Source organism: Chiloscyllium plagiosum, unplaced genomic scaffold (assembly GCF_037043375.1).
Source record: "Chiloscyllium plagiosum isolate Xiang-an unplaced genomic scaffold, Cpla_swu_hap1 HiC_scaffold_11, whole genome shotgun sequence".
Classification (NCBI taxonomy): Eukaryota; Metazoa; Chordata; class Chondrichthyes; order Orectolobiformes; family Hemiscylliidae; genus Chiloscyllium; species Chiloscyllium plagiosum.
Window position 1 is genome coordinate 525369 of NW_028270149.1, and position 122973 is coordinate 648341.

General features: G+C 43.4%; 1 protein-coding gene across 6 annotated transcripts; it reads left to right on the plus strand.

The window, feature by feature from the left end:
• Positions 1-29742: 29742 nt before the first annotated feature.
• Positions 29743-106877, plus strand: phf6 (PHD finger protein 6). Of its 6 annotated transcripts, XM_043714342.2 has the most exons (13): positions 32462-32540; positions 40108-40150; positions 55327-55399; positions 62200-62356; positions 62957-63058; positions 74593-74726; positions 74837-74883; positions 81292-81452; positions 84019-84162; positions 92023-92127; positions 92773-92906; positions 95290-95398; positions 96542-96610. In XM_043714342.2, the coding sequence occupies exons 4-13, from the start codon at positions 62216-62218 to the stop codon at positions 96557-96559; spliced, it is 1095 nt and encodes a 364-aa protein (XP_043570277.2). In that variant the 5' UTR covers positions 32462-32540; positions 40108-40150; positions 55327-55399; positions 62200-62215; the 3' UTR covers positions 96560-96610. The 6 variants fall into 6 exon arrangements, with proteins under 6 accessions (XP_043570278.2, XP_043570274.2, XP_087847947.1 ...); XM_043714339.2 differs by lacking the exons at positions 32462-32540; positions 55327-55399 and adding an exon at positions 29754-29801; XM_087991821.1 differs by lacking the exons at positions 55327-55399; positions 96542-96610 and adding an exon at positions 96699-106877 and having other exon boundaries at positions 32449-32540.
• The last annotated feature ends 16096 nt before the right edge of the window (positions 106878-122973 follow it).

Sequence of the window (122973 nt, forward strand, 5' to 3'; positions counted from 1 at the left end):
CAATTACTAGGCAAAATATGTAAGGTAAAAGGGGAACGTTTAAATAGGATGTAAGAGGCAGGTTTTGTACACAGAGGATCGTAATTTACTGTGGAAAAGGACATGGAGGATATAGAATGTAGGGAAATAGATGATGACATCTTGAAAAATGTGCATATTACAGAGGAGGAAATGCTGGATGTCTTGAAATGCATAAAAGTGGATAAATCCCCAGGACCTGATCAGGTGTACCCTAGAACTCTGTGGGAAGTGAGGGAAGTGATTGCTGGGCCTCTTACTGAGATATTTGTATCATTGATAGTCACAGGTGAGGTGCCAGAAGACTGGAGGTTGGCTAACGTGGTGCCACTGTTTAAGAATGGTGGTAAGGACAAGCCAGGGAACTATAGACCAGTGAGCCTGACGTTGGTGGTGGGCAAGTTGTTGGAGGGAATCCTGAGGGATAGGCTATACATGTATTTGGAAAGGCAAGGACTGATTAGTGATAGTCATAGACTCATAGAGATGTACAACATAGAAACAGACCCTTTAGTCCAACCTATCCATGCCGACCAGATATTAATCTAGTTCCACCTGCCAGCACCCGGCCCATATCCCTCCAAACCCTTCCTATTCATATACCTATCCAAATGCCTCTTAAATGTTGCAATTGTACCAGCCTCCACCACATCCTCTGGCAGCTCATTCCATGCACGTATCACCCTCTGCGTGAAAACGTTGCCCTTAGGTCTCTTTTATATCTTTCCCCTCTCACCCTAAACCTATGCCCTCTGGACTCCCTGACCCCAGGGAAAAGACTTTGTCTATTTAAGCTCCTCATAATTTTGTAAACTTCTATCAGGTCACCCTTCAGCCTCCGATGCTCCAGGGAAAACAGCCCCAGTCTGTTCAGCCTCTTCCTATACCTCAAATCCTCCAACCCTGGTAACATCCTTGTAAATCCTTTCTGAACCCTTTCAAGTTTCACAACACCTTTCCGATAGGAAGGAGACCAGAATTGCCTGCAATATTCCAACAGTGACCTAACTAATGACCTGTACAGCCGCAACATGACCTCCCAACTCCTGTACTCAATACTCTGACCAATAAAGGAAAGCATACCAAACGCCTTCTTCACTATCCTATCCACCTGCGACTCTACTTTCAAGGAGCTATGATCCTGCACTCCAAGGTCTCTTTGTTCAGCATCACTCCCTAGGCCCTTACCATTAAGTGTATAATTCCTGCTAAGATTTGCTTTCACAAAATGCAGCACCTCGCATATATCTGAATTAAACTCCATCTGCCACTTCTCAGCCCATTGGCCCATCTGGTCAAGATCCTGTTGTATTCTGACATAACCCTCTTCGCTGTCCACTACACCTCCAATTTTGGTATCATCTACAAACTTACTAACTGTACTTCTTATGCTCACATCCAAATCATTTATGTAAATGACAAAAAGTAGAGGACTCAGCACCGATCCTTGTGGCACTCCACTGGTCACAGACCTCCAGTCTGAAAACAACCCTCCACCACCACTCTCTGTCTTCTACCTTTGAGCCAGCTCTGTATCCAAATGGCTAGTTCTACCTGTATTCCATGAGATCTGACCTTGCTAATCAGTCTCCCATGGGGAACCTTGTCGAACGCCTTACTGAAGTCCATGTAGATCACATCTACTGCTCTGCCATCATCAATCCTCTTTGTTACTTCTTCAAAAAACTCAATCATGCTTGTGAGACATGATTTCCCACGCACAAAACCATGTTGACTCTCCCGAATCAGTCCTTGCCTTTCCAAATATATGTACATCCTGTCCCTCAGGATCCCCTCCAATAACTTGCCCACCACTGAGGTCAAAACGGGGTAAAAACAATGACTGCGGATGCTGGAAACCAGATTCTGGATTAGTGGGGCTGGAAGAGCACAGCAGTTCAGGCAGCATTCAAGGAGCATCGAAATCGACGTTTCGGGCAAAAGCCCTTCATCAGGAACTGAGGTCAGGCTCACCGGTCTATTGTTCCCTGGCTTGTCTTTACCGCCCGTCTTAAACAATGGCACCACGTTAGCCAACATCCAGTCTTCCGGCACCTCACCTGTGACTATCGATGGTACAAATATCTCAGCAAGAGGCCCGCAATCACCTCTCTAGCATCCCACAGAGTTCAAGGGTACACCTGATCAGGTCCTGGGGATTTATCCACCTTTAACCGTTTCAAGACATCCAGCACTTCCTCCTCTATAATTTGGACATTTTGCAAGATGTCACCATCTATTTCCCTACAGCCTATATCTTCCATATCCTTTTCCACAGTAAATACTGATGAAAAATATTCATTTAGTATCTCCCCCATTTTCTGTGGCTCCACACAAAGGCCGCCTTGCTGATCTTTGAGGGGCCCTATTCTTTCCATAGTTAGCCTTTTGTCCTTAATATATTTGTAAAAACCCTTTGGATTCTCCTTAATTCTATTTGCCAATGCTATCTCATGTCCCCTTTTTGCCCCCTGATTTCCCTCTTAAGTATACCCCTACTTCCTTTATACTCTTCTAAGGATTCACTCAATCTACCCTGTCTATACCTGACATATGCTTCCTTCTTTTTCTTAACCAAACCCTCAATTTCTTTAGTCATCCAGCATTCCCTATAGCTACCAGCCTTACCTTTCACCCTGACAGGAATATACTCTCTCTGGATTCTTGTTCTCTCATTTCTGAAGGCTTTCTTTGAGGATAGTCAACATGGCTTTGTGCGTGGGAAATCATGTCTCACAAACTTGATTGTGTTTTTGAGGAAGTAACAAAGAGGATTGATGAGGACAGAGCGATAGATGTGATCTATATGGGCTTCAGTAAGGCATTCGACAAGGTTCCCCATGGGAGACTGATTAGCAAGGTTAGATCTCATGGAATACAGGGAGAACTAGCCATTTGGATACAGAACTGGCTCAAAGGAAGAAGACAGAGGGTGGTGGTGGAGTGTTATTTTTCAGACTGGAGGCCTGTGACCAGTGGAGTGCCACAAGGATCGGTGCTGGGTCCTCTACTTTTTGTCATCTACATAAATGATTTGGATGTGAGCATAAGAGGTATGGTTAGGAAGTTTGCAGATGACACCAAAATTGGAGGTGTAGTGGACAGCGAAGAAGATTACCTCAGATTACAACAGGATCTGGACCAGATGTGCCAATGGGCTGAGAAGTGCAGATGGAGTTTAATTCAGATAAATGCGAGGTGCTGCTTTTTGGGAAAGCAAATCTTACCAGGACTTATACAGTTAATGGTAAGGTCCTAGGGAGTGTTGCTGAAGAAAGAGACCTTGGAATGCAGGTTCATAGCTTCTTGAAAGTGGAGTCACAGGTAGATGGGATAGTGAAGAAGGCGTTTGATATGCTTTCGTTTTTTGGTCAGAGTATTGAGTATTGGAGTTGGGAGGTCATGTTGCGGCTGTACAGGACATTAGTTAGGCCACTGTTGGAATATTGCGTGCAATTCTGGTCTCCTTCCTATTGGAAAGATGTTGTGAAACTTTAAAGGTATCAGACAAGATTTACAACGATATTGCCAAGGTTGGAGGATTTGAACTATTTGGAGAGGTTGAACAGGCTGAGGCTGTTTTTTCCTGGAGCGTCGGAGGCCAAGGGGTGACCTTATAGAGGTTTATAAAATCATGAGGGGCATGAATAGGATAAATAGGCAAAGTCTTTTTCCTGGAGGCAGGGAGTCCAGAACTAGAGGGCATAGGTTTAGGGTGAGAGGGGAACGATGTACAAAGAAGAACAAAGAACAAAGAAAATTTACAGCGCAGGAACAGGCCCTTCAGCCCTCCAAGCTTGAGCTGATCCAAATGTACTGTCTAAACCTGTTGGTCAATTCCTAAGTATCTGTATCCCTCTGCTCCCCACCTACTCATGCATCTGTCCAGATGCATCTCAAATGAATCTACCATGCCTGCCTCTACCACCTCTGCTGGCAACGCCTTCCTGACACCCACCACCCTCTCTGTGAAGTACTTGCCGTGTATGTCCCCCTTACACTTTCCACCTCTCACCTTGAAAGCGTGACCTTTCGTTATTGAATCCTTCACCCTGGAAAAAAGCTTGTCTCTATCCACCTTGTCTATACCCTTCATGATTTTGTAAACCTCAGTCAGGTCCCCTCTCAATCTTCTTTTTTCTAATGAAAACAAACCTAACCTACTCAACTTCTCTTCATAGCTAGCACCTTCCATACCGGGCAACATCCTCGTAAACCTTCTCTGCACCTTCTCCAAAGCTTCCACATCTTTTTGGTAATGTGGTGACCAAAACTGTGCACAGTATTTTACATGTGGCTGGACCAATGTCTTGTACAATTTTAACATGACTTGCCAGCTCTTACACTCAATACCCTATTCAATGAAGGCAAGCATACTATATGCCTTCTTGACCACTCTATCCACCTGTGCAGCAACCTTCAGGGTACAATGGACCTGCACTCCCAGATCTCTCTGCCCATCAACTTTTCCCAAGGCTCTTCCATTCATTGTATAATTCGCTCTCGAATTAATCTTGCCTAAATGCATCACCTTACATTTGTCTGGATTGAAATCCATCTGCCATTTTTCCTCCCAATTCTCCAGTCTATCTATATCCTCCTGTATTCTCTGACAGTCCCTTATGCTTTCTGCTACTCCACCAATTTTCATGTCTTCATGTAAAAGAGACCTAAGGGGCAACTTTTTCACGCAGAGGGTGGTACATGTATGAAATGAGCTGCCAGAGGAAGTGGTGGAGGCTGGTACAATTGCAACATTTAAAAGGCATTTGGATGGGTATATGAATAGGAAGGGTTTGGAGGGATATGGGCCGGGTGCTGGCAGGTGGGACTAGATTGGGTTGGGATATCTGGTCGGCATGGACAGGTTGGACCGAAGGGTCTGTTTCCGTGATGTACGTCTCTATGACTCTATAAGTGCCTGGAATGTGCTGCCAGAGGAGGTGGTGGGGGCACATACTATAGCAATGCTTAAGAGGCATCTTGATAGATATTTGAATAGGCGGGGAAGAGAGGGATATGGAATAGAGGAAAGAGGTTTTTAGTTTTGAGAGGCATCATGTGGCAGCTCAGTCCTGGTGGGCCAAAGCCTGTTCCTGTGCTGGGCTGTTCTTTGTTTTTTTATTCACCAGGTATACACTGGAAAAGAATCAGTGAACAATGGCCTTTATAGAAAATTTTTAAAAATAGCCATTCATAACTTTTTAAAGAAATATTGCTCTTACTACTACCAATCAAAAAGACCCTTAAAGTATCAACAACAGAAACTATAAAGATTTGAGCTCTTCTTCTTGTATTCATAAACCTTGAGTAATCAACAGAATAGATTTAAGATAAAAATCTTAAACTGTCAATCAAGCGATATTTTCTATTTTCCACATTAGCTGTTTCCACAAGCTAATGGAAATCTGGGATTATTATACATTCTACTTTCATCTCCCGCATCTGACAAAGTTAGGTGACAGGAGGCTTGGAGTTAGTTGCAGAATGATTTTCAGACCAGCATTTTAAAATTCTGCAGCATGTTCCTGACTGGAGTCATAGAGTCATAGAGATGTAAAGCATGGAAACAGACCCTTCAGTCCAACTTATCCCTGTTGACCAGATATCCCAACCCAATCTAGTCGCACCTGCCAGCACCCGGCCCATGTCCCTCCAAGCCCTTCCTATTCATATACCCATCCAGATGCCTTTTAAATGCTGCAATTGTACCAGCATCCACCACTTCCCCTGGCAGCTCATTCCATATACGCACCACACTCTGCAAGAGTCAGTTACCCATTAGGTCCCTTTTATATTTTTCTTCTCTCACCCTAAATCTAGACCCTCTAATTCTGGACTCTCCCAGCCCAGGGAAAAGACCTTGTCTGTTTATCCTATCGATGCCCCTAACGATTTTATAAACCTCTATAAGGTCAACCCTCAGCCTCCGACGCTCCAGAGAAAACAGCCCTAATCTGTTCAGCCTCAAATAGCTGGGAAATTCTTTGCAAATCTTTTCTGAACCCTTTCAAGTTTTACAATATCCTTCTAATAGGAAGAAAACCAAACTGCACACAATATTCTAAATGTGGCCTAACCAACGTCCTGTACAGTCGCAGCATGACCTCCCCAACTCCTGTACTCAATATTCTGACCAATAAAAGAAAGCATACCAAACACATTCTTCACTAACCTATCTACCTGCGACTTCACTTTCAAGGAGGTGTGAACCTGCACTCCAAGGTCTCTTTGTTCAGCAACACTCCCCAGGACCTTACCATTAAGTGTGTAAGTCCTGCTAAGATTTGCTTTTCCAAAAAGCAGCACCTCGCATTTATCTAAATGAATCTCCATCTGCCACTCCTCAGCCCATTGGCCCATCTGATCAAGATCCTGTTGTAATCAGATGTAACCTTCTACATTGTCCACTACACCTCCAATTTTGGTGTCATCTGCAAATTTTCTAACTACACCTATTATGTTCACATCCGAAACATTTATATAAATGGTGAGAAGTAGTGGACCCAGCGCCGATCCTTGTGATACTGCACTCGTCACAGGCCTCCAGTCTGAAAAGCAACCCTCCACCACAACCCTCTGTCTTCTACCTTTGAGCCAGTTCTGTATCCAAATGGCTAGTTCTCCCTGTATTCCATGTGATCTAACCTTGCTAATCAGTCTCCCATGGGGAACCTTGTCGAATGCCTTACTGAAGTCCATATAGATCATGTCTACTGCTCTGCCCTCATCAATCCTCTTTGTTACTTCTTCAAAAACTCAACCAATTAGTGAGACATGATTTCCCACGCACAAAACCATGTTGACTATCACTAATCAGTCCTTGCCTTTCCAAATACATGCACATCCTGTCCATCACAATTCCCTCCAACAACTTGCCCACCACCAATGTCATGGTCTCACTGGTCTATAGTTCCCTGGCTTGTCCTTACCACCTTTCTTAAATAGTGGCACCATGTTAGCCAACCTCCAGTCTTCCAGCACCTTACTTGTGACTAGGAAAGTAGCAGCCAATTCTGGGTCCCTAACTAAGCAAAAACATTAAGACACTGAGGGGAAAACAGAAGTGAGATGGTAATAATTCTGGGGATGAGGGACTTCAGTTCCTTGAATACATTATATCTTTCCCCTCTCACCCTAAACCTATGCCCTCTAGTTCTGGATTCCCCCACCCCTGGGAAAAGACCTTGTCTATTTACCCTATCCATGCCCCTCAGGATTTTATAAACCTCTATAAGGTCACCCCTCAGCCTCTGACACTCGAGGGAAAACAGCCCCAGCCTATTCTGCCTCCCTATAGCTCAAACCCTTCAACCCTGGCAACATCCTTCTAAATCTTTTTTGAACCCTTTCATGTTTCACAACATCCTTCAGACAGGAAAGAGACCAGAATTGCACACAATATTCCAAAAGTGGCCTAACCAACATCCTAAACAGTTGCAACATGACCTCCCAACTCCTATGCTCAATGCACTGACCAATAAAGGCAAGCAAATCAAACGTCTTCTTCACTATTGTCTCTACTTGAGACTCCACTTTCAAGGAACAGTCCCCCAGACCTTACCATTAAGTGTATAAGTCCTGGTCTAATTTGCCTTTCCAAAATGCAGCACCTCACATTTATCTGGATTAAACTCCATCTGTCACTCCTTGACCCATTGCCTGTCTGATCAAGATCCCATTGTACTCTGAATTAACCTTCTTCTCTGTCCACTACACCTCCAATTTTGGTGTCATCTGCAAACTTACTAACTATACCTCTTATGTTCACATCTAAATCATTTATATAAATGACCAAAATCAGTAGACCCAGCACCAATCCTTGTGGCACATCGTTGGTCACAGGCCTCCAGTCTGAAAAGCAACCCTCTACCACCATCTTTTGCCTTCTACCTTTGAGCCAGTTCTGTATCTAAATGGCTAGTACTCCCTGTATTCCATAAGATCTAACCTTGCTAACCAGTCAACCAGGAGATACCAAGTCGAAAGCCTTACTGAAGTCCACATAGATCACATCGACTGCTCTGCCCTCATCAATCCTCTTTGTTACTTCTTCAAAAACCCAATCACGTTAGTGAGACATGATTTCCCACCCAAAAGGCCATGTTGACTAATCAGTCCTTGCCTTTCCGAATGCATGTAAATCCAGTCCCTCAGGATTTCCTCCATCAACTTGCCCACCACTGATGTCAGGCTCACCAGTCCATAGTTCTCTGGCTTGCCCTTACACCTTTCTTAAACAGTGGCACCATGTTAGCCAACCTCTAGTCTTCCGACACATCACCTGTGACTACTGACGATCCAAATATCTCAGCAATCACTTCCCTAGCTTTTCACAGAGTTCTTGGGTACACCTGATCAGGTTCTGGGGATTTATTCACCTTTATGTGTTTTAAGACATCCAACATCTCCTCCTCTGTGATATGGATATTTTTCACCATATGTCACCATATATTTCTCCACATTCTATATCGTCCATATCCCTCTTCACAGTAAACGCTGATGCAAAATACTCGTTTGGTATCTCCCCTATCTCATGTGGTTCCTCACATAGGTTCTGGAGTAGAGTGGTGCTGGAAAAGCACAGCAGTTCAGGCAGTATCCGAGGAGCAGGAAAATCGATGTTTCGGGCAAAAGCCCTTCATCAGGAACACAAGCAGAGTGCCTGAAGGGTGGAGAGATAAATGAGAGGAGGGTGGGGGTGTGGAGAAAGTAGCATAGAGTACAATAGGTGAGTGGGGGAGGGGATGAAGGTGATAGGTCAGGGAAGAGCTTCAGGGCAGAGGAAATGACCTGGGAGTTGCAGTGGGAGAGGGACTCCCTGAGATTCTTGTAGAGGGAGGAGGAAAACTTCTTCAAGGCAGGCATCCTTGCAAGAGGATTCGCAGTAGGGTTAAAACCAACGAGGTAAAAACAATGACTGCAGATGCTGGAAACAGGTTCTGGAATAGAGTGGCAGGCACTCTGCCTGTATTCCTGATGAAGGGCTTTTGCCCAAAACATCGATTTTCCTGCTCCTCACATAGCTTACCTTGCTAATTTTTGCGGAGCCCTATTCTCTCCCTAGTTACCCTTTTGTCCTTAATGTATTTATAAAATCCCTTTGGATTCTCCTTAACCCTATTTGTCAAAGCTATTTCATCTCCCCTTTTTGCCCTCCTGATTTTCCTCTTAAGTATACAAATTCTGCCTTTATATTCTTCTCATGGTTGATTTGATTTCTACTGTCTATACCTGACATATGCTTCCTTTTTTTCTTAACCAAAACCTCAACTTCTCTAGTCATCCAGCATTCCCTACACCGACCAGCCTTTCTTAACAGTAACACACTATATCTGGACTCACATTATCTCATTTTTGAAGGCTTCCCATTTTCTAGCCATCCCTTTACCTGCGAACATCTGCCCTCAATCAACTTTTGAAAGTTCTTGCCAAATACCATCAAAGTTAGCCTTCCTCCAGTTTAGAACTTTAACTTTTAGATTCGGTCTATCCTTTTCCACCACTATTGTAAAACTAATAGAGTTATGGTCACTGGCCCCAAAGTGCTCCCCCACTGACACTTCAGTCACTTGCCCTACCTTATTTCCCAAGAGAAGGTCAATTTTTGCACTTTCTCTAAAAGATACATCCCCATACTGAATCAGAAAATTTTCTTGTACAGACTGAACAAATTCCTCTCCATCTAAATCCTTAACACTATGGCAGAACCAGTCTATGTTTAGAAAGTTGAAATCCCTTACTATTACCACCTATTATTCTAATAGATAACTGAAATCTCCTTACAAATTTGTTTTGCAATTTCCTACTGATTATTTGGGGCAGGGTGGGGGTTCTTAGTATAATCCCAATAAGGTGATCATCCCTTTTATATTCCTCAGTTCCACCCAAATGTTCCCAGGATGTATTCCCAGGAATATCCTCTCTGAGTACAGTGATAATGTTATCCCTTATCAAAAATGCAAATCTCCCAGCCAGTATATTAATCCCCTTCCAATTCAAGTGCAATCCAACCTTCTTATACAGGTCACTTCTACCGCAGAAGAGATTCCAATGATCCAAAAATGTGAATCCTTCTCCCCTGCACCAGCTCCTCAGCCATGCATTCATCTGCTCTATCCTCCTATTCCTACCCTCACTAGCTCGTACTGCCAGGAGTAATCCAGATACTACTACTCACAATGATTGAGAGTCCTGAAGGTTGTGTTGGCTACCTGGGTGCTTGAGTTTAGGATATCTCATCTGGACTGCAGAGGTATTTTGAGTGGGAAGGTAAAGATCCAGTGGCCATAGTCCACGTAGTTACCAATGAAATAGATAAAACTAGGACAAAAGATCACCTAAGGGAGTATGAACATCTAGGAGCTAAATTAGAAAACAGAACCAAAAAGGTAATCCCTAGATTACTACCCGAGCCACGAGCTAATTGGCACAGGGTCAATAATGTTAAGCAGGTAAATGCATGGCTCAAAGATTGGTGTGGGAGAAATTGATTTGAATCCATGGGATATTGGCGCCAGTAGTGGGAAAGAAGGGACCTGTTCTGATGGGATGATCTTCATTTGAACCGTGCTGGGACCAGAGTCCGAGCAAATCACATAACTACAGCTGTAGACAGGGCTTTAAACTAAATTGGGGGGGTTTCAGTTACAGTGGAATTTAGAAAACTAGAATTATAGGAGCAAGTGAGAGTGCAGAACTCAGCACAGACAAATCTACGACAGAGTGTATATGGAAAGGGTTAGCAATCAAACTTCAAGCACATCGGACAAATGAATGACAATGAAAAGAGGAATGGTCAATACAGGACTGAAGGTGTTATATCTGAATGTATGCAGTATAGGGAATAAGATAAATGAGCTTGTGGCACAGATTGAAATTGGTAGGTATAACGTGGTGGACATGACAGAGACGTGGCTGCAAGGGAACTAAATATTCAAGGATATACATCCTTTCAAAAAGATAGGTAGGTGGGTAGAGGGGATGGGGTTGACTTATTAATAAGAAATTAAATCAAATTAATAGTAAGAAATGAAGTAGGGTCAGATGGTATAGAATGTATATGGGTAGAATTGAGGGATAAAAAAAAATAGGTGGAGTTATGCATAAGCCTCCAAATATTAGTCAGGAGCTGGGGCGCAAGATACACCAGGAGAGGGAAAAGATGTGTAGGAAAGGCAAAGTTACAGTAATCATAGAACATAGAACATTATAGCGCAGCACATGCCCTTTGGCCTTCAATGTTGTGCCGACCTGTGGAACCAATCTGAAACCTATCTATTTTACACTATTCCATTTTCATCCATATGTTTATCCAATGATCATTTAAATGCCCTTAAAGTTGGCGAGTCTATTACAGTTACAGGCAGAGTATTCAATGCCCCTACTATTCTTTGAAAAAAGAGACCACCTCTGACATCTGTCCTATATCTATCACCCCTCAATCCCTTGTGCTAGCTATCACTATTCAAGGAAAAAGGCTCTCACTGTCCATCCTGTCTAGACCTCTGATTATCTTATATATCTCAATTAAGTCACCTCTCAACCTTCGTCTCGCTAATGAAAACAGCCTCAAATCCCTCAGCCTTTCCTCATAAGACCTTCCCTCCATACCAGGCAACATCCTAGTAAATCGCCTCTGAACCCTTTCCAAAGCTTCCACATCTTTCCATAATGCAATGACCAGAATTGAGGGGTGTGTAGGTTAGGTTATTTTGTTTTACATTAGGGTTAATCCTTGGCACAACATGGTGGGCTGAAGGGCCTGTTCTGTACTGTACGTTTCTATGTTTTTTGTTCTAAGAACCTTTTCCAAAGCTCCCACATCCTTCCCATAATGCGGTGACCAGAACTGTACGCAATATTCCAAGTGTGGCCGCACCAGTTTTGTACAGCTGCAATATGACCTTGTGGCTCTAAAACTTAATCCCTCTACCAATAAAAGCTAACACACCAGATGCCTTCTTAACAACCTTTCCAGCCTGGGTGGCAACTTTCAGGGATTTATGTACATGAACACCAAGATCTCTCTGCTCATCTACACTGCCAAGAATCTTACCATTAGCCCAGTACTCTTTATTCCTGTTGCTCCTTCCAAAGTGAATCGCCTCACACTTTTCCACATTAAACTCCATTTGCCACCTCTCAAACCAGCACTGCAGCTTATCATGAGGGATTTCAATCTGCAGGTGGACTGGGAAAATCAGGTTAGTAGTGGATTGCAAGAAAAGAAATTTGTAGAATGTCTACAAGATGGCTTTTTGGAGCAGCTTGTGGTGGAGCTCATCCTCATCCTTATTTAATCTTATCTCTCCTTATGAGGAGAGATAAGATTAAATATGTGGGTAAGCTCGCCAGTAACATAAAGGAAGACTGTAAGAGTTTTCTTAGGTATATAAAGGGCAAAAGACTGGCAAAAGTAGACATTGAGCTGCTGGAAAATGACACTGGAAAGATGGTAGTGGGGAACAAGGAAATGGCTGAGGAACTGAATAATTACTTAGTATCGGTCTTCATGGCGAAAGACATGAGTAATATCCCAAAATTTCTGAAGAGTGCAGGGGCACAGCTGAGTATGGTGGCCATCAACAAAGAGAAAGTGCTACAAAATCTGAATGGCCTGAAGGTGAATAAATCATCTGGACCTGATGGACTACACCCCAGTGTACTAAGGGAAATAGCTAAAGAAATAGTGGCAGATTTGTGGTGATCCTTCAGGAATCGCTAGAATCAGGGAGGCTCCCAGAGGACTGGATAATCACTAACGTGACAGGCCCGTTTAAACATGGAGTAAAGCAAAATACGGAAAATTACAGATCAACTAGCCTAACCTCAGTCATGGGTAAGATCCTGGAATCCATTGTGAAGGATGAGATTTCTGAATTCTTGGAAGTATATGGTAAAATAGCGCAAAATCAGTATAGTTTTGTCAAAGGGAGGTCACATCTGACAAATCTGCTAGAATTCTTTGAGGAAGTAATGAGCAAGTTAGACCAAGAGAGGCAATGAATGTTATCTTCCTGGACTTCAAGAAGGCCTTTGATAAGATACCACACAGGAGGCTACTGAGTAAGATAAGGGTTCATGGTGTTAGTGGCAAGGTGCTACCATGAATAGAAGCCTGGCCGTCTGACAGAAAGCAGAGAGTGGGGATAAAAGGGTCCTTCTCAGGATGCCAGCCGGTGACAAGTGGTCTTCCGCACGGCTCAGTGTTGGGACCACAATTTTTCACTTCATACATTAACAATCTGAGGGCTTTCTGGCTAAGTTTGAAGATGATACAAAGATAGGTAAAGGGACAAATAGTATTGAGGAGACAAGGAGGCTGCAAAAGGATTTGGAGAGGTTAGGAGAGTGGGCAAATAAGTAGCAGATGAAATACAACGTGGGAAAGTGTGATGTCATGCACCTTAGTAGAAGAATAAAAGCATGCACTATTTTCTCAATGGGGAGAAAATTTAGAAGCTTGAAGTGCAAAAGGGACTTAGGAGTTATAGTCAGGGATTCTCTCAAGATAAACTTGCAGGTTGAGTCAGTAGTTTGAAAGGCAAATACAATGATGGCATTTATTTTGAGAAGATTTGAATATAAAAGCAGTGATGTACTTCAGAGGCTCAATAAGGCTCTGGTCAAACCACATTTGGCGTATCGTGCACAGTTCAGGGCCCAAATCTCAGGAAGGACCTATTGGTCCTGGACGGTGTTCAGATGAGAATGGTCTTCATGAGAATGTTCCCAGGAATGAAAAGCTTAACATATGAGGAATGTTTGAGAACTCTGGGTTTATATTCAATGGAGTTTAAAAGGATAAGATTAGATTACTTACAGTGTGGAAACACGCCCTTTGGTCCAACAAGGCCACACCGACCCATCCCCACCCAGACCACTACACCTAACACAATGGGCAATTTAGCTTGGCCAATTCACCTAACCTGCACATTTTTGGACTGTGGGAGGAAACTGGAGCACCCAGAAGAAACCCACGCAGACACGGGGAGAATGTGCAAACTCCATATAGTCAGTCACCTGAGGTGGGAATTGAACCCGGGTCTCTGGCGTTGTGAAACAGCAGTGCTAACCAATGTGCCACCGTGCCACCCAGGGGATGTGAGGGGATCTAGAATCATTGAGTCATAGAGATGTACAACATGGAAACAGACCCTTCAGTCCAACCCGTCCATGCCAACCAGATATCCCAACCCAATCTAATCCCACCTGCCAGCACCTGGCCCATATCCCTCCAAACCCTTCCTAATCATATACCCATCCAAATGTCTCTTAAATGTTGCAATTGTACCAGCCTCCACCATTTCCTCTGGCAGCTCATTCCATACACATACCACCCTTTGTGTGAAATGTTGCCCCATGGTTTCTTTTATATCTTTCCCCTCTCACCCTCTAGTTTTGGACTCCCATACCCCAGGGAAAAGACTTTGTCTATTTACCCTATCCATGCCCCTCAAAATTTTGTAAACCTCTATAAGGTCACTCCTCAGCCTCCGATGTTCCAGGGAAAACAGCCCCAGCCTGCTAAGCCTCTCCCTATAGCTCAAATCCTCCAACCCTGGCAACATCCTTGTAAATCTTTCCTGAACCCTTTCAAGTTTCACAACATCTTTCCTATAGGATGAAGAACAGAATCGCATGCAATATTCCAACAGTGGCCTAACCAATGTCCTGTACAGCCATAACATGACCTCCCAACTCCTGTACTCAATACTCTGACCAATAAAGGAAAGCATACCAAACGCCTTCTTCATTATCCTATCTACCTGTGACTCCACTTTCAAGGAGCTATAAACCTACACTCCAAGGTCTCTTTGTTCAGCAACACTCCCTAGGACTTTACCATTAAGTGTATAAGTCCTTCTAAGATTTGCTTTCCCAAAATGCAGCACCTCGCACTTATCTGAATTAAATTCCATCTGCCACTTCTCAGCCCATTGGCCCATCTGGTCAAGATCCTGTTGTAATCTTGAGGTAACCCTCTTTGCTGTCCACTACACCTCCAATTTTGGTGTCATCTGCAAACTTACTAACTGTGCCTCTTATGCTCGCATCCAAATCATTTATGTGAATGACAAAAAAATAGAGGACCCAGCACCGATCCTTGTGGCACTCCACTGGTCACAGGCCTCCTATCTGAAAAATAACCCTACACCACCACCCTCTGTCTTCTACCTTTGAGCCAGTTCTGTATCCAAATGGCTAGTTCTCCCTGTATTCTCCCATGGAGAACCTTGTCGAACGCCTTACTGAAGTCCATGTAGATCACATCTACTGCTCTGCCCTCATCAATCCTTTTTGTTACTACCTCAAAAAGCTCAATCAAGTTTGTGAGACATGATTTCCCATACAGAAAACCATGTTGACAATCCCTAATCAGTCCTTGCCTTTCCAAATACATGTACATCCTGTCCCTCAGGATTCCCTCCAACAACTTGCCCACTACCAACATCAGGTTCACTGGTCTATAGATCCCTGGCTTGTTCTTATCACCCTTCTTAAACAGTGGCACCACATTAGCCAACATCCAGTCTTCCGGCACCTCACCTGTGACTATCGATGATACAAATATCTCAACAAGAGGCCCAGAAATCACTTCTCTAGCTTCCCACAGAGTTCGAGGGTACACCTGATCAGGTCCTGGGGATTTATCCACCTTTACCCATTTCAAGACATCCAGCACTTCCTCCTCTGTAATATGGACATTTTGCAAGATGTCACCATCTATTTCCCTACAGTCTATATCTTCCATATCCTTTTCCACAGTAAATACTGATGTAAAATGCTCATTTAGTATCTCCCCCATTTTCAGCGGCTCCACACAAAGGCCGCCTTGCTGATCTTTGAGGGGCCCTATTCTTTCCATAGTTAGCCTTTTGTCCTTAATATATTTGTAAAAACCCTTTGGATTCTCCTAAATTCTATTTGCCAATGCTATCTCATGTCTCCTTTTTGCCCTCCTGATTTCCCTCTTAAGTATACTGCTACTTCCTTTATACTGTTCAAAGAATTCACTCGATCTATCCTGTCTATACCTTACATATGCTTCCTTTTTTTTATTAACCAAACCTTCAATTTCTTTCGTCATCCAGCATTCCCTATATTTACCAGCCTTTCACCCTGACAGGAATATACTTTCTCTGGATTCTTGTTATCTCATTTCTGAAGGCTTCCCATTTTCCAGCCGTCCCTTTACCTGCGAACATCTGCCTTCAATCAGCTTTCGAAAGTTCTGGCCTAATACCGTCAAAATTAGCCTTTCTCCAATTTAGAAATTCAACTTTTAGATCTGGTCTATCATTTTCCATCACTATTTTAAATCTAATAGAATTATCGTCGCTTGCCCAAAGTGCTCCCCCATTGACACCTCAGTCACCTGCCCTGCCTTATTTCCCAAGAGTAGTCAAGTTTTGCACCTTCTCTAGTAGGTACATCCACATACTGAATCAGAAAATTGTCTTATTCACACTCAACAAATTCCTGTCCATCTAAAGCCTTAACACTATGGCAGTCCCAATCTTATTTTTCGAATGTTAAAATCCCCTACTATAACCACCCTATTATTCTTACAGATAGCTGAGATTTCCTTACAAGTTTGTTTCTCAATTTCTCTCTGACTATTAGGGGGTCTATAATACAATCCCAATAAGGTCATCATCCCTTTCTTATTTCTCAGTTCCACCCAAATAACTTCCCTGGATGTATTTCCGGGAATATCCTCCCTCAGCACAGCTGTAATGCTATCCCTCATCAAAAATGCCACTCCCCCTCCTGTCTTGCCTCCCTTTCTATCCTTTCTGTAGCATTTGTCTCCTGGAACATTAAGCTGCCAGTCCTGCCCATCCTTGAGCCATGTTTCTGTAATTGCTATGATATCCCAGCACTATGTTCCTAACCATGCCCTGAGTTCACCTGCCTTCCCTGTTAGGTCCCTTGCATTGAAATAAATGCAGTTTAATTTATTAGTCCTACCTTGTCCCTGCTAGACCTGACTATTTGACTCGCTTCTGTTCTCAACTGTACCAGTCACAGGTTGATCTCTTTTCTTACTATCTCCCTGGGTCCCACCCCCCCCCCCCCCCCCCCCCACCTTACTAGTTTAAATCCTCCTGAGCAGCTCTAGCAAATTTCCCTGCCAGTATATTAGTCCCCTTCCAATTTAGGTGCAATCTGTCCTTCTTGTACAGGTAATTTCTACCCCAAAAGAGATTCCAATAATCCAAAAATGTGAATCCTTCTCCCATACACCAGCTCCTCAGCCATGCATTCATCTGCTCTATCCTCCTATTCCTGCCCTCACTAGCTCGTAGCACTGGGAATAATCCAGACATTACTACTCTCGAGGACATCTAATTGAAACATACACAATGGCCTGGACAGGGTAGATGTTGAGAAGATGTTTCTATTGGTAGAGAGACTAGGACCTGAGGACATAGCCTTAGGGTAAAGGGAAGACCTTTTAGAACGGAGATAAGGAGAAACTTCTTCAGCCAGAGAGTGGGGAATCTGTGCAATTTATTGCCACAGAAGGCTGTGGAGGCTAGATCATTGAGTGTATTTAAGACTGAGATAGGCAGATTCTTGAGTATCAAGGGAACAGGGGTTACAGGGAGAAAGTGGAAGAATGAGTTGAGAAACTTATCAGCCATGATTGAATGGCGAAGCAGATTTGATGGGGTGAATGGTCTAGTTTCTGCTCCTATGTCTTATGGTCTTATGACCTCCTTTTTAAATTTCTGCCTAACTTCCTATATTCTCCCTTCAGAATCTTATCCTTTTCCCTTCCTATGTCCTTAGTTCCAACATGTGCAATGACCTCCTGCTGGTACCTTTCCCCTTTGAGAATATTCTGCACCCATGGGCGGCACGGTAGCACAGATGTTAGCACTGCTGCCTCACAGCGCCAGAGACCCGGTTTCAATTCCCGCCTCAGGCGACTGACTGTGTGGAGTTTGCACGTTCTCCCCGTGTCTGCGTGGGTTTCCTCCGGGTGCTCCAGTTTCCTCCCATAGTCCAAAGATGTGCAGGTTAGGTGAATTGGCCATGCTAAATTGCCCGTAGTGTTAGGTAAGGGGTAAATGTAGGGGTATGGGTGGGTTGCGCTTCAGCGGGTCGGTGTGGACTTGTTGGGCCGAAGGGCCTGTTTCCACACTGTAATGTAATCTCTCCGAGATATCCTTAATCCTGGCACCAAGTATGTAACGCACTATTCTGATTACTTGCTGTTAGCCACAGAAATGTCTGTCTGTGCCTCTGACTAGGGAGTCTCCTATCACAATTGATTGCTTGGAACCTGATGTACCCCTCATTACATTAGAGCTGGTCTTGGTACCAGAAACTTGGCTATTCGTGCTACATTCCCCTGAGAGTCCATCACCCTCTACATTTTCCAAAACAACATATTTGTTTGAGGTGGGGATAGCCACAGGAGACTCCTGCACTACCTGCCTCCCTCTCCTACCTTTCATGGAGGTAACCCACTTCCGTGATGTCTGCGATTTTTTCCACTTCCTATAACTGCCACCCATCACACTCCCTAGCACCTGTAAATTCCTCATTGTCTCTAACTGCCACTTCAACTGACCCATATGATCTGATAGGATTTGCAACCAAACACACTTCCTGCAGACATAATGATCCTGCAATAATATGGAAACTCTCCTTAATCTCACATGTCTAACAGGAAGAGCACCTCATTCTACTGAAGGCCATCTTTGCACCATAACAATATATAGACCCAGAAAATAGCACAGACTTACTGCTCTAAAAAACACTGCACCAAGCTAACTTAGTACCTATGTTTTATATTTTTAAAATTTAATCAAAAGACAGATCTCAGTAAAACATATAATCAAAAAAGAACGTGCTCTACTGACTATGATAGATTTACTAAGTAAAGAGCAGCAAGATTACACTGAAATACTATGCACTTAGCTTCTCCTATGCTGTAAGCTCTCTCACACAGGTTCCTCCAAGGTCAGCTGTGAATTTCACTGTTTGTTAATTTTCCTTAGACGCACTCCGATGTCCAGAGATACTTGAACTCAAACAGCAAAGGCAGTGGCTGTGCAGATTCGCTGCTGTGTCAGACACCAGTGTAGGTTTCTTTCTTGTTTGATTCACTGACCATGTGGCCTCTGCTTTTTTCCTTCATCTTTGCTTACCTTTTCTGCTTTTCTATATTCTGAAGGATCACGTTTTTCTAATATAGCCATGTTCTCCTTTAGATTTCTCACAATCTCAACAGGAGTTTTATGAGATTTAATAAAAGGAAATGGCATGATTCATGTGCTAGTGTTAAATTTCTCTTTTACTGGTGTAATCACCTGCAGAAACAAAGTAAATAAAGTTTCCAGAATTATTAAAAAGCAAACATTGTTTACTTTGTTGCTAATGTGACATTAATGCTGCAGCATATAGCATGGCACAGAAAACTATTCATTACGTTTTGCTGGTATGTGGAGAATGTTTAGGAAATGTTTTGAAATAATATTCAAAAACCTTCCAGAAACATTGAGCAGAATGCAATATTGATAAAAATTTTACAATAAAACAATATTATTTGAAGATCATTGATAATATCCTACAGTTTACAATGGCATGGAAGAGTCTTTAAGAACAAAATCTCAGTACACGTAGGAAAGGACTTAAGACTATAAGACCATAAGATATAGGAGCAGAATTATGCATTCGGCATTCAGGTTTGCTCTGGCATTCGATCTTGGCCGACATGTTTCTCAATCCCATTCTCCTGCCTTCTCTATGCAACCCTTGATTGTTTTACTAATCAATAACCTACCTCTGACTTAAATACACTCAATCACTTGGTCTCCACAGCCCTCTGTGATAATGAGTTCCACAGATTCACCACTCTCTGGCTGAAGAAATTCCTCAGCTCAGTTCTGAAGGGTCATCCTGAGGCTGTGCCTAATTTCTCTTACAACTGGAAACACCTTCTCCTGGTCCACTTTATCCAGGCCTATTAGTATTCTGTAAGTTTCAGATGGATCTCCCGTCATTCTTCTAAACTCCATCGAGTACAGACCTAGAGTCCTCAACCTTTCCTAATATGACAAGTCCTTCATCCCCAGGATCTTTCTTGTAAACCTCCTCCGGACTCCCTCCAAAGCCGGCACATCCTTTCTTAGATATAGGGCCCGAAATGGCTTACAATATTTCAAATGCATCTGACCAGAGCCATTTACCTCTGGTGCCATTGTTTTGTGCTGGGCCCCTGATCCTGGATTTCAATTATCCTGTTAAACAAACCTTACAAACTGTGGGACAAAAAAAACAATCAAACAGCACTCCTCCCCTTCTTCGCTGAATCCCCACATCGCCTCCAAATTCCCTGAACAATATATTATCTGAGCTGTGTCTCACTCTCCTTCCTCACTGAGTGAAGCTTACTTCCTTTGAAATATGTGACTCCTTCATATCTGGAGTAAACCCAAGCTGTACAGGTCTAAAGGAACAGGTAAGTTCCATCCGGTTTTTGTTTTTTTCTCCACTAAAATCGAATTTCAGCTATGGATGCAACAATCAAATGGTCCCAAATAGCTTTTCTTTATGAATCAGAGGCTGATAGAAATGACATGCATCCTGTTCCCAATTAATGCAAGCATTACACAACAGTTAACCATCAGCAATCTCATGGTTACAAGCTTTTTTACTGTTCACCGGATGGGACATTGCTGCCAAGGCAATTGTTTACCCATCCTTAATTATCCTGGAGCAGATAAGCTGGAAGCTGCATTCTTGAACTGTTGCAGTCCTTGTGATTGCTGTTAGTAAGCGAGTTCCAGGAGTTTGTCCCAGCAACTGTGGAAAAACAGAATATAACTATAACCAAATCAGGGTAATGTATAACTTAGAGGGGAACTTGTAGGTGGTGATGTTCACTGTCTCTGCTGCACAAATTCTTCTGGATGGTAGAGGTTGTCAGTTTGGAAGTTACTGCCAAAGGAGTCTTTGTGAGTTATTGCAATACACCTTGTAGATGGTATATTCTGTTACTACTATAGATTGTGGTAGAGGGATTGAACGTTTGGGGATGTGGTGCCAAACAAGGAGGCTGCTTTTTCCTGGATGATGTTGAGCTTCTCGAGTGTTTTTGGAGCTGCACTCATCCCTGGGAAGTATTCCATCACACTCCTGGCTTGGATCTTATAGATGGTGTGTGGTTATTGGGATTCAGGAAGTGAATTACTTGCTGTAGAATTCTCAGCCTATGACCTGTTCTTATAGCCATGGTATTTATCTGGCTTGTCCAATTCAGTGTCTGATCAACAATAACCCCCAGGATGTAGTTCAACTATAGTAACATTATTGTACATTAAGGAACAATGTTTAGGTTCTCTCTTCTTCAAGATGATTATGGAATAAAAGGAACAATGGCAGCATGGGTCCAAAGTTAGCAGAATGACGAAGAGTAGATTGAATTAAATGGAAACAGAAAATCCTGGAAAACAAGAGACTAGACTGTGCAGGTTAGAGCACTGCAGCCTAGTTTTTTGTATTCTTACAACAATTTTTATTTACAGAGAAATGTATTACACATTATTCAACTCCAACTGACAACCAACCATTCAGCCTGTTCCATGCAGGTGAGATCCCAATTAATGCCCGCCATTTGAAATATAGTCATAGGAGAAATGTTTAACTGCTTCCTGTTAGAAACCTTACACAACTGCATCATACTTTCTGCTGTTATTTTTGTGTCATTCTCTTGTATCAAACTTTCCTCTTACAGATTGCGATGCCCATGTTCTGGAGATTAGCTTTGTAAAGCTGTAATGATGCACTTTTAAATTTCTTACCTCTTCAACAAGATATACTTCAATCCTCTGACAATTTCTATCTCTTTCTTTTCAAAATGCCAAAAGATATCCTAAGTGACTACAAAAATTAAAATAAAATCAAAAATAAAAAGCAGAAAACAAATTCCAAAATAGTGACTGAATATGTCTGCTGTATAACTAGATTTTCTTTCAGAGCTAACATCTATACACCTAGAGTCAATTATTTCTCACAGTCACTCTGGTTCATTGGAAAACTATTAGTGATTTTGACTCTGTAGACAATGCTATTAGAACCTAGTTTCTATTATCATTTATCACAAAAAGGGAAGAAAATGTTGAACTCTCCACTTCTAATTCATATTCTACTTATGGTCTTGCTCACATATTTTTGAAGTGATTTTTGTTTCTTTGTAGCCCAAGAAAACTGAGACTGCTCCGAGGATGTTCACCTCTGCATTGTGATGTACTTCTTTGTTACAGTCACATTATTATCAGCAAGTAACAACAACTAATTTTTAATTCACTTTCTTCCAATTGCAGAGCAATTAGCAGAGGACAAATGCCAAGCTTATGGAAATAAACTGGTGCTGTTCCATTAACCACCTCACTTGCTTTTCCTGTTTCTTTTAATCCATTCCAAGCAACAAATAAACAATCAGTTCAGTCATGTGGCCATCTACTTTTTAAACACTCAATGAGTGTCTTATCTGAGTCTTTACATCACTTGTTGATGTTTTGCAGTACCTCTAGTAGAGAACGTTGATTTTAGGGGATAACTGGGGTTGGGTACCACGCTGATAGGAGCAAGAGATCCAATTCATTAAAGCTGATGGTTATTGCTCGAGATATCGTGGTGGTGAGTGGTGTTTGGGTTAGTTGTCCCAGTACATTGACATCATTTGACATGCTTTTGTTGCAATATAACCATCATTGAGTCATAGAATCATAGAAGTGTACAGCACAGCAACAGACCCTTCAGCCCAACTCGTCCATGCCAACCAGATATCCTAAATTAATCTAGTCCCATTTGCCAGCATTGGCCCATTGGCCTGTATCCCTCTATACCCTTTCTATTCATATACCTAACCAGATGCCTTTTAAATGTAACTGTACCTGCATCCATCACTCCCTCTGGCAGTTTGTTCCATACATGCACCATGCTCTGTGTGAAAATGTTGCCCCTTAGGTCCATTTTAAATCTTTCCGTCTCATCTTAAACGTTTGCCCTCTACTTTTGGACTCCCCTACACTGGGAAAAAGATCTTGACTATTCACCCAATCCATGCCCCTCATGAATTTATAAACCTCTGTAGGGTCACCCCTCAACCTCCAAGGCTCCAGGGAAAACAGTCCCAGTCTATTCAGGCTCTCTTTGTAGCTCAAACCCTCCAACCCTGGAAACATCCTTGTAAATCTTTTCTAAACCCTTTCAAGTTTCACAACATCTTTCCTGTTACAGGGAGAGCACAATATTACACAATATTCCAAAAGTGGCCGAACCAATGTTCTCTACAACTGTAACATGACCTCTCAATTCCTATACTCAATGCACTGACCAATAAAGGCAAGCATATCAGACGTTTTCTTCACAATCCAGTCGACCTGTGACTCCACTTTCAAGGAGCTATGAACCTGCAATCCAATGTCCCTTTGTTCAGCAACACTGCCCAGGACCTTACCATTAAGTGTATAAGTCCTGCCCTGATTTGCATTTCTGTAATGTAGCACCTCACATTTATCTAAATTAAACTCCATCTACCACTCCTCAGTCCATTGGCCCATCTGATCAAGATCCCTTTGTATTTTGAGGTAACCTGATTTGCTGTCCACTACATCTCCAATTTTGGTATCATCTGCAAACTTACTAACCATATCTCCTATATTCACATCCGAATCATTTATATAAATGACGAAAAGCAGTGGACCCAGCACTGATCCTTGTGGTACTGCGCTCGTCACAGGCCTACAGTCTGAAAGCAATCCCAAATCACTTCTTCAAAAAATCCAATCAAGTTAGTGAGACACGATTTCCTACATGCAAAGCCATGTTGACTATTCCTAATCAGTCCTTGCCTTTCCAAATGCATGCAAATTCTGTTCCTCAGAATCCCATCCAACAACTTACCCGCCACTGATATCAAGCTCACCAGTCTATAGGCCCCTGGCTTTTCCTTACTGCCTTTCTTAAATACTGAGCCACGTGAACCAATCTTCACCCTTCTAACACTTCACCAGTGGCTATCAATGATACAAATATCTCAACAAGATCCAGGGAGATGGTGAATACCCAGCTGCCGGTTCCGCTAACACTGAGGACCATGTGGCTGCTACATCACCATCCCCCCAGAAGACCCACTCACTGAGGTTGAATGGTCAGTCTTCAGCAAAGGGCTCATTTTCATTCTATTTCACCCAGACATAAATAAATTCTGCACATGTCATGATGTCAAGCTCTTTTTCTGCCTCCTCCACACCTATTTCTTTGAATCCAATCCACTCTTTAACAACCCCTTCTCCCACCTCCAGCAAAGTCCATCCTCCTGGACACCCCTTCCGGCCTCCTACCCTCCTTCAATTCCTTCATCTCAAACTGCTGCCTCTCCCTCCCTCTCCATTACTCCTATCTCTTCCCATCGGAATGCGTGGCCCTTCGCTCCCTTCGCTCCAACTCCAACCTACTAAACCCGCCGATAAAGTGGAGCATGGTGGTAGTATGGTGAACTGACCTCTGCATTGCTGAGGTGAGACGCCAACTCTCTGACACCTCCTCCCACCGTTCCCTCAATTATGACTCCACCTCTGATCACCAAGCCATCATTGCCCAGACAATCAACAACCTCATCAGATCTCCTGTCCACATCCTCCAATCTGATAGTTCCCCAACCCCGTACTGTCTGTTTCTATCTCCTACCCAAAATCCATAAACCTGACTGCCCCAGTTGAATTTTGTCTCTGACTGCTCCTGTCCTACTGAGCTCATTTCCTCCTATCTCAACTCTGTTCCCCTTTGGTCCAGGAACTTCCTACCTACATTTGTGACACCATCAATACCCTCCACCTTTTCCAAACCTTTCAATTCCCCAGCCCCTAACACCTCATCTTCACCAAAGACGTGCAGGCCCTTTACATCTGTGTCCCCCATGTAGACCCCACCATCAAAAAGAAATTTCTTTCTCCACTCTAATCTGGTTTCTGCAGGGACGGTTCACTCCCTCGTCAGCTCTAAACTTCCCACCAACTTCTCCACCACACTGATACCTTTCCCTGCAACCACAAGAGATACAATACCTGCCCCTACACCTCTCCTCTTACCTCTGTCCAAGGTCACAAACAATTTTTGCAGATCTGACAGAGGTTCACCTCCAACCTCATCTATTGCATCCGTTGCTCCCAATGTTGTTTCCACTATATTGGGGGAGACCAAATGCAGATTTGGGGACCAGTTCGTGGAGCATCTATGCTCTGCACTCATCAACCAACCTGACTTCTGGTTGATATCTATTTTTAATTCCTCCACCCACGCTCCACTGGTGACATGTCCATCCTTGTCCCCCTCCATTGTCAGAGTAAGACCAAACATAAAATGGAGGAACAACACCTGATATTTCACTTGGGGAGCTTACTGCTCAATGGTCTCAATATTGACTTCACCAGCTTCAAAATCCCTCCTTCCCAAGCATTTATCCCATATCCAGCACCTCCCTTCGCCTTTCTGACCTCATCTAACCTGTCCATCTTCCTACTCACCCATCTGCTCCACTCATCCCACTGACCAATCACAATAATTTCCTACCTGCATCCACCTATCACCATACCCCCCTACCTTTCCTCCACCCCTACTCCTACCCCCCTCCCTTTATATACGTCAGGGCTCCTTCCCCTTCCCTAGTCCTAACAAAGGGTTTCGGTCTGAAATGTTGATTTCCTGCTCCTTGGCTGTTATCTGACCTGCTGCACTTTTCCAGCTTCACATCTTTTGACTCTGGCTTCCAGCACCCGCAGTCCATACTGTTTCCAAGCTGCTGACATGGCTTCCTTCTGCCATAACCCTGGTTCCCCACTCACTGTGGTTGACAGGGCCCTCACTGTGCATCCAACCAATCACCGTGCTTCTGCCCTTGCTCCTTCCCATCACTCACTACAAGAACGTCCCTTGTTCACTCTTCATTCAACCAGCCTCTGCATTCAAAGGTCATTCTCCACCATTTCAGACAACTCCAACAAACCGCCACTACCAATCACATCTTCCCCTCACTCCTCCGTCTGCATTTTGTAGGGATTGCTCCCTCCATGACACCCTAGTCCATTTCTCAATCACCAACACTACTCCCCCTTCCCATTGCACCTTCCCATGTAAACATAGAAGGTGCAATATCTGCCCCTTCATCTCCTCCCTGCTCATTCTAAGGACCTAAACCGTCTTTCCAGGTGAAGCAGTATTTCACCTGTACCTTCTCCAACCTTGTGTATGGTAGTTGCTTCACCCAGTGTGGCCTGCTCCACATTCGTCGGATATGTGGAACAGCCCATCTTCCGCAGCTACACTGGCACCACCCCCCCACCTTTTCCTCCTACATCGATGACTGTATTGGCGCTACCTCGTGCTCCCACGAGGAGGTTGAACAGTTTATCCACTTTACTAACACCTTCCACCCCGACTTCAAATTTACTTGGACCGTCTCAGACTCCTCCCTCCCCTTCCTAGACCTCTTCATTTCTATCTCGGGCGACTGACTCAACATGGACATTTACTATAAACCGACCGACTCCCACAGCTACCTAGATTACACCTCCTACCCTGCCCCCTGTAAAAACGCCATCCCATATTCCCAATTCCTTTGCCTCCGCCGCATCTGCTCCCAGGAGGACCAATTCCAATACCGAACAACCCAGATGGCCTTCTTCAAAGACCGCAATTTCCCCTCAGACGTGGTTGACAATGCTCTCCACCGCATCTTCTCCACTTCCTGCTCCTCTGACCTTGAACCCCGCCCCTCCAATCACCACCAGGACAGAACCCCACTGGTCCTCACCTACCACCCCACCAACCTCCAGACACATCGTATCATCCTTCGTCATTTCTGCCACCTCCAAACAGACCCCACCACCAAGGATATATTTCCCTCCCCTCCCCTATCAGTGTTCCGGAAAGACCACTCTCTCCGCGACTCCCTCATCAGGTCCACACCTCCACCAACCCAACCTCCACTCCCAGCACCTTCCCCTGCAACCGCAAGAAATGCAAAACTTGCGCCCATACCTCCCCCCTCACTTCCCTCCAAGGCCCCAAGGGATCCTTCCATATCCGTCACAAATTCACCTGCACCTCCACACACATCATTTACTGCATCCGCTGCACCCGATGTGGCCTCCTCTACATTGGGGAGACAGGCTGCCTACTTGCGGAACGCTTCAGAGAACACCTCTGGGACACCCGCACCATCCAATCCAACCGCCCCGTGGCTAGACACTTTAACTTCCCCTCCCACTGTGACAGGTGGGACTAGATTGGGTTGGGATATCTAGTCGGCATGGACAGGTTGGACCGAAGGGTCTGTTTCCATGCTGTATATCTCTATGACATGCAGGTCCTTGGCCTCTTCCATTGCCAGACCATGGCAACACGACACCTGGAGGAAGAGCACCTCATCTTCCACCGAGGAACCCTCCAACCACAAGGGATGAATGCAGATTTCTTCCTCATTCCCCCCCCCCCCCCCACCTTATCTCAGTCCCAACACTCGGACTCAGCACCGCCTTCTTGACCTGCAATCTTCTTCCCAACCTCTCCACCCCCACCCCCTCTCCGGCCTATCACCCTCATCTTAACCTCCTTCCACCTATCGCATTCTCAACGCCCCTCCCCCAAGTCCCTCCTCCCTACCTTTATCTTAGTCTGCTTGGCACACCTTCCTCATTCCTGAAGAAGGGCTTATGCCTGAAACGTCGATTCTCCTGCTCCTTGGATGCTGCCTGACCTTCTGCGCTTTTCCAGCAACACATTTTTCACCACATTGGAGAAACCAAATGCAGACTGAGTGACCACTTTACACACCTCCAGTCTGTGTGTAAGCATGACTCTGACCTTCCCATAGCCAGTCATTTCAACACAGCCTACTTGTCTGTCCTCGGCATGCTGCAATGCTCCAACACATTACAGTGCAAACTGGAGGTGGAACATCTCATCTTCAGACTAGGCACTTTACAACATTCTGGGCTCAATACTGTGAACCCCCATTCCTTTCCTTTCCTTTAGCTTTGCTTGTTACATTCTCTGTTACCATGTCCTCTTTCCTGTACCCCATCCTAGTGGGACTGTCTGTTCTTTCCATCTCTGGCAGTTAGACACACCATTCTTCTGTCATCCTTACATTCCGATCAGTTAATCTGAACTATCAACATCCTTTCTCCCCAAATTCCACCTCCCCCAACTATAGTATATATGTCTCCCCATATGTCAATGCCTGACCTGCTGCGGTTTTCCAGCAACACATTTCCAGCTCCCCATATGTCACGTCAACTCTGAAGAATCATCTAGACTCAAAACTTGAGCTTGCTATCTCTCCATCGATGCTGCCTGACCTGCTATGATCTCCAGCATTTTTTATTTTCAGTACAGATTCCAGCATCTGTAGTAATTTTCTCCAACATATGATAACAAGGCCTGGTGTGTGGGCAAAGAAATAAGATCATGGGAGAAGCTACCTCAAGCCCTAAAATCGTTGAACTTTATATTGAATCCAAAAAGCTGCAGAGTTCCCGAGCAGAAAATGAGACGTACTTCCAGCTTGCACTGAGCTTTGCTGCAGTACTGCAGCAAGCCTGAGACAGAAATGTTGGCCAGGGAACAAGGTGGTGTATTGAAGTGGCAGGCAACTGGAAGTTCAGAGTCTTTTTTGCAGACAGAACCCAAGATCACTGTTGAGGCCGTTTTCATTGATTTGAAATTTGGCTGTCAGTTTCTGCTCAATGATTCTGCATTGTTTTGTATCTTGAAGGCTGCCTTGGAGTACCGTTTTGGATTACTTGTTACTTTGGTTAGACCATGTTTGCATGTGACTCTTATACCTCTTGCACGTTATTCCAGCCATTTGGGTTGTCTCTAGCACCACTTTATTTTAATTTTTTTGTAATTATCTCTCTGCCTCAATTAATTGGATTATAGGTCATCTTCTTCACTTACTATTTAGCTGTTAACACTTTACCCACACCATCTGACACTTTTGATCACCTGCAGAGACTTATTATTTGACACTCCACTCACACTATTTGTATGATCTTTGGATCTCTCTGCCTATAAATTCTGTGCCTGTGTGATTTTCTTTATTCCATCTGACAAAGATGCAGCATTTTGAAAGCTTGGGATTTCAAATAAACCTGTTTGACTATAATCTGGTGGCTTGTGTCTTCAGAACCTCTGCGAAATGATCACCCAGTCTACGCTTCATTTCCCCAAAATATGGGAGATCACATAAGATATAAGCCCTTCATCAGGACATTCCTTATGAAATGTTGACTCTCCTGCTCCTCGGATGCTGCCTGATCTGCTGCGCTTTTCCAGCACCACACTTTTTGAGTCTGATCTGCAGTCTTCACTTTCTCCCATTTTGTGTGCAATGCAGGTAAGTGCTGCTTCACCTGGAAGGTGCGTTTAGACCCTTGGATACTGAGGAGGTAAATGGGCAGATGTTTCACTTTCTGCGGTTGCAGGGGAAGGTATTCTGGGGCTAAAATGAAGGAGTATTGGGGCAGGTTGCCCCCAGAGGCTGAACGGCCTACTTCCTGACCTCGTTGCTGTGGTTACCGGTCCCGCCCATTCCTCCACCCGGTCCGGGGGATGGCGCCTGTGCAGACTCTTCCCAGAACCGACCAATCAGGATTGTAGAGGCGTGGCCGCGGCGACGTCACTGGGTGGCGGGCTGAGTACGGGCCCGTGTCTGTGAGCGAGCGGTGGCGGGGCGACTGCGAGAGGCCGTGGTGAGTACGGCAGGCCCGGAGCCTAGGGCCTAGGCCACGTTGCTGCAGCTGCCTCTCCATCCTTCCCCTGTGTGTGAGCGGGAGCTGCTGATGATCCCAGCTCGTTATTACCAGATCCCGACCCTCTGCCAGCCTCCCTCCCTCCCTCATGGAGGCTCTTTGCCCGCAGGCAGCAACGTGTGGACTGGTCACTGCACAGAGGCAGGCCTTTAGCTCCATCCCGTGGGTGCTAGCTCTTTGCAGCCCACCCTGTTCCCCTTCGTTCCTTCCCCGGTTCATTGTTAACATCAGGTTCGCCTACTCCCATTCTCGTGGTTATCCTCCCACATTCTAACTTCAGCTGCTGTAAAACTCTGCTGCCTGTATCTTCACTCACACCAAGTCCCATTCATCGGGTAGTCCCTGTGGCGCACTCGCTCCAGGTCAAAACGTCTCAATCCTGACCCTTGCTTTCAAATCCCTCTGAGGCCTTGCCCCTCCCTTACCCTGCAATCTCTACCAGTTTTGCAGTCTTTTGAGATATCAGTGCTGCTTCAATTCCAGTTTCTTCATCTGATTTTATTCATTGAGCTCTTGTTGGTTGTGCCTTGACCTGAGTGGGTGCTAAATCTTGAAGCCCCCTCCGTAAAGTGTTCCATTTCTCTGTCAATGCTTCTACTATTTTTCTTTGTTATGTGGGGGTAGTTCCCTTGCATTCTATATTCTGAATTTGTTTGTTAACTGTGGGTGTCATTGGCTAAGCCAGCATTTACTCCCCATCCTTAATTGCCTTGGAGAACATGATGATGCACTGTTGCAGTCTTGGGTTATTTTGCATCCACGTTGCTGTTCGGAAGGGAGTTCCAAGATTTTAACCTAATGGCAAATCACAAGTTGTCATGCCTCACAAGGCCATTTCATCCCATCATATACAAACCAGCTCACCAAATAAAAACATAAGAAATAGGAGCCAGAATAGGCCATTTGTCACTTTGAGCCTGCTCCACCATTCAATAAGATCATGGTTCATCTTTTTCGTGGACTCTGAAAACATTTAATAAGGTATCCTCAACTGCTTCACTAGGTAGGGAATTCCACAGATTCACAAACATTTGGGTGAAGAAGTCCCTCCTCAGCCCAGTCCTAAATCTGCTCCCCCTTATTTTGAGGTTATGTTCCTTAGTTCTAGTTTCATCTGCCACTGCTTCTATCTTAGCTATTCACTGCATAATTTTATGTCTCTATAAGATTCCTCCCTCACTCTTAATTCCATTGAATATCAACCCAGTCTACTCAATCTCTCCTCATAAGCCAACCTCCTCAACTCTGGAATCAACTGCAGTTCTTGTTTTAACCTGGAATCAACCTAGTCAACCTCCTCCAGTGTGATCATCATTCTTCACATAACCCTCCTCATTGCTGTGGTTCTGTTCGCCGAACTGGAAGTTTTTGTTGTAAACGTTTCGTCCCCTGGCTAGGCGACATCATCAGTGCTTGGGAGCCTCCTGCGAAGCGCTTCTTTGATGTTTCCTCCGGTGTTTATAGTGGTCTGTCCCTGCCGCTTCCGGTTGTCAGTTTCAGCTGTCCGCTGTAGTGGTTGGTATATTGGGTCCAGGTCGATGTGTTTGTTGATGGAGTTTGTGGATGAATGCCATGCCTCTAGGAATTCCCTGGCTGTTCTCTGTCTGGCTTGCCCTATGATAGTAGTGTTGTCCCAGTCGAATTCATGTTGCTTGTTGTCTGCGTGTGTGGCTATTAAGGATAGCTGGTCGTGTCGTTTCGTGGCTAGTTGATGTTCATGTATGCGGATTGTTAGCTGTCTTCCTGTTTGTCCTATATAGTGTTTTGTGCAGTCAGGACTATATAGGACAAACAGGAAGACAGCTAACAATCCGCATACATGAACATCAACTAGCCACGAAACGACACGACCAGCTATCCTTAATAGCCACACACGCAGACAACAAGCAACATGAATTCGACTGGGACAACACTACTATCATAGGGCAAGCCAGACAGAGAACAGCCAGGGAATTCCTAGAGGCATGGCATTCATCCACAAACTCCATCAACAAACACATCGACCTGGACCCAATATACCAACCACTACAGCGGACAGCTGAAACTGACAACCGGAAGCGGCAGGGACAGACCACTATAAACACCGGAGGAAACATCAAAGAAGCGCTTCGCAGGAGGCTCCCAAGCACTGATGATGTCGCCTAGCCAGGGGACGAAACGTTTGCAACAAAAACTTCCAGCTCGGCGAACAGAACCACAGCAACGAGCATCGAGCTACAAATCTTCGCACAAACTTTGAACCCTCCTCATTGTTTCTATTTAAATAACCATCTAATGCTGCCTTGAATGTTTCAATTAAACCTACCTCACCTCTTCCAGGCAGTACATTCATAACTGAGGCCACTTATGTGAAAAAGTTTTTTTTCTCTCATCACATTTGCTTATTTTGCAGGTGGCTTTAAATCTAGAATACTTGTCGTTTCTGATCCTTTTATGAGTGGAAACGATTTCTCCCAATCTACTCTAGCTCCCTTGTGATTTTGGAAATTTCTCTCCGATTTTCACTTGACCTGTTTCTCGGGGGAACAGTCTCCCCTCAAACGTTATCCTCATTGACTCTTCTAACTAAATTTTCTCATCCCTCAGGATTGTTTTTCTACATCTCGTCTGCACACTCTCCATTGCATTCACATCAGAAAGGTTCACAATATTCCGGCTAAGATCTAACAAGTATCTGACGTAAGTTCAGCATTATCTACCTGCTCTTGTACTTTATACACCTAATAATGAAGCCCAGCGTAAAAGGTACTTTACCTACTCTGTGTTGTCATTTACAATGATCTATACACAATACACCCAAATCCTTCTGCTCCTGGGCCCAATTAAGAATTGTACCTCTTATTTTATATTGCCTGTCCATAAGACAATGAAATAACAGGAGTCAGACATTTGGCTCCTCAAGCCAGCTCTGCCATTCAGTAAAATCATGGCTGATCTGACATTTCTCACATCCATTTTCCTGCCCTTTCCCTGTAGCTCTTTTTGCCCCAACTAATCAAGAATCTATCTCATCCTTAAATATACACAAGGGATCTGCACCCAGAGCGCTCTTTGACAAGGAATTTCAAAGATGCTCAGGGCTTTGAGAGAATAAATTCTTCCTGTTCTCAGTCTGTGCATGCAGCCAGTGCATGTGGGTGAGGTCTTAAATGAATACTTCTCATCTGTATTCACAGAGGAGAAAGAACATTGCTGGGAATTTTAGTTGGGATAGTCATGTTCTAGGATTAAGGAGGAGCTATTAACTGTTCTGAAAGAGGGTCACTGCACCCAAAACATTGACTCTGATTTCTCACAGATGCTGTCAAATCTACTGAGTTTTTTTTCCAGCAATTTCTGATTTCTAGCATTTGCAGTTCTTTGATTTTTTTTTAGGGGGGAGGTATTAGATGTTTTAGCAGGCATCAAGGTGCACATATCCCCAGGGCTTGATGTGATGCCTCCCAAGCTGCTATGAGAGGCAAAGTCAGGTGGGATTGCTGGGTCCTGGCAGAGATATTTAATACTTTGTTGGCCACAGGTCAAGTGCCAAATGACTGGAGGTTAGCTAATGTGGTTCCTTTGTTCAAGAAGGGTATTAGGGATAGGTCAGGTAATTATAGACTAGTTAGTCTGATGACAGTGGTAGGGAAATTATTGGAAAAAATTGAGACACGAGATTAATCGACATTTGGAAAGGCAGGGATTGATCAGGGATAGTCAGCACCAATGTTAGAGGAAGATCCTGTCTGACAAATTTTAATTGAGCTTTTTGAAAAGATGACTAAATATATTGTTGAGAGTAGTGTAGTTGATGTGGTTTATATGAACTTCATTAAGGTCTCACATGAAAGACGGGTCCACGGGATCCAAGGTAAGTGGCAGACTGGGTCCAAAATTGGCTTGTAAATAGCAGGCCAAGTGGTGGAGTGATGTTTTTGTGATTGGAAGCCTGTGACCAGCAGTGTACCACAGGGATTAATGCTGACTCCCTTGCTGTTTACGTGTGTTAACAACTTGGATGTGAATGTGGCCGATATAATTAGTAAGTTTACCGATGACGTGCAAATTGGTGTTTATTGTTAGGAGGATGGTCTCAGGCTGCAGTCTCGTTGATCAGATGGTAAATTAGGCAGAACAACGGCAGATGGAATTTAATCTCTAAGTGCAAAGGTATGCATTTTGGGATGTCTAATAAGGGAATGTTGTAAGTTCATAGACCCTTGAAGGTGTCCGCATAGATAAACATGGTGGTGATAAAGGTTTATGGGATGCTTGCCTTCATTAGTCAGAATATAGAAATATTGTAACAACTTTATAAAACATTGGTTAGGCGACAGATGGAATACTGAGTGCAGCAAGCAGAACAGCATAATCTTAAAAATGTACTGAAGAGGGTGCAGAGTGGATTGATCAGGATGTTGGTTGGGATGAAAAGAGTCAGTTATGATAAGAGACTGGATAGGCTGGGTTTGTTTACCTTGGAGTAAAGGAATCTGCCTGGGGGATCTGATTGAGGTATACAAAATTGTGAGACATCGTTAAAAAGCATATGGAATGCTGTCTTTCATTGGGAGAGATTTGGAATACAAAAGTAGGGATATAATGATGAAACGTCATAGAATTCCTACTATGCAGGTAGAGGGCATTCAGATCGTTGAGTCTGCACCAACCTTCCAAAGAGTATCCTACCCTATCCCTGTAACCCCACACTTACCGTAGTTAACCCAACTAGTCTGCACACAGTAATTTAGCATTGCCAATCTACCTTTTGGACTGTGGGTGGAAACCAGCGCACCCAGAGGAAACCCACGCAGATACAGCTAGAATGTGCAAACTCCACACAGATGGTTGCCCAAGGCTGGAATTGAACCCGGCATCCCTGTCAGAGTGCTAACCACTATGCCATATAAGGCACTGGTAAGCCTCAACTGGCGTGCTCTGTACAGTTCTCGTCAGTACATTACAGGAAGGATGTTATTGCTCTGGAGGGAATGCATAGAAGATTTAATAGAATGTTGCCAGGGTTGGAGGATTTGAGCTATGGAGAGAGGTTGAATAGGCGAGGGCTGTTTTCTCTGGAACGTCGGAGGCTTATAGAGGTTTATAAAATCATGGGGGTCATGAATTGGATAAATAGACAAAGTCTTTTCCCTGGGGTGGGGGAGTCCAGAACTAGAGGGCATAGGTTTAGGGTGAGAGGGGAAAGATATAAAAGAGACGTAAGGGGCAACTTTTTCACACAGACGGTGGTACGTGTATGGAATGAGCTGCCAGAGGAAGTGATGGAGGCTGGTACAATTACATCATTTAAAAGGCATGGGTATATGAATAGGAAGGGTTTGGAGGAATATCCATCAGGTGCTGACAGGCGTAACTAGATTGGTTGGATGTCTGGTCGGCATGGACGAGTTGGACCGAAGGGTCTGTTTCCATGCTGTACATCTCTATGATTCTATGACTGTAGAGAATTTTTAGCTGAGAGGAGAGGTTGGGGTTGTTTTCCTTGGAACAGAGCAAGCTGAAGGGTGACATGATTTGAGGTATACGTAATTGTGAGTGGTAGATTTAAAGTAGACTGGAGGAACCTGTTTCCTTTTGCAGAGAGTTCAAAAACCAGGGATCGTAGATTCAAATTAAGTGGCAGAAGGATTAGTGGAGATGTGAGGAAGAGCATCTTTATGCAGAAGGTGGTAGGTGTCTGAAATTCACTGCTTGAGTTGGTGGTGGAGGCAGAGACCCTAAAGTCCTTTATATAAAAAAAGTACCTGGATCTGCACCTTGAGTGCTGTAAGCTGCAGGGCTATGAGCTGTGTGCAGGAATTTGGGATTAGAAAGGGCATCTGGGTATCTTTGATTCGCATGAACAAGATGGACCAAATGTCCCCCATCTATGCTGTATCATTTCTATGGTTCTACTTCGAGTAGACCATGAGAATCTTTTCACTATGATGAGACAAGAGGGCATAAATTCAAGGTGAGGAGTAAATGGTTTAGAGGAGATCTGAGCAAAACTTCTTTCACCCAGAGGATGATAGAAATAGGAACATGTTGCAGAAGAGGATGGTAGAGGCATGTACTCTTGCAACATTTAAGGAAGCATCTGAATGAGAACTTAAAGTGCAAGGGCATAGTGTGGCTCCTGTTTGGAGTCTGCACACTACTCCTACCAGTGTCTCCTTACCCTTGCCATTGTGTACCTCTGCCCAAGTGGATTCTACATCATCTGAGCCTAGATCTGTCTCATTTTATGTCTTACTAACATTGTTATCCCACCACCTCTTCCTTCCCTCCTGACTTTCTGAAAGGTCATATATGCTTTAATGTTAAGCTCCCAGGTCTGGTCACCCTGTAACCATGTCAATGTAATGGCTACGTGATCATATCCATTAACTTTGTTTTGCACTGTCAGTTCATCTACAGTTCTGGATGCTTCATGTATTCAAGCACAAGCCTTTAGATTTGTCTTTTTGCAATTTTTAATCATCCTGACTCCTTATCCTATTTGCATCTCTACCTTCGTTAGCTTGTCTACCATTTTTACATTTTACTGTTCATTCTTTTATTACCATCATGTTTCTCTTTCCTTTCTCATCCTAAGATACCCACCCACCGTCCCTGCTATTCTAGTTTAAACCTGCCCAACCACACTAGCAAATATTTGCCCTAAGACATCAGTCCCAGTCCTGCCCAAGTGTAACCTGTCCAGTTTGTAGTGGTCGCACCTCCCCCAAAATCAGTCTCAATGTCCCAGGAATCTGAAACCCTCCCCCTTGCACTATCTTTTCACCATGTATTCAACTGATATATCCTCCTGTTTCTTCTCTGGTTAGCACATAGCAAAGTAATCCTGATATCACTATCTTTGAGGTCCTGTTTTTCAACTTACTTCCTGATTCCCTATATTTGCTTTTACGATTTTTTTTAAGGCTATGTCATTGGTACTGATAGGTTTGGGCCTATGACATTACCTTGAGGAGCAGTGATGTCTAGGGGCTGAGATGATTAGCCTTCTGCAACCGCAACCTCCTTCCTTTGTGCTAGGTATCACTTCAACCATCAGAGGATCCCCACAATTCCCATTGACTTCGTTTTTGCAAGGGCTCTCTATTTTGTCTGTGTTTAGACCAAGACTGTAATGAGGTCAGGAGTCGAATGGTCCTAGTAGAACCCACATTGAGAATCAATGAATAGGTTATTTGTTTGTAAGTTCAGCTTGGTAGTACTGTTGATGCCTTCCCAACACTTGGATCTCAGGATGTTGATCTGGAATAGACTCATAGATTAGTAATTGGCCAAGTTGGATTTGTCCTGCTTTTTGTGTATATTTTCCACTTTGTCACCAGCATGTTGCATTGGTTGAGGTAATTTAACTATGAAGAGAAGCTGGATGGGCTTGGATTGTTTACTCTAGTCCAGAGAAAGCTGAGGGGGACCTAATTGAGGTGTATGAGGTTATCGAGGATGTGCACGAAATAAATAGGAAGCAGCTGTTCATAGAACAGTCAGTAACAAGGAGACAAGGGCTCTTGTTCAGTGGTAATGTCCCTACCCTGGACCGGGAGGCCTATGTTCAAGTCCCACCCTCTCCAGATGTGTGTAATTAAATATCTGCACAGGTTGATTAGAAAAATAGGTTAATAAAAAAAAAGTTGCATATTGAGTTGAATGGCTGAATGTTTAGTGTTAGATTTTTATTTTAGATTTAACATTTATTGTCCTGTGTACTCCAGTATAAATGTATAGTAATACAGTGTTTAATGTTGACTGGGTGCCATCTTAGGTACAAGTGCCTAGATACAGAATCATGACAACAAGGTAGAAAAAGAACAAAGTTGGGACAACAAAGGAGTCCTGACACCATGCCGCTGCTGAAGCAGCTATTGCTCATGTCGATCCACCTGGAATATGGATTCGGGTTGACCGCAATTGCCACTTTCTCTGCTGTTGAAAGTGGATGCCACTGCCTCGAGTCCTGCACCGGGCCCACCAACATCAACAATTCCCCTGCTCCGGTGCTGTCATCTGCTTCTGTGGCGAGCTCCCTTAAGGCTCACTGCATCCCTGCTGGGCTCATTCTCTCCAAGGAGTTGACTCCTGCTGCTGCCCATGCTTGGGAGGCCAGGTGTACTCCAGCCCTGATAAACGCTTCAATCTCCTTGGCTCCCAGCTCTCACTGTGAACTTGGCTGAGTTAGGGGGTCAAGAGTGTGTGGATGTTAGAATACTCTCACAATAAAAAAAACCCAGCTCAGGACAACACTCTCACAATAAAAAAAAAATACATTCCCTGCAACTCGACCTACCCCAGCTCAGGACAACACTCTCACAATAAAAAAAAATCCGGACTACGTTCCGACCAACAAAACTTGGACCCAACCAGGACAACCAGTACCTACAACAAATCCGAAGCCTCCAGCAACAGACGTCCCTCCGGATCCTCCGCTCCACACTTGCAGCCATGCGCCGCTACCTACATTCCCTGCAACTCGACCTACCCCAGCTCAGGACAACACTCTCACAATAAAAAAACCCTAGATGCTGCCTGACCTGCTGCGCTTCTCCAGCAACACATTTCCATCTCTGATCTCCAGCATCTGCAGACCTCATTTTCTCTACATCAAATGACACTACAGTATCCAATATTCATGTAGTTAGAGGTGATTTGAGGGAAAAATATTTTCACTCAGGTGTTGAGGAATGTGTTCCCTGGGAAGGTAAATGAGTACTTGAAATGTCATAATGTTCAAAGACATTGACCAAGTGCTGGAAAGTGGGACCTACATGTGCAGCCTGTTTCTTCTGTTTATCCCATACCATTATTTTTCAAATAATTGTCTATTTATATTTCAAAAATATAAGGATTCTGTTTTCAAGATTTTTTTAGGACAGTCCCCAAAGAAACAATACTTCTCTTTATACCTTCCTTTGTTACTTTTGGTTTTAAATTGGTTTTCCTTTTAATGATTCTGAGAAATCTTTTTTTTGCCTTAAAAGAAGCAATCAATTTTGAACAGTTTTCTTTCTTAGCACTTTTATCATAATGAAAGACTTCTAATTTCATTAAATAAAAGATCTGCGGATGCTGTAAATCAGAAGGAAAAACAAATTGCTGGAGAAGCTCAGCAAGTCTGGCAGCATCTTTGGAGAGAAATCAGTTAATATTTTGGGTTAGTTCTGAGGAATGGTCTGATTTCTCTCCACAGATGCTGCCAGACCTGCTGAACTTTTCCAGTAATGTCAATTTTTGTTCCTAATTTCACTGTCTGCAAAACTAAAGCCTCTTTGAGTCATGAAAGTGTTACTCCCTGAGAATAGTTCTTAAATATGGTACCCAAATGTGGTCTTGGTTGACCTATTTCACTATTCTTTCATTGTCACAAGACCAGAATTTTGGAGCAGTCTTCCTAACAGCGTGGACTGCAGCAGTTAAGGTCATGTGATCCTTCAGAATCTGCTTTCTCTCCACTGCCAGACCTGCTGAGTTTTCCCAACAATTTATTTTTGTAGCTTTAAACCCTTTGACTGATGTGCCTTGGCTTTTACAAATCCAATATTGATTGTTTATCACCCTGGTCTTAGTGAGGCCATTGGAATACTTATCTAGTGTTCTTCAGGCCTCAGCGCACATCTCTTCTCACCTTTCTCTTCCTCTTCTGTTTTTATCCTCTGTTTTGCCCCCAACTATTGTCACTTCAGGGCTGCTGGTTCTTCGGTTCTGTAGTCCATGCTTAACTGTCTTCCGATTGCTAATTAGACTGAGCAAACCTAATGACCGCTGAACTTACGCTCTTCATCTAACCTGTTCACTTTTTTTTGTCCATCCAGCTAACTGAGGATCCTTCAGCAGCCCCACATTGTTCATTTTCCTTTAGAGTCTAACTTCTGCATCTATAGAGAGCAACACTCAAAATACACAAGGGAGGGGGGGGGCGATATCCCAAATCACCTAGGAAAATCCATTCTCGGGGTGATCAAACAGTAAAGTGACCCCTGTAAACAGAATTGAAGGAAATGGTGAGAAGCTCGTTGTGGCGCTTAGGCAGTTGGCACCAGGAAATGGTGAGAAGCTCCTTGGTTAGGGAAGACTGAAAGCTGGGGGCTGAGGTCAGCCTGTCTTAGCCGAGACAGCTGTATGCTGCAGGGTCTCAGGGAAAGACTACGGCAGCTGTGGGTTGACGGGGAAGACCTCAATTGGGCCTTTTGCTGAGTATTGCAGTGCGTATTGATTTTTATTTTAAGTAATTGTTTATTTATTTATCTTCCAGCTAAGAAGACCTAACTTTTCTATTTGCAGTTCTTTAGCAAAGGGTAAGTAGTACTGTTAATCTTATAGGCTTATAAGCTGTCATTGTGAAGCATTAATGAGAGTTTTTGGTCGAGTCTAAATAAAGGTGACGATAGGTGTATGAAGCATGAATTGGTAACGATGGATTGTAGGATCTTACTAAAGGGGTTGATGGTGGATAGCAATGGTTCATATTTTAAAACATGCAAGCATTGCAACAATTATTCCAGTCTGGTGCAACAGTAAGGTGGCTCAACCATGGCTTATAAAAGACGTTAGGGATAATTGAAGGTGTAGTTGTCAGAGAAGAAGGTTACCTCCAAGTACTTTGGGCTGAGGAGTGGCAAGTGGAGTTTAATTTAGATAAATGTGAGGTGTTGCATTTTGGAAAGGCAAATCAGGGCAGGATTTACACACTTAATAGTAAAGTCCTGGGGAGCGCTGCTGAACAGAGACCTTGGAGTGCAGGTTTATAGTTCCTTGAAAGTAGAGTCTCCGGTAGACAGAGTCGTGAAGGAGGCATTTGGTATGCTTGTCTTTATTGGTCAGTGCATTGAGTACAGGAGTTGGGAGGTCATGTTGTGGCTGGAGACGATGTTGTTTAGGCCACTTTTGGAATACTGTGTTCAACTCTGGCCTCTCTGCTGTAGGGAAGATGTTGTGAAACTTAGTCATAGAGTTGTAAAGCATGAAGACGGGCCTAAACTGCGCCATGCCAACCGAAATATCCATACACACTAACCCCATTTCCCTGCTCTTGGCCCACATCCTTCTAAACCTTCTTATCCATGTATTTGTCTAAATGCCTTTTAAATATTGTTAATGTATCTGCCTCAACCACTTCCACTGGCAGATCATTCCATATCTGTCCCATCTCTTTTTAAAAAAAAAGTTGTCTCTCCAGTTCCCTTTTATTCTTTCCCCTCTAACTTTAAATTGATGCCCTAGAGTTCACAATTCCCCAACCCTGGGAAAAAGGCTGGTTGCATTTATTCTATCCGTGCCTCTCATGACACTCCTATAAGATACCTTCTGGTCTCTTATGCTCGCGAGGAAAATAAAAGTCCCAGCTTGTCCAATCTCTCCATTTGGCTCACACCCTTGAGTCCTGGCAACATCCTTGTAAATTTCTTCTGCACTCTTTCCCATTTAATAACATCCTTCCTATAACAAGGTGACCAAAACTGAACACAATACGGTCTCACCAACATCCTGTACAATAGCAACATAACTTCCCAACTTCTATACTCAATGCCTTGACAAATGAAGGTCAATGTGCCAAAAGCCACCTTCACTGCCCTGTCTACCTGTGACTCCTGCAAATCCTTCTACTCATCTGTATTAAACTCCTTTTGCTATTTTTTAGCCTACTTCCCCAGATAGATTAGATTAGATTAAATTAAATTAGATTCCCTCCAGTGTGGAAACAGGCCCTTCGGCCCAACAGGTCCACACAGACCTTCTGAAGAGTAACCCACCCAGACCCTCTGACTAATGCACCTAACACTATGGGCAATTTAGCATGGCCAATTCACCTGCCCACATCTTTGGACTGAGAGGAAACCGGAGCACCCGGAGGAAACCCACGCAGACACAGAGAATGTGCAAACTCCACTCTGACTGTCACCCGAGGCGGGAATTAAACCTGGGACCTTGGTGCTGTGAGGCAGCAGTGCTAACCACTGAGCCACCGTGCTGCCCAGTTGATCAAAGTCCTGATGCAATTTCTGATAACCTTCCTCAATGTCCACGATATTGCCTATTTTAGTGTCATCTGCATACTTAGTAATCATGCCTTGTACACTCTCATCCAAATTATTGATATAAATAACAAACAGCAATGGGCCCAGCACCAACCCCGAGGTACTGCACTTTTCACAGGCCTTCGGTCCAACAAGCATTCTCCACTATTACTCTCTGCTTCCTACTATCAAGCCAATTATGTGTCCAATTTGCCAGCTTCTCCTGGATTCCATATGATTGAATCTTCCAGAGCAGCCTACCATGTGGAACCTTATCAAAGGCCTTACTGAAATCCATATTGACTACTTGAAAGGGTTCAGAAAAGACTTAAACAGATGTTGCCAGGGTTGGAGAGTTTGAGCTACAAGGAGAGAGTGATTAGGCTGGGGCTATTTTCCCTGGAGCGTTGGAGGCTGAGGGGTGGTGTTGTAGAGGTTTTATAGAATCATGCGGGGCAAAAATAGGGTGAATAGCCGAGCCCTCTTATGCAGAGTCGAGGAGTCCAAAACTAGAGGGCATAGGTTTAAGGTAAGAGGGGAAAGATTGAAAAGAGACCCAAGGGGCAATATTTTCACAGTGGGTGGTGCATGTATGGAATGAGCTGCGAGAGGAAGTGATGGAAGTTGGTATGACTACAGCATTTAAAAGGCATCTGAATGGGTACGTGATTAGGAAGGGTTCTGGGGGCTGTGAGCCAAATGCTGACAAGTGGAGTTAGGATTTCTGGTCAGCATGAACGAGATGGCCCGAAAAGTCTGTTTCCATGTTCTCCGGCTCTATGACTAAGATCCCAAAGATTAGACAGCTGCCAGAAAAGGCAGCAAACCTGTGGAATGACCATTTAAATGCTCTTAAAGTTGACAACTGTTGCAGGCAGGGCATTCCATGCCCTCACTAATCTGAGTAAAGAACTTACCTCTGACATCTGTCCTATATCTATCACCCCTCAATTTAAAGCTAGCCTCGTGCTAGCCATCACCATCCGAGGAAAAGAGCTCTCGCTGTCCACCCTATCTAATCCTCTGATCATCTTGTATGTCTCAATTAAGTCACTTCTCAACCTTCTCGAACAAAAACAGCCTCGGGTCACTTGGGCTTTCCTCATAAAACCTTCCTACAATGCGGCGACCACAACTGTACACAATACTGTTTTGTACAGCTAAGCAACATGACCGCGTGGCTCCGAAACTCAATCCCTCCACCAAAAAAAGCAAACACACCGTGTGCCGCCTTAACAACCTTATCAACCTGGGTGGCAACTTTCAGGGATCTGTACACGTGGACACAGATCTGTCTGCTCATCTGCACTACCAAGAATCTTAATATTAGTCCAGTTCTCTGTATTCCTGTTACTCCTTTCAAAGTGAATCACCTAACACTTTTCTGCATTAAACTCCATTTGCCACCTCTCAGCCCAGCTCTGCAGTTTATATATATCCCTCTGTAACCTGCAACAACCTTCCACATGATCCACAACTCCACTGACTTTAGTGTCATTCACAAATTTGCTAACCCATCCTTCTACACCCTCATCCAGGTCACTTATAAAAATGACAAACAACATTGGCCCCAAACAATCCTTGTTGTATCCCAACTGAACTCCAGGATGAATATTTCCCATCAACCACCACCCTCTGTTTTCTTTCAGCTAGCCAACTTCTGATCCAAACTGCTAAATCACCCTCAACCCCATGCCTCCATATTTTCTGCAATGGCCTACCGTGGGGAACCTTATCAAACTCCTTACTGATAATCATATACACCATATCAACTGCTTTACCGTCATCCACCTGTTTGGTCACCATCTTAAAGAACTCAGGAAGGTTTGTGAGGCATGACCTACCCTTCACAGAACTGTGCTGACGATCCCTAATCAACTTATTCTTTCTAGATGATTATAAATCCTATCTCTTATAATCCTTTCGAAAACCTTGCACATCTGAAGTAAGGCTCATTGGTCTATAATTAACAGAGTTGTCTCTACTCCCTTTCTTGAACTAGGGAACAACATTTGCTATCCCCCAGTCTTAGAACATAGAACATAGAAGAATACAGCGCAGTACAGGCCCTTCGGCCCTCGATGTTGCGCCGATCCAAGCCCACCTAACCTACACTAGCCCACTATTCTCCATATGCCTATCCAATGCTCGCTTAAATGCCCATAATGAGGGAGAGTCCACCACTGCTACTGGCAGGGCATTCCATGAACTCACGACTCGCTGAGTAAAGAATCTACCCCTAACATCTGTCCTATACCTACCCCCCCCCTTAATTTAAAGCTATGCCCCCTTGTAATAGCTGACTCCATACGTGGAAAAAGATTCTCACTGTCGACCCTATCTAAACCCCTAATCATCTTGTACACCTCTATCAAGTCACCCCTAAACCTTCTTTTCTCCAATGAAAACAACCCAAAGTGCATCAGCCTTTCCTCATACGATCTTTCTACCATACCAGGCAACATCCTGGTAAACCTCCTCTGTACCCGTTCCAGTGCCTCCACATCCTTCCTATAGTATGGCAACCAAAACTGCACACAATACTCCAGATGCGGCCGCACCAGAGTCTTATACAACTGCAACATGACCTCAGTACTCCGGAACTCAATTCCTCTACCAATAAAAGCCAGTACGCCATATGCCTTCTTCACCGCACTATTTACCTGGGTGGCAACTTTCAAAGATCTGTGTACATGGACACCAAGATCCCTCTGCTCATCCACGCTACCAAGTATCCGACCATTAGCCCAGTACCCCATCTTTTTATTACTCTTACCAAAGTGAATCACCTCACACTTAGCTACATTGAACTCCATTTGCCGCCTTTCTGCCCAGTTCTGCAGCTTATCTATATCCCGCTGTAACCTGCCACATCCTTCCTCACTGTCTACAACTCCTCCGACTTTCGTATCATCCGCAAACTTGCTCACCCAACCTTCTAAGCCCTCCTCCAGGTCATTTATAAAAATGACAAACAGCAATGGTCCCAAAACAGATCCTTGCGGAACACCGCTAGTGACGGCACTCCAAGATGAACCTTTGCCATCAACTACTACCCTCTGTCTTCTTCCAGCCAGCCAATTCCCAATCCAAACCTCCAACTCACCCTCAATGCCATACCTCCGTAATTTTTGCAGTAGTCTACCATGGGGAACCTTATCAAACGCCTTACTAAAATCCATATACACCACATCTACCACTTTCCCCTCGTTCACCTCCTTAGTCACCTTCTCAAAGAATTCAATAAGGTTTGTGAGGCACGACCTGCCCTTCACAAAACCATGCTGACTATCCTTGATCACATTATTCCTATCCAGATGTTCATAAATCCTATCCCTTCCAATTCTCTCTAAGATTTTGCCCACAACAGAAGTGAGACTCACCAGCCTATAGTTACTAGGGTTATCCCTACTCCCCTTCTTGAACAAGGGAACCACATTTGCTATCCTCCAGTCTTCTGGCACTACTCCTGTAGACAACGAGGACATAGAAATCAAGGCCAATGGCTCTGCAATCTCCTCCCTTGCTTCCCAGAGAATCCTAGGATAAATGCCATCAGGCCCAGGGGACTTATCTATTTTCACCCTTTCCAGAATTTCCAACACCTCTTCTCCACATACCTCAAAGCCATCCATTCTACTTAATTGTGACTCAGTACTCACATTGACAACAATGTCCTGTTCCTGATTGAATATTGACGAAAAGTATTCATTCAATGTCTCCCCAATCTCTTCAGCCTCCACACGCAACTTCCCACTACTATCCTTGACTGGACCTATTCCTACCCTCGTCATTCTTTTATTCCTGACATACCTATAGAAAGCCTTAGGGTTTTCCCTAATCCTACCAACTAAGGACCTTTCATGTCCCCTCCTTGCTGCTCTTAGCTCTCTCTTCAGGTCCTTCCTGGCTACCTTATAACTCTCAATCGCCCCAATTGAACCTTCACGCCTCATCTTTACATAGGCCGCCCTCTTCCATTTAACAAGGGATTCCAATTCCTTATTAAACCACGGATCCCTCACACGACCCTTTCCTCCCTGCCTGACGGGTACATACTTATCAAGGACACTCAATGGTTGCTTCTTGAACAAGCTCTACATATCAATTACGCCCTTGCCTTGAAGCTTACTTTTCCAAGCCACACATCCTAAGTCATGCCTCACCGCATCATAATTTCCCTGCCCCCAGCTATAACTCTTGCCATGTAGTGCACACTTATCCCTCTCCATCACTAGAGTAAAAGTCACCGAATTGTGGTCACTGTCCCCAAAGTGCTCACCTACCTCTAATTCTAACACCTGGCCTGGTTCATTACCCAGAACCAAATCCAGTATGGCCTCACCTCTTGTTGGCCTATCTACATATTGTGTCAGGAAACCCTCCTGCACACATTGGACAAACATTGACCCATCTAACGAACTTGAGCTATAGCTTTCCCAATCAATATCAGGAAAGTTAAAGTCCCCCATAACAACCACCCTATTACTTTCATTCTTCTCTTGAATCATCCTCGCAATCCTTTCTTCTACATTTCTAGGACTATTAGGAGGCCTGTAAAAAAACTCCTAACAGGGTGAGCTCACCTTTCCTATTCCTAACCTCAACCCAAACTACCTCAGATGGCGAGTCTTCATCCATCGTCCTTTCCACAGCTGTAATACTATCTTTGACAAGCAATGCCACACCTTCCCCTCTTTTACCCCCACCTCTGACCCTACTAAAACATTTAAACCCTGGAACCTGCAACAGCCAATCCTGTCCCTGTTCTACCCATGTCTCCGTAATAGCCACAACATCGAAGTCCCAGGTACCAACCCACGCTGCAAGTTCACCTACCTTATTTCGTATACTTCTTGCATTGAAGTATACACACTTCAAGCCACTTTCCTGTTTACAGGCACCCTCCTTTGAAATTGATGCCATGTTCCTAACCTCCCTACACTCCAGGTCCTGTACCCTAAAGCTACAGTCTGGGTTCCCATGCCCCTGCAGAGTTAGTTTAAACCCCCCCCCCCCCCCCCCAAGAGCACTAGCAAACCTCCCACCAAGGATACTGGTGCCCCTCAGGTTCAGGTGCAGACCATCCCGTTTATAGAGGTCCCACCTTCCCCCAGAAAGAACCCCAGTTATCCAAATACCGGAATCCCTCCCTCCTGCACCATCCCTGTAGCCACGCATTTAACTGTTCTCTCTCCCTATTCCTCGACACTCTATCACGTGGCACGGGTAACAAACCAGAGACAACAACTCTGTTCGTTCTAACTTTGAGCTTCCAACCTAGCTCCCTGAAAGCCTGCCTAACATCCTCAGCGCTCCTCCTACCTATGTCATTGGTGCCAATGTGGACCACGACTTCGGGCTGCTCCCCCTCCCTCTTAAGGACCCGGAAAACACGATCAGAGACATCACGTACCCTTGCACCTGGGAGGCAACATACCAAACGTGAGTCTCTCTCGTTCCCACAAAACCGCCTATCTGTGCCCCGAACTAGCGAGTCCCCAATTACTATTGCTCTGCTCTTCTCCACCCTTCCCTTCTGAGTAACGGGGACAGGCTCCGTGCCAGAGGCCTGAGCCCCGTTACTTACCCCTGGTAAGTCGTTCCCCCCACAAGTATCCAAAACGGTATACTTGTTCTTGAGGGAAACGGCCGCAGGGGGTCCCTGCACTGGCTGCTTCCTCTCAGTCCCCCTCACTGTCACCCATCTATCTGCCATCTTTGGAGTTACTACTTCCCTAAAGCTCCGATCTATGACCCCCTCTGCCTCCCGAATGATCCTAAGTTCATCCAACTCCAGCTCCAGTTCCCTAACACGGTCTTGGAGGAGCTGGAGATGGGTGCACTTCCTGCAAGTGTAATCAGAGGGACGTCCATGGCATCCCTCACCTCAAACATGTTGCAAGAGGAACATTGCACTGCCTTCACTGCCATCCCTCTGAAAGTAACCTTTTATAAAAAAAACTGGGTCTAAAGAATACAACAAGCAAAATGCAGCACTTACCTACTTACCACAATGGGTCTTATTATTTAGGTTAGAGGAGGAAGGCGGGTGGGAGACACTACCTCTGTTGTGCCTCGGGTTCTTCTCCTGCGCGCTTTTAAAGGGAAAAAAAACCTACCCGGCTGCCCCTCTGGTCTTCGTCACTTCCCCCTGCTGCTCCCGCTCTTTCTGTAAAGAGAGAAAAAAACACCGCTGCCCGCTACCGGTAAGTAATTTTAAAACAAACTGTCTTACCTTAGCTGCTACTCGCAGTCAGTCTTCTGGTAGTATTCCTGTAGACAATGACGACATAAAGATCAAAGCCAAAGGGAGCAGATTGCAGAGCCTAGCTTCCCAGAGAATGCTAGGATAAATCCCATCTGGCCCTAGGGACTTATCTATTTTCCCACTTTCCAAAATTGCTAACGCCGCCTCCTTGTGAGCCTCAATCCCGTCGAGCTTGATAGCCTCTATCTCAATATCTCGACAACATTGTCTTTTTCCAGTTGTATACTGACGAAAAATATTCACTTACTCTTAACTCTTTGGACTCCACGCACAACTTCCCACTACTGTCCTTGACTGGCCCTAATCTTACTCTCATCAATCTTTTATTCCTGACATACCTAGGGAAAGCTTTAGGGTATTCCTTGATCCTACCTGCCAAAGACTTCTCATATCCCCTCTGGTTCTTCTTAGCTCTCTGTTTTAGGTCCTTCCTGACTAACTTGTGTCTCTGAAGCACCCTAGCTGAGCCTTCACACCTCATCTTAACATAATCCTCCTTCTTCCTCTTGACAAGAGATTCAACTTCTTCAGAAAACCACCATTCCCTCACTCGACCACTTCCTGCCTGCCTGACAGGTACTTATGAAGGACATGCAGTAGCTGTTCCTTGAATAAGCTCAACATTTCAATTGTGCCCATCCCCTACAATTTCCTTCCCCATCCTCCATCTTGCTTAATCACATCATAATTGCCTCTCCTCCAGCTATAACTCCTGCCCTGTAGTATATATCTATCCCTTTTCATCACTAAAGTAAACATAACCAAATTGTGGTCACTATCACCAACGTGCTCACCTACCTCCACATCTAACACCTGGCCAGGTTCGTTATCCAGTAGCAAATCCAATGTGGTTTCACCTCTTGTTTGCCTTTCTCCATACTTTGTCAGGAAATCCTCCTGCACACATTGGACAAAAACTGACCTATTTAAAGTATTCTAACTATAGCTTTTCCAGTCAATATTTGGAAAGTTAAAGTTCCCCATAACAACCACCCTGTTACTTTCACTCCTACCAGAATCATTTTTGCAATCCTTTCCTCTACATCTCTGAAGCTTTTCGAAGGCCTATAGAGAACTCCCAACAGGGTGACCTCTCCTTTGCTGTTTCTAACCTCAACCCTTACTACCTCAGTGGATGAGCCCTCATCAGACATTCTTTCTGCCACCGTAATGATGTCCTTAACTAACGATGCCACACCTCCCCCTCTTTTACCACCTTCCCTGATCTTAATGGAATTCAACAAACGAACAAGAGGTTGATTAAGATGAGCAAAAGTCAGACAGCAAACTTGCAATGAACATAAAAATTGACCATAAAAATCTCCTATAAATATGTGAAGATATAAAGATTAGTAAAGACAACTGTCGGTCCCTTATAACCAGAAGTCGGGTAATTTAGATAAGTTGAGAATGGGCAAACGCATGGTGGATGCAAGTGGTCTTTCATTGAAGCATAAGCATTCAATTTTGCAGATTTTGTTTTAACAATACAGTGGTCTATTACACAAAAAATGAAAATGGAATAGAATAAACCAAGCTATTTACGTATAATGTATTTAAAGATTTTGATACATTGTGCAAACATAACCCATTAATCCCAAAACCACTCCATTACAGTGTTCTCTCCAGAGAATTATCTCCTTTATCACTCCTATTGGGCTTATTTTAACTGTTAAAAATCACACAACACCAGGTTATAGTCCAACAGGTTTAATTGGTAGCACTAGCTTTCGGAGTGCTACTCCACCAGGTGATTGTGGAGTACACAATTGTAAGACACAGAATTTATAGCAAAAGTTGACAGTGCGATGTAACTGAAATTATACATTGAAAAATACCTTGATTGTCTATTAAGTCTCGCGTGTTAGAATGACCATGATAGTTTCACTTCTTTCATATGTAAATCACAAAACTCTTTTTAAAAGTTACATTCTCAGGTTAACTGTAACTATTGGTGTCAGGCCACACCTTCAACATCTTGTCTGGCTTGGTATTTTTCAATGTATAATTTCAGTTTCATCACACTGTAAAGTTTTGCTATAAATTCTGTGCTTTACAATTGTGTCCTCCACAACCACCTGATGAAGAAGCAGCGCTCCGAAAGCTAGTGCTTCCAATTAAACCTGTAGGACTATAACCTGGTGTGATTTTTATTTTAACTGTGGCTTCGATATATTGTTTTGAGAATCTGACTGCCTCTTTCTGGAGCCTTCATACAGTTAAGCTTAAACTTTCTCAGCTTCATATAACTTTTCAAGGCTTTAACCAAATACTTCTAGTCTGGGACTTGTACTAAACTTCTCTTGAGCACATCTAGCTTCAATCAAGATCCATGCACAATTGCCAAAATTGAAGCTTTTAAAAAAAAACTTTTTCTAAGGCATGGTTGTTTGCCTCCAATCAAAGAAAAAATTCATTCTGAACAAATAGGTAAGCAGATTATGAATAGATGTAGAGGCAATAGGGTAGTGGTGATGGGAGATTTTAGTTTTTCCCAACATTGACTGGGATACACTTAGGTTCAGAGGTCTGGATGGAGTAGAATTTGTACGTGCAATTCTGGTCGTCTTCCTATCGGAAAGATATAGGGTTCAGAGAAGATTTACAAGGATGTTGCCAGGGTTGGAGGATTTGAGCTATGGGGAGAAACTGAACAGGCTGGGGCTGTTTTCCCTGGAGCGTCGGAGGCTGAAGGGTGACCTTATAGAGGTTTACAAAATTGAGGGGCATGGATAGGATAAATAGGCAAAGTCTTTTCCCTGGGGTGGTGAAGTCCAAAGCAAGAGGGCATAGGTTGAGGGTGAGAGGGGAAAGATATAAAAGAGACCTGAGGGGCAACTTTTTCACGCAGAGGGTGGTATGTGTATGGAATGAGCTGCCAGAGGAAGTGGTGGAGGCTGGTACAATTGCAACATTTAAGAGGCATCTGGATGTGTATATGAATAGGAAGGGTTTGGAGGGATATGGGCCTGGTGCTGGCATGTGGGACTAGATTGGGTTGGGATATCTGGTCGGCATGGATGTTTGGACTGAAAGGTCTGTTTCCATGCTGTACATCTCTATGACAGTTTTCTAGAGCAGTATGTCAATAGTCCGAGGGAAGAGGCCATATTGGACCTGGTACTGAGGAGTGAGCCAGGACAAGTGGTAGAAGTTGCGGTGGGGGATTTCTTTGGGAACAGTGACCACAATTCTGTAAGTTTTATAATACTCGTAGGTAAAGAAGAGAGTGGTCCTCAGGGAAGAGTGCTAAACTGGGCTAAGGCCAATTATATCAAAAATTAGGCAGAAGTTGGCAAATGTGGATTGGACACCGCTATTTGAAGGGAAGTCCACATTTGAGATGTGGGAGGCTTTCAAAGATGGGTTAACGGCAGTGTAGAATAGACAATAGGTGCAGGAGTAGGCCATTCTGCCCTTCGAGCCTGCAAAACCATTCAATATGATCATGGCTGATCATCCTTAATTAGTATCCTGTTCCTGCCTTAACTCCATAATCCTTGATTTCACTATCCTTGAGAGCTCTATCCAACTCTTTCTTAAATGAATCCAGAGACTGGGCCTCCACTGCCCTCTGGGGCAGAGCATTCCACACAGCCACCACTCTCTGGGTGAAGAAATTTCTCCTTATCTCTGTCCTAAATGTCTACCCGTATTTTTAAGCTGTGTCCTCTGGTTCAGCACTCACCCATCAGCGGAAACATGTTTCCTGCCTCCAGAGTGTCCAATCCTTTCATAATCTCATGTCTCAATCAGATCCCCTCTCAGTCTTCTAAACTCAAGGGTATACAAGCCCAGAGGCTCCAGTCTTTCAGTGTAAGGTAGTCCCGCCATTCCAGGAATTGACCTCGTGTACCTACACTGCATTCCCTCAATAGCCAGGATGTCTTTCCTCAAATTTGGAGACCAGAACTGCACACAGTACTCCAGGTGTAGTCTCACCAGGGCCCTGTACAGCTGCAGAAGAACCTCTTTGCTTCTAAACTCAATCCCTCTTGTTAGGAAGGCTAGCATGCTATTAGCCTCCTTCACTACCTGCTGTACCTGCATGCTTACCTTCATTGACTGGTGTACAAGAACACCCAGATCTCTTTGTACTGCCCTTTACCTAAATTGATTCCATTTAGGTAGTAATCTGCCTTCCTGTTCTTGCCACCAAAGTGGATAACCATACATTTATTCACATTAAACTGCATCTGCCTCGTTGAAGGCAAAGGATAGGAAGGGCAAGATTCGTGAACCGTGGATGACAGGAGAAATTGTATGACTAGTCAAGAGGAAAAGGGAAGCGTACATAAGGTCTAGGCAGATAAGAACAGAGGGCCCTGGAGGAATATCGGAAGAGTGGGACAAGTCTTAAACGAGGAATCAAGCGGGCTAAAAGGGGTCATGAAATAGCTTTAGCAAGCAGAACTAAGGAAAATCCCAAAGCATTTTATTCTTGTATCAGAAGCAAGCGGGTAACTAAAGAAAGGATTGGTCCACTAAAAGATAATGAAGGAAGGCTGTGTACCAAACCTGAGAGAATGGGTGAGATTCTGAATGATTACTTTGCATCAGTGTTCACTGAGGAGAGGAACATAATGAGTCTTGAGATTAGAGATAGAAGTTTGATTAGTCTGGATCATGTTGGCATAAGTAGGAAAGATGTGTTGGGTATGCTAGAGGTTATTAAGGTGGACAAATCCTCAGGATCAGATGGGATCGATCCCAGGTTGCTGAGAGAGAGAGAGCAAATAGCTGGGGCCCTGACAGATATCTTTGTGGCATCCTTAAATACAGGTGAGGTGCTAGGAGACTGGAGGTTTGCTCACGTTTCCCCTGTACAAGAAGGGTAGTAGGGATATTGCGGGTAACTACAGACCAGTGAGCCTGATGTCGGTGGTGGGAAAGTTGCTGGAGAGTATACTGAGAGATGAGCTCATTCCTTTCCAAATATAAATAGATCCTATCGGTGATGGGCAACATGGTTTTGTGTGGGAGAGATCGTGCCTTACCAACTTGATAGAGTTCTTCGAGGAAGTGACCAAGTTGTTAGATGAAGGAAGGGCGGTTGATCTCATATACATGGATTTTAGTAAGGCGTTTGAGGTTCCCTATTGTACACTAATAGAGAAGGTGAAGTCACATGGTGTGCAGGGTGTTCTAGCTCGGTGGATAAAGAACTGGTTGAGCAACAGGAGACAGTAGTAGTTGAAGGGAGTTTCTCGAAATGGAGAAAGATGACCAGTGGTGTTCCACCGGGGTCAGTATTGGGGCCACTGTTGTTTGTAATATACATAAATGATCTAGAAGAGGGCAGTGTTGGTATGATCAGCAAATTTGCAGATGACACAAAGATTGGTGGAGTGGCAGAAAGCATAAGGGACTGTCAGAGAATACAGGAGGATATAGATAGACTGGAGAGTTGGGTGGAAAAGTGGCAGATGGTTTTCAATCCAGACAAATGTGAGGTGATGCATTTAGGCAAGACTAATTCTAGAGTGAATTATACAATGAATGGAAGAGCCTTGAGAAAAGTTGATGGGCAGAGAGATCTGAGACTTCAGGTCCATTGTACCCTGAAGATTGCTGCACAGGTGGATAAAGTGGTCAAAAGGCATACAGTATGCTTGCCTTCATTGGATGGGGTATTGAGTATAAGAGTTGGCAAGTCAAGTTAAAATTGTACAAGACATTGATTCAGCTTCCTTTAGAATACTGTGTACAGTTCTCGGCGCCACATTACCAAAAGGATGTGAACGTTTTGGAGAGGGTGCAGAGAAGGTTTAAAAGGATGTTGCCTGCTATGGAAGTGCTAGGTATGAAGAGGGGTTGAGTAGGTTAGGCTTATTTTCACTAGAAAAAGGGAGATTGAGGGGGGACCTAATTGAGGTTTACAAAATAATGAAGGGTATAGACAGGGTGGATAGAGACAAGCTTTTGTTCTAGGGTGAAGGATTCAATAATGGGAGGTCATGCTTTCAAGGTGAGAGTTGGAAAGTTTATGGGGGATGCACGCGGCAAGTACTTCACACAGAGGGTGGTGGGCATTTGGAATGCGTTTGCCAGCAGAGGTGGTAGAGGCAGGCACGGTGGGTTCATTTAAGATGCGTCTGGACAGATGCATGAGTAGGTGGGGAGCAGAGGGATACAATGCTTAGGAATTGACCGACCGGTTTAGACAGTACATTTGTATCGGCTCAGGCTTGGATGGCCGAAGGGCCTGTTCCTGGGTTGTAAATTTTCTTTATTCTTTGTTCTTGTTCTTTCTAAATTGGAGCTAAATGCACAACTGTCTGCCTTGTTTGCTAGTCAAATTCTCCCATTGCAAACAAATCAGCATGGCAACAGAAATACTTACAAGTTAATCACTAGGCTCCTCGGATACACAACATCTCTATACCAATAATTTAAATTCAAAAATCTAAACTCAAATACAATGTATATAATACACACCTTGCATCACACAACAAAGGAAATATGCAGTGAGAGTTGTGATTTGGAATGCATCACCTGGGAAGATAGTGGAAGTGGATTCAGCAAGAGCATTCAAAAGGGAATTGGCTAAATAGTTTCAGAAAATTTCACAATTATATAATGAAGAGAGGAAAGTCAGTTTAGTAGGGTTGCCCTGCTAAAGAACATGGGCAGAAAGGAAACCCCTGTTTGTATCATTCTCCAGTTTTACGGAATGCTGTGGAAAGTGATTACTGATAGTGGTGTGGGCACTTTAGAGTTTAGTTGTTTGTTTCTGTCTACTGCTGCATGTGGGCAATAACCATGTTTATGTTGTATCATGATAAAATATCTCAGATGTCCTTTCTGAAAAAAGTTATATTTTTAAAGCATGCAGGCAGATTATGTCAACCTATATGTAATTCTAATTAAATATTGCATTATGTTTCACAAGTATTTGAAAATAATACATTTTACTGTGCATATTCGTTTTTTCATTGTAGGTACATCTTTCAGACTGAAATAAGTAAACTCTGTACTTAAATATTAAATGAAATTGGTGTCTCATTTAATAGTCAACCATTTGAGTGACACTCGTGATTTCTAAGCATTTCTGTGCTTGTACAGCAGTAGAATATTTCAGCACAAGAATAAGACTTTAAGGTTGTGCTGAAGGTTTGTTGCCATCTGCCACCCACACACATTCCACTGTTTCAATCTCTATGTATGTAAACTTCTGCTTTTATAGCACATTTTGATACTTCTGTTTCAACAAGAGATGTGATGAGCAATTCTACGAAAAAGACTTTGAATTTTAAATGGTAAATATTGCACATAGCTAAATTTGTTTATATAAGTTATTGTTCAAAATAAACCATACATTTATTTTGTGAAGTGTTTTAAGCTGTTTGATATTAGGCAGTACATAAATGTAAAATCCTATTTGATGTAATTGTTTCCTATCAGATGCAGGCATACCCATCAATGCGATCCTGTTAATTTGGGCTAGCATTGAGACTGCAGCAATGTGTGTTGGCCTGAATGCCAAATATTAGAAAATTGAATACGTCAGGAAAATTCTTGCATTTATATCATGCTTTTCTCAACGGCAGATTATATCAAAGTGCTTTGTAGGCAATTATGTACTTGAAGTGTAATACCTTTTGTCATGTAGGATGTGTGGCAGCCATTTTGAACCCAGTCATGGATTTGTACCGTAGAGAAAATGTCCCTTCAGCCCATCAAGTGTACACCATTCAAAACAAACAGCTAACTATTCGAATCCCATTTTCCAGCACTCGGCCCATAAAAATGTTTATCACATCGAAAAACATTAGCAATGTGGTTAGGGTGAGCAAATAGGAAAGTGGAGTTGATGCCCTAGTCAGATCAGCCATGATCTTAGAGAATGACAGAGCAGGCCTCAGTAACTGTTACTCCTAAATCCTGTATTTCCATGATTTAGAGAGTCTGTTTTGCAATGTTTAGTTGAGGATGAAGATTGGTGAAGACACAAGGTAGTCTGTCTTCCTTTGGAATAGTGTCTTGGAGTCATATATCACATTACATCAGATTATAGTCCAACAGGTTTATTTGAAATCAGGACAAAGGAGCAATGCTCAAAAAGCTTGTGATTTCAAATAAACCTGTTATAACTTTCGCCTAGTTGACAAAGTAAGAACTGCAGATGCTGGAAATCAGTTAATAGTGGGGTGTTGGAAAAGCACAGCAGGTCAGGCAGCATCTGAGGAACAGGAGAATAGACATTTCGGGCCTTGTCTGAAATATTTATTCTCCTGCTCCTCGGATGCTGCCTGACCTGCTGTGCTTTTCCAACACCCCACTCGTAACTTTGCCAACCCCGGTTCAACACCAACAATGCCATATCAGAGAATCATACAGCATGGAAACAGACTCTTCAATCTAACCAGTCCATACTGAATGTAATCCTAAATTAAACTAGTCGCGCCTGCCTGTGCTTGGCCCATATCCTTCCAAACATTTCTTTTCATAAGTATATGAGTTAGCTCGCTGAAGCTTGAAGATTTGTTTTCAGATGTTTCGTTGCCATATTAGGTAAAATCTGTAGAGTCTCTGGTGAAGCGTTGATGGATATATCATGCCTCTCTATTAGTAGGTCTTGGTGGTGGTGTAGTGTATTGGTAATGTTGCTGAACTAGTAATCAAGAACCCCAGGCTAGGAATGTGGGCTCAAATCCCAGCATGGTAAAATTTGGTTTCAGATTTTGAAACGAAATCTGGAATTTTTAAAAAAGCTAGCCTAATGGAGACCATGCAACATAACATAGGAACTAGGGGAAGGAGTAGGATGTTCAGGTCCTCGAGCTTGCTCCGCCATTTAATATAGTCATGGCTGATTTCCTTGCAATGTCAACTCCACTTTCCTGTCTGCTCTCCATAACCCTTTTATCTTAGCCTGCTGAACACACTTTCCTCATTCCTGATGAAGGGCTTATGTCCGAAACGTCGATTCTCCTGTTCCTTGGATGCTGCCTGACCTGCTGTGCTTTACCAGCAACACATTTTCAGCTCTGATCTCCAGCATCTGCAGACCTCACTTTCTCCTCCATAACCCTTCAACCCCAATATGAAATATATCTATGTCCTCAAATTTATTCAGTGTTTCAACATTCTTTACACTCTGGGGTATTGAATTCTGAAGATTCATGACTCTTGGAGATGCAATTTCTCCTCATCTCTTTTAACTCTGCTATCCCTTTTCCTAAAACTGACCTCAAAAAGGAAAACATCCATTCTATGTTTACTTTATCACTGCACTTTAGCATCTGATATACGTTCATTAGATCTCTCTCATTTTTTCCAACTCTAGAAGGTATGGGCCGAAGCTGTTCAATGTCTTCATAATACATCCTCTTGGGATCAGTGTAGTGAACCTCTGCTGCTGCTGAGCAGTCTCCAATGCAACAACGTCTTTCCTTGAGTGAGAGCACCAAAATATCCCAGGTGCAGTCTCATCAATGCCTTAGACAGTTGCAGCAGCACTTCTCTACTTTTATGCTCTCTTCCTTTAACAATAAATGCCAAAATACCAGTGTACCTTCATCCTAGTTTTCTGTGACTCATGCAGAAAGACGACAAGGTCCCTGCGCCGAAGCCATCTGAGGTAGATTGTTGATTGATGTTAAAAGCCTGCTCGGTTTAATAACAATAATCATGGAATCCCTCCAGTATGGAAACAGACCCTTCAGCCCAACAAGTCCACACCGACCCTCCGAAGAATAACCCACCCAGATCCATTCTCCTACTACCTTATATTTACCCCTGACCAATCCACCCTAACCTGCACAGTTCACTAATGTCTCTTAGGGGAGGAAATTTGCTGCCTTTTCCTGGTCTGGTCTGGTCTATATGTGTCTGTAGATGCACACCTCGCAACTGTTGCTTTGACCACACACCATCCTGATTAGGAAATATATCGCCTTTCCTTCAGTGTTGTTGTGTCAAAAACCTGGAATTCCCTCCCGAATGATATTGTGGGTCTACATACAGCAAGTGAATTCAAGTAATTAATTCTCAAGCATCTTAAGGGCAGCTAAGGATGTGCAATAAATGCTAGTCCAGCCAGCAACACCCATTAGTAATTCAGAAAAAGTAAAGAAACATAAGTTGGGCCTAGAGAACCTTATACCAGAAAATGTAGAACATTTATAAATGTTACAATGTTAATGCTCATCTTCATTCAGTTTAGGAAAGAAGAGCAAAATGTTTTCTTTGGAACCAACAAAACTTGAGCTATTTCAAGTTAGTAAGTCATGTTCTTTAGTTCAGATTTTAGTTCTTGATACTCTTTAAAAAGTACCCCTTGCCTACTCTTCATATTTTCGCCCTACCATGTTTGCAATTACTGAATGCTCCCCTGTATCTCTAACAACCTTTCCAACTGATTTGAGATATTCATCGCCTAATAAGCAGCATTTGATATGGGATTCTCAAGTCTGTTTACAAAGGATGCCATCTTCCCCTGTAAATGTTGAATCTCTAATTATAGCGACTTAATACTCCTTCCCCCTTTCTCAGGCGAGCTCTTCCTTCAGCATGCCATGGCCTTCTCATGGTCTTTATCTTTGTCTTTGCTTGTCCTGAAGTACACTAAGCCTTTTTTTTTCTGAACTGGGTTACTCAGCTATGTGGTATTAGTCATAGAGATGTACAGCATGGACACAGATCCTTTGGTCCAACCAGTCCATGCCGACCGAATATCCCAACCCAATCTAGTCCCACTTGCCAGCACTTGGCCCATATCCCTCCAAACCCTTCATATTCATATACCCATCCAAATGCCTTTTTAAATGTTGCAATTGTACCAGCCTCCACTTCCTCTGACTGCTCATTCCACATGTGTACCATGCTCTGCTTGAAAAGTTTGCCCCTTAGGGCACTTTTATATCGTTTCTCCTCTCACTCTCTAAACCTATGCCCTCTAGTTCTGGACTCCCCGACCCCAGGGCAAAGATTTTGTGTATTTACCCTATCCATGCCCCTCATAATTTTGTAAACCTCGATAAGGTCACCCCTCAGCCTCCAACGCTCCAGGGAAAACAGCCCCAGCCTGTTCAGCCTCTCCCTCCAATCCTCCAACCCAGATGTGTTCTGCATATTTATCTCTGACGTTTGGATCAAACTGTCCAGGCACTAATTGTCATCCTCATGTCAGCGTGTCTCCACCTTTCACCTCAGCTGTAAACCAGAGAGATTTGATATTACACTGTAACGTTTGGACAGTCTCACTTTCCACAACTCCCATGTGCCACAGTCCAGACAAACAACCTGTTCTGCCATATCTTCATGGAACTAGGACTTGTTCTTGCATGATGATTTGCTAGTGCTGTTCAGGGGGGTTTAACCCAAATTGCCAAGGAAATGGTACCCTGAAGATGGCTAGCTTAATTTGAAAGGAAATAAAGCTGCTAACAGGACGTAGCAAAGGAGCAAGTGAAGTTATAAGGAAGGGAAGTATCAACTAAGCAAGAATACTGAATATTATGAAACATACCAACTTAAGGGCAATCTACCTGTTTGCAACTAGATAGATGATTTAAAGACACAAAAAGATGGATTTACCGAGTTTGTTATTAAAGTAACATGGTTGCAGAAAGACCCAAGACTGAGAATTGAAATGTGAAGACTTTTAAGAAGTACAGCAACAAAATAAAGGCAGGGAGGTGGTAGAAACAGATGCAGTCAAAACGTTTAGGAGGCATTTAGACACATGAATAGGCAAATGAGACTAGTTTAGAATGGTATCCTGTTTGACACAGGCATGGTGGGCAGAAGGGCCAGTTTCTGTGCTATACTGTTCTATGTTCTGTGAGGTGGTATGCTGAATAATAAAGGATGGGATTTGTACTGGAGAAGGACGAGTTCTCAGTTGGAAGATCAATATATGGAATCTTTTTGTGTGGAGCTAAGAAACAGCAAAGCTAGCAGACATTGGTAGGAGTTGTTTATAGGCCACTGAACAATGCTGGTAGTGTTGGGCATGGCGTTAATTAGGAGAAGAGAGAAGCATGTAGCATGGGTAACAGTTATGGGTGACTTCAAACTGCATATAGTCTGGGTAAATTTAATGCGCTCTAATGTTGAAGATGGGTTTTTTTGAGTGTGTTAGGGATGGTTCCTTAATATGCTGCTCTAGAAAGTCAGATAGTGATGGGCTATTTTAGATCTAATATTATTAAACCCACTAGGGCTAATTAATCTTGCAAAAGAATTTTTGGGAATGTGTGACTATAGTATAGTATACTGTTACTCTGAGAAAGTGAGCAATCCCACATGTCTGACAGCAGATATAAGATGTGACTTTGAAGGGGCATTCCATTTACTGTGCGGACTGATTCTGTTCTTAAGCACTAATCTCACAGGGCATGGTGTGACTTAACAGTTTCCCTCATTAAGCTAGCTTAGCGGTATATCTAGACTCGATATTTGTAGCATTGATTGCAGGTGCGTACACAAATATTTTCATTTTCTGTAATTTTAACATCTGAACGGATATCTAATTTAAATATTTGTGGTTTCTTACGAACAAGATCCTAGTGACAAAGCATAATGACTACTATAATGGACTAGGTACATCAAAAATATAACAAATTTTTAAAAGGTAACTGGCAATTTCCAAATAGATCTTTGCTTGGCATTTAGATATTTAAAAGGATGGGAATATTTTTGTACTCATTTATGGAATGTGAGCACTTATTGTCCGAGCCCTTGTTGCCCTGAAGATTTGTTGTGTTGAACAGTCCATTTGGTGTAGGTTAATCCACAATGATGTTACAAAGAATGTTAAGCTATAGAAGAAGATCATTCAGCCTGTCAAGCCTGCCATGCCGTTCTATAGGCACATTTACCCAGAGCCTCAACTTTTTTTTTTGTCAGCTCCTTACAGTCTGCAACTCTTCTACATTTCAGAAATCTTCAGTGATCTAGAGAACTTCAGACATTCATAATCATCTTAGAAGAAATTCCTTGTCTCAGTTCCCCCTTATTCTGTAAATATATCCCCTTGTTCAAGTCTCCCCTCCTCGTGAAAACATCTTGGAACATCTACCCTGCTAGCAGCAAATTTTAATGTAACATGTTGTGCTCCCCCTAAATGAAAGTTCCAGGGTTTTGACCAAGCAGCAGAAGAATATCAATATATTTCCAAATTAGGGTGATGAGGTGCTTGGTGAGGAACTTGTAGGTGATTGCAACCCTGTGAATCTGCTGACCTTGTCTGTCAAGATGGTTGTGGTAATGAGTTTAAAATTAGAATTAGAATTCCTACAGTGTGGAAACAGGCTCTTCAGCCCAACAAGTCCACACTGCCCCTCTGAAGAATATCCCACCCAGACACATTACCCTACATTTCCCCTGACTTATGCGTCTAACTTTTCCATCCCTGGACACTGGACAATTTAGCATGGCCAATTCACCTAACTTGCACATCTTTGGACCATAGGAGGAAATTGTAGCACCCGGAGGAAAGCCACACAGACAGGGCGAATGTGCAAACTTCACACAGACAGTCGCCCAAGGCTGGAATTGAACCCGGGTCCCTGGTGCTCTGAGGTAGCAGTGCTAGCCACTGTGCCACTCCCAAAGGTTTAGAAGTTGCAGTGTATGGAACCTTGATGAATTTCTGCAGTTCATCTTGTAGATGGTGTGCACTGCTGTTAATTGACATTGGTGAAGGGAGTGCATGTTTGTGGTACCAACCAAGATGGTGTCAATTTTCTTGTTTTATTGGATCTGCCTTGTAGATGGTGAACAGGCTTTGGTGAGTGAGGAGGTGAGATACTTGTCACAGCATTCCTAGCTTCTGACCTTTGTTTGTAACTACAGTATTTATATGGCTATTCCAGTTCAACTTCTGGTCAATGGTAGCCCCCAGGGTGTTGATGGAATGAGCCTAATTATTAGTGATTGTAAGCGTGAAGTCTTTTTCTCTTGTTAGTTTTTGAGCTTTTTTCTAAATTGGTAACACCAAGGTGCTTTCAAGGTGCTGCATATGGTGTTTAAACTATAAATATGTCGACTAATCTTGCTTAGCCGTTCCAATTATTCACAGTATTTGTTTTATGCTATTTAAAAATTCCAGTTGGAGGCCAGCTTGAATGATGGCGACTGATTCTAAGGGGAAGAGAAGGGGTTCGAGACAACCAAAATGTGCTTTCTGTAAACTGAATAAAGAGGAGCATTGTGGCCAGTTGTTAGTAGCCCAAAGCCAGAAGATGGCAGCACATCACAAATGTATGGTAAGTGAAGAGGCAGCAATCACTTGGAGTCCGAAGCTAATAGTCAGGTTGACAATGATATTTCTATCTTCAGATTCCTCTGCTGTCTTCACTTGAAGTTAGTAAATCCTATATGTAAGTTGGTGCTGGTGAATCAGTGCTACTGTGCTCAGTGAGCATTAATGAATGAATCTGGATAGGCAGATGCTGATGGTGTTTGGCCAGGATTTCATCTTGTTCTTTAACGAATTCACTAGGAATCGGTTGTATCAATCCCTGATGGTGTTATCTTACCCCGCTGCGCATTGCATTTGCCCATTCATCGGGTAGAGAACAAAATGTGGCTGTGCCCATGGACTCATCAATAACCATCCCTTTGTAATGAGTGATTTCTAGGTGTTACTTAGATTGGAAAATTTTGTTTTCCCACTCTCCGGGACCTCTGTTGTCCAAATGCTAAATAAACTTGTAATTCTCCTCTTCTCTTCCTCCGACCCCCCCATGTAAAATTTGAAAGTTGCATAGTGTGTACCCATGTACAATCTGTTGATCTCATAAAGGATTTGTGAAATTTGTCCTGCAAGAAGCTGATATACTATTTTGTTTTCTTCCTATTTCTAGTTATTTTCATCTGCTCTAGTGACCTCTCATTCTGAGAATGAGACTCTTGGTGGCTTCTTGCTTGAAGATATCAAGAAAGAAATAAAAAGGGGAAACAAGCTGGTATGTAGCATTCATAATTGCTCTTTGACATTTAGTGGCGCGAGGGTGATGGTTGAGGGTTGTTTTGTAGCTGGAGCCTGTGTCCAGTGATGTGCTGTAGGGTTTGGTGCTGTGACCTTTGCTGTTGCGTGCCTTAATGATCTAAGACATGAAAGTAGGAGGTTTTATCAGTGTTTGCAGATGACACAAAAATAGCGAGCAAGAAAGCCTTGGATTTCAGGATGATACAGACTGGTTGATCAGGTGAGCAGAACAGTAGCCAAAGGAATTTAAAGGTGATAAATGAGGTGGTTCATTTTGGGAGGATTAGAAATCTCCTAGAAAGGATCCTAGAAAGCACAGAGGATCAGAGGGACTTTGTGCATATCCACAGATCTTCATAGGGAACAGGGCAGTTTGTGATGCGTAAAGAAGGCATAAGGGATACTTTCCTTTATTAATGCTTGATGAAGCATTGAAACAAGAGCAAGAAAGTTATGGTGGAGCTGTATATGATGTTAGTTAGGTCATAGCTAAGCCACAGGAGTCATGATGTGGAGATGTTGGTATTGGACTGGGGTGGACAAAGTTGGAAGTCACATGGCGACAGGTAATTGTCCAATGGATTTATTTGAAATCACAAGCTTTCGGAGTGCTGTTCCTTCACCTGACAAATGTTGTGGGCATCATCCAAGAACAAGGGGTTCGGGGCTAGGAATTAAATATTCAACAATGTTTCCTATCGAAAGGACAGGCAAATGGACAGTCAGGGCAGGGTTGCTTCTTAGTAAGAACTTAAATCAATACCAGGAGGCAATATAGGGTTGGAACGTATAGAATCTTTGAGTAGCTTTGAAGAATCATAAAGGTAAAAAAGACCCTGATGTGTGTTATGTGCAGGTCTCCGTCTCCTAGCAGTAGTCAGGATGTGGGGCTGAAAATAAATCAGGAGATGGAAAAGTCATGCAAAAAGGAACTATTACAATAAACATGCGAGACATCAGTATGCAAATGGATGGCAAATCAGGTTAGTAGCAGATCTAAAGAAAAGGAATTTGTGGAAATTCCAAAATTTTTATTTTGGAGCAGCTTGTGGTAGACCTACTAGAGAATACTGCTCTAAACTCTTCCCCCCCCCCCCCTCCCCTCCACCCATGCAATAAAGACAGAGAACCGCCAGTCCTCACCTACCACCATACCAGTCTCCGCATCCAACATATCATCCTAAACACTTTTGTCAGTTCCAAGAATATGCTCCCCTCCCCACCCCTCTATGCCTTCCGCAAGGACTGTTCCCTTTGCCAATCCTTGGTTCGCGCTACTCTCCCCAACAATCCTCCCACACCCTGGTACCTTCCTCTACACCTGGAAAATACGCAAAACCTGCCAGCATGCCACCTCCCTCACCTCCATCCAGGGCCCCAACCAGTCCTTCCAGGTGAGACGGAGGTTCACCTACCTCTCCTCCAACCTAGTTTACTGTGTCGGGTGCTCCCATTATGGTCTTCTCTACATTGGGGAGACCAAATATTAACTCGGAGTGTTTCACTGAGCATCTCAGCTGGGCTCACAGGGGCGACCTGACCTCCCAATCAATGCCCACACCATCCTCAACCTCCTCCATTGCCACAGTGAATCAGCCCGCAAATTGGAGGAACAACACCTCATCTTCTGCCTCAGCAGCCTACAGTCCGGAGTACTCAACATTGAGTTCTCAGATTTCAAATAACCTCCCTTCCTATCCCTGACACCCTTTCCAGCCCCTCCCCCTCCCCTTCCATTCCTCTGACCAATCCTTCCAGCTACCAACTGGATTCATTCCTCCCAATGAGCAGCCAGTCGTACCTTCCACCTGTGTTCATCAATCCTTACTTCATCACCCCACACAAAACTCTTCCCCCAAGCCACCACCCCCACCTTAAAAGCCTTTAAAAACCAGTAGAGGATAACTTAAAAAAAAAGTAAGGGGGGGGGGGGGAAGATGAAATTGAGGCGAGGCTAAGCTAGCTAGTCATATAAACTATGGCAAAAGTATTTTTAACTTTCTAAAAAGGTAAGGGGGGGCAAAAGTGGGCATTGTTCTGCTGAAAGTAAGGATGGAGAAGGAGTAATGGGCCACAAAGAAATGGCGGAGGAATTGATTAAATACTTTGCATGTTTTCATAGTGGATGACATCATACCAAAACGTCGAGAGTCAGGAGAGGTGAGTGTAGTGACTGTAGCTTAGGTATGGTGCTGGAGAGGCTGAAAGGTCTAAAGGTGGATACATCATCCAGACAGATGAGCTACATCCCAGAGTTTTGAACAAGATTGGTGAGGAGACTGTGCGGTATTGATAGTGATCTTTCAGGAATCACTAGACTAGAACCAGGGAGGGTTCCAGAAGAGTTTAAAATGGATAATTTAACATCTCTGTTCAAGAAGTGAGGGAGGCCAAAAACAGGAAACTATAGGCTAGTTAGCCTGACTTCGCTTGTTGGTAAGATTTTAAGTCCATTATTGCGTAAATTGCGGAGTTCTTGGATGTGCATGGTAAATTAGGATGCAATCAGCGCGGCTTCGTCAAATGGAGGTCATGCTTAACAAATCTGATAGAATTCTTTGAGGAGTCAAAAAGCAAGTTTGACAAAGGAAATCCAGAGGATGTGATCTATGTGGATTTCCAGAAGGCCTTTGTCGAGGTACTGCACAGGAGAATGAGATCTTGAATAAGAGAAGAGCCCATGGTGTTAAGGCAAGGTATTGACTGACTGGCAGAAGCCAGAGACTGGGGATAAAAGGGGTCTCTGTCCTCATGGTAACCACAGCATCTAGTGGAGTTCCGCAAGATTCACTGTTGAGACGTGACTGGATTCATGAACAACCTGGACAGAGGATGGCCCAAAGATAGGTGGAGGCAAGGGGCTTGAGAGATAAATGGAGGGAAGTAGGGCTGGGTGGAAGGTAGGTGGCGTAGATAGGTGAGAAGGAAGGTGGGCAGGTAGGACAGTTCAAGAGGGCAGTGCTGAGTTGGAAGGTTGGATCTGGGATAAAGTGGGAGTGGGGTGCAGAAGAAATGAGGAAACTGGTGAAGTGGACAAATTCTATATGGTTGGGTGGGTCCCCAAGGCGGAAGGTGAAGTGTTCTTTCTCCAGTTGTTGGGTGGCTGCCTTGGGACCCTCCAACCACACAGTCAATATGAATTTCACCAGTTTCCTCAATTCCTCCCCACCCCACGGTCCGGCTACCTTATCCCAGACCCAACCATCCAACTGTCCGACCTGTCTATCTTCCTTCTCTCCTACCTGCTCCACCCTTCATCTACCTATCAGATTCTTTGCTACCTTCCCCCCTGCCCCAGTCCCACCCCTCTCCCATTTATATCTCAGTGCCCTTGCCACACACCCTCCCCCTCCCCCCCACCCCCATTTCTGATGAAGAGCTTTTGCTTGAAATGTTGACTTTCCTGCTCCTCGGATGCTGTCTGACCATCTGTGCTTTTCCAATGTCACTCTTTTTGACTCTGACATCCAGCATCTGCAGTCCTCACTCTCTCCTTCTGACATCTGAAGCTCACAGGGTCTTCAAAGTCCTGGCTCAGTATTCTCTTGAGGTTACCTTGCAGATTCAGTCAGCAGTTAGGAAGGCAAATGTGATGTTGGCATTCATTCTGAGGGGCAAGAATACAGGTGTCAGGATTTACAACTTTGGTTGTGTAAGGCACTGGTGCTACTGCACTTGTAATATTGTGAGCAGTTTTGGGCCTCATATCTAAGGAAGAATGTGCTGGCATTGGAGGGGGTCGAGAGGAAGTTTACAAGAATGATCCCAATGCAGAGCTTGTCAAATGAGGAACAGTTGAGGACTGTGGATCTGTACTCCGAGTTGGGAAGGATGAGGAGGGATCTCCATGAAAATTCTGAACAACTGGATTAATCAACACATGGAAAGTGAGGATTAACCAGGGATAGAGTCGTAGAGATGTACAGCACGAGTTAACATAGATTTGTAAGACTGAGATTCTGTCTGACTAAGTAGCATTTTTTGAAAAGTTGACTAAATATGCTGATGAGGGTAGTGCAATTGATGTGGTTTACATGTATTTCAGTAAGGCCTTGGACAAGGTCTCACATGGAAGGCTGGTCCAAAGGTAAGAGTAACCAGCATCCAAGGCAAGTTGGCAAACTGGATCCAAAATTGGCTTGCATATAGGAAGCACAGGGTGAAGGTGGAGGGTTGTTTTTGTGATTGGAAGCCTGTGACGGGATCCTTGCTGTTTATGTACATTGACGACTTGGATGTGAATGTAGGAGGTACAATTAGTAAGTTTGCTGATGACATAAAAATTGGGTTGTTGATAGTGAGGAGGATGGTCTCCAGCTATAGCTTGATAATGATTGGATGATAAATTGGGCAGAACAATGGCAAATGGAATGTAATCTCTATAGGTGCATGGTGTTCCATTTTTGGGAGGTCAATTAAGGGATGGATGTACACGTTATTCCCTAGGGATTGTTCTGCAAAGCGACCTTGATGTACAAGTACGCAGATCCTTGAATGTGTCAGCATTGATAGACAGGGTGATGATGAAGGCACACAGGATGCTTGCTTTCATTAGCTGGAGCACAGAACATAGGAGCAAGAGAGTCTTGTTACAACTTCATAAACCATTAGTTTGGCCACAGATGGAATACTGTGTGCAGTTCTGGTTGCCACACTATCAGAAGGATGTGATTGCACTGGGGAGGTTGCTGAGGAGATGCACCAGGACGTTACCTGGAATGAAAACTCTTAGTTATGAGGAGAGACTGGATGGGTGGGTTTATTTTCCTTGTAAAAAGTGAGGGCTGGAGATCAGAGTCCAGAAGTGTGCCGCTGGAAAAGCACAGCAGGTCAGGCAGCATCTGAGGAGCAGGAGAGTTGATGTTTCATCAGAATTCCTGAAAGGTCGACTCCCCTCCTCAGATGAAGCCTGACCTGCTGTGCTTTTCTCGCGGCACATTTATTTTCCTTGGAGCAGAAGAGGTCAGATGGGGGCAATTTGACTGAGGTACTCAAAACTGAGAGGCATAGAAAAGAATACCATCTGGTTCGCAAACTGCCATCTTTACCTGGGCTGGCCTCCATGGCCTACAGCAATGTGGTTAACTCAAAACTGCCCTCTGGATGATTAAGGATGGTCAGAAAATGCTGGCCTAGGCAGCGATTCCCTCATCTTGTGAATTCATTTTTTAAAAATCATGCTATGGTCAGTTTGCTCATCCTCCCTACAGTCTCTGTTCTAATCATAGAGTCATAAAGATGTACAACATGGAATGAGACCCCTTCAGTCCAACTTGTCCATGCTGACCAGATTTTTTTTATTTCAAAAATATACTTTCATCATAAAAATATTTTGATCTGTACAATTGGTCATGCCATACATACATAAACATTCCATTTCTTTGCAAGCAGAGATTGAGTAATCATTCACATATACAGGTCTGTACGTTTACAATGCATATATTTAGCTGAGGAGTCAGTGGAGCCCACTTACTGTGTGGGGCCCCCTGTTCTTTGACAGGCAGATGTTACACGGTGGTCTTTCCCCACCGCGCCTTGGCGGCAGCTGCCCTAAGCTTCAGCGCATCCCTCAACACACAGTCCTGGACCTTGGAATGTGCCAGTCCGCAACACTCAGTCAGGGTCAGCTCCTTCAGCTGGAAGATCAACAGATTTCTGACAGACCAAAGAGCGTCTTTAACCGAGTTGATGATCCGCCAGGCACAGTTAATGTTTGTCTCGGTGTGCGTCCTGGGGAACAGACCGTAGAGCACGGAGTCCCGTGTCACGGAGCTGCTCGGGACGAACCTCGACAAACACCACTGCATCCCTCTCCAGACTTCCTTTGCATAGGCACATTCCAGAAGGAGGTGTGTGACAGTCTCGCTGCCGCTTCGAGGGCAGTGTGCGGTGCGGCCGAGAGTGCGGGCCTGCATAAAAGATCTCACAGGCAGAGCCCTTCTCACCACCAGCCAAGCCATGTCTTGGGGCTTGTTGGAAAGTTCTGGCGATGAGGCATTCTGCCAAATAACTTTGACGGTCTGCCCAGGGAACTGCTCGACAGGATCCACCCTCTCCTTTTCCCGAAGGGCCTCAAGGACACTACGTGCTGACCACTTCCTGATGGACTTGTGGTCAAAGGTGTTTTTCTTCATAAATATCTCTACGAAGGACAGGTGATACAGAACGGTCCAACTACTTTGAGCGTTCCGCGGCAGTAAGGCCAGGCCCATCCTTCGCAATACCGGTGACAGTACGTCAGTACCTCAGTATGTATTGACACTACCTCAGTACGTAGTGACACTTTGTGTTTGCGTACCGGGGATCCATGCACAGCTTGATGCAGCCACACACAAAGGTGGCCATCAGGGTGAGCGTGGCATTGGGTGTGTTTTTTTTCCCCCGTTGCCCAGAGCTTTGTATATCAACTCGCTTCGGACCCTGGCCATCTTTGCTCTCCATACAAAATGGAAGATTGCTCGGGTGACTGCGACGGTACAGGTTCTGGGAATAGGCCAGACCTGTGCCACATATAACAATACTGACACCTGATGACCAGGTTTTTACCCGCGCTGGAGAGCGACCGTAGCTTCCATCTGCCCAGTTTCTGCCTCACTTTTTTGATACACTACCCCACCAAGACTTGGCGCACGCCCCAGCCCCGTCGAACCAAATACCCAGCACCTTCAGGGCCAGATATCCTAACTTAATCTAGTCCCGTTTGCCGGCACTTGGCCCATATCCCTCTAAACCCTTCCTATTCATATACCCATCCAGATGCCTTTTAACTAATTGTGTAGCCTGCACCACTTCCTCTGGCAGCCCATTCCTTGCAGGCACCATCTTCTGCATGAAAAAGTTGCCCCTTAGATCCCATTTACATCTTTTCCCTCTCATCCTAAACCTATATCCTCTAATTCTTGACTGACTCCCCTCCCCTCTCATATAAAAGATGTGATAAGAGAACATATGGTTACGGAGTCTAGAACCAGGAGCCATCATTTCAGAATGCAGGCTAAGTCATTTAAGATTGAGATGAAGAAACTTCCTACAATGGAAAGATGGAGCTAGGTTATTCTATTTATTCAAAAAAAGATTGAGGCTTCAAGTGTATGAATAGAAAGAAGCAATTTGGCATTGAGATATAAATCAGCAATCCTCATGTTGAATAGTGGACCAGGTTTGAAGGGTGGAATTGCCCGAACCTGCTCCAAGTCCGTTTCTATATGCTCTCCTTTAATCAGAGGACATATTACAAGATTGGGCAGAATGATTGCAAAAAGGATGTTTCTCCTGATTGGTGAATCTTCCCTCAGTCTAGTGAATGTATGGAATCCTCCACCACGGAAGGCAATGAAGGCCAAAGTCACTGATCTATTCAAAAAGGGGCTAGCAAGTTTTGAAAAGCTTTGTAGCTCCGGTTGAGGTTCTGGATGTGAATTTACTCGCTGAGCTAGAAGGTTCAGTTTCAGATGTTTCGTCACCATGCATGAGAACATAATTGAAGCGCTGATGTTATGTACTGCTTTCTATTTATGTTTAAGTTTCCTTGGGTGTTTGGCGATGTCATTTCTCAGAGGATGATAAATGGGGTCCAAATCAATGTTTGCTGTTAGTTCCAGTTGGAATGCCATGCTTCTAGGAATTCTCATGTGTGTCTCTGTTTGGCTTATCCTAGGATGAATGCGTTGTTCCAGTCAAAGTGGCGTCCTTCCTCGTCCGAATGTAAGGGTACTAGTGATAGTAGGTCATGTCTTTTTGTGGCTAGTTCATGATCATATATCTTGGTGGCTAGTGTTCTGCCTGTTTGACCAATGTAGTGTTTGTTACAGTCCTTGCAAGGTATTTTGTAAATGACATTAGTTTTGCTTGTCTGTATAGGGTCTTTCAAGTTCATTAGCTGCTGTTTTAGTGTGTTGGTGGATTTGTGGGCTATCATGATGCCATAGGGTCTGAGTAGTCTGATAGTCATTTCAGAGATCACTTTGGTGTAAGGTAAAGTGGATAGGGTTTTGGGCGCATTTTGTCTGCGTTTGGGTTTGATGCTGAGAAACTGGCAGACTGTGTTCATTAGGTACCGATTCTTCTTGAAAATGCTGTGTGGGTGATTTTTTTTCTGTTTGTCATTCCTCTGTGCTGCAACGTGTGGTGGCTCATTAAAATAATGTTCTAGTGGGATGATTGCTTCTGTGGTTCAGTATTTGTTAGTATGTGGTGTTTTCCTGTAGATGCTGGTTTGAAGTTCCCCACTGACTGTTCACTCTACTGTGACATCTCGGAATGGCAATTTGATGGTTTTTTTTGTGAATTTTATGCCAGCAAGGATATTATTAATGGTCCTGAAGGTTTTCTCTAATTTGTTTCGTTTAATGATGACAAAGATGCCATCCACATTGCAGACCCAAAATTTGGATTGGATGGTTGGGAGAGCTGTTTGTTCAAGTTTCTGCATTACTGCTTCTCCTAGGAACCCTGATATCGGTGATCACATGGGTGTTCTGTTGATTTGGTTGTGGCTGAAAATGTGTTGCTGGAAAAGCGCAGCAGGTCAGGCAGCATCCGAGGAGCAGGAGAATCGACGTTTCGGGCATGAGCCCTTCTACAGGAATGAATGATTTGGTTGTGGGTCTTGTTGAAAGTGAACTGGGTGGTGAGGCATAGGTGTACTAGTTTCATAATGTTGTCTTTGCTGATGAAGTTGGTGGTGTCTGGTGTTTGTATCTTTGGTTCTTCTGATAGTGTAGTCAGTGTTTCTTTAGCAAAGTTCATGTTGATGGGTGTGACCATATGTTCGATCAAAGGAGACCATTATTTCATCCTCTTCTATCTTGGTGTCTTTGGTGTTCAGGATTTCTTGAGTGCAGTGAATGGAGTGGCGTGAATTCTCTACGTGTTTAAGGCTTTTGTGGAGTTCCTTGGTTAGCCTGTACGTTGATGTTCCAGGTAGAGACTGGATCTCAGGGCGGCTCCTGGTTTGTGGATTTATTGGGTAGTCCTTAAAAGTGTGGTGTGTTGGACCTGTCCGGTTTCATTTTTTTTTTTGGAAGTCTGTTTTGTTTACTTATCTAGATTTACGTTTTGTGAGTAAGGCTGTGATTCGGTTCTCTAGTTGTGGAGTTGGGTCTATCACCCACCTGTTGGTAAGTATCGGTATCTACAAGCAGTGCATTTGCTTTCTAATAGTCATCTGATTTGTTTAAAATGACTGTCAAGCGTCCTTTGTCTGCAGTTAGGATTACCATATTTTTGTCTTTGAGTCCTTTTAGTGCTTTCCTTTCTTGTGTGTTTCCTCCTTTTTTCCTGCTTAATATTGATGCAACTGTCTGTCTGATGGCTTGCTGGGTTTCCTCTGAGTTCGTTGTCTTTCAGTGTTGCTTTTAGTGCTGCTAAGAAATCCTTTTTGTTCATGTCTCTGAAGTTGTAATTTAGTCCTCTAAGATTTTTTTTCAGTCATGATTTGGAGGTGCTGGTGTTGGATTGGGTGTACACAATCTTAAAAAATCTCAGTGAGAGGTTTATAGTCCAAACAGGTTTATTTGGAAGCACTAGTTTTCAGAGCACTGCTCCTTGGTTGTGGTGTATAAAGTCGTAGCACCACAGAATTTATGGCAAAAGTTTACAGTGTGATGTGACTGAAATAGTGTATTGAAAAAGACCTGGATTGTTTAAGTCTGTCATCTTTTGGAATGGGCATGTTGGTTTCAGTTCTTTCATATGTAAATTCCAGAACTTTTTAGTAAATTTGTCGATGACAAAAAGATTGGAGGTGCTGTTGATAGTACCGAGGACTATTGCAGGCTGCAGTGCGACATTGACAGGATGCAGAGCTGGGCTGAGAAATGGCAGATGGAGTTCAAGCTGGATAAATGCAAAGTGATGCATTTTGGAAAGTCGAAATTGAATGCTGAATATAGGATTAAAGACAGGATTCTTGGCAATATGGAGGAACAGAGGGATCTTGGTATTCAAGTGCATAGATCCCTCAAAGTTGCACCCAAGTGGATAGGATTGTTAAGAAAGCATATGGTGTTTTGTCTTTTATTTAACAGGGGCATCGAGTTTAAGAGCTGTGAGGTTTTGCTGCAGCTCTACAAGTTCCTGGTGAGACCACACTTGGAATATTGTGTCTAGTTCTGGTCATCCTACTGTAGGAAAATACAGAGGCTTTGGAGAGGATACAAAGAAGGTGTAGGGTGGGTGTGTATGTGTGTGTGCGTGAGTGTAAAGGGCTATAAGTCTGAGAAGATGTGTGTGTGTATGAGAGAGAGCGTGTGTGTTTGTGTTTGTAAGAATGTCAGTCTTTCTGTGTGTATGTGTATCCCAAGGTCCTGGTTGAGACCATCCCCATGGGTACTGAACTTGGATATTAGCCTCTGTTTGGCCACTTTGTGTTGTTGCCTGTCCCGAAGTCCACGTTGGAGAATGGTCATCCGAAGGTCCGAGGTCGAATGTCCCGGACGGCTGAAATGCTCTCCGACTGGGGGAGAACATTCCTGTCTGTTGATTTGTTGTGCGGTGTCAATTCATCTGTTGTCGTAGCCTCTGCTCGGTCTCACCAATGTACCGTGCCCCTCTCTTTTTCAGTATCTGTTAGAGGCCAGCCTGATGAGTTTATTTTTATCCTGGCTTCTGTGTTGTCTGTGTTCCTTTTGTGAGTTTGTCTATTTTTTCTGCAGGTCTGGTTTGTTTTCTTTTGTGTTTGCAGCTGTCTAATGCCTATGGCTCGGTATACTGTGTCTGTCCATTCATGGTTTATAGTGTTAGTGAGTAGTTTTCTGGCACGAAATTTCACCCAAAATGAATGTCTTTTACAAAATACCTTGTAAGGACTGTAACAAATAGTACAATAGTAAATTGGCAGAAAACTAGCTACCAGGATACATGAACATCAATTAGCCAGAAAAAGGCATGACCCTCTATCACTGTATCTTTACGTACAGATGAGGAAGGACTCCACTTTGACTGGGACAACATGTCCATCCTAGGGCAAGCCAAACAGACGTGCATGTGAATTCCTAGAAGCATGGCATTCCAACGGAATTGTATTAACAAACACATTTGATTTGGATCCCATTTCTCATCATTTGAGAAAAAGAATAGGAAATGACATCACCAAACACTCCAAGAAGCCTAAACACATGAATAGAAAGCGGGACATAACACCAGCGCTTCACCAATTATGTTACCTAGAATGATGACGAAACGTCTGCAACCGAACCTTCCAGCTCAGTGAGCAAACTCACAACCATTCGAGAGAGGGTTTTAGAGTTAAAGTGTCAGCACTGGTCCTATTGAATGATAGAGCAAACTTGAAGGACCAAATGACCACCACCACCTTGTTTCTGTTTCAGCATTTTGTTTTATAATTAAAATGTTATTTTGAGTTGATTGAAGAAGCCTGATGAAAGTCTCCCTCATTTTGGATAGCAGTACAAACGGGAAACCATTGGCCATTTGGTAATCCAATCAAATTCATTGTTATTTTCAATTGAATAACTAGTTGAAAGTTTATAAGTGTCTTTCCTTCTGCAGAGCTGCTCTTGCTGTCACCGCCCAGGAGCAACTATTGGATGTGATGTGAAAACTTGTCGTAGAACATATCATTATTATTGTGCAAAGCTTGATAAAGCCCAGATCAAGGAAGATGCGTCACAGGGCATATATCTGTATGTACAGCACATTGCTTGTTCTTTCAGATTTGTTCCTTGGGCCATTGTTTCATGATTCAATGAGTTGAAATGTTGATCTGTACTTTTTAAAATCCTTTTCTTGACAGGATCCTCTGTCAGAAACACAAAGAAGGTGCTGAGGATTCCAATGAAGGTAACTAATATACAGAAAATCGGTACAATTCATTGCATTTGTCAACTGTTAAGTAATTTTCTTTTCATTTTTGTCGCATTTTGTGTAGCTTTGTAGCACGGTGGCACAGTGGTTCACAGTGCCAGAGACCCGGGTTCAATTCCCGCCTCGGGCAACTGTCTGTGTTGAGTTTGCACATTCTCCCCATGTCTGCATGGGTTTCCTCCGGGTGCTCCAGTTTCCTCCCACAGTCCAAAGATGTGCAGGTTAGGTGGTATGGCCATGCTAAATTGCCCATTGTGTTTGGTGAAGGGGTAAATGTAAGGAAATGGGTATGGGTGGGTTGCTCTTCGGAGGGTCGGTGTGGACTTGTTGGGCCGAAGGATCTATTTCCACACTAAGTAATATAATCTAAGTAATCTAATCTAATCAGTAATCTAATTTGTTACTGATACCTGTCTGATTAGGCAGGACTGTGTTGTTGATGTGCAGATGTTGTTAATCTGGCACTACTTATCCCAAAGGGCCATTTTTTTACAGGACAAGAATGGCTATAGTGGCTTCCAATTATTAGTAACATAAGTACACCACCTCAAATGAGTGAAATTCCTTTACTGAAAGGCTCAAATCTGAAGGTGCAGCACTTTCTGCTAAATGCACCTTTGCCTAACTATTGGCTACAGTAATATGGAGTTTTGGGTTATTTTGTTTGGAGGATATTTGAGCAAGGGTGCCTGACAGATGGAAGCACAAAAGTTTAAATAACTTTACAGTTCATAAAACTTTGTGTTCAGGACAATTGAATGTCTAGGTCTGTAGAAAAGCACTTTAAATGTGGGCCACAGGTGGGAGTTCATGCAAAGGATGTTTTGGAAAGTCAAAGAAAAAGAACAAAGTAAGATTACAGGATAATGATATGGTCATGTTAAGCAGTGTGGCACTAAGAGAGTGTGTGAACAGTGCACCAGTAACCAGATTAAATATAGGAGAAATGATGAACAGAAAGAAAGGTTTTTTCTTCGAATATATGCCCCATTCATAACAAGATGGATGAATTAATTGCTCCAACTTAAATAAATTCCATGTAGGTCCACAAAAGTACCAGTAGCATAGGCAGTATGAATGTGTTTCTGCTTAGACATTAGGAGGAAGTAGGCATCAAATTAAGAATCAGGATTTTGAATTATTACTTGAAAGGTATGCAAATTGGTTTAAAGCAAATCTGATTAGAGCAATGAAAGTGTAGCTCAGGATAGATTATAGAAGTTGGGACTGTTCTTGGAATCCACAGACTGAGATTTAATAGAAGTGTTCAAATGGCATGAGCAGACTGGACAAAGTAGATAGGGAGAAGCTGCTACTGCTCATAAAATAATTGAGCAAGAGGGCATAGATTTAAATTGATTTGAAAACGAAGCAAGGGATGATGTGAGAAAAAAAAAACTGAGTAGGTTGGGTGTATGGTGGAGCCAGTTGAGTTATTCAGAAGTTGTGGGAATTTCTTGGGTAGAAATGGTATGTATGGATATAGGGAAAGGGCAGGTGATGAGTGAGTAGTGCCTGGAGAGAAATGAAGTACTTTTTGTTGTTGTAGTCTACTAGGAATAGAGAGCAGGAGTGAAAGACCGGACTTTAATGACTTGTAGATTAGGTAGTGTTATTAGATCCTGGATTGTTTGTAGTTGACGAGGTTTGCAGTGATAGGAGAACTTGCTCTCATGCAATGCTCCTTCTGTGGGAAATCTCCATGGTGACAATGTATTCAGGAAGTGAGTTCTGCTGTAGCTTCTAATTTGCCACATGGAGCACCTGGAGCTGCACATGGACTCACTATGAAGAATCCATGAGGCTGAGAATGTTGTGGATAGCATGTTTAGCAACCAGATCACGCCACCAGTAAGGGCTATGCAGACGAAAGAGTGGGGTCACCAACATGAAGATAAATGAGCACAGTAGTCCCCAGTGGCCATTTCCCCCTTAAACAGGAATGCCAGTTTTAATATTCTTGGGGGAAGAATGGCCCCTCAAGGGAAAGCAGCACCGGGTTGATGGCACCACGCTGGCACCACTGTGCAGCAGGTAGAATTCAAGTGTAGGCAAGCAGTAGAACTGGGGGATTCCATAGCTAGGGACACAGATTGCTGTTTCTGTGGCCATGTGCTAGATTCCTGAATGGTGTGTTGCCTCCTCGGTGCCAGGGTCGAGATTTGAATGGGCACAGGATATTCTAAAGGGTGAACAGTCAAAGGTTGATTTCCATGTTGGTGCTAATGACATAGGGAGGTGACGTCCTGTGAAGGGAGTTGGGTTGAAGTTGAAAAACGAGACCTCTAGGGTTGTAATCTTGGGATTACTTTCTGCCATATGCCAGTGAGGCCAGAAATAGAAAGATAGTACAGTTAAACATGTGGTTAAAGAGCTGGTGTAGGAAGAGAGAACTTTGGATATTTGGATGCCTTTTAGGGTAAGGGGGGGACCTGTACAAGAAGGATTGGAAGGGCAGGTTGCACCTAAATTAGAAGGGCACCAATAAGAAGGGTGCAGTCGCTTTGAAGGGTTTGTACTGCAGGCCTCCCAACAGCCGGTGGAACTGAAATGTGGACAATATGGAAAAATGTAAAAGCAACAGGTTGTTGTGATGGGTGATTTTTGACTTCCTCTATATTGACTGGGTTAAAAATCTCTCAACACCAGGTTATAGTCCTGCAGGTTTAATTGGAAGCACTAGCTTTCGGAGCGCTGCTCCTTCATCAGGTGGTTGTCAGGCAATGCTCCAAAAGCTAGTGCTTTCAATTAAACCTATTGGACTATAACCTGGTGTTGTGATTTTTAACTTTGTACAGCCCAGTCCAACACCGGAATCTCCAAACCATGACTATATTGACTGGGACACGCTTAGTACTAGGGGCTTTGATGAGGGGGAATTTGTTGGGTATGTCCAGAATAGCAATATGTAAATAATCAAATGAGGAAATGGCCAAACTAGACCTGGAATTGGGGAATGAGCCCACCAGATGATTGAAGGTTCAGTGGGTGAACACCTTCAAAACGCTAACTAAAATTCTGAAAGTTTTAAGGCACATTAAGTTAAGGACAAGAATAATTCTTGGTTAAAATAATTAAATTTGGGGAAGACTCACTACCATGGTCTTCAACAGGATCATGGGGAATGTGGACTGGAGGGGAACTGTTTGAGGATAAATCCACACCTGACCTGTGGGAATCTTTTATTTTAAAGCCAGATGATGGGAGTTCAGGGCCAGTATGTTCCTATGAAAGTGAAGGATAAGGATGACAAGATTTGGGACCGAGGTAAAAACAATGACTGCAGATGCTGGAAACCTAATTCTGGATTAGTGGTGCTGGAAGAGCACAGCAGTTCAGGCAGCATCCAAGGAGCTTCGAAATCGACGCTTCGGGCAAAAGCACCCTTTGATGACAAAAAAGAAAGAGAGCTTAGTCCCAAAAAAAAAAGGCTTATGTACAGTTGGCTTGATGGTAGGAGACAGAGTTATTTCTTGGACTGGAGGCTATGGCCAGTATTATTCTGTAGAGATTGGTGCTGAGTCCAGTGTACTTGGGGACTGGTACCAGCAAGTCCTGAAAATGAAATTATGGTTAAGCAGAGGGAGGAACTGAGAATCTGAAATGGTGTTTTGGACTGTTTCTGATAGGAGGGGTTTGGATGTTGATCTTGCAGCATGAAGGTTTGAAAGCTTCCTACCAACTTCTGATTATCAGCTGTTGGAAGCTGAGAATAGAAACTAAATTGTAAGTATCACTGATTCTGCTGTGAACTGAAAAGTTCGCCTTGATAGTCTTCAGAAAATCAATAAAGCAATAATCAAATGCTGTGTTACAACACATTTTCAAAACTGCTTAAATAACCTGGACAGTTCTATTTTCTTCTATCCCTTAACTCTGTTCCTCTTTTGTGAATGGGGGCTGAAAACAAAGGTTATTGGGTTGAAATCATAGACGTCAAATAGATTGTTTAATTTTGCTCTAATAAAGTTAGTGTATTGCTAAGTCTCTTGTTTAAGCTACAAAACTGGTGGCTACAATTGATTATTCAGTCTGTAGTTATTTAAAAAAAAATCTGGTTAGGAAACATTGGGGTCAAATTTGACAGTCTTTGAAGGCTTTACATTTAGTGTCACAAATACAAAGTTAGGAAGACTGAGTTGATTTGCTTGTCCCTCTGTGTCATAACAATATTAGGTTTTATAAAATCTAGAGTGGTAGGTGGTTCAGTGGTTACCGCTGCTGCCTCGGTGCCAGGGACCCAGGTTCAATTCCAGCCTTGAGTGACTGTCTATGTGGAGTTTGCACGTTTTCCTTGTGTCTGTGTGGGTTTTCACTGGGTGCTCTGGTTTCCTCCCACAGCCCAAAGATGTGTAAGTGAAGGAATTGGTCAGTGGTAGCATTAGGGCGCTTGGTATTGGGGGCAAAGTACTAACTTGGATTGAAAGTTGGTTGGCTGGTAGGAAACAAAGAGTAGTGATAAACGGCTCCATTTCGGAATGGCAGGCAGTGACCAGTGGGGTACCACAGGGATCAGTGCTGGGACCGCAGCTTTTTTACAATATATGTTAATGATATAGAAGATGGAATTAGTAATAACATTCGCAGATTTGCTGATGATACTAAGCTGGGTGGCAGGGTGAAATGTGATGAGGATGTTAGGAGATTACAGGGTGACCTGGACAAGTTAGGTGAGTGGGCAGATGCATGGCAGATGCAGTTTAATGTGGATAAATGTATGGTTATCCACTTTTGTGGCAAGAACAGGAAGGCAGATTACTACCTCAGTGGAATCAATTTAGGTAAAGGGGCAGTACAGAGAGATCTGGGTGTTCTTGTACACCAGTCAATGAAGGTAAGCATGCAGGTGCAGCTGGTAGTGAAGAAGGCTAATAGCATGCTGGCCTTCATAATAAGAGAGATTGAGTATAGAAGCAAAGAGGTTCTTTCTGCAGCTGTACAGGGCCCTGGTGAGACTACACCTGGAGTACTGTGTGCAGTTCTGGTCTCCAAATTTGAGGAAAGACATTCTGGCTATTGAGGGAGTGCAGCGTAGGTTCATGAGGTCAATTCCTGGAATGGCGGGATTACCTTACACTGAAAGACTGGAGCGACTGGGCTTGTATACCCTTGAGTTTAGAAGACTGAGAGGGGATATGATTGAGACGTATAAGTTTATAAAAGCATTGGACACTCTGGAGGCAGGAAACATGTTTCCGCTGATGGGTGAGTGCCGAACCAGAGGACACAGCTTAAAAATATGGGGTAGACCATTTAGGACAGAGATGAGGAGAAACGTCTTCACCCAGAGAGTGGTGACTGTGTGGAATGCTCTGCCCAGAGGGCAGTGGAGGCCCAGTCTCTGGATTCATTTAAGAAAGAGTTGGATAGAGCTCTCAAGGATAGTGGAATCAAGGGTTATGGAGATAAGGCAGGAACAGGATACTGATTAGGAATGATCAGCCATGATCATATTGAATGGTGGTGCAGGCTCGAAGGGCAGAATGGCCTACTCCTGCACCTATTGTCTATTGGTAAATTGTCCCTTAGTATCAAGGGGTATATGGGATAGTTGAGTTAGCCATAGTAAATGTGGGATTACAGGGATTTGGTGGGATGCTCTTTTGGAGGCTCAGTGCAGCCTTGATGGGCCAAAATGACTACTTTCTGCATTGTAGAGATTTAATGAAACTTTTGTTTAAAAAAAAGTCAACAAAGTGAGTACTGGTCCAATAGAAAGTGAGTCTGGAGACTTAGTCATGGAAAATAAGGGCATAAGCAAAGCAAAGACGGTGGGTGCTGGGAATCCAAAACAAACGCAAAATGCTGAAGGCAGCTGAGTTTCTGCAGCATTCTCATGTTGTGGAAAATATGGAGTTAGCTGAATTGAAAAATTTACATCAGTTTTCGTTATAGAGCATATAAGTAACATCACTAGCATGGAACAGACCGATGTAAAAGGATAAGGCTACAAGTATATCAAATAAGCCATGGTGTTTGTTGAAACTTTCATACATTTTAAAAGTTTAAAGACTTAGTTGTTTTTTAAAAAGCAGGACTAATCGCTAAAAATCAGAATTTACTGGAAAAACTCAGCAGATCTGGCAGCATCTGTGGAAAGAAAGCAGAATTAACATTGCTGGTCCATGGACCCTTCATTAGAACTGATTTGTAGCTAGGAAAATGTTGATATATCCCCTAAAGAAGGGATAGGGTTGGTGGGTGGAGGAGGAGGAGGAGGAGGATTAAATGATAGGTGGAGATGGAGCCCAGAGAGAGCAAGCACGGGAAAACGGTTGAGCAGACAGAGGATTGGATTAAGATCAGCCTGGGAGAATGAATAGCTGCTAATTCGCACCATTAGTGGCTGAGCTAATTACAGTTTTTTGGTGGTGCTGCCGACAGATGGGCTCCAAGGAAACCTAAGTGAGAGTTCCCCAGGTCCTCGCAAAGGCGCTCAGAGAGTACACAGAGAAAAACGGAGAGCTCCAAACTCGAAAGATGAGTCGGATGATGCTATGTCCACATCCTCTCAAGGGAAAGATGAAACCAGTTGCAGTTCCTATGTGAGTAATGAATTGATAACGGAAACATTGTTTTGTTTTCCCTCCCTATTTTCTCTTCCTTACAATTATCGAAAATTGTCCAGTTTCCTTTCAGGTCATCCATTGTCTCAATTTTCAGAATCCTTACTGTGTAAAGAAGGTTCCACCTCTTCATTCCCTATATCTCTTGCCCAATCCTCAATTCTGAATCCCTACTCCTGTACACTCAGCTCATGTGAACAATTTTTCTTTGTCTTGTCTAAAACTCAATCTTGTGCACCTCACATCTCACTTCAATCTCTTGTTCCAGGGAGAACAATTCCAGCTTCTCCATTCTGTCCACATCGCTGAAGGTTATCATTGTTGGACCTATTATTATAAATCTCCTCTGAATTGAGTTAAGAACCTACACACTTTTTGGTGGAAAGCTGGTGGTGGAATTTCTTGAGTTAAAAATCACATACCAGGTTATAGTCCCAACAGGTTTTTTTGGAAGCACTGACTTTCTGAGCGCTGCTCCTTCCACAGGTGGTTGTTGAGAACAAGATTGTAAGACACAGAATTTGTAGCAAACGTTTAGAGTGTGACGTAAACCTCTTCTCTCCTCCCCCACCCGCTACCTAAGACCTCTGACTCCACATACGCTTCAGAACTGGGCCATTATGTCCATATGTCTTGCCCTGTCCCTTATGCCAAAATTGATCATTTTGTACTTCTCTGCTTTATTTTTTCATTCATGGAATGTAAGGAAATGTCCATCCCTAGTTGCCCTTGAGAATTAATGGTAAGCTGCCGTCTTGAACTGCTACAGTCGATTTTGTGTAGACAAATAATTCTGTTCAGAAGAATTCTGCCATTCTGCTCCCTCATGTCCTGTTGCATCCTTACTGTTTGTAACTCCTCCAAATTATGTACCATTGGTAAAATGTGGAATTGCTCCCAAATCCAAGTCAGCACCTTTCAAAACCATGTCCATTTCCATATAGAAGAGCAAGGATAGCAGATACATGGAAACACCATCACCTTCAAGATCTCTTCCAAGTCAATCACCATCCTGACTTTAAAATATGTTGCTGTACCTCCAGTGTCATCTGGGCGAATCTTTGAAATTCCTCCCTCATAGCATTGTGCTTTTAACAAGAATGAATAAATTAGTGTTTCAAGGAAGCAACTCACCGTTGGCTTCTCTAGGAGAATTAGGGATTGTAATAAGTGTTGGCGCAGCCAGTGATGCCCACATCTCATGGATGAATTAAAAGAAAAATCTTCCCTTGGCTGCCTTTCCTCAAAGAAAAGCAGTCTCAGTACATTCAATCTACCTTCAGAACTCAACTCCTCACCACTGAATCTGTTCTTGTAAATCCTCTCTGTATTGTCTACAGTCCTGTTAAGGTGTAACAGGTCCAGCTTGAAGCAGATTCCACCTGACCCAAAACTAGTTCTGATGCTTCAGAAATCTGATTCCCATTCCTTTGATATCATTCTCCAGACATATGTCCAATCGATCAAACTTCATATTCTATTCTCAGTAGCACGTGGTGCTGGGAGTAGTTTTGAGTTTCTGTTTATTACTGTCCTAACTCCCGCAAAATCTTTCAGAAACTTGTCCCTTTTCATACTTGTCGCTCTTCCATTATATCCTTTATCTTTGCCTCAGAGGCAACATGTTGAATGAAGCAGAAATGTTCATCTGATCCCCTAAATGTGGAATCTTGTCTCAATGTTGCTTTTCCACTCTTCTTTACCTTCTGGGCAGCTGGATTGCCCTTGGTGTCTCAAACTTGGCTATGACTGTACTACCATCTTTACTAGTAACCAAAATGAAAAACCATTTTGCACAAAAGATGGACTCTGAGGACTGCTGCTATGCCTGTACTACTGTCTTAGGAAGAATGGAGGTTGACAATACTTCTGTGCTTTTACAGTCTCAACCTAAGATGTGACCACCTCTTGAATGTACTATCTATGTCGTATTCAACCTCATGGATGCACAACAGTGATTCTGTCTGTTTGTAGAATTCCAATACCCAGAGCTCCATGGCCCATCCACAGCATTCCCCATACTATTGGATGTACATTCCTCTTGGCTGAGTAACTTTAGAAACTGTTTATTGCAGTTAGAATGACTTAAATAGCAACCTTTTACTGGCTTCTTCACTTGTACAAAACAAGAGTCAATTACTGGAAGTTGGAAAAGGTAGAAAAAGAGCGCCTTCTTACCAAGCTCCCTTCTTTATCAAACGCTCACTTTACACTCTGCACTGAGTTCAGATGAGGCAGCACTGAGGTAGGACTGTTTCAGTCTTCTCATTACTGCGCTTAGTTATCTGTTCAAAGGCTGAGATAAACCTAATTTATCTTCACATTCTCCTTTGTTCTCTGCTCAGCATCGTAGTGTGTCTCGCTCTCTTGTACCTTCCCCCACCATCCTACCTCTCATCTTCTGCCCCATTCCCTGCCCTTGCAGACACAGGGAAGATAATTAAACATATTGATAAATTCATGGTTATTAAGTCATTTGAAACCCCAAATTGCATTATCTTTGTAATTCTCTTTGTTCTTGCTTTGAATGTGTTTTCCTTTGTAGAGAGAACGGTCTCCTCACTGCAGTAGTCCCACAATTACAGGGCCAAAGTGTGGGTTTTGTCATGCTGGAGATGAAGAAAATGAAACTAGAGGAAAACTCCACACGTCAAATGCTAAAAAGGTTGCCGCACATTACAAATGCATGGTAAGGTGATTGAATGTGTTGGAGTCACTTTGGAGATAGGCACTGCTAAGATATTGTATGAGGTGTAATATATTTTGGGCTAGTCTTCGTCTCCAGACTTCAAAGTTCTAGTAAGTCCTTTTCAAATTAGCTGTATATCACAGGATTCCTTTCATTAGGTTTTGTGTAAATCATGTTATGTGTGAATTGAGTAGAGCAATGTTTCTTTGCGCATTATGGAAAATGCAAGAGTTTGTGATCAATTCCAAAAGAAATTACACCAAGCTAAATTGCTGAGGACAGTCAGAGTAGATTCCAGTGCTGCAATTGAACCTAGTTTCTAGCACCATCTGACATTTCTGAATCAGTAGAATATACCATCATAGAGCATGTGTAGCAGAGTAAGAGGCCACTCCACCCATCCTGTCCGCTGCAGATGCTAGGTGGGGTAAAGTGGCAAGTTAAATGTGTCCTTCGTAATAACTCTAAAGTATTGAACACTAGGAAGGAAAGATCAAAGATAAGAGTGCTCTTGACCTATTGGTGCTCAAAAATTATTAAACATTGTTACAATGAGGTGTCAGACAGCCAAATAAAATCAGCCTCCCTCTCCCTGCATTTACAACACAGTAAAATTAAAGCACTCAAAGCCCCAGGAGTTCCTAACCAGACTTTCTGAATAACTGACACCAGAGACCAAGTTTATAGCTAAAACAAAGAATTAAAAATTTATCAGTAGTACAGTAATTTTAGCAGAGAAAAGTTAAGCAACAAGGTAATCTAATTTTAATGTCTATTGACTTAATCCACTTCTCAGACAGATAGGCAGTTACAGTATAAGTCAAAAATAAAATTATATATTTAAGCAGAGTTCTGATTAATTCTGATTTTTCTCCACAGATGCTGCCTGTCCTGGTGAGCTTTTCCAGCAAATTTTGTTTGTTTCTGATTACAGCACCCGCATTTCTTTCGATTTTTATTGGGTTGTACATAACCAGATAGTTCACTCTCACTGTTTCCACGATGTGCAGTATCACAGGTGCACGGATTGAGTCCAGCTTGGTTTCTGAAGGCACTTGTCAATGCAAATAGTTTCCAGTAGACTGAGGAATATTCATTTAATTCTGATAAAGAAGATTCTATTCCCTCAACTTTCAATAATAGAATAACCAGAGAGCAATCAGATCTCCTTACTGTAACTTTTGTAACCAGAGCCCTTCTGACCAAAAACAAACTTCAAAACCAATGTGTGAAATTCAGGTTTTGTTCTGACTTTTTCAGGATTCTCTTGGCACCAAATGCCCTGTCACCTCATCAAAGAACTCCAGTCAAATTTGTCAAATGTGACCAGCCCTTGATAAAGCCATGTTGGCTAGGCAAAAGTGAGGACTGCAGATGCTGGAAATCAGAGTCTAGATTAGAGGGGTGCTGGAAAAGCACAGCAGGTCAGGCAGCATCCGAGGAGTAGGAAAATCAACATTTCTGGCAAAAGCCCTTTATCAGGACTGAAGACAGGGAGCCACCAAGGTGGAGAGAAGCCATGTTGACTAGTATTAACTTGTCTTTTTTTTAATTCCATGTATGACTTCCATTAGTTTTCCCACTATTGATTTCAAGCTGACAGATCTGCCTGTCTATCTACTAATAAAAGCTAACACACCATATGCCTTATTAACAGCCCTATCAACCTGGGTGTCAACTTTGAGAGGTCCATATACATGACACCAAGATTGCTCTGCTCATCTACATGACACAGAATCTTACCATTCCTGTTACTCCTTCCAAAGTAAATCACCTCTCACTTTTCTGCATTAAACTCTGTTTGCCACCTCTCAGCCCAGTTCTGCAGCTTATCTATGTCCCTCTGTAACCTACAACATCCTTTGTCACTATCCACAACTGTGCCAATCTTAGTGTCATGTGCAAATTTACTAACCCATTTTTCTATGCCCTCATCCAGGTCATTTATAAAAATGACACACAGCAGTGGCCCCAAAACAGATCCTTGTGGTACACCACTAGTAACTGAACTCCAGGATAAACATTTCCCATCAACCACTACCCTCTGTCTTTCAGCTAGCCAATTTCTGATCCAAGCTGCAAAATTACCTTCAATCCCATGCCTCCATGTTTTCTGCAGTGGTCTACCATGGGGAATTTTATCAAATGCCTTACTGAAATCCATATACACCATATCAACGGCTTTATCTTTATCTACCTGTTTGGTCACCTTCTCAAAGAACTCGATATGGTTTGTGAGGCACGACCTACCCTTCACGAAACCTCTAATCAACTTATCCCTAATCAACCTATCCCTCTTATCCCTAATCAACTTATTCCTAGTTTGTGAGAAGATTTGTAGCTCGGGTGCTCATTGCTGTGGTTCTGTTCACCGAGCTGGAAGTTTTTGTTGCAAACGATTCGCCAAAAACGGATATCCTCGCAATTTCATCAACAGATGCCTAAGGGAAAGACAACGGAACGAGGGCATGCTGCAACCCAAAGGACTAGCCACATCACCGTACATCAAGAACATCTCTGAACTGACAGCCAGACTACTGCGACCACTAGGACTTATAACAGCACACAAACCAACAGCCACACTTGGACAACAACTCACCAGAACGAAGGACTCGATACCCAGCATGAGCAAAACTAATGTAGTGTACAAAATCCCATGCAAGGACTGCACAAAACACTATATAGGACAAACAGGAAGACAGCTAACGATCCGCATCCATGAACACCAACTAGCCACGACATGACCAGCTATCCGTAGTAGCCACACACGCAGATGACAAGCAACATGAATTTGACTGGGACAACACTACCATTATAGGGCAAGCCAAACAAAGAACAGCCAGGGAATTCCCAGAAGCATGGCACTCATCCACAAACTCCATCAACAAACACATCGACCTGGACCCAATATACCGGCCACTACAGCGGACAGCTGAAACTGACAACCGGAAGCGGCAGGGACAGGCCACTATAAATGCCGGAGGAAACACCACAGAAGCGCTTCACAGGAGGCTCCCAAGCACTGAGGATGTCACCTAGACAGGGGACGAAACGTTTGCAACAAAAACTTCCAGCTCGGCGAACAGAACCACAGCAACTTATTCCTATCGAGGTGATTATAAATCCTTTCTCTTATAATCTTTTCCAACACTTAACCCACATCTGAAGTAAGGCTCACTGTTGTAGAATTACCAGGGTTCTCTCTAGTCTCATTCTTGAACAAGGGGACAACATTTGCTATCCTCCAGTCTTCTGGTACTATTCTGTAGATAACGATGACAAAGATCAAAGCGAAAGGCTCAGCAATCCCCTCCCTGGCTTCCCAGAGAATCCTAGGATAAATTCCATCTGGCCTAGGAGATTTATCTATTTTCACACTTTCCAGAATTTCTAATACCACCTCCTTGTGAACTTCAATCTCGTCGAGTCTAGTAGCCTGTTTCTTAGTATTCTCCACAACAACATTCTTTTTCCAGTGTGGATACTAACACAAAATATACACTTAGCGCTTCCCCCATCTCCTCTGGCTCCACGCACAACTTCCCACTACTATCCTTGATTGGCCCAAATCTTAGCCTAGTCATTATTTTATCCCTTATATACACATAGAAAGCTTTAGGTTTTCCCTGATCCTATCTGTCAACAACAACAACAACTCATGTCCCATCCTTGCTAGTTTTGGCTCTCTTTAGGTCTTTCCTGGCTATCTTGTAACACTCAATCACCCTAACTGAGCCATCACATCTCATCCTAACATAAGCTGCCTCCTTCCTCGGCTCCCTCTCTCGACAATTTCCTCCCTGTCTAACAGGTATATACTTATCAAGGACACACAGGTATTCTTTGAATAAGCTCCATATTTCTATTGTGCTCATCCCCTGCAGTTGCCTTCCCCATCTTAAGCATCCTAAATCTTGTCTAATCTCATCATAATTGCCTTTCCCCTAGTTGTAGCTCTTACTCTCTGGTGTGTATACCTATCCCTTTCCATTGCTAAAGTAAACATAACTGAATTGTGGTCACTATCACAAAGTGCTCACCTACCTCCAAATCTAACACCTAGCTGGGTTCATTACCCATAATTAAATCTAATGTGGCCTTGCCCCTTGTTGGCCTGTCTACATACTGTGTCAGAAAACCCTCCTGCACACATTGGACAAAAACTGACCCCTCTAAAGTACTTGAACTATAGTATTTCCAGTCAATATTTGGGAAGTTGAAGTCCCCCATAACAACTACCCTGTCACTCTCGCTCCTATCCAGAATGAGCTTTGGTATCCTTTCTCTCCATCTCTGGAACTATTCAGAGACCTAGAGGAAGCTCCAAACAGGGTGACCTTTCCTTTCCTGTTTCTAGCCTCAGCCCATACTACCTCAGTAGACAAGTCCTCAAATGTCCTTTCTGCAGTTGGAATTCTGACCTTGACTAACAATGCCACAACCTCCCCCTCTTTTTCCATGTTCTCTGTTCTTACTGAAACATCTAAATCCCGGAACCTACAACTACCATTCCTGTCCCTGCTTTACCCATGTCTCTGAAATAGCCACAACATTGATGTCCCCGGTAACAACCCATGCTGCAAGTTCACCCACCTTATTCTGGATGCTCCTGGTGTTGAAATAGACACACTCAAATCAACTTTTTGCTTGCCAGTGCCGCCTTGCAACCCTGAAACCTTATTTCGGACCTCCCTACTCTCAGCCTCCTCTATACTTGAACTATAATTTAGATTCCCATCCCCCTGCTGAATTAGGTTAAACCCACCGGAAGAACATTAGCAAATTTCGCCCCCAGGTACCACTCTAATGATCTTATAGACCTCAGTCAGGTCCCCCCCCCTCAACCTCCGTCTTTCCGAATCTACTCAACCTTTATTCATAGCTAGCCCTCAATACTATTCAACATCCTGGTGAACCTCATCTGCACCCTCTCCAAAGCATCTATGTTGTCTTTGGCAATGTGGTGACCAGAACTGTATGCAATATTCTAAATGTGGCTTAACCAAAGTTCTATACAACTGTAACATGACCTGCCAACTCTTGCCTTCCTTCATCGATGGGGTATTGAATACATGCTGTATGCCTTCTTGACTACTCAAGCGACCTGTGTTGCCACCTTCAAGGTACAATGGACCTGAACACCCAGATCTCTCTGTACGTCAGTTTTCCCAGGGCTTTTCCATTTACTGGAATAGTTTGTTCATGAATTGGATTTTCCAAAATGCATCGCCTCTCATTTGCCTGGATTGAACTCTGTCTGCCATTTCTCCTCCCAACTCTCCAATCTGTCAATATTTTGCTGCATTCTCTTAACACTCCGCTTCACTATCTGCTACTCCACCAATCTTTGTGTCATCTGCAAACTTGCTAATCAGACCACCTATATCTTTCTCCAAATCATTTATGTATATAAAATTTGTCGTAAAATGTTCTGACAAAGGGTCATTTGACCTGAAACGTTAACTCTGCCTTCTTTCCATAGATGGTACCAGGCTTGAAGTTACTCCAGCAATTTCTGTTTTGATCATAAAAATCCATCTGGTTCACTAATACCTTCTAGGACCTTGCCTGGTTGATGACACCTACATCCCACAAGTTAATTTCTTTAAAAAAAAACTGACTGCCGTGATATTTGTGCCTTCGGTGAAATTCCCAATTGGTTCAGTGTTGCAGTGTTACACTGATGGTTAAATCAATGTTGGTGTCAAGCTATAGCACCTCAATGAATGTGGAAAATGTACAAGAATTTAAATGTCTGGCTACATTTCCAATCTTCTCCAATTTCATTAATAATGATAAAACATCCTTATTGATATTTTTGGATAGGATTTCTCTCTGATCTGCAATCCCTTGGTTTGATTTGCATCTACATATCTGCTGTTTTATGATCACTTTGATTCATGTCATTAGTGAAAGCTACTTGAGAATTGTGAACCAAAGTTGAGAAATTTATAATGTTTGGTGAATATCTGACACTGACATCTTGGAAATCTGCTGTTTTTATGTAGGCCTTTAAAGGAAAGCCAGTGGCAACAAAAGCCAACTGTAGGCATTTAATTGGAGGAGCTGCAAGCACAGGCAAGACAGAACTACGAACCCAAACAGTGATGTTGTCTCTCCCATGCTCACTTCTCCAGTCACAGTTTATCTGCCTCCATTCTGGAGAAGCAATCTGTGATTGCGAGAGTAGCAAGGACAAATGTTGTGGAAGCAGGGATCCTGAGATTGCTGCATGGTTACAGCAAGACCAGTCAGAATAATCTTGCAATGTTGAGCTGCAGCGTCAACAGTTGCTTTCTGATTAACTGCTGGAAGTTGGGTAGTAGAAAGTGAGGACTGCAGATGCTGGAGATCAGAGTCAAAAGTGTGATACTGGAAAAGCACAGCAAGTCAGACAGCATCCAAGGAGCAGGAGAATTGATGTTTCAGTCAAAAACCCTTGATTCCTGATGAAGGGCTTTTGCCCAAAATGTCGATTCTCCTGCTCCTCGGATGCTGCCTGACCTGCTCGCTGTCCTCCACGAGACTGAGGAAAAGTACCAACAAAAAGAAAAGGGAGTGGTGGGGAGAATCTCAGCCCAAAACAGCTCTGCTAGCAATGACGCTGGGAGCAGACCCAGGAATATTGTCATTTAGCCTTGGTGAAAACTGAGAATTGTGAATCAAGCATGAGAAATTTCTAAAGTTTCATGAATATCTGACATTGATATTTTGGAAATCAATTGTTTTTAAATAGTGATTTGTGCAGACTTTAAAGGAAAGCAACTCTGTCAGCCAGTGACGCCAGAATCTGACTGCAGGTGTTTAATTGGAGTGTTGCAGTTAGACCTTACTGTATTACACTATAATGTGCACTTACATCTTTGTCTCAAAACTGCTCAGAACTTTGTCTTTGGCCACTCTCAAGCCTAGTTTAAAAACACTGCAACAATCTATAAAATCTATATGAAAGTGAGGACTGCAGATGCTGGAGATCAGAGTCCAGAGTGTGTTGCTGGAAAAGCACAGCAGTCAGGCAGCCCTTCATCTGGAATCTATAAGATCTGATGAAGGGCTTTTGTCTGAAACATCGATTTTCCTGCTCCTCACATGCTGCCTGACCTGCTGTGCTTTTCCAGCACCACACTAATCGTGACTATAATCTCCAGCATCTGCAATACCCACTTTCACCTAATCTGTAAGATCTGTCTATTCCCATTTACCACACTGGTTTAGTTAAGCATAGCTTTATGATGTGCAGTATTGGATACTAGGACAAGTTAGATTTGTTTCTGCTGAAGTTTAGAGGATTGAGGTAACTTAATTGAAACAAAAGATCCTGAGGGGGAGGAGAAAACCAAAGATTTGCAGATACTGGAAACCCCAGAAACTAAAACAAAAATTGCTGGAAAAATTCAGCTGGTCTAGCAGCATCTGTGGAGACCAGAAGGGTCACTGGACCCAAAATGTTAACTGCATTGTCTCTGCTGCCAGACCTGAGTTTTTCCAGCAATAAATGTTTTTGTTTAAATCGTAAGGTCTCTTGTCAGTGGAGAGAATGGTTAATCTTTTGGGAGAATCTCAAACAGTTTTTTTAAAAAAGTCATCCATTTGAAATAGTAAGGTGGGAAATTTTATCTGAACACGTTGTGAGTCTTCAGAAGTTTCCTGAAAAGGTGGTGAAAGCCCAGTCTTTGAATAATTTTAAGGCCAAGGTAGGGGAGTGAGAAGTTATCAGGAGTAGGCAGGATGTGGATTTGAGCATACAATCATATCAACCATGACCTCTTATTAAATGGCGGTGTGTCCGCAAAGGCTGAATGGCTTATTCTTAGTTTGTATAGCTACCAAAATTTTAATAAGCATTGTTTTTATTTACAGCTGTTTTCTTCTGGTACTGTCCAACTCACAAATTCATCTAGAAAAGATTTTGGTGATTTTGATATTAAAACAGTCATTCAAGAAATCAAGAGGGGAAAAAGAATGGTTTGTATCCTAATTTAATTTGTAAAATTGTATTATAACTTACTGTTCTGAATGATGCTTTTGTTCCTGTTCAGCCACCATTTCAAATGTAATTTCTATCAAATCAAAATGTTAACTGTTTACTCCATAATGCACCCTGTAATTTATATTTCATTGACCAAATTAAGGACAGCTTTTACTTATTTTGAGTGGATTTGAAGCTTATTACTGCTTACATTGTAATAATGGACATGAATATAAAATGATTGCAGCACAGAAGGAATCTATATGAATAATAGATGTGTGTTGTGCTGGCTTGTGAAAACTGCTATTAATCTGACTGCCAAGCACTTTTTTCATAGCCGTACAAAATTTCCCATTTCAAGTGTGTAATCAAAATGTTTTGCTTTCAATGTACTTAAGAATTAAACAGTTTATTAGATTATTCAATAGCTGTACAATTCATGCCAGCAATTCAGTATTCATGAAATATTTACTAGGGTGGTGCTATTGATGATGGGCTCTTTGAAGTGGAATGATTATTGGAATGTTTGGTGCTGTGATAGAAATGGAGGAAATTCTAGAATTCTGTCCTGTTTACCTGAGTGCTCATCAGTACAATGTTAAATTTTCTGAAGTCTGAATAATTTGTTTACAAAATTTCAGAAATGTACATTGTGCAGTCAAATAGGCGCAACCATTGGGTGTGAAATAAAGGCTTGCATCAAGACTTACCATTACCACTGTGCTGTTGAAGATCGAGCCAAATTTATTGAGAATCTTGACCGAGGGATCTACAGGTATCCTGTTCTAATGGTTATTTGTCCTCCTGATTTCCCTACTCTGATCTTTTCCAGAGTGTATACTTTCTTCCTTTTGTTGAGCTTCATGCAAGTTTCATCTTGGCCTCCTCCTGAGGTCCCCACCATCTTGAGTGCTAGCCTTCAGCTAATTTGATTCATTCTATATAATACCAATGTCACTGACAAGAAGAGATGAATTGAATAATTTTCTTTGTTCTAAATAATTATTTCTATATTCTGTATTTTTAATAAACGAAAAATGGGCAGTTTTTTGTGTTTCCCCCGACGCAGTTTACAGCATCCAGTTTAATCATCCTTTTGGGTTCGGATAAAGGGTTTATTGCTGCAGTCAAAATCCGGGGGGTTGGTTCCTGACGTACAGCTGTTTGTGCATATATTCAAGAAAGAAGAGAAAGGAAGGAAGTTAGGAATCAAGATCAAAGATATCAGACTCAGACTATGTGAAGTAGCGTTCAGTAAGTCCATTTTTATTCAGTTGGCTGAGCATAAAAATAGCTTTTGAAGCAGCTTTGAATTGATGGCTTCGTAGTTGTAAACTGGACATTAGCTCATTTTTCAAATTAGACACAGGTTTGTTTGCAGGCATCAGATCTTTGAGACGTATTGCAATTACAGACAGGCATTCAGACAAGCCTGGAACAGCTTACCCATCAGGTGTTACAAGCAGACTGACAAATAGTAGACAGATTTGTACAGTGAAAGGTGATTCAACAAACAAACCAGAAATTTCAGTCATGTAACTAGGCCTTAAGGGTTCGAGATACTCAGTTAATGAGGTGGATTTTGATGTTCCATCATCAAACTTTTTTTATCCCCCACTGCAGACAACACTTCTCATTTGCACGGAGTCCAACAATGTTGGGTTTTTGAGTTCTCCTTTCTTCAGAATTAGCTGAGGTAGATAACTAATCTACTTGTCCTTTGCATTGGCTTGACTAGTATTGTCAAGTTTCAGAAAGTGATGAGTTCACTTTAATCCTGTAATCGCTCCACATTTATGGAAGCAGTCAAATATGCCCAGCAGTGATTATCTCCCAAGGAAGATGTTCAATGGTATTGCCATCTGAATCCTCCATTCTCTCTCCCCCTCAATGTTCTGGGACCTTTCACCAACCAGGTATTGAACTGCACCATTTCTTACAAATACTGTCGCTACAAGAGCAGGACAGAACTCTGCTGAGAGTAACTCACCACTTGAATCCCCAAAGCCAATCCACCATCCACAATGTAGGTTAAGGGCAATACTCACCACTTTTCCAGAAGGGTACTGTGCTCTCAACACTCTGGAAATTTTGCCATATCCATAACAAGGCAGCCTGCTTGATTAGCACCCCATCCATCATCTTTAACATTCACTCTCTTCAGTACCGATGTAGGGTAGTAAGAGTACCAGGTTTAAGGTGCATGGTGATAACCATTTAGAAAACGTGCTTCTTTTATATTCTTCCTGCCAAAATGGTCAACTCTTCAAAGAATTCCAATAAATTGATTGAACATGATTTTGCTTTCATAAAGCCAAGCAACCAAAACTCAGCATTTGGTGAGGTACAACCTAGATGAGTAATAAACAAGAGAATGGGTTTCGAACAAGGCAGACATTAGTCTCCGTATAACAGCGCAGTCATTTAGGACTGAAATGAGAAGTTATTTCATTTAAAGGGTTATGAATCTTTTGAATTCTCTATGCCAGAGGATTTGAATGCTCCCAATTTCGCATATGTTTAAAACTTAGCTGGAGTAGGCAGAAAATTGAATCAACCGTGACTTGTATTAAGTTGTAAAACAAACCTGGCCGGAAGTATTGTCTACTCCTTCTAGATCTTGTGTTCTTACCAAGCTAGGCTGTTCCAATACAATTATACCTCTGGCATCTACCTGAAAATCTGGTAAATTGTTCTGTCCACAAATGCAAGACCAATTCAACCTGGACAGTTAGCAAATCATCATCAAAATATCAACCTTCAAGGTGATTGGCTGTTGACATATCCAGTGTCATCAAGTGACACTTACAACACAAACTTTTCAATGACCCTCATTCCACTGCTCTGAGGACTCTCAGGCCCGTCCATACTAAATGGGTGACCTGGTTTTAAACTAAGTCCCCTTGTTCTAGTTGCTCCCACAAGGGATGCATCCTTTCAGCATCAACCCTATCAAGTCCCTGCAGGATCTTGTATCATGCAAAAACATCACCTCCCATTCTTCTCAACACCAATGGGTATGGGCCCAGCCTGTTATCAGCAAAATTCAAGATTCCCTGGCTCAGGTTTTGTTTTATGCTGTTATTTTTTAGATGAATTTGCATTTTAAAAACTGGAATCCAATTATGAGAGTTCTTAAAGTTAAATTTATTTGGTAGGCTATACTGTAAAAACCACAGTGGGAATGATGACCGGGATGAGGAGGATGAAGAAAGGGAAAGCATCTCACGCTATGGCAAAGAGCAAGAAGCTGATCGTAATCGAGAGGTACGTGTGAGACGTTATGGCAGCTGTGCAATGACGGCTGTGCCATTATGTCTGCAAATAGTAAAATACTAATATTTTGGGAATAATTACAAATTTCCTGTAAGTTGGGAGCAGTATGCCCATATAACAAAACATGCTACTGTTAGGAAGTTGCAATGAAGCTGTGTGAAGAATTATATTCCTTACCTTGTGATCACAGTGTTGTTGGTCATACTTCTCACTGACAATTTCTCAGCTTTCTTACTTGGGATTTTTTTAATGGTATGTTTGTCATTGGCATCAATTAGTCTTGTTTAAATTTTATCCTTGATGTATTGGTGGGATATAGCTAAATGGCAACGTGTATAGTTGTAGAGCCATTGACTGAATGGACTCTTTCCAGGCTGAAATCAAGTCCCTGCCAGCTTGTATAATAGTTCAGACAGAATAGTGGAGTGGCACCTTCTCATGAGTACTACGGATGGGCAGTAATGGCCAGAGACTCTTGCATCCTGAGGAAAAGCATTTTTTTAAAGCTAGTCTATACTTCTCTACTCTACCTTGAGCCCTTTTTTCTCCTTTTGAGTGCCTATCCAGTTAAAATGTTCAATTGAGTTAAAAAAAATATTCTTGTCCCCAGTATCTTCCTGCTAGTGAGTCCTTATGCCTTCAGCTGATTGGGAGCATTATCTCTGTGTACCTTATCTAATCTAATCTCATACACTTCTGTCAAATGAGATATAATCTAAATCTCATGTTTATAAACTGCTTCTGATGCTTGACGTAGTAATAAGTCCCACAAAGCATTATGTAATCTCTAATTGCAGTCAACCTTGAACCCTTGGATTAGGGAGTGCTAATTCATTAAAAAGTAAATACCTTTTGCTCATTGTTGAATGACCCAGACTGAAGCTACAAAGTTAATGGGTAGTGAATCTGGACTGTCCTGGTCAGTGGAGTTTGGGCACCTTTTGTTACTGGTATTAACCTGGGGATTGGGAGTTTGGGTGAAATATTGAATTTCTGCTGGCACTCATCGGAACTACGCAAGTGTTGCTTTGAGAGGAGTGAAGAGATGGGCTTTCATGTTTATCAGTGCTGATTAGCAGATTAGTCAAGTTTAAAATTGTTATAAGTAATAGTCATTTTTTGTTTGTTCATTAGGTCTTAGAAGAGGTATAGAAAAATGCATTCAAATTCCTTCTGATTTAATGGATGCCTGAATCTCTAGAGGTAATATTGCATGTTGTATGGGTTGTCAGACAGATTGCAATGCAAATAACTTTGGCCAACTGTTTTTTTCCCCCTTTATGTTAAACAGAAAAATTAACCGAGCCTTGGATACAAGAAAGTGCCAAGAAAATGCCTGTGGATTGATTGGATGAGGCTGGTACATTGTGCTCAAGACGATAAAGGACTTGAAGCGTAGAAAATATCCAAAGATCTTTCAAGAAATCTCTTTATTCTGTCAATGTTCCTCTTAAGGAAGAGAAACAGTGTAGTGAAATAGCACGGCTAATATACCTGCTTTTTTTTGATGGGGAGATTCCATTAAATGGATTATTTAGAATATCTTTTATTACAGCCTTCTGAATTAAAATGGAAATAATTTGATTTGCTGAATTTGTGATTAGATGGCACAAGCTGACCTGATACATCTTTGCATAATGAGGGCCTTGAAGGAGCAACACCTTAACACACTCGTGCATGTGCCTTCGGGTGCTTCTGGACTTCAACATCAAGAGGAGCTCAAAAATAAAGGCTGAAATTAAAACCAATATCTAGCATAAGGTATTTTGACCACATCTTGATTAGCAAACAGTGGGTACAATATGTATTGATGGTTTCAAGCCAATTCTGAGTAGATGAATCTACATAATGGGACGACCCAGCTCTCAGTCCTAATGCTGACTTATGCTCGTAACAGCCAGATATCTGACTGGGAATGGGTTTGTCCTCCATTTTGCATTGCACCATCTGGAAGCAACTGGTAAAAGTCTAGGATGCAATGAGATGCATCAGTTCACAGGTGGTGGTGTCCCCCTTTGAACAGCATACGAATGGCATTTTTAAAATTCAAAGTATAATGAAACTTCTTCAGAAATGTATGACTGAAGCTGCACTCTGTGCAAATACCAGTCCCTGACTTGGTCAGCTAATCACGGCCTTGATGAACATACTGGTACAAATGGCATTGTCAGTGAAATCATGGTTTGGTTTCAATATTCAAGTCTGTGTTAAATGTTATAATGGAAATGAATGGTTTTTACTATTGCTAGGTTCATATCACATTATTTCCATCTTAATTTTCTTCCTGTGATTGTAGTTTCCCTTATCAAAGTTAGGGCTTCAGAATAAAAGTTTAGGATTAGATTGTTTCTGATTAGTAAACAATGTTGTTTATAGTCTGGTACCTTTTTCATATATTCCCTCTCAATGTATAAAGTAGCTGCCAGGAGGAAATATTAAATTTACATGAGATGTCACTGTGTCAGCAGTGGGTGTGCTGTTCTCTTTTGCTCTAAATCAGTTGTTTTTGGATCTGGATGGCTAAACATTTTAGAAATGAATATTTTATGTAATTTGATGCCAAAATGCATCTGGTTGTTGAATGCCCTTCATTTGTATGTCTGCTCAACAGCTTATCCAGCTGGGTGTTTTTATATGTTGGTTTTACCAGCATTTTATACCACACATTCTTGGTCTAAATCATTGTTTCCTATGAATTGCTTTATTTTTCCATAGTGTACCATAATTAATATCAGGCAGCATGTCATCCATGGTTTATTGTGCCCTATTTTGTGGTCTTTAACCAAAATAGCTCAGAAACATTGTTTTCCAAAACAATTCTATACTGTCCAAAAATCGTTACTTGCCTTTTTTTAAGAAATTGCACTACAGAAGAGACAAGCTCAGTGTCAGTACAATGCAGCAAGGCAACAAATGGAATAAGTCCACATTCTAATTTTAGCATTTTTAAGAAAAATATCTGATTGTAAGCATTGACTTTAAACAAAAAAGTCCTTCAAAGAAAAATGTTGCTTGTTAGAATAGATTTTGCTGTGATCCACTTCTAATAGTTATTCCAAGTTATGTGCAAGTCTCTTCAACAGATCAGAATTAAAGGCCTTTGAAATTAATAGTTGCGTGGTAGTAAATATCTTATGTTTGTAAGAGACACACTGAGCTTGTTTCATCTTGACTCATCAAAGTTAGATCAACAATGTAAATTTGACTGGAAGCAGCAGTTTGTACCACATGAGAAAAGAGTGCTATTTATGTGCAGTTCCCTACTTGTGTATAACTTTCAGTGTACTTAATGCTCCCTGAACTCTGAACAGGACAGCAATATGACCAGGCATTGTGCCTTTTACAATAAAAACTTGGAGGATAACTGTTTCCTTGTGAATTCTCCATTACAATACCTTGACTAATCAGCCCACTTCCCAACAAATAGTGTCACGTTCCTCTAGCTATGTAAGTTGTTCACTCTGAAGTTTGATATGCTTGCACCTCTTCTGATGATGCAAAATGAAGAGCTTCAACAAAGTACTGAGTTGCTGACCTTTTAAAATAAGTTCTTAGGCATTCCTTTGCTTTCCTCATTTCTGTTGAAGCGCCAGTACTGATGTAGGTCAGCTAATTCGCATATCCTGCTTGTGCTAACTCCAGAGTGCCTCAAGCCCCAGCAAGGCTCCAGCTTTAACCTTTGGACCAGTTGAAAAACAAAATGTTTGCTCTTGTAACTCCAGTCAATTCTTGTCTTTTTCTAATACATCAGATCTAGCAGCTGATTGCAGTCACTTAAACCTTTGAGTGATCAGGGATGCACAGGCTGAAGGGCCTCCTGTTCCTATTTGAGGGGTATTTATTTTTCCAATTTACTTCCATTCAATGGTGGTCATTTTATTTGGAATGTTGCAATGGTGGGGATAGAAAATGCATTCCTTAACTTTCCCTAGTCCGAGAACTGTAAATATTGTATTTGCTGAGATAGGTTAAAAATACGGGGGAGACCATTTAGGACAGAGATGAGGAGAAACTTCTTCACCCAGAGAGTGGTGGCTGTGTGGAATGCTCTGCCCCAGAGGGCAGTGGAGGCCTAGTCTCTGGATTCATTTAAGAAAGAGTTGGATAGAGCTCTCAAAATTAGTGGAATCAAGAGTTATGGAGATAAGGCAGGAACAGGATACTGATTAGAAATGATCAGCCATGATCATGTTGAATGGCGGTGCAGGCTCGAAGGGCTGAATGGCCTACTCCTGCACCTATTGTCTTAAAGTTCCAGCTCCAAAACCAAAACTCAGTTACACTGGAAATATTTCAAAGCTAGGTTGTGGTGTTAGTTCCGTCACTTGTGAAAATCTATCTTTAATTGCAATAATTGTTCACTGGCTGTTTCATGTCAGCTATAAAGAATTGTACTGTCTGTTATCAAGGCTTGTAGTATCTGTTGGCAAAAAAGGGAAGTGCAGAGGAGGAACTAAGGTCTCTAATGGTTCAATAAGTTCCAATAAACAGCTGAGCCAAAAAGTGTTAGGTTACATGCATGGTTTGAAAGTTAACATTAGGATCAAAAGACTTTACAGAAGCTGGGGCCATTTCATGAGTGCAAGAGTGAGTTGTGGTTGCTGCATAAAGGAAGGTGAACCTCACTGGGTTTACACATGCAAACGTCTACAATCCTGTTTGTACTAAGTGTCAACTGCAGTTACAGTCAAATGACCTTTGACAACAAAGTGGAATGTGACCAGCATCAAATAAGAACCAACTCTTTTAGGGTGGATAAAAACAAATTAATGTGATAAAATAAATATATAGGTGCAATTGACAGATGTGTGATGTTCAAACGATGCCTTCAATCATGATTGTTAAGCATTGCCTCCATAACAGTTCTGAAAGTTCAATTGCAAAAATGTACAACCATCCTGAGTTTCTTTTTCACCTGAACCAGTGAGATTACTTGTGTATAATTGTTTCTGGGTCTAATTATTCTGTCTAGAATGGGAATTGGTTGTATTCATTTTTAATTTTGCATTATAAAACTGTAGAAGTGCTATGTATAGTACTGATTCTATGTAAGACAATGGAACTATTGAGTTTTGTACCCAAAGGCAATGTCTGATGTACAACCTTTGCCATGGGTTAGGAAAGTAGATAGGTCCTGAATCAATCCCAGCCAGAACAGGAATAGCTCTGTGCTGTTGGCACAATGTGATCTGTGCTGGCCATTCAGTCTCCCAGCCTCTTAGGGAGTCCAAGTTGCTACAGCATTACCCATATTTTTCCATGCGTGCTGTGGCCTGTGGAGTTAGGCGTAATGATGATAGAGGCTCCTACTACTATTCTCCTACTTCATTGGGCTGACCATTTGTGTATGTGGACAGTTTTAGAGTCATAGAGATGAACAGTATGGAAACAAACCCTTCGGTCTAACTCGTCCGTGCCGACCAGATATCCTAGCCTAATCTAGTCCCATTTATCAGGCACTTGGCCCATATCCCTCTAAACCCTTCCTATTCATATATCCATCCAGATGTATTTTAAATGGCACGGTGGTGAAGTGGTTAGCACTGCTGCCTCAGCGCCAGAGACCTGGGTTCAATTCCCGCCTCAGGCGTCTCTCTGTGTGGAGTTTGCACAATCTCCCCATGTCTGCATGGGGAGATTGTGCATGAGCAATGACTAATGGGGCATTATGAACAGAAAGCAACTTTTACCATGTTGATTTTATCTGCTCACAAAGCGCAGAGTCATTCTCCGGGTCCTCCGGTTTCCTCCCACAATCCAAAAATGTGCAGGTTAGGTGAATTGGCTGTGCTAAATTGCCCGTGGTGTTAGGTGAAGGGTTAAATGTAGGGGAATGGATGCGTTGTGCTTCGGCGGGTCGGTGTGGACTTGTTGGGCCAAAGGGCCTGTTTCCACACTGTAAGTAATCTAATCTAAATGTTATAGTTGTACCAGCCTCCACCACTTCCTATGGCACCTTATTCATGCACCACCCTCTACATGACAAAGTTGCCCCTTACCTCCTTAAATGTTTCCTCTCACCCTAAACCTATGTCCACTACAGGGAAAAGGTCTTGTCTGTTTATCCTACTCCTGTTTTATTTCTTGGTAGTGTCCTATATTGCCAAGTGATGAAGCTCTCCTCCTTGAACCTGGAGCTCTAGTTATGAGACAAGGACACTACCTAGTACAGTTTGTGTTTTTGTAATGTACATACTACTTCTGAACAAGCAGTTGTTGCAATTATAGTTATCTCAAAGAACAAATGATGGAAGTGTTTCTTCATCCACTGATCGTTTTCTTCAGAGGGAATATGGCATAATTGGAACATACCCCTGCACTGGAAATGCAGAAATCCCTCTGCGCTTTGTGAGCAGATAAAATCAACATGGTAAAAGTTGCTTTCTGTTCATAATGCCCCATTAGTCATTGCTAATGAGTTCAATGAAGCTCATCCTACACTAGAGTAGGCTACTGCAAGCCTCTTTTGTAACTTAATGTATTCTGTCCTTCAGAATCAAAATTGGCTAATACCATAAATTACTGTGAAACCAAATAACTCGTACCTTCCTGACTCACTGTGAAGGCTCCGTGCACAGAAACTAAATAGAAAAGATCTTGAATATATTCACTGTTTTGTAAAAGTAATGCAAAACACTGCATTGAGTGGCACCAACAAAGTAATTAGGGCAGCGTGGGATCCCTATCCTGTTCACCTCAGCAAATGTACCTGGTTCTCTGCTGTTGGCCTGTGGGATGTCACAGACTTGCACTTTTTCTCTGGTAAAACGAGGCATGTGAAAGCTGAATGTGTCTAAAAGGAATGTCTCCATAGTCCCAGTGGACCATTGAGCTGTTCCCTGGAGATGGTGTGGAACCTTGGAAGGGTTCAGAAAGATTTACAAGGATGTTGCCAGGGTTGGAGGAATTAAACGGTAGGGAGAGGCTGAATAGGCTGGGGCTGTTTTCCCTGGAGCGTCGGAGGTTGAGGGGTGGCCTTATTGAGGTTTATAAAATCATGAGTGGCATGGATAGGATAAATAGACAAAATCTTTTCCCTGAGGTGGGGGTGTCCAGAACTGGAGGGCATAGGTTTAGGGTGAGAGGGGAAATATATAAAAGGGACCTAAGGGGCAACTTTTTCATACAGAGGGTGGTACGTGTATGGAATGAGCCAGAGGAAGTGGAGGAGGCTGCTACAAGATTTAAAAGGCGTCTGAATGAATATAAGATTAGGAAAGGTTGAGGGGGATATGGGCCAAGTGCTGGCAAATGGGACTAAATTAGGTTAGGATAATTGGTTGGCATCGTCTAGTTGGACTGAAGAGTCTGTTTCTGTATTGTACATCTCTGCGACTCTATGACTGGTTTAACCAAGTGGTCACCACATCTCAGGTGAGGGGTGAGATTGAGAAGAAATGTCCATCGTAGCCTCAGCAGTGAAGGAATTGAACCCATGCTGTTGGTGTCACTTCACATTGCAAAGCAACCATCCAGCTAAGCAATGGTCCTCTGCTACCCTCCAATATCTATACAGCTTATGAAAGAAATCTTAAAACTGTAGGGTCAAATAAGTGTTTTAATACAAGCATAGAATGGTGCAACTCAGCATCAGCCACTGGGCTCCATCATTAAATCAGCTAGTAGCATACAGCATACATTTATATTTCTTTCCCAGCCAGCCTTCACACCAATCTCCACCCCTCTGCCCCACCCTACCCTCCCTCCATTCTGTGTCCTTTAATACTTGACTCTTTAAAGCAACAGTCCTACTGTTTTTGAGCTAGTTCTAAATTCCAGCTGACCTCTATCAGTTTTTTTTCAAATAGTAGATTCTTAAAATATTACATCTGTGGCTTCTAAGGGTCTTGAAGACACAGTGAAAATATGTTATTTTTGTTTGCCTTATTGTAGCACTTTGTATTCCTGAAAATCTTTGTCAAATCACTTGCATTTTTTGCCCAGGGCCAAAGCAAGTTCTGTTTCATCAATTTCATTTTTAACATCCCAGTGATTAATTCGCTGTCTCTGATTGCAGATATATCAGACATAAACTGGTGAAGCTTGGATTCACTGCTGCAGCTGCAGCTGTTGTTTAATAGAATTTCCTTTCTATTTTCATGCTGATTTTTGACCACTTATTATTGATGTACAATTCTGGGCATGGAAAGATTGCTACCTCATTCAAAGGTGTACTCCTTTGTGATTGTTTCTCTGTATTGAGCTACATTTCTCCCCCATTTGATTGGGGCTGATATACTATCATATCATTTTGCATCTTTTTCACAGTCCTGGTTGAAATATGCGACAACTCCCATTTTGATGTTACCTACAACATTTGGTAGAATTCCCTCAATCTCGGGTCCCTGACCTTAATAAAACCATGAAATGTGTTCAGAACAAGAAACTTACCTAAAATTTGCTTGCAGCCAAATCATTCCATGTGCCCTCCTTTGCCTTGTGTGCTTGATTTGTCCCTTTATCTATGTGAAACTATAGAAGCTATTACTGTTTCATTTCCTCTACTTTAATTCTTGTGTTTCCAAGTGATTATTAGATTAGATTAGATTACTTAGTGTGGAAACAGGCCCTTCAGCCTAATAAGTCCACACCGACCCGCCGAAGCGCGAACCCACCCATTCCCCTACATTTACCCTTTTACCTAACACTACGGGCAATTTAGCATGGCCAATTCACCTGACCTGCACATCTTTGGACTGTGGGAGGAAACCGGAGCACCCGGAGGAAACCCACGCAGACACGGGGAGAATGTGCAAACTCCACACAGACAGTCACCTGAGTCGGGAATTGAACCCGGGTCTCTGGCGCTGTGAGGCAGCAGTGCTAACCAATGTGCCACCGTGCCGCCCTTTCAAGATTATTGTTTGCATCATGTTTTCACACTGGGTTATTTAAAAAATGCTAAAGATGATCTACCTTATTATTTTGCTACTTTTGTCCATATCTTTGTCTGAAGTAAGGGAATGCATTTGCTGTTTTCCAGTCCCCTAGCAGTGATACAGTTTGCTCTTTTTTCCAATGGAGCAGTGCCATGTAGCCACGTTTTGTGCTGATAATGATGTTGAGGAAGCGCTGGTAAGAGATTGACCTTTCACTATTCTAATGGAGACGACTGAGATGAATCATGTGGTTTCTGATCTACATGGGGATTGATCACATTAATTGAACCCTGGTCCTTGGGCTCTTCACCTGGGAATGTTGTTCTGTTATTTTAACCACTGGATCTGTACATTGAAATGATTGAAGGACAAATAATGAGGACATACAAAAAGTTAGCATTAAGTGCTAACCATGTAGCCAACTCAATTTGTGAAATAAGTCGATTACCTTTGGTATGATATACATTCATGGAGGATGGACATATTCTTGTCCCTATAGTAATATCAAATGTAAAGCATTGGTTGTTATAGTTTTTCCTCCATGTGTGTCATTTCCTTATTTTTTCTGATTGTGAAACTGAAATTTCAGCTGGTACACTTACTGTACTAACAAAATGACATCTGCCAATTGCAAATGAGCTTACTACCAGTTCATTTTTATTAATCTTTAAACATTGAAAACCAATTTCTTTGTTAAAGCTGTCACATTTAACACTTTCTTTGGTTAAACATTGTGCAAATCCAAGGTTTATATTTGAAGGACATAAAGGTGCCTTAAATATGAATTTTGTTGTGATCAAATCCTCAACTCTGTACTGTAATTGCTATTCCATTCGAGTGGGGCAAATGTTCTGACCGCCTCCAGTAGTTTGGCTGCAGTCATTTCTCCTCTAATTTTTTTCCAATCAAGATGGGGACAAGTTTTAACTAAAACCATTTCATAGGATGCAAATACCACAGGCTTCCAAACTCTCTCTCTCTGGATTACCTTGTTTCTCAGTTGTAGTACATGGCTTCTCTGGTAACTATTTTACCAGTTTTATACCAGGAGGAATCAGTCTTATTGGAGAAAATGAAGTTGTTGATGTGTTGATTGTCTTGCTTTGTAAAAGCAAGTTCAGTATTGTGCTTGTTCAGTGGTTGTTACTGCCAGTCTTGAATTAATAATCCAGAGAATGTGAACCGAAACTTCACCTGCAGAATTGAACTCGAGTTTTAAAATTTATAAAAGTGGCCATGCAGCTATAGGTTCTAAAAACCCAACTTTAGAGGGGAAGCAATGGCCTAATGGTATGATCGCTTAAATATTAATCGAGACACTCAGCAAATAGTCTGGAGGCCTGGGTTCAAATCCCACCATGCCAGATGGTGCAATTTGAATTTAATAAAAGTTTGGAATTAAGGGTAATAATAACCATGAATCCATTGTTGATTGTTAGAAAAATCCAACTGGTTCACTAATGTCCTTTTAGGGAAGGAAATCTGCTGTCATTACCTGGTCTGGCCTACATGTGACTCCAGACCCACAGCAATGTGGTTGAGCCTTAGCTGCCTCTGGGCAATTAGCGATGGGCAATAAATACTGGCCTGGCCAAAACTGCCCACATCCCATGAGTAAATTATTTTTTAAAAGTAATTGAAACTCTTTGAGGAAGAAAACCTGTCATATTTACATGATCTGGACCATTTTGAGACTTCAGTCTCCACTAATTTGGTTGATTCTTAATTACCCATTGAAATAACCAAGCAAGTCACCCTGTTGACTTGACATCAAACTGCTGCAAAATAATGTTCAAAAATAAGATCTAGTGCCATCTCTTTTTTTTTTAAGAATGGGCAATAAATGCTGGTCTTACCATTATGGCCATGTAATCAGTGAAATTTTAGAAATTCACAAAGCATTGCTATGGGACTTGAGAATAAATAGTCCACAATTAGCATCAACTTTGAGTGATGGCACATTTTAAATCTAATCAGGTTTCAATGCCAAATGGTGATTCAGCATTTTTGTGTTCAATCTGGCACTTAAAGGTGCTGTTTTACCACAAGTGTTCACTAACTCCTTTAAAACTGCACTGTTAACTGAACTATATTTAAGTTCTGAAATAAATCCTGCAGTTTCTGGTGATGTATATGGCCTGATCACTCTTGAACCTATTTTACATCTGTATCATCGTGTCTCCTTGTTTGACACTTTTTCTTTGCAGTGTTTGGAAATGTTCACCTTTGTTCCTGAGACTTTGTGTGTGGCATCTGTAGTAGCTGTAGGACACAGTTGCAAAATGTTTAAATGAACCTTTCTTTTTTGCCCTGTGCAGTAAATGTTGAATAGTGATTTTGTTTGCATGCAGTGATGGAATGCTTGCTCAAAGTTAAGACTGAAAATGTAAAATGCTCACTATTGGGTATTGCAGTTTTGAATCCATGTGGAGATAAAATTGCCTTTGACATTTGACACAAAACACCAGGAAAAAGTTGCCACATTCCCATTTTTTTTAAATGTGTTTAACATTTTTAGTTTTGAAGTATCATGGTGTTACTTTGTCTAAAACACTTAGTCATTGAATGTTTTTAATAAAAGTATATCTGCCTTTGAATTTGTTTGTTCATCATTTTAGTTGCAGATTCACTGCAATTTCTATTAGTTTTAAAATAGTTTTGGAAAATGATAGACCGGACCTAAAAGTTGAAGTTCTAAACTGGAGGAAGGCTAATTTTGATTATATTAGGTCAGAACTTTCAAAAACTGATCGAGGGTAGATGTTTGCAGGCAAAGGGAGGGCTGGAGAATGGGAAGCCTTCAGAAATGGGATAGAGAGTCCAGAGAAAGTATATTCCTGTTAGGGTGAAAGGAAAGGCTGGTTGATGTAGGGAATGCTGGATGACGAGAGAAATTGAGGCATTCGTTAAGAATAAGAAGGAAGCATATGTCAAGTATAGACAGGAGAGATTGAGTGAATCCTTAGAGTATAAAGGCAGTAGGAGTATACTTAAGAGGGAAATCAGTAAGGCAGAAAGGGACATGAGATAGCTTTGGCAAATAGAGTTCAGGATAATCCAAAGGGTTTTCAGAAATACATTAAGGACAAAAGGGTAACTAGAGAGAGAATAGGGCCCCTCAAAAATCAGCAAGCTGCCTATATGTGGAGCTGCAGGAGGTGGGGGAGATACTAAATAAGTATTTTGCATCAGCACTTAATGTGGAGAAGGACATGGAAGATATGGAATGTAGGGAAATAGATGATGACATCTTGAAAAATGTCCATATTACAGAGGAAGTGGTGCTGGATGTGTTGAAACGCATAAAAGTGGATAAGTCCTCACTTGAGGACTCTGGCTCTGTAGTCGATGGAGTTTAGAAGGATGAGGGGGGAATCTGAAAGTTACAGAATATTAAGTGGTCTGGATAGAGTGGACATGAGAGATTAGGGCCTGGGAGCGCACAGCCTTTGTAAAGCGGTGACCCTTTAAAACTGAAATGTGGAGGAATTTCTTCAGCCAGAGTGTGGTGATTCTGTGGAACGCATTGCTGCAGAGGGCTGTGGAGGCAGAGTCATTGAGTGTATTTAAGACAGAGATAGATTCTTGATTATTAAGGGGATCAAATGCTACTGTAAATGCAAGAGAATGCAGTTGAGAAACATCAACCATGATTGACACAGCAGACTCAATGGACTGAATAGTCTAATTTTGCTCCTGTGATGTACTCCTTTGCCTTGTTTGTCATTTTAAAATGCATCAGGATTAAGTTCCATTTGACATTATTCTCTCCATCTATATTGTCCTGTATTTTAAGGCTTCCCTCCTCTGTACTTACCATACTGCCAATTATCCTGTTATTACTGATCATACCACCTGCCTTCCTGATGAAAGGTTTATGCTTAATGTCGATTCTGCAGCTCCTTGGATGCTACCTGATCGGATGTGCTTTTCCAGCACCGCACTATTCAACTCTGATCTCCAGCTCTCACTTTCTCCTTTTCCACCTACTTTCATGTCTGGATCATTAATATGTACAACAAACAACAAGGGATCTGGCTCTGAACCATGTGGTACACCAATGGACACAGGCTTTGAGTCACAAAAACATCCCGAGTCCTCAAACACTCCTCATATGACAAGCCCTTCAACTTCAGCATCATTCGTGTAAACCACCTCTGAACACCCTCCAACAGCAGCACATCATTCCTTAGAATTGGGGCTATAAATATTCCAAATGCAATCTGACCAGGGCCTTACAAAGCCTCAACAGTAAATCGCTGCTGTTGCATTCTAGCTCACTTGAAATGAATGCCAACATTGCATTTGCCTTCCTAACCACCACCTGAACCAATGTTAAGGTTAAGAGAATACTCCCTGGTGTATGAGTGTAGTTAAGTGTATAAGTCCTGTTCTGATTTGCTTTTCCAAAATGCAGCACCTCACATTTATCTGAATTAAATTCCATCTGCCACTCTTCAGCCCATTGGCCCATCTGATCAAGGTCCCGTTGTAATCTTACTCACAAGAGGAAACATCCTTTCCACATCCATCTTGTCAGGATCTCTCAGAATCTTATATATTTCAATCAAGTCTCCCTCTACCTTCCAGTGGAAACAAGTCCAGTCTTTCCAGCTGTCAATCCAGTAAATCTCCTCTGAGCCACCTCCAATGTATTTACATCCTTCCTTAAATAAGGACTTGGTAGTGTGGATGAGCAGAGGGATCTTGGTGTCCATGTACACAGATCTTTGAAAGTTGCCACCCAGGGAAATAGTGCGGTGAAGAAGGCATATGGCATACTGGCTTTTATTGGTAGAGGAATTGAGTTCCGGAGTACTGAGGTCATGTTGCAGTTGTATAAGACTCTGGTGCGGCCACATCTGGAGTATTGTGTGCAGTTTTGGTCGCCATAGGAAGGATGTGGAGGCACTGGAACGGGTGCAGAGGAGGTTTACCAGGATGTTGCCTGGTATGGTAGGAAGATCGTATGAGGAAAGGCTGAGGCACTTGGGGTTGTTTTCATTGGAGAAAAGAAGGTTTAGGGGTGACTTGATAGAGGTGTACAAGATGATTAGGGGTTTAGATAGGGTTGACCTTGAGAACCTTTTTCCACGTATGGAGTTAGCTATTACAAGGGGGCATAGCTTTAAATTAAGGGGGGTAGGTATAGGACCGATGTTAGGGGTAGGTTCTTTACTCAGCGAGTCGTGAGTTCATGGAATGCCCTGCCAGTAGCAGTGGTGGACTCTCCCTCTTTATGGGCATTGGATAGGCATATGGAGGATAGTGGGCTAGTGTAGGTTACGTGGGCTTGGATCGGCGCAAGATCGAGGGACAAAGGGCCTGTACTGCGCTGTATTCTTCTATGTTCTATGACACCAAAAACTGCACACAATATTTGAAATGTGGTTTCATCATTGGTCTGAATACGTGAATCATAACTTTACTTTTTTTTTGTTCAATTCCTCTCATCAATAAGGATTAATAATTTGCTGAAACTGCAAATTAATTTTTTTATCTCTCATGCACTGGATCACCTAGAACTCTTGGTGGCTCTGAATTTGGCACGTGCACCCTCTATTCAAAGAAATGCTTTTTCAAATTAGATTAGATTACTTACAGTGTGGAAACAGGCCCTTCGGCCCAACAAGTCCACACCGCCCCGCCGAAGCGCAACCCACTCATACGCCTACATGTACCCTTACCTAACGCTACGGGCAATTTAGCATGGCCAATTCACCTGACCTGCACATCTTTGGACTGTGGGAGGAAACCGGAGCACCCGGAGGAAACCCACGCAGACACGGGGAGAACGTGCAAACTCCACACAGTCAGTCGCCTGAGGCGGGAATTGAACCCGGGTCTCTGGCGCTGTGAGACAGCAGTGCTAACCACTGTGCCACCGTGCTGCCCATAATTCTTCCTGCCAAAGTGATACCTGCCCACATTTGCCAGATTTTTGTCCTCTCAACAAGGATGAAGACCAATACAAATAATGACAAATTCACTTACTCATCAAAATCTGCCAATCATAGAAACAAAAATTCATAATCTGTTTTCTGTCAGCCTGCCAATCTTCTATTTTTCAGGAGAAAGAGAGGCTGCCGGGAAGGTAGATTTTCCCACTTAAAACGGACTTACCTCGAGTGTCAGCAGCCTTCATATGCAGCAGCGGTGGGAGCAATGGCAGACAGGAGCTGAGGGGGAGCGGAGCGGGGAGGGGAGCAGAGCGAGGAGCAGAGCGGGGAGGGGAGCAGAGCGAGGAGCAGAGCGGGGAGGGGAGCAGAGCGAGGAGCAGAGCGGGGACGGGAGCAGAGAGAGGAGCGGGGGGAGCGCGGAGAGAGGAGCGGGGCGAGTAGCAAAGAGCAGAGCAGGGGTAGCAAGGAGCGGAGCGGGAGGAGAGCGAGGAGCGGGGGGAGAGCGAGGAGCGGGGGGGAGCGGGGGGAGAGTGAGGAGCGGGGGGAGAGCGAGGAGCGGGGGGGAGCGGGGGGAGAGTGAGGAGCGGGGGGAGAGCGAGGAGCGGGGGGGAGCGGGGGGGAGCGGGGGGAGAGCGAGGAGCGGGGGGGAGTGGGGGGAGAGCGAGGAGCGGGGGGAGAGCGAGGAGCGGGGGGAGAGCGAGGAGCGGGGGGAGGGGGGGGAGCGGGGGGGGAGCGGGGGGAGAGCGAGGAGCACGGGGGGAGAGCGAGGAGCGGGGAGAGCGAGGAGCGGGAGCGAGGAGCGGGGAGAGCGAGGAGCGGGAGCGGGGAGAGCGAGGAGCGGGGAGAGCGAGGAGCGGGAGCGAGGAGCGGGGAGAGCGAGGAGCGGGAGCGGGGAGAGCGAGGAGCGGGAGCGGGGGGAGCGAGGAGCGGGAGCGGGGGGAGCGAGGAGAGCGAGGAGCGAGGAGCAGAGCGAGGAGAGCGAGGAGCGAGGAGCAGAGCGAGGAGAGCGAGGAGCAGAGCGAGGAGCGGGGAGCGGGGAGAGCGAGGAGAGCAAGGAGCGAGGTCTATCCTTTTCCACCACCCTCTGTCTTCTACCTTTGAGCCAGTTCTGTATCCAAATTGCTAGTTCTCCCTGTAATTCCGTGAGATCTAACCTTGCTCCTATGGAGAACTTTGTCGAACGCCTTACTGAAGTCCATATAGATCACATCTACTGCGCTGCCCTCATCAATCTTCTTTGTTACTTCTTCAAAAAACTCAATCAAGTTTGTGAGACATGATTTCCCACGCACAAAGCCATGTTGACTATCCCGAATCAGTCCTTACTTTCCAAATACATGTACATCGTGTCCCTCCGGATTCCCTCCAATAACTTGCCCATCACTGAGGTCAGGCTCACTGGTCTATAGTTCCCTGGTTTGTCTTTACCGCCCTTCTTAAACAGTGGCACCACATTTGCCAACCTCACCTATGACTATCGATGATACAAATATCTCAGCAAGAGGCCCAGCAATCACTTCTCTAGTATCCCACAGAGTTCTCGGGTACACCTGAATAGGTCCTGGGGATTTATCCACCTTTAACCATTTCAAGACATCCAGCACTTCCTCCTCTGTAACCTGGACATTTTACAAGATATCACCATTTATTTCCCTACAGTCTATGTCTTCCATATCCTTTTACACAGTAAATACTGATGCAAAATATTCATTTAGTATCTCCCCCATTTTTTGTGGCTCCACACAAAGGCCACCTCACTGATCTTTGAGGGGCCCTTTCTCCCTAGTTACCCTTTTGTCCTTAATATATTTGTAAACACCCCTTTGGATTCTCCTTAATTCTATTTACCAAAGCTATCTCATGTCCCCTTTTTGCCCTCCTGATTTCCCTCTTAAGTATACTCCTACTTCCTTTATACTCTTCTAAGGATTCACTCAATCTATGCTGTCTATACCTGACATATGCTTCCTTCTTTTTCTTAACCAAACCCTCAATTTCTTTAGTCATCCAGCATTCCCTATACCTACCAGCCTTCCCTTTCACCCTGACAGGAATATATTTTCTCTGGATTCTCGTTATCTCATTTCTGAAGGCTTCCCATTTTCCAGCCGTCCCTTTACCTGCGAACATCTGCCTCCAATCAGCTTTTGAAAGTTCTTGCCTAATACCGTCAAAATTGGCCTTTCTCCAATTTAGAACTTCAACTTTTAGATCTGGTCTATCCTTTTCCATCACTATTTTAAAATGAATAGAATTATGTTCACTGGCCCCAAGTGCTCCCCCACTGACACCTCAGTCACCTGCCCTGCCTTATTTCCCAAGAGTAGGTCAAGTTTAGCACCTTCTCTAGTAGGTACATCCACATACTGAATCAGAAAATTGTCTTGTACACACTTAAGAAATTCCTCTCCATCTAAACCTTTAACACTACGGCAGTCCCAGTCGATGTTTGAAAAGATGAAATCCCCTACCATAACTGCCCTATTATTCTTACAGATAGCAGAGATCTCCTTACAAGTTTGTTTCTCAAATTCCCTCTGACTATTAGGGGGTCTATAATGCAATCCCAATAAAATGATCATCCCTTTCTTATTTCTCAGTTCCACCCAAATAACTTCCCTGGATGTATTTCCAGGAGTATCCTCCCTCATTGGGCCAAAGATGCAAAAGTCTGAAAACACGACCAACAGATTCAAGAACAGTTTCTTCCCTGCTGTTATCAGAATTATAAACAGACCTATTCATACATTAGAATTGATCTTTCTCTGCACTTTCTCTGTAGCTGTACATTGTGCATTCTATTACCCTGATGTACATATGTTAGGTATGATTTGTCTGGTTAAAACAAATCTTCTCACTGCATCTCGAGCTTTAACCTTGTCCACTAACCTCTTATGAAAGACCTTATTAAAAGCCTTCTGAAAATCCAAATACACCACATGAACTGTTTTTCCCTCATCTATCTCCTGGTTACATCCTCAAAAAATACTCCACTGGATTTGTTAATCATGAATTGCCTTCATAAACCAATGCTGACCCTGTCCTTTTCTGTTTGGGCTAGACAGAGCTAAGTGATTCCATGTGGGTGAAAGTGAGGACTGCAGATGCTGGAGATTAGAGTCGAGTGTGGTGCTGGAAAAGCACAGCAGGTCAGGCAGCATCCGAGGAGCAGGAGAATCGACGTTTTAGGCAAAAGCCCTTCATCAGGAAAGTGATTCCATGACCAACGGATCAGATCTAAGCACTGTAGTCCTGCCACATTTGGTCATGAATGGTGATGAACAATTAAACAACTTGCTGGAGAATCAGGCTCCACAAATATCCCCTTCATCAATGATGGGAGTGCAAAGAATAGGCTGAAGCATTTGCAATAATTATCAGTAGCGAGTAACATTCGTGCTAGGCAGGCAATAACCATTTCCAAAAAGATAGAATCTAATTATCATCCCTTCACTTTCAATGGCACAAACCATCACCACCACACCCATCCCTCACCATGATTAACGTCCTAAGGTTACCATTGACTAGAATCTCAACTAGACTTCCCATTAAAATATAGTGATCATAAGAGCAAGTCAGAGGCTAAGAGTCTTGAAACGGGGTAGCCATCACCTGAATCCCCAAAGTCAATCCACTATCTACAAGGCACAAATCAGGAGTGTGATGGAATACTCCACACTTGCCCTGGATGGGTGCAGCTCCAACAACACTCAAGAAGCTTGACACCATCCAGGACAAAGCAGCCGCTTGACTGACACATCCACAAACATCCATTTCCTCCACCACTGATAGTAACAACAGTGTGTACTATGTACAAGATGTATTGAAGAAATTCACCAAAGATCCTCAGACAGCACATTCCAAACCAATGAACACTTCCAAGGGAGGCAGATACAGGGGAACATCATCCCATGCAAGTTCTTCTCCAATTTGCCACCCTGACTTGGAAATAAATTGCTGTTCCCTCATTGTTGCTGGAATTCCTGAGGGCCTTGTGGGTCTATCTACAGCACATGGATTGCAGTGGTTCAAGATGGCAGCTCACCATCACCTTCTCAAGGCCAACAGGGAACAGGCAATAAATGTTGGCCCCGATAGTGCCATCCATGTCCCACAAGTGAATAAAAATAACTGAACTAATTATTGCAGATTGCAAGTCTCTGAATTTCATCACCATCTCTCCATTCATGAGGGTTTGACAGAACAGATGCTGGGATGATCTTTCTGACTGGATGTACCAGTTTGGAAATGAGTTGAAATAAGGATCACTGGACACAAATTGACACATGTTAGAAACGAAAATCGCTTCTCAATAATCGCTCTAGACAAATTCAGGAAAACAAAGTTTTATTAACAAGTCAAGTCTGCAGAGTCGGGCACCCTTAAAGAAAAGGCGCGCTGAGGCTTACAAAGTCTCCATTATTTATAGGACAAGTCCCTCCTCTCCTTGGCTCCAACAAACCATGAGGTTCACATTCTTAAAAACATCATTATTTTTATCACAAAGTCTGCAACAAAAGGCTCCAGAGTCTCCAAAGTTTGTTGTTTTTCTCACCCTGTAGTCTTATCAGTCAAAAGCTTTAATCTTGAAACAGATGTCTCAAGTCGTACTCCCATCCTGGAGTCTTATCAGCGAAGGACTCATCCTTCTCTGCTGTGTGAATGGCTTCATTAATCAAGAGCCTGCATGCTTTTACTATAGCTCACAAATTGTCAGCATTCTGCACAATTTAAACTACTCTACTTTTGAGTATATAAAATGGTTGTTAGAAAAGAAACAAAGGTTTTGTCTTTTATTATAGATCAGTCTGTGGTCCAGGCACATCTTAAAGTTTAAACCGAAATTACCTCTTACAATTCCACCCTTTTCTTTCTTTAAGATGTGCCTGACCAAGATAAGCCCCCCCCCTTCCCTCAAGGGCCCGGGAAATCCTTGGTCTTTCGCAGCAACATCACTTTAAGTTCCCGTGTCCCATGTTGTGGAACCACCACTGCCTGGAGTCGGGAAATATTTTTCTGAATTAAAAACTGAATACAGGGAGTTAGGCAGGGTAATACGAGAAGAAGAATCATGCCGCCCCCAACCACCAGCAACGCCGTGCGCCACCAGCTACCACCTAGGAGACCATCCCACCATCCGATGCCACTAAGAGGACGCCAAGATTGTACTGGCACATGGGCCAATCTCCGAATTTCATCGGAAATTTTCAAAACCGCTTTACCATTATCGTCAATTTCTAGACAGCAGTTTGTCAGGTTAAATTTCCCGCACACACCCCCCTCCGAGGCCAACAGATAATCCAAGGCAAGTCGGTTTTGATATATAGCAGCCCTCATCTGATCCTGCTGCTGAGCCAACAGCTCTAGGGCCAGGGCAGTCCGGTTAGTAATGACCTCTACGACTGCTTGGAGCCTGATAATTCGATTTAGCATATAGATAGGAGTACGATATCCCCATGATCCGTCCTGTGCTCAAGTAGCCGGCCCATAGTATTCAATAATCCGGGCCGGTGGCCACTCATCCCCCCAATCACCGACTTGGATATCCCTTGGCGACCTACGCAGGGAGTCAAAGAGTTTAACTCCCAAATCATCGCCTTCCTCCCGGGGTAATAGGAAGAACGCAGGTCGTATTAGACCCAGGAAGCATACCCCAGCCCATCCCATGGGCAGTTTGGAGTATGCCTGATTACCGCATATCCAAAATAGGCCATCTGGAGCAGGCCCTCCCTGCCTCACAACGTCATCCCACAACTCCTTTACCCCAGGGACGCCCTCATAAGGACCAGGACCACTGCAATTCCAGTATTCGGATTGTTGACCCCGTGGCAGAGTCTGGACAGGATTATTCCAGCATTGATTCCCCTGACAACCACCGCTCCACACTCTTTTCATGCCATCGGAAGGGTCAGCACTGAGCTCGTAAGAGGAGGAATCAGAACGTAACCGAATGCAATTTTGATGATCTCGGTTTGCAATGTACCAAGCAATATTCTCAGGCCACCATACTCGCGTGGTTGCATCCAATATATTCTGACAGGGGCTAATCCCTACCTTCACGGTCCCCTTGCCTTCAATACAGAACTGGCCCTCAGGGCTGTTTGTCAGTCTCCACCCCTGGCTTTTTCTGTCGTTGTCACGAGTCCAAGTGGTTTGCAGCAATTCCCCTATGTCTAAGCTTTGACCAGTCCACGGCCATTGTTCCGACATATGCGGCCCCCCACAGACCCAGCAATTGCTAACATTTAAAACAGTGGCTATTCTAGAGGTGAGATCAATAAACAGGTTTTGTGTAACATCAGGGAGTTTAATCTGTCCTTCTACCTCTTCGTATACAGATGGCACTTTAGGGAGCACGACCGTTCCCTGTCGGTCTTGCTCTTTCCCCAACCCCCGATCAGGGATCTGTATCTTGGTCTCCTTGACTCTGTCAACCTGCTCCCTGAGCAACACGGAGGATAGGTCCCGCCTCCCAGTTTTGCTAATACACACCCAGCGGTCATTTATAGGGCATCCATGGATTTTGCCACCGTATCCTTTATTATATACCTGATAATAGGGTCTCCCATCCTCCCAACATTCATGGCGTGCACTCACATCGTAACACCTATCGTCCACATAGGAATGGGACACAAATGATCCCGAATAGATTCGAATCCCAAGTCTTACTGTAGTTCGACATTTGTCACATCTCCCCTCACCCTCCCCCACATACAGGAGTAAACTGATCAATATCCCCACCAATACAGTCCAAGTAGAGTTCATTATTGCTGTCTTTTCAGTTTTACCGACAACGGCTTGTCCCCTTGTTCGCATGTCCAGGTGTTTTCTTCTTCAGGCGGAACGGGCCCCTTTATCCTTGATGCGTGGACCCACCCTTTTTCTTTCGTTCGAACAGCTGCCTCAGTTGTTAACAGAACCAGGAACGGTCCTTCCCACCGCGGCTGGAGCTTTTCGGCCTTCCAGGTCTTAACAAGTATCCAATCTCCGGGCTCCACCTTATGCAGGAGGAAGTCGAGCGGCGGAGTCTGAGCCAGGAGACCTTTCCTTCGGAGTTCTGCAAAAGAACGGGATAAGGCCAGTAAATAGGTTCGGATAAATACATCCCCCCCTTGTAGAGTGGGACATCCATCAACCTTACTCCAACACGGTAATCCGAAGAGCATTTCATAGGGGGAAACCCCGACATCTCGGCGAGGTGCCGTACGTATCCTCATTAGGGCAATGGGCAGGCACTTTGGCCAGGGTAACTTAGTTTCTAACATCAGCTTAGTCAATTGGGTCTTGAGCGTGCCATTCATTCTCTCAACTCGACCCGAACTCTGAGGATGCCAGGGTGTGTGGAATTTCCATTGGATGCCCAGGGCATTACAGATCAAATGGTGTAGCTTAGAAATAAAATGCGTCCCGCAATCGGAGTCAATAGATTCCATTATGCCATATCTCGGGATTATGTTCTCTAACAACAGTCGGGCAACGGTTGGTGCATCGTCTTTGGCAGTTGGGAAAGCCTCTACCCAGTGAGTGAAATGGTCTACTATTACTAGCAGATATTTCCATCTCTGTACTGGGGGTAATTCTGTAAAGTCAACTTGGATCCTCTGAAATGGCCTAATCGCTAGGGGCTGACCACCAGCTGGCATAGAACGCATGGTTTTCTGATTAATACGCCGGCAAGTGGGGCATCCGACTACCTCTTGTTGGGCTAATGTGTATATCCCCCTGCATACATAGTCTCTCAGGATTGTGTCACACATGGCTTGCACCCCCCAGTGGGTCTGATGGTGTAATCGGTGCAGAATACCCCGGGTGATCTGTTTGTTCAGTACTTGTCTCCCATCAGGAACCGTCCACTTCCCGTTAGTATCTAGCCGGGCACCCAATTGATCCATTTTATCAATCTCCCCCTGGGTGAAGACGGGTTGTTTAGCGAGGCCCTCCCTCAACGGTATTAACGTTAACAATTGGACGGATTTTTCGACCGCTGCCCGCTTGGCTTCCTCGTCTGCCAGCCGGTTTCCCACCGCTTCCGGTGTCGACCCCTTCTGGTGACCGGGTACATGGACTACTGCAAGTTCCGTAGGTAACGCCAGGGCTTCCAACGTTAGGCTGATCATTTGTTCGTGAGCTAATTCCTTTCCCCGGGAAGTTATCAATCCTCGCTCTTTCCAGATTTTCCCGAAAGTATGAACGACTCCGTATGCATACTTTGAGTCAGTATATATGGTCCCCACTTTCCCTTCCAACAGCTTCAGGGCCCTCTGGAGGGCGTACAACTCACAGGATTGGGCTGACCACTTCCCGGGCAGTCGTCCAGACTCAATCGTCCGTTTCGTTGCACCATCTATAACAGCATAGCCACTGTATCGTACTCCACTGATGCACCGGGAGGACCCGTCGATATACAGTTCCTGTCCCTCACCCAGCGGGGCTTCTTGCAGGTCCTCTCGGCTTTTGGTCTGCAAGTCCACAAATTCCACACAATCATGCTCCTGTTCCCCGTCTGCAGGACGTCCGTACAGAAACTGGGCTGGGTTGCAACTGAGATCTTTTGCAAAATTGAGATCGTTCCCGGTCATCAAAATCGTCTCATACTTTAGGATGCGAGAGTCTGTTAACCAGCGGTGAGCCTTCTGAGCCAGTATGGCACTAACCGAATGTGGGGAGTATACTGTGATCCTTCCTCCAAAGGTAAGTTTTCGGGCCTCTTCGACTAACATTGCCGTAGCTGCTACTGCCTGTATACAGGTCGGCCATCCACGTGACACAGGGTCTAACATTTTTGACAAAAATGCAACCGGCTGACGTTTCCCTGCCCGCAGCTGAGTGAGCACACCCTGGGCAATTCCACCGGCGCTATTAACATATAACTGGAACGGTTCCTTCAGGGTGGGTAAAGCCAATACCGGAGCTCGAATCAGTTTATTTTTAATAATATTAAATCGCTGCTCCTCCTCATCTGACCAGTCCACCTTTTGTCCTTCTTGTCCCAGTTTGTCGTACAAAAATTTTACTAAAGTGGTGTAACTTTCAATCCATATCCGGCAATACCCTACTAGTCCCAGGAATTGCCTGACTTCCTTCTTCGTCCTGGGTATTGGCATACCCGTAATTCCTGATATTCGTTCTGGCGTGATACGGCGGTGCCCCTTACTGACTTGATGGCCCAGATATCTTACTTCTCGCTCCACAAACTGGAGTTTTGTCCTGGAGACGCGTAGACCCTGTTTCCCCAGGAAGTTCAACAGGGCAACGGTGTCTGCTCGTACCTCCTCGTCTCTTGGTCCTGAGAGTAAGAGATCATCGACATATTGGAGCAATTGATTCTCCGCGTTACACTGAAATCCTTCTAAGATCTGCTCCAGTATTTGTCCAAACAAATTGGGTGACTCCGTGAATCCCTGCGGCAAGACCGTCCATCTTAACTGTCGCTTTCGTCCTGTGAAGGGATTCTCCCATTCAAAGGCAAAAAGGTTCCGACTTTCTTCATCAAGGGGGCAACTCCAAAAAGCATCCTTCAGATCTATTACGCTGAACCATTCATGTTCGGGGGGAATTTTACTCATTAACGTGTAGGGATTAGGTACCACCGGGTATCTAGCCTGGACTACTTCATTCAACCCCCGCAGGTCTTGCACCAGCCTATATGTCCCGTCCGGCTTCCTCACAGGGAGTATTGGAGTATTGAAAGGGGACATGCATTCCTCCAGTAGTCCATCTGTGATTAATCTTTCTATCACAGGTTGTAACCCCTCCCGTCCTTCCATAGCAATCGGGTATTGCTTCCTTCTTACCGGGCCTCTTCCTGGTAACATGGTGATTTGGAGAGGTTTGATGTTTAGACCCCCTCTATTCCCCTCTCGGTACCAAACTTCCGGGTCTATTTGTTGATCATCATCTTCGGTGAGGGCGAACAACCTTACCACCATTTCCCCGTTACTTGGTACCGTTCCGATCCCTAGTTTGACCTGCAAGTCTCTTCCTAACAAATTAAATCCCGCCGATGGCAGTAGAAGGAGGTCTCGTTTAGTAGTTCTGTTTTCATATCCAATTTCCACGTCCTCTACCACTGGGACTTGTAATTTCTGTCCTCCAATTCCAGATACCCCCATAACTTTTCCTCCTGCTCGGGTGCCGGGGGGTATTTGGATTATACTTGATCTTTCGGCTCCCGAGTCCACCATAAATGTGATCTCCGATCCTTGGGGCCCTACTTTCAAGTTTACCAGGGGTTCCTGTCGATAGTCCTTTTGCCCCAAGGGTAGGAACCCCCGACCTCCCTAATCTTCCTCCATCAGGGCGTACGACCTCACCTCCCGCTTGTAGCGGGAGCACTCCCGTTTAAAATGTCCCTCTTCATTACAATAGTAACATCTGAGTGTCCTCTTCGTTTCCCTGTCGCGGTCTCGCGTTCCTCCACTCTTCCTTTGTTCCGGCCATGGTTCTCTTTTCCTCTGCTCTTGCCACGACTCTCCCCTTTCCTGTTTCTGCCACGGCTCTCCCTTTTCCTTTCTTCCAGCTGTCATTTGTTGCACCGTTTGCATCATTATCTTTGTCGCCTTCCTTTGCTTCTCATCGTCCCTTCTCACAAACACCTTTTGCGCCTCTCGTAGTAATTCACTTAAAGATTTACTATCCCAATCATCCATTTTCTCTAACTTCTTTCGTATGTCCGGCCAGGCCTTTGATACAAACTCTACCCGTATGAGTTGTTGCCCCACGTCCGTCTCAGGGTCCACCCCAGCAAATTGCTGCACATTCTTCCTAATCCTGTCTAGGAAGTCCGTAGGGGTTTCCTCCGGGTTTTGATGATTACCAAAGGCCTTGGTAAAATTGTGCCCCTTTGGGGCTGCGTGTCTTATTCCTTTTATCCAATATTCCCGCATGTCTCTCATGTTGCGCCGTCCTCCCTCCGTGTTCTTATCCCACTCGGGGTCGGTGAGGGGAAACTTCTGCTCCCCTCCTTCTCCCCCCTCTCTCTCCCAGACCAAGAGCGCAGCTTGTCGTATCATCTGACGCTCCTGGCTAGAGAACAATGTTTTCATGATGGAACACATCTCTTCCCACGTGTAAGTATTCGGACCCAGGAACTGATCCAATTGTTCAGCAAGTCCCATGGGGTCCTCTAGTAGACCCTTCATCTCCCTCCTGAAATTCCGTACTTCAGTACTCGTCAAGGGAACGTTCACATATCCCGTCCTTCCCTCCTCGCCCCCCATGGGCACTTCCCGGAGTGGATTCATTCTTGCAATCGAGACAGGGTTTTGTCTGTGACCCTTTTCAGCTTGAGATCTGGTCTGTACCCCTGAGGTAGTTTGTGATTCCTCCCCATCTTCTTCCCCTTCCCCTGAATCGTCGTCACCCGAAGGAACATTCTGTGGGGCAGACGGGGTCACGTAGGGCGGCGGTAAGTGATCTAAAGGGTCCCATTCTTTCTGCCCTTTCGAGTCTTTATTAGTTACCTGCATTTGACAAGATATCGTAACCGGCAGCCAACAAAGGGCATAATCACTTTCTTCCAGATTAACATCAGGTTTTGAATTGACATATAAAATGAGGGCTTGCCGGACCCAGTCTTCGTCAGTACCGAATCTAGGCCACCACACTGAGTCGCCCTGAATAGGTTTCTGGGACCACTTTTGACAGTATTTTACCATCTTCCTTTTAGATTTTCCCTTTCTTCCAGCCTGATCCCAATTATTTAGCATTCTCCCTAACGGACTATCGTCAGGTACCCCGGGGTATGTGTCATTGTCCCTGTTTAAGCCTACCTTTCCCTTAATCACCTTAGATCCCTTATTTCCCATTTCCGAGGACTTCGTATTTTTCCCGTGATAATCTATCACAATGTAGCCAATTCCCGGACCTTCAGTCCCGTGATCGCCCAGGTTCCTTTGCAGGCACCCCCGGTCTTTGGATTCCTGTGTCCTACGTCTCTGTGACACAAATCACAGGCACCCCGTAGGTACACGTTCCTCCTCAAACACGGTCTCTGCAAAATCCCTCACAGGCGAGCCCCGGCCTCCAGATTCCTGAGTCCCACGTCTCTGTAGAAAAAAAAATCCACAGGCACCCCGTAGGTACCCAGTCCTCCGGAAACACGGTCCCCGCAAGTTTTGTCTTACCTGGGTTCGGTGCACCGAAATTACTCGATCGTTAACCGTCCCCACTGCCTCGGGTACACCCCTCCTTTGTTTTCCTGAGCCTCCCGGATATCACTCGCTCAAGCCGCGCGGGGCGACAAGCAAGGAATCAGGGACTGCTGAACTCAGCAGGGTGCACCTTCTCCGATATCCTTCCTCAACTCCCCTCGCGGCCGGAGTGTTGATCCCGGATGACGAGCCCCCAAGTTGTTAGAAACGAAAATCGCTTCTCAATAATCGCTCTAGACAAATTCAGGAAAACAAAGTTTTATTAACAAGTCAAGTCTGCAGAGTCGGGCACCCTTAAAGAAAAGGCGCGCTGAGGCTTACAAAGTCTCCATTATTTATAGGACAAGTCCCTCCTCTCCTTGGCTCCAACAAACCATGAGGTTCACATTCTTAAAAACATCATTATTTTTATCACAAAGTCTGCAACAAAAGGCTCCAGAGTCTCCAAAGTTTGTTGTTTTTCTCACCCTGTAGTCTTATCAGTAAAAAGCTTTAATCTTGAAACAGATGTCTCAAGTCGTACTCCCATCCTGGAGTCTTATCAGCGAAGGACTCATCCTTCTCTGCTGTGTGAATGGCTTCATTAATCAAGAGCCTGCATGCTTTTACTATAGCTCACAAATTGTCAGCATTCT

Excerpts from the sequence above, each read along its gene's own strand:
- phf6 (XM_043714343.2), top strand. The coding sequence starts at position 62,216 with ATGATGGCGACTGATTCTAAGGGGAAGAGAAGGGGTTCGAGACAACCA. Across the intron at positions 62,357-62,956 it reads CAGCACATCACAAATGTATG|TTATTTTCATCTGCTCTAGT; the intron begins GTAAGTGAAGAG and ends TCCTATTTCTAG. Across the intron at positions 63,059-74,592 it reads TAAAAAGGGGAAACAAGCTG|AGCTGCTCTTGCTGTCACCG; the intron begins GTATGTAGCATT and ends TTCCTTCTGCAG.